This window comes from Manihot esculenta, chromosome 14, assembly GCF_001659605.2.
Source record: "Manihot esculenta cultivar AM560-2 chromosome 14, M.esculenta_v8, whole genome shotgun sequence".
In the NCBI taxonomy this organism is placed as follows: domain Eukaryota; kingdom Viridiplantae; phylum Streptophyta; class Magnoliopsida; order Malpighiales; family Euphorbiaceae; genus Manihot; species Manihot esculenta.
Genome location: NC_035174.2, coordinates 28,693,752 through 28,837,930, shown reverse-complemented (window position 1 = coordinate 28,837,930; position 144,179 = coordinate 28,693,752). Strand labels below are relative to the sequence as shown.

Genomic DNA, 144,179 nt, shown 5'->3' with positions numbered 1-144,179 from the left:
TTCATCAAAACATCAATAAAACCCATAAACCTAACTATGAGCTAAACATGCATCTCTACCCATAAAACAACTTAATGCTTGTTTAAAACACATAACAAGGGTAGATCCGAGCTTACCTCTTGAAGAAACGAGAGGAAAGGCGATCCTAGCTTGGAGATGGAGAGATTGGGCTCTTTGAACCTCCAAGTACCCAAAACTTGCTCTTTACTCACAGATCTTCAAAACAGAAGTTAAAACCCGTGAAAATCATGGAAGATCTAAGGAAAACACTCAAGATCGAGGGAGAGGTGGCGAAGACTCACCTTGGCCGACAACGGGGGAGAAAAAGCTCGCCCGTGCGGACCTAAGGGACCCTTTTATAGGTGGCTGGCCAGGCCACGTTCGGGGGCCGAACGTGCCTCCGCATGCATGCCATGTTCGGCGGCCGAACTTGAGGTTCGGCGGCCGAACCTGAACTTCCCTCACTCATGCTTTCGGGGGCCTAACGTGCCTCCAAAACGCATGCATGTTCGGCGGCCGAACTTGACTTTCGGCGGCCGAACCTGGATTTTCCTCCAAAGACTTTTCATGCAAAAACTCATTTAATTTTCATGCTTAAAACCATGAAATACCTTAAAACATTTTATGAAAACATGTTTCTACCCTACTAGAGGCTTCCGACATCCGAGATTCCACCGGACGGTAGGAATTCCGATACCGGAGTCTAGCCGGGTATTACAGTTGGAGGCTTTCAGCATAAGGATCCAAAGGACTCTGAGGAGGTCATGCCCTTCTACATGGCCTCTACTTCTCTTGCTTTTTCTAGCTTTGGTATCTGCAAGATCTTTGAGTTAAACCTAGCTACATACTCCCTCAGGGACTTGTTCCTCCTTTGCTTGACCGTCTCTAAGTAACTTATCTTCCTTTCAGCAAGGACTCCAGCAATAAACTTGCTGATGAATACATTGGCTAGGTCGATGAAGTTCCTGATGCTTCCTGATTCTAGACTATTAAACCGAGCCCGAGCTGGTCCTATCAGGGTTGTGGGAAAGACTTTGCACATTAGGGTGTCAGAGTGGGTTTGTAGTTCCATGAAAGTCTTATAGTTCAGCACGTGATCTCATGGATTCCCTGGTTCCATCATATGTGGCCAACATCGGCATCATAAACTTCTTTGTTATGGTCTCCTATTGGATCCTTTTGATGAATGACGATGAGGTCAGCAATATCGGACTGTTATTATCTTTGGCCTCGAGCTCTATCAGCAGTTGCTCCTTTAACCTGTCCAACTTCTGATCAACCTCGGTATCATCCCTTTTAGGCCTCTTCTCTAGGCAGTAACGACCTCCTTCCATTTCTCCATTTTCTAACCATTTTGTAGGTTCGGATGAATAACTTTTTGGCCCATCATTTTCTATGAGGTCCCTTACTATCTTGTTTCGGAGTTGGGCTATCGATTCGTTCCTTCGGCCTATTTCCTCGTCTCCTTCTCCTGTCCTTTTGCTGCTCTGCTAGGGATCTTGATAGTTCAGAGTGGGCTGGGGCTCGCTATGGTTGAGACCGTCCATCATAGGTAGCCTATTTGGTGGAATGTTAAGACCTCTTTATTGTAACATCTGACTTAGCCAGTTGGCAGTATTTTGTAGCTGTAAAGCCATATTTTGGAGTTCCTAATCTGACAATGGGGTACGGGACATAGTTACAATTGAGTTTGGTGAGTGGTTTAGCAATGCAGGTATGGATTTACTAAATCAGGCAGGTTGGAGAATGAGAATAATGGGCTTTCCTATATTGAGCTCAGGTCATTCTGAGTGATCGCTGTGTGGTTTTCACCAGGGTTAGTCATATGAATCTCAGTGGTTGAATGAGAACTAAGGTGAGATTCAGATCCCTTCGTTTTCCACAAATGGTACCAATTGATGTCTAAGATCCAAGAATGGATTTAGGATTAAGTGAGTTTTGGTAAGTTTGGTCTATTTTTCTCCTCCTTCCCTTTTATTTTCATTTCCTTTTGTCTCTTTTGGGTGTGTTTCCACTATCCTACACCCATACCTGTCTATCACATTCATGCAGGTAGCGTGTATACTACATCTTTACTCCCATGAGGCGGCTATTTAATTTCATCTGACGCCATCTGAATATAATCCCTATTATTGTGGACTTTGTCTTTATACGGATGTCTATAGTTGGTCGGACTTAATTGCTCCGAACCCATTCGAATCTTATCCGGTCCACAAGGTCAGACTTGAACTGATATGGAGCTGTTCTTTCATTGTGTTTTTGGCTCACACTAGATCAATCCAGTCCCTTTTTATTTGGGCTGCTATAAATCTATTCGTCTAGAACATGGTAATCATCAATTTTAATGCAATAAAAAATAGTGGCCAAATGTCTTGATTATTATTATGTGAAATTAATTTTTTATTTACAAGTATTTTATATATATATATATATACATATATATATATATATATTATTTTCAAGTATTTTAAATATTAATATATATATAGAATACTTTATATAAATTTAATTTTTATAGTATTAATAAAACACTCCATCCATTACATTATTTTTATCCATTTTGTTTTTTTATATTATTAAAAAATATAATTTTTTTATTAATTTTTTAATTATATCTATTTTAAATATATTAATTTTTATTAAATATTAAGAAATATTTTAAAAAATTTCTTTAAAATAAAATAAAATTAAATAGAGTTATAATAATCAATTTATATATTATTATAGTTTAAAAAATAAATAATAATTTTAAAATAAAAAATAAATAAAAATTATGAAATGAAAATAATAATAAAAACTATTTGAAAAATAATTATCGACATATATGTAGATATATATGAGAACTTTTCAGAGGGAGAGGGTTGGAATTGAGGGGCCATGGTCCCATTTGTATCCCTCCCTCCAACCCTATATTTATATATAGACTTACTAATCTTCTTTTATGTTTCAACTGAATCTTAATTACTTTCATTATTTATATATTGACTTGTGTAACTTCCAACATCTACTCATAGTTTTCCATTCCTTTGTTTAAGCAATTGTTCATATTTTAAGAAAGTAATTTTGCATAGACTCTATTCCTAGTGGTTTGGCTTCTCCGCAATGGGAATTATAAATCTTGTTTTACATGATGTGTGATAATTGTTTTAATAATATTATATGGAAACAGTTATGATCACGGAGTAATTATCTTTTAATTTTATGATAAAATTGGACCGGACTTAATTTTATTGTCGATATTTAATGAAGATCCATAATAATTTTTCAAAAAAAAGAATTTCGAGATGCACGACTTTTAAAAGTATAGCTCTCCCACGTGACTTTTAAAAGTATGACAAGGGCCGCAGATTTGTCATATAAAAATTTTATCGTTTAGTGGGTCAATTTTATATTTTAATTATTTATTTAAATATTTTTATAATTTTACATATTAAATTTTTTTTTCTATTATAAATAATTTTAGATTTATTTTACAATATTTAAAAAAATTTAATAAAATTTTTTAATTTTTAACTTATTTTTTCTTTTATATTATCTTAGAACGATATTAATTAAAATTCTTGACGGAGTATAAAGAGTCTTTTATTAAGTTATTTCTCTAATACTACTTAACAGATTAGAAGTTCACTTGATTGAGTTGGAGGCACAAAAAATTATCCTAAAAACAAATTTATAGGCTTAAGACGAGCGTGCTAAATTTCTAAAGGTACCCTTTTGAGAATTAGGAGGATTGGAGCTCCACAAAGATCTGCAAACCAGAAGCATAGTCCCAGCCTTACCTCCATCGAATGGCGTCAAATTATCCTTAAACATAAGCTAGCAAGCCCAAAGACTAAGCTAGGAAATGACAAGTCAAAAGTTCATTTAGAGCCTTAAATTGCACCTATAATGGGTCATTAGTTTAAAGAGCTAGCGCCCAAGAAATGATCAGCTATGGGCTGTAGACAAACAACATATTTCCCAAGAGACATGGGCCTATAACAAGTATGTGAATGAAAAGCATGATCTAATTAAACTACACTCTAAAAAAAATGGGGTCGTAAATTTATAATAAATAAATTTTCAATGAGTTAAATATTTATAAATTTAAAAAATAAATAAATAAATATAAAAATTAAACCGAATATATAATATAATGGGAATATAGTATGGCGATGGGATCAAAACAAAGAAGGGGTCAGCATACGAACATTGGCGATGGATAAGGGTCAGCATTCAAATAATCAAATTGAATTTCTAGGTAATCAAAATTTTATCGACTCTTAAAATATTTATCGATTTAAAATTTAAAAAAATTAAATTTAATCGAAATTAAAATTTTCGGTTGATTATTAACTATAATCGAATTAGTCTAAATAAAATTAAAAAATCAAACTATAAATTAGTTAAATATAAGTAATAATTTTCATTTATAAAAATAACAAATATAATTTATTTTAGTAAAATAATAATTGTAAATTAACTAAAATTAATAAAATTATAAAATTTATAAACATCATTTAATTACTAAAATTATAATAAAATATATTAATTAATAAAAAATTCAGTTAATTGAGTTATAAATTAGAGTTAACCAAATCAATAATTAAAAACTAAAATTTTTAGAAACCTTTAACCAATCAAATAGTTTACCTTGCAAGAAAAGGACCATTCTCACATGTTATTGTTCCAATAGGTCCAAGGTTCACAGGGGTCGTAGTATGCAAGAGATGTTAAGGGTCGGGTAGGAATAACATGAGAGTGAGAGCTTGAGAATAAATATACTGAGCTTGATGTGTTTAAGAAAAGTGCAACAATGCTGAAGTTAATAGGCTAAGTTGAATTTTTTCACCTATGAATGTATCTTCCTACGTATTCCTTCACCGTCGTACAGATACAATACTCATATCATACTTTTTGATCACATCATTATCCGTTATGGACACCTTTCATTTGACTCATTACCTTTCATTTGACTCATTTATTGTGAGTAGTTAACTCTTTTAATATCGTCCTCCTTTCTAATAAAGTGGTATTAGGATATAAATAGTATCAGAATTATAGTTTATTTAGCTTTAAAAGTAAACAGAAATAGCTAACAATAGTTTTTTCTAATTTCAATTCTCTCGTCTCACTAAAAAAAATTATAAAAATTATTATATTTTTATAATAAACTTTACTTGGCTCACAAGATAAGTAGAAATTATTGATAAAGATTATTCTCCGTCTAAAAATAAAGTATCATTGATTAAAAATGATAAGAATGCTTTGGCAAAAATAAAGAAAAATGATCAAAATCCTAATCCATCAAGGTTTTGAATGAGTTTATATTCATTAAGGTGAGCATGTATCAATAAAGCAAGTTTGGGATATTTTAAAGAATTTCGTCTAAGGAGTTAATAAAGTGAAAAAGGTGCGACTCCAAATTTTATGAGATGAATTTCGAAATCTTTATGAGATGAATTTCGAAATTTTTATGAATGAAAAAATTTGAATCTATTTCGAATCCATAATAAACCAAATAAAAAGATCCAGAGAGAGGGTAGAAGATGTTCGTATGGTAGAAAAAATATTTCAGTCTTTGACACTAAATTTTAATTATGCAGTAAATACTATTAAATAATCAAAAGATCTAGAGTACTTTATGATAACTGGAGAGTTAGAAGGATCATTAGAAACCGATGAAGAAATCTCAAGACAAAGTGAAGTTTATAATTCTTCTCTTTAATCAAGTTTCTCTCTTCTCAATCAAAGCAAAACTATCCGTCGGTATCAAAGCATAGCTAGCAATAGATTGGAATATTAGAGTGATAGTAAGAGTCAACCTTAGCAAATTAAGGATAGTACTTTTCCTTTACTTTCAAAATTTTCAAGTCAACACCTAGTAAAAGGACAGTACTTTACTTTAAAAATTCACACCTAGGAACGTTTTAGAGCAAGAGAAAACACTTCTCTATAACCATACCAAAAATTTCTTTCATTTCTCAAATTTTAGTTCTTAGGGAATTACTATCATACAAACCTAAAAGAGACCCAAACAAGGGTATTGTAATCCCATATATGCCTTATTCCCTTCTTTAGAAATGTTGCATTGTAGCATGTATATACTAGAAAAAAAAGATGGTCTTTCAAGCAATCTTTCCAAGGTTAGAGATGATATGAACCACCCCCATATTTGATAATGGCAGTTTATAGAATTGCTCAAGGCCACCTAGCTACCATCTCTATAACATAATGGTGCTTTTATTGAACAAACAGATAGAACATATCATAAGGGTGATTCTCTAAGGGCAGTTTAACATTAATAAGAAAGGCAATTTTATTACTCTAATGCTTAAATAATTGCTCTAGAGATGGTTTAAATCACTCATACACTTTAGAATTAATGTAGACATTATTATTCATTTTTTATATATATAATTGACTCTAATTGAAATTTATATTTTTAAAAACAATTTCAGTACCGATAGATTAAAATCGATGGGTAATACTTATTCTATTCATTATTATTAATTATGATAGAGACTATTATTAATGTATGTACTGGTGAACCTATTGATAGGTATGTAGAAACCTAAATAGATTTGCATTTGTGTTCTATTTCAATCTCTTTGGGGACATCTCGGCACCAAAGTCAATCCAAAATTACCTTTGATATCATGTTGTGGGCTATCATCATTGGTCGCACACACATATACCACGCACCATATATTACTCAAAAAATAAACTTGCATTGCAAACTTATGCATAGCTAGAAGTCAAAAGCTCGTCTACGATAGATAGGCCTAAAATGGGAATCTTGGTGATAACATATTAAATATAGGGTCCCATGATTAGGATACATATTCATGGTTTGATCAAGTTAAGAGAACCGACTTCATAAAAGGTTCAGCAGACCGAGTACGATCTGATATGATCTGGAAATAAATATAATTTTTGATCGATCTCTCCAATACCCAGAACGTCCAGACCAACCACTTCAAGACTCGTACTACAAACAAGACAATTAAATATTGAGACAGTCAATCTCAATGACCGGAAGAAACCCTCTCTTATATAAGTCGGATGAGCCGGACACTACTTGACAAGAATAGGGCAAGATTCCGACCTTTAGTATAATGGTCAACCCCTCTAGCCCTTTTCGAGATATTAAATGCCGTACAGAAATATTGTCTGACCACTTGACACACCTGTTAAAAGGTATGGTTAAAATGACTCTGCATTGATTAGTCGTACCTACTACAACACACCACCATTCAATCTGATGGGATGTAAAACAAGAAATTAGAGGTACAAATATCCTGAACCAACTTTTCTAAAGGGTTCCTCTCTCTCCCAGAGAACTGTCTCCTCTCCTCCTCTCTCTCCCAAAGGACCGGCTTCTCTCTTCTCTCATGCTCTGAAAGGCTCTCTCTCTTTCTTAGAAACAACTCACTGAAAGTTAATCTATCTCTCTCAAACACTTATAAAGGAACTCTAAAAATACATGCCCTCTGGAATTCCTTTTGAATATTTTATATTTATTTTATCTTTATGTTAATGAGTATTAGATAATTCTTAATCTAATTTGAGCGTCAGATGATCTTTACTGAGAGTATTTTCGGTGGACCTCTAACCGTCTTTTTCTATCTTATAGGTCTCCTTTCTCATAATCAAATATGAAGGACCTAACGGAATCGATCATGGATCAATGGTCATCTCATTGAATTCAATTGCTGTCTTGGTGTCCATATTTAAACTCCACTGGATCTCTCACTTGGGTTTCTAATTTATGTTGAGTTACAAGGCCAATAATATATTAATAAGAAGCTTGTTTAGAGTCACAAAATATTCTAATAATTACACCCATTTTAGCTCTCTATCGAGGTCCAATAAGTTGATAAAATCAGCTTTCGAACTCCAAATGAAAATCTGACATTTCCAAGGGATTAGAGTCATAGGGCTTGAAGCAAATTTGTTAACGGCATTATGGTTCGATTCCTACATTCCTCACAAGATAAGTGAGACTAGCTTGACTTCAAAAATCAGCTTCATGGCTTTAAACGAATACCCCATAAGTCCAGAGTGGTTGGTAGAACTTAGAGAATCTAGGATTAAGGGGTTGAAATGGTTAGAATATATATCAGGCCTCTTAGTGCCTTGGAGTTGATCTTAGCCAGATTACGTCTTTAGTTTCTTAAGGGCATATGGTTTTGAATTCAAACTGCATGTAATATAATATAACGTTATGTCGTGCATTAGGTTTACATTAGAAAAGAAAGAGCATTTGAGGATTTGGATTTGCTGCTTTGACTTTTGGAGTTGCAGAGGGAAACTTCTCTTTCTGGATTTAAAGATAACTCTCCACTTCCCACTCACACTCACATGGTTTGTTTCTTGAGGTATCACTATTCAACTTTTTGAGTCTAAGCCACCTTGTGGATTTAAAAAGGACCCTAACTTCAGATTTGATTATTAGGGTTTGTTGGCTTGGATCCAATTACTTTTTTCTCTCATTAATTTTTTTTTTTTTTTAGTTATATATGTAGCTAACTTCTATCAATGAGTTCCAAAATTTATCCATATGACAGCAAATCCATGCTTGCTCTTCAGATCATTCTTTGAAAAACATTTGTCAATTCAAAAGAAACCTTTTTTTATTTTTATTTTTTGGTCACTTTTTGTTTGTTTTACTTTCCAACACAACCCATCACTCAAGCTTTACGTTTCTGCATTCATCCACACACACATCTTATTATTTTATTGCTAGCACTAGTCACGCTCACGATCGGATTTAAAATTAAATTATTTTCATTCTATTTATAATAAAGATAAATATAAAAATAATTAAATCGGATTGATTAAAAAATAATATAAAATCAGAAAATTATTCCGCTATTTAATCTTATTGTTTTTAAAAAATTTTCTTTTCATTTGAAAAAAATATTTTAATATGAGTGATAATGAACCATTAGTATTAAATTTTATGGCAAATTTAAATCGGATTTAATTTTTGCTGCTGACATCTAATGGAGACCACGATAATTTTTTGAAAAAAGAATTTCGAGATGGATGATTTTCAAAAGTTCAATATAAAAATTTCATATTTAGGGGTCAATTTTATATTTTAATTATTTATTTAAATATTTTTATAATTTTACATATTAAAATTTTTTTTTATATAATAATCTTCTTTAACTATTAGAGAATCACTTTTCAATTTTTTGAAAAATTTCAATAAAACTTATCGGATTCTAACTTATATTTTCTCTTAAATTATCTTAATCAAATAATATTAGTTAAAATTCTTGATGGAATCTAATGAGTTCTGAGCTATAATATTTTTATCTCTCAGTATACTGATTCAATATGAATAAAATAATCCCTATAATTATAAAAAAGAAAATTGAGTCATTTGATTTAGAGAGGAAATATATGCAAAGTAATTGGGTTGGCACACATATGATCAGAACACTAATATATTAAGAGGAGTTTGTGTTTGATGTGAGAGAGACGAGGCACTACCTTAATTGAAAGGGATGGAGCATGTAAGCACATGGAAACTAAAAGGTCTTCTTCCCAGAAAAGTTTAGAACATTACAGCCAGAAAGAAAGCTGAGAGAAAAGGGATAAAAAGAAAGACAGAAAAAGTATAAAGGAGAAAACAACCCACGCTTCTTGTCTGCGTAGATAATTGCACTTTTAATTCTATCGTATTCTTCTTTTTTCCTTTAAGAAAAAATTATCCCATCTTCATCCAACAATTTTATAAATTGTAGTTTAAGACATTTCAGCAAAATAAAATTAATGCTAATTGACTAAAAAAGAATTTACCTCAGTTTGCATTGGCTTAAATGTTAAAAAAAAAAAATTAAAATTTTAGCGTTTTTATTAGTTTTAACCTAATTTTAAATTTTAATATTAATTTTAATTAGGATCAAAATTGATTTTGAGAATTGTTAATATAATAGTATTTTAATCATTACTGTCGGTGTGGTTAAAAGTTTTATAATAAAAAATTTAAAATTTTTTATTTTAGATTTTGTTGTGTAATTTCAAACTTTTATTTTAAGTAGCAGCAAACTGATTAATTTTAATTTAAATTAATATTTAATTCCTTAATATGTTTATTTATTTATTTTATATATATTATATTAAGTAAATATAATTTATCACCACATAATACATTGGTACAGCTAAATTCTAATATAATATCTCCGACTAATTATTTTTTTTTTACGAGTAAAACATATATTAATTAATCATTGCAATTTTTCTTTATTTTTCTAAAAAGTATTTATAAATAGTGTATAAATGGTCTGCGCATTTAAGCACCGCATGTTTACCGTGATTAAAATTATCGCAATTATTGTGGCAAGTAATAATTTTAAAGAAAAAAATACTGATACAAAATATAACAAATAATATTAGATAACTGATAATAATAAAAAATATATATAATTGCTGCTATTTTTTAGAGAATATAAAAAATATATATAATTCATAATATCAATAATTAAATAAATTTTATTTTACAATAAGATTTTATAATATATATTATTTTTAATTATTTTATATATACTGTTATTTTAGATTAAATAATATACTTCATAAAATCCATCGAATCCTGTATTTAATAATTAAATTACTTATTTCTAAATTTAATTTTAAAAATTAGTTAAAATTACATGTAAATACGATTAATTTATTTAAAATTTAAATATTTAAATTAAAATATAAAATAACACAAAAATTAAATTTTTTTTCAGCTAATTGTCCTAAAATTAGTGATACAAATGCATGCAACTACTATTATTAGATTCTTCTTATAAATTGCCATTATATATATATATATGAAAATTATTATTTAGTTTATGCAGTATTAAAAAATTTAATAATTAATTTTTTTAATTTTAAAAAATATATTAAAACGTTTTAAAATTAAAAAAATTTATTAATTAATTTTTCGTGTTTATTTTAACTATTAAATATTATTCCTTTAATTTTGTAAAAATGTTTACTAATTAGTGTCTCTGTATTGAAAGTATTTTAATTTTTTTATAATACACAACGAGTAAAATTAAAGATTAATTAATATATTTTTTAAAATTTTAGAGAAATTTTTATATATTTTTAAAAATCAATAGAATAATAAAAAAAGATATTAAATATTTGCTATATTAATTAAAAAGAAGTTGGTATGTTATTTAGCATGGGTGAATTGAAATGAAGAGCAATAATGAAGATTAGAAGCAGATGAAATTGAGTAAAAGCAATGGATAATGTGTAAATTGTGATTGATATACAGGCACATCCAAAGATGGCATATCCCACACCTGCCTCCATCACCTTTTATATGGTAAACAAGATATGGTTGTCTTTGTGTTGAGAGCTCTCTTATATTTGTCTATGAATTTTTATTACATGACAATAACAAAATAAAAAGGAGAAGCCACAAATAGATTATATTTTATCATCAACTCATTTTGCCATTTCAATCACTCAATCCATCCATATACCCTTCCCTTCCTTTCACCACATCTAATAATTAACCACTTGGAGGGCCCTTTTGGAAAAGACAAATTTATATTTAATTCATTAATTAACTTCAAATTACTTTCTTTTTATTTAAAATTAAATATTTTGAAACCAAGTCTTGTGGCATAAAATTAAACATTAGTGGACTATCTAACGAATCATAACCTGAAAGGCACTGGGAAGGGAGTGATGCCCACTCTAAGAAATGGAAATGTTGTGGAGCATACACTATTTTGGGAGTGGTGCCACCGCCCATGAGCCCATTACACCACTTTAGAAGTGGTGGTGTCTCAGCCGTGGCGCCACTTCCATGGTGGGGATGCCTGTATCAACCACTCACACTCTTCATTTTTCATCTCCTATCACCATCAGGAATCCATATGAAAAATTAAAGCATGTTAACACCATGCCTTCTTTTATCTGCCACAATAACTGTAAATTTTGAATAAATTATTTGAAAAACTGTCCTTTTTGTTAATTATAATTTCTTACCGAGTATCTATTGATTTCAAGTTTAAAATTAATTAGTTTGTGTAATTGGCTCTTTCTGCTTGAAGTTAGGGCGGTAATTAAGAGTGTGCATTCAATCGGTTTGATTTAAAATTAAACTGAATTAAATAAATTAAAAATTAAAATTTTAATATTTATAAAAATCAAATTGAATTAATTTTGATTAGAAATCGAATCGAACTGAATCAGTCTGATTTAATTTGATTCGGTTCGATTTGAATTTTTAATAAAATTTTTATTTTGTACACTTTATTTTTAATATTTTAAATTTTAACCTTAATATGATCTAATCTCTCTATATTACTGAAAATAATATACTATTATCATTAAATCAGTTCGGTTTAATTTTTTTAATTTTTTTTTAATAAAATCAAACCGAATAAAAATAATCGAAATTTTTGAAATTAAAAATCAAACCGAACCGAAATGAATAAAAAATTAAACTGAATTTTTAAATTAATTCAATTCGATCAGCTTTTTAAATTTAAACCCAAACACTGCTTACTGTTTGATCAAATTAATACAAAAATTTATTATACGTTTTGGGTTCTGCTCTTAACTCTCCAGTCGGATACATTTAAAAGAAAAAAGGAGAAAGAACATTTTGGTTTGGAATTTATTGAGCTGGGCCAATAGCTTAAGCAATAAAAAATAAATGCATTTTCAATTGGGCTCCTAGCGTCTAACTTACAAAAAGGACCTCTTCATCCTCCCGTAGCTTCAGAGGTTAAGGCTGTGAGTAAGAAATTGAAAACTTTGAAGAAAAAAATTGCCCATAAATATAAATACAAGTAAAAATTTACATAGCAATTTATTTAAATTGATATAAAATCTAAAAAGTATTTATGGAAAACCAGTGAGGTAGATAATTTAAATAATCAAATTTTAGTTTTCTCTCTATTTTTAACATGTTTTTAAACTGTAATCTCAAAATTTTTAAATGAGAATTCATAATATCTCTTAATATTTAATAAAATTTAATATTTTTAAAATAAATATAATTAAAAAATTAATAAAAACAATTATCTTTGTCAATGAGTATGAGTATTCTAAGGTGATCCTTTATAGTGCTATATAGGCTATGGTTGAAAATTGGATTCTAGGCACGATGAGCTGCTGCAGATTTGAACATAATATTGAAAGGCCTAAAGTCGTTGATTACAACTGCAAAGACAACTTTTAAAATCTTTCTTCCATCGCTTGAGATCAGCAAATTTATTATTAATCTTCCGGCGGGTATCTCATTGTCTAGTGTCTATTCGAAACACAGTTGACGGCAAATGGAAACTCGTGGAGTGAGGATGATGAAGATTTTCTATTTGGATCGTAATTTATTCGAATTGGCCTAAAAGGCTCTAGAAAAACTTACCAGTGACCATCTCATTTTTTATGGCCACACTATCAAGACCTAATATTAGTATTAAGTATTGCCATGAACATCCACTACCTCATCTTTTCAGATTTAATCAATCACAACATAGTTATATTTTTTAGCTTTTTTTAATCTCATTTTAAATATCTTTAAAAGTTTTGTTTAGTTGTTTTATATTCTTCATATAATTAAAATATGAAAATTTTAAAATTAAACTAATATGTTTTTTGCCAGATTGATGGATAAAAAATACTTGGCCCTCCATATTTTTATAAATTTTTTATAGATCAGACTTAATTTTTACTGTCGACGTCCGATGGAGACTCGGGATAACATTTACTTTTATTGCCGACGTTTGACAGAGACCCACAATAACTTTTTAAAAAAAAAATTTTGAATCGTACGACTTTTAAAAAATGTGACGAGAGTCGCGGGTTTATCATAAAATTCAATATAAAAATTTCACTACTTAGAAGTTAATTTTATATTTTAATTATTTTTTAAATATTTTTATAATTTTAAATATTAAAATTTTTTTTATTATAAATAATTTTTTTAACTATTTAAAATTTATTTTTCAATCTTTCAAAAATTCCAATAAAATTTTTTGATTTCTAATCTCTATATATCGTCTTGACCAAATATTATTGGTTAAAATTTTTAACGAAATTTATTTAATCATTTATCAATTAGATTAAATTTGAATGGAGAAAGAATAATGACAAAGAAAAAGCAAATGTTGAAGAATGAAGAGATGATGATTCTCTTAACACATGAATGTCCTTTCCAATCATCTTCTCCATATGATTTCCCCCAATTAATCTAATTCTTACTTCATTAAACATTCATTCTTTCTAAATTAATTTAATCATTCTTTTACATTTATGCTTAATTAAGAGTTATATCAAAATTAATCATTATATTGTTCGATTTATCAATTCATTCATTGTATGTAAAATTGTAGTTGCTTAGGTTTATTTATAATTAAAATAATTCATACATGTATTTAGATAAAGCCTAAAAGGAAGGGGTGAGGTGAAATTTTGGTATGGCATATCCAAGAAGGGTCCCACTTTTTCCCAGACCGGCAGCCACCGTATTTTTGGTGTCGGAGTTTGCTCGTAAACTTAGATTCTTTCGTAACTTTGAGAGATGAAGCTCTGTTGCTCTCTTCCATGATTTTACAGTGCACCACATAATCTCTCCCGTCCATATCAAGGAATTTTCAAGATGTGGTTTCAAATCATGGCTGCGACTGATGATGGGTAGGTTTCGTATGCCGCAGAAGATTCTTAGCATGGGCCAAGACCGGGAGTATGAAAGGCCCAGACCACCGGTGGTCTAGAGCGACCAGGTATATTCTTCCCACACGGCTACGTGGCATGCAATGATGGCCTGCACGCTCTTTGTGTATGTTTATAATCTCATCCTCCCAAAAAAAAATCTACATAAATTCAGAACATTTAATTGATATAATTAAAAATGATAAATTTCATATTTTCACATTTAAAATAAAAAATTTAGCAAAAATTTAATATAAGTGATATTTTAAAATAATTTTCTTATTTAAAATGAAATAATTTAATTCTTTAATTTAAAAATTTTTTGTTAAAAATAAATTGAAATGTGACTGATCAATCTGTAAAAGAAAAAGAATGAGGTAGTTGACATCACTCCGATACTAAGTCGGTAATTTGTTAGAAATAATGAATGTAATAAATATTTTAAATTTAGAATAAGTGTATAAAAAGGTGTATTTTGAAATCTGTATATGTTTTGTTTTTATATCATAAGAAGATTGAGTTAATTATCGAATTTTCTGAAAATTCAACTATTAGCAGTTAATGGATGAGAGATCCCAATTAAGGTGTAATAAGAATTTACTGAATTATATCCTTTAATGGTAATTTTGTACCATAAAGGATTCGACCAACTCAAGATAAAGCGAGTCTCCTGCCATTCCAAGTATCGACCATTATGATATTTGATTATTTTTTCTTATGGGTGAGATTTCTGCGACCTCATGTCATAGCTTATTAGAGTCTTGTCATGTACCCCTATCTTATGGTGATAACTTATGGCATATTTTGTACAATTATTATGTTGTATCAGAGGTCCCCCACTGGCTTTCGACTCTTTAGGTTCGAAGATTATAATTATATTCACGATCTTAGACACGTGACATGTGCGAATTGGCTCTCCATACCCATGTCTCTTTGTCTGTTTCTAAATATAAATGCTGATTATCTTGTTTGTTGAGCTGCATATTTAAATTTGCCGTTGAAACCACAATATAAAAACCATTTTTCTTCTCTAATTACTATTTTTGCTCTCAACTGCTCTCTACTCTTTAAAAAAGACTCGACCATTCTGTTTCTCACTCTCACATTTTCTGAAAGTAATTCCCATTTCTACTCATTTTTTTAATATGTCCCAAGATGAATATTTCATCGTCTTGTTCATCGTTTTCTTTTGGCAAAAGTTCCACTTCGAGCTCTTCCTCCGGCGGCCCCATCCATGCACTTGCTCCTACCATCACTTCGAGTTCTTTCTCCGGCGGCTCCATCTGTGCACTTGCTCCTACCGTTCCATTGAGGACGGTTCATGAAAATGAAAATCTCCTCGTAAATGATATCCCGTCCATGCTGACTGAGAAAGATGTAGACCGTTTGTATAACCACTACTATATCTCTTGAGATCTCTTTCGGGTTTATGCTCCAAACCCGAACGTTTGCATAGACAACCAAATCCCAATTGAGGACACGATTATGGTATATGAAGAATAGCTGAAGGCATGTCTTCAGTTCTCTATGGACCCGTTCTTCGTTGAAGTCCTTCGATTCTATAAGCTTGTAGTCATCCAACTACATCCAAATAACAAGAGGATTCTGGTGACTTTCCACTTCCTCTACTTCAACAACAATATCAAGCTGAGTTTTGTGCTTTTCTTCCGACTATATCAACCGAATACCTAGAGAAATAAAGAATTCTAGTTCTTCAACGGGAAGAAGCGCCAGACTCTTTTTGACCGAATACCCTCCTCTTTAAAGCGCTGAAAAAATAAGTTTTTCATCCTGCGCCACAAGATATTCGGGGATTTTGGACAACTTTGGACCGACTGAAACCTATATGTGGAGCTCAGAAATGATGGAGTTCAACCACAAAAGGATGAGGAAGAGGCATTGGACTTCCTTCAAAAAATGGCCTCAACCTAGAGGGCAGATGTAATAGCTCGGAAACCGATACCCTGCCGTAGCGGCTCCAAACTGTTCGGCACTAGGATCCAGATCGGCTTAAGGCCGCCGGGACCCGTAGTAAGCCTCCATACATCCTGAACTTTAGGTATAATCCCATACATGATCAAACTTTCATAAAACTTAAGCTTTGGTCTCATAAAAACCTTTAAACTTGTTTTCCTTACCTCAGCTTGACCTATGCATGAAAACATAGAACCTCATACCAGATGGGTCATCAAGCTTGCTTTAAAAACATGCCTGCTTTGGGTCAAGGGATTGAAACCCTTTCTTCCCTCACGGGCCATTCAAAACTCATAACATTTAAAACATTTTCTCAAGATCATGCATAACAAAAAGGGATTTACCAACACTCTAGGCAAAGCACAACTCTATACCACAAGCATATACTTTTCTTAACTTGGCTCTATCTCTTTACATTAAGCTCATTACTCTTTCTATTCATTCATATCCCATGTCCATACTTCATCATGTCCATAACTAAGCTATACAAGCAAACAAACATACATAGCATTACATAACATATCATCTCTTTACAACTTACATTACATACTATCTCCATAAACATATACAATAAGCATCTCTCCTTATACATAAACAAAACAAGCTAAGCTATGCTATTACAACCAAACATGGCAACCCATGCTTGAACCTCTTCTATCCCATAGTTCTTCTGACTTACTCTGGCTTGACATACTCTGGCCCTGCAGAACTGGGGTTAAGGGAATGGGGTGAGCTACAAGAGCCCAGTGAGTAGAAACAGAGAAAAACATTTGCTTTAGTTCCTCCATTTTTAGGTATTTTATTATTCATTTTAATGTTCCACCCTTTTTATGTATTTTATTATAAAGACATTTTAATCTTTTCATGCATTCATGAAATGCGTCATAACATAGAGAAATCACATCATCTTGTCCGTCTCGGGGCTCATGCAATAATTATTCCCCACGGACCCTGGTTTCTGAGAGTCTGTCTTTTTGCATGCATCTTTCCTCTCAGAGGATGGACATGACATCAAAAATCCCTCTATCGGTGCCCGGCTCCCCCATAGGAGCTCACAAAGGCCTGTAACATACATGACATGGTGTCTGGTCCACAGAGAGCTCACATGGACTTTCCTACATGTACTTGTCCGGCTCTCAAAGGACTAAGACAAGACTCGTGACAGATATGGGCTATTGAAGTCGCCTCGGTCCACCCTTCCTCAGCATCAACATGAAATAATGCAATGCAACATATTCGTGAACTAGTGCAATCAACCTACTATACATAATCATGATGCATGCTCATGCTTTAGGCATTAGAGTTTGTGCATAAAAGATTAAGTTAGTTCTACTCACCTGAAGCCTCTGCTCAACAAACTCAGGGTCAACTAGCACTGAAGCTAGACACCTCTCCTCAGGTCCAATCCTACACAGATGGACTCACATGAGGTACTAAACACATTCTAACAATTCATAAGAAACTCCCCAAAAACCCCTCTAAACATCATAGAAATATGCATAGAAAACAGCCATGAAAAGGCTGGACAGGCACTTTCGGCGGCACCTTCGGCGGCCGGAAGTCTCCTCCAGAGACGAAACTCGGGTAGGTTCGGCGGCACCTTCGGCGGCCGAACCTTCTCTCCAGAAACGAAAGTCAGGCACTTTCGGCGGCCGAAAGTCTGCTTTCAAGCCACAACTCAACTTTCGGGGGCAAGGTTAGGCGGCCAAACCATGCATCCAAAGGCACGTTCGGCGGCCGAAACCACCTTCGGCGGCCGAACCTGAGTTCATCAGAACTCAGCCTTCGTGCACACCAGCCTCCAAAACCTCACAAAACAACCCCAAACCTCACATACTCTCTCCCAAGCATGCATACACACTCCCACAAGCATAGAGAGCAAAGAAACTAACTTAAACTCCTCAACACATCATTACATAACATACATTGGGCATAAAACCCACATAAACCCTTAACATGCATATCTACCCATACTCAAACATAAAAACCTCTTAAAACTTACTTAAAACTTCATAAAAACTCAAGGGAAACCAAGATCTACACTTACCTCTTGAAGATCGAGGGTTGGTGCGATCCCTAACTCGGAGGTGTGGAGAATCCAAGCTCCAAAAGCTCCAAGCTCCCAAAACTTCTATTTTAGCTTCAAAACTTCAAACCAAGGGTAGATCTTATGAAAACTTGAGGGATTTTGAAGAGAAGACACACAAGCAACCAAGGGAGGGCAGAAACTCACCTGAGTTCGAGAATGGGGAGAAAACTCGCCCATTTCCGATCTGAGGGCTCTTTATAGGTGGCCTGGTCATCAACCTTCGGCAGCCTAACGTGCCCCCTAAACTCATGCATGTTCGGCGGCCGAACCTCACTTTCGGCGGCCGAACCTTGGCTTGCTCCCACAAGACTTTCGGAGGCCAAAGGCGCTCCCGAAGCCTTCACATGTTCGGCGGCCGAACTTAACCTTCGGCGGCCGAACCTGACAAACGCCTCCTTGGTCTTTCCTCTTCAAAAACTCAACTCTTTTCTATTTAAAACCATAAAACACTTAAAAACATTTTAGAAAACCTTTCCTTTACCCTTGCTCTACCCCCCAAAGAGGATCCGACACCCGAGATTCCACCGGACGGTAGGAATTCCGATGTCTGAACGAGCGGGGTCTTACATTCTTCCCCCCTTACAGAACATTCGTCCCCGAATGTTCAAACAAAAACACAAACAAACAAGAAACACAAACTTGGGCTTGAACGCCACAAGCTTCTGCTGCGCTACTCTGATCCTTCTCTTCTTCTCCCTTCACTGATCTTACTCTTCTCTTCTGCTATACTCTTACTCTCTGCAGGTACCATCCCGTGAGGAACAAGAGAAATGGTTATGGGTACCAAGCACCACCTCTGAACCAAACTCTACCTCCCTGACCGATGGTAAACCTGATACTAGCCTGAAACCTCTGAACACTCGCTCTATCTATGGCACCAGGGCTGGTTCCTAGACCTGCCTGCTGCCCTCTCAAACTCAACTAAAACTCTCTACTAACCATTCCTATACACTCTACGAGCCCGACAGCTGACATCAAACTTCTAGGCATCCTACACGGTCCTCTCTGAAGCCTACCTCAGACCCATTCTGCATTTCGATCCTGACCACCTTGCGCTGCAGACGCAAGTATTACCAGCTCCACAAGTAGAAAACCAATCCATCCCCCGGCTGACATCCAGACACTCAAGTCTAGGACCTCATGCACGGGTGGAAGGCATCTACCCTCATCGGCCACTGGCCTGAATCTCAGCCACAGATGGATCCTACCCGGTCTACTAACTCAAAGAGAACACTCTACACCCAGAAGCTATCAACTCAACCTCTCAAAGGCTCCTAGAGCAACAACAGAAAAGGGAAACACACTAGAGCACAAACACACACATCAAAACATGAACAAGTGAGCGTACCTGGCATCACTGCGTTCGATGTGTCTGCTCCCCTTCCTGGAACACTGGCTTGAGCCACATCACCTGCAGCTCGCTGCTGGGACCACACTCTCCTGGGCGCAGTAGGACAATCACGTGCGAAGTGCCCTTCCTGTCCGCACCTGAAGCATGCCGTTGTCCCAACTCGACAAGGCCCTCTGTGCAACCTTCCGCACCTCAAACATCTTGTAGGACCTCGGCCAAAACTCGAGCCATCTTCAGCATCAAGCCTAAACCTCTTCCACAGCCTACCCTTCCTAGTCTTGCCCCATTGCTTAGGGGCTCTGGCTCTTCCCCACTTTCTACCTCTCTTGGTAGCTGTACTCAGCATGGAGGGATCAACTTCTCCTGAACTTGAACTCTTAGAATCCTTAGACTTTTCCATACTTTCCTCATCCATGTTCACTTGCAAACTAACATCCCTCCTCTGCACCATAACTTCTCTGCAGACTTCTACAGACCTTTCAGGGTCTCTTGCTCTGTCTTCTCCACCTGACCTTGCAAGGGGAAAAGGCTCACTTTCCCACACAGATGGATCTGACTCCATAGAGCTCCTAGCACCTTGCATCTCAGCTTGTCTGAAACACAACAGGCACACAAGCACACAGGCAAACATAAGCATCACATCACATAGCATGTCATCATATCATATGGTCCATGTGATACACACATGACCCCTCATGCAACATATATCATGGATGAACCTGTCACCTACAGCCTACAACATAGCAGAACATGCCATGACCAACTGTGCCAAGGGACACTCTTGGTCGCTCAGCTCATCTCATATCAGTACATATCATGCCATCTCGCAGCTAAGGGACTATCAACATCCATAATACAACATAAATGCACATGCATCACACATGGCATTACACATCATCAAGCAAGACAGGACTCCTCATCCTATCCTAGTGGACATGATCTTACTCTCAATCTTTCTTAATGTGCTTGCCCTCCTAACATCTAGCACAACCTCTTTCCGATGTCTGAGCACCTTCGCATCAAAACACCGTACTCTCGAGGAACCAGGCTCTGATACCAACTGTAACAGCCCGGAAACCGATACCCTGCCGTAGCGGCTCCAAACTGTTCGGCACTAGGATCCAGATCGGCTTAAGGCCGCCGGGACCCGTAGTAAGCCTCCATACATCCTGAACTTTAGGTATAATCCCATACATGATCAAACTTTCATAAAACTTAAGCTTTGGTCTCATAAAAACCTTTAAACTTGTTTTCCTTACCTCAGCTTGACCTATGCATGAAAACATAGAACCTCATACCAGATGGGTCATCAAGCTTGCTTTAAAAACATGCCTGCTTTGGGTCAAGGGATTGAAACCCTTTCTTCCCTCACGGGCCATTCAAAACTCATATAACATTTAAAACATTTTCTCAAGATCATGCATAACAAAAAGGGATTTACCAACACTCTAGGCAAAGCACAACTCTATACCACAAGCATATACTTTTCTTAACTTGGCTCTATCTCTTTACATTAAGCTCATTACTCTTTCTATTCATTCATATCCCATGTCCATACTTCATCATGTCCATAACTAAGCTATACAAGCAAACAAACATACATAGCATTACATAACATATCATCTCTTTACAACTTACATTACATACTATCTCCATAAACATATACAATAAGCATCTCTCCTTATACATAAACAAAACAAGCTAAGCTATGCTATTACAACCAAACATGGCAACCCATGCTTGAACCTCTTCTATCCCATAGTTCTTCTGACTTACTCTGGCTTGACATACTCTGGCCCTGCAGAACTGGGGTTAAGGGAATGGGGTGAGCTACAAGAGCCCAGTGAGTAGAAACAGAGAAAAACATTTGCTTTAGTTCCTCCATTTTTAGGTATTTTATTATTCATTTTAATGTTCCACCCTTTTTATGTATTTTATTATAAAGACATTTTAATCTTTTCATGCATTCATGAAATGCGTCATAACATAGAGAAATCACATCATCTTGTCCGTCTCGGGGCTCATGCAATAATTATTCCCCACGGACCCTGGTTTCTGAGAGTCTGTCTTTTTGCATGCATCTTTCCTCTCAGAGGATGGACATGACATCAAAAATCCCTCTGTCGGTGCCCGGCTCCCCCATAGGAGCTCACAAAGGCCTGTAACATACATGACATGGTGTCTGGTCCACAGAGAGCTCACATGGACTTTCCTACATGTACTTGTCCGGCTCTCAAAGGACTAAGACAAGACTCGTGACAGATATGGGCTATTGAAGTCGCCTCGGTCCACCCTTCCTCAGCATCAACATGAAATAATGCAATGCAACATATTCGTGAACTAGTGCAATCAACCTACTATACATAATCATGATGCATGCTCATGCTTTAGGCATTAGAGCTTGTGCATAAAAGATTAAGTTAGTTCTACTCACCTGAAGCCTCTGCTCAACAAACTTAGGGTCAACTAGCACTGAAGCTAGACACCTCTCCTCAGGTCCAATCCTACACAGATGGACTCACATGAGGTACTAAACACATTCTAACAATTCATAAGAAACTCCTCAAAAACCCCTCTAAACATCATAGAAATATGCATAGAAAACAGCCATGAAAAGGCTGGACAGGCACTTTCGGCGGCACCTTCGGCGGCCGGAAGTCTCCTCCAGAGACGAAACTCGGGTAGGTTCGGCGGCACCTTCGGCGGCCGAACCTTCTCTCCAGAAACGAAAGTCAGGCACTTTCGGCGGCCGAACATTACCTTCGGCGGCCGAAAGTCTGCTTTCAAGCCACAACTCAACTTTCGGGGGCAAGGTTAGGCGGCCAAATCATGCATCCAAAGGCACGTTCGGCGGCCGAAACCACCTTCGGCGGCCGAACCTGAGTTCATCAGAACTCAGCCTTCGTGCACACCAGCCTCCAAAACCTCACAAAACAACCCCAAACCTCACATACTCTCTCCCAAGCATGCATACACACTCCCACAAGCATAGAGAGCAAAGAAACTAACTTAAACTCCTCAACACATCATTACATAACATACATTGGGCATAAAACCCACATAAACCCTTAACATGCATATCTACCCGTACTCAAACATAAAAACCTCTTAAAACTTACTTAAAACTTCATAAAAACTCAAGGGAAACCAAGATCTACACTTACCTCTTGAAGATCGAGGGTTGGTGCGATCCCTAACTCGGAGGTGTGGAGAATCCAAGCTCCAAAAGCTCCAAGCTCCCAAAACTTCTATTTTAGCTTCAAAACTTCAAACCAAGGGTAGATCTTATGAAAACTTGAGGGATTTTGAAGAGAAGACACACAAGCAACCAAGGGAGGGCAGAAACTCACCTGAGTTCGAGAATGGGGAGAAAACTCGCCCATTTCCGATCTGAGGGCTCTTTATAGGTGGCCTGGTCATCAACCTTCGGCAGCCTAACGTGCCCCCTAAACTCATGCATGTTCGGCGGCCGAACCTCACTTTCGGCGGCCGAACCTTGGCTTGCTCCCACAAGACTTTCGGAGGCCAAAGGCGCTCCCGAAGCCTTCACATGTTCGGCGGCCGAACTTAACCTTCGGCGGCCGAACCTGACAAACGCCTCCTTGGTCTTTCCTCTTCAAAAACTCAACTCTTTTCTATTTAAAACCATAAAACACTTAAAAACATTTTAGAAAACCTTTCCTTTACCCTTGCTCTACCCCCCAAAGAGGATCCGACACCCGAGATTCCACCGGACGGTAGGAATTCCGATGTCTGAACGAGCGGGGTCTTACATTCTTCCCCCCTTACAGAACATTCGTCCCCGAATGTTCAAACAAAAACACAAACAAACAAGAAACACAAACTTGGGCTTGAACGCCACAAGCTTCTGCTGCGCTACTCTGATCCTTCTCTTCTTCTCCCTTCACTGATCTTACTCTTCTCTTCTGCTATACTCTTACTCTCTGCAGGTACCATCCCGTGAGGAACAAGAGAAATGGTTATGGGTACCAAGCACCACCTCTGAACCAAACTCTACCTCCCTGACCGATGGTAAACCTGATACTAGCCTGAAACCTCTGAACACTCGCTCTATCTATGGCACCAGGGCTGGTTCCTAGACCTGCCTGCTGCCCTCTCAAACTCAACTAAAACTCTCTACTAACCATTCCTATACACTCTACGAGCCCGACAGCTGACATCAAACTTCTAGGCATCCTACACGGTCCTCTCTGAAGCCTACCTCAGACCCATTCTGCATTTCGATCCTGACCACCTTGCGCTGCAGACGCAAGTATTACCAGCTCCACAAGTAGAAAACCAATCCATCCCCCGGCTGACATCCAGACACTCAAGTCTAGGACCTCATGCACGGGTGGAAGGCATCTACCCTCATCGGCCACTGGCCTGAATCTCAGCCACAGATGGATCCTACCCGGTCTACTAACTCAAAGAGAACACTCTACACCCAGAAGCTATCAACTCAACCTCTCAAAGGCTCCTAGAGCAACAACAGAAAAGGGAAACACACTAGAGCACAAACACACACATCAGAACATGAACAAGTGAGCGTACCTGGCATCACTGCGTTCGATGTGTCTGCTCCCCTTCCTGGAACACTGGCTTGAGCCACATCACCTGCAGCTCGCTGCTGGGACCACACTCTCCTGGGCGCAGTAGGACAATCACGTGCGAAGTGCCCTTCCTGTCCGCACCTGAAGCATGCCGTTGTCCCAACTCGACAAGGCCCTCTGTGCAACCTTCCGCACCTCAAACATCTTGTAGGACCTCGGCCAAAACTCGAGCCATCTTCAGCATCAAGCCTAAACCTCTTCCACAGCCTACCCTTCCTAGTCTTGCCCCATTGCTTAGGGGCTCTGGCTCTTCCCCACTTTCTACCTCTCTTGGTAGCTGTACTCAGCATGGAGGGATCAACTTCTCCTGAACTTGAACTCTTAGAATCCTTAGACTTTTCCATACTTTCCTCATCCATGTTCACTTGCAAACTAACATCCCTCCTCTGCACCATAACTTCTCTGCAGACTTCTACAGACCTTTCAGGGTCTCTTGCTCTGTCTTCTCCACCTGACCTTGCAAGGGGAAAAGGCTCACTTTCCCACTCAGATGGATCTGACTCCATAGAGCTCCTAGCACCTTGCATCTCAGCTTGTCTGAAACACAACAGGCACACAAGCACACAGGCAAACATAAGCATCACATCACATAGCATGTCATCATATCATATGGTCCATGTGATACACACATGACCCCTCATGCAACATATATCATGGATGAACCTGTCACCTACAACCTACAACATAGCAGAACATGCCATGACCAACTGTGCCAAGGGACACTCTTGGTCGCTCAGCTCATCTCATATCAGTACATATCATGCCATCTCGCAGCTAAGGGACTATCAACATCCATAATACAACATAAATGCACATGCATCACACATGGCATTACACATCATCAAGCAAGACAGGACTCCTCATCCTATCCTAGTGGACATGATCTTACTCTCAATCTTTCTTAATGTGCTTGCCCTCCTAACATCTAGCACAACCTCTTTCCGATGTCTGAGCACCTTCGCATCAAAACACCGTACTCTCGAGGAACCAGGCTCTGATACCAACTGTAACAGCCCGGAAACCGATACCCTGCCGTAGCGGCTCCAAACTGTTCGGCACTAGGATCCAGATCGGCTTAAGGCCGCCGGGACCCGTAGTAAGCCTCCATACATCCTGAACTTTAGGTATAATCCCATACATGATCAAACTTTCATAAAACTTAAGCTTTGGTCTCATAAAAACCTTTAAACTTGTTTTCCTTACCTCAGCTTGACCTATGCATGAAAACATAGAACCTCATACCAGATGGGTCATCAAGCTTGCTTTAAAAACATGCCTGCTTTGGGTCAAGGGATTGAAACCCTTTCTTCCCTCACGGGCCATTCAAAACTCATAACATTTAAAACATTTTCTCAAGATCATGCATAACAAAAAGGGATTTACCAACACTCTAGGCAAAGCACAACTCTATACCACAAGCATATACTTTTCTTAACTTGGCTCTATCTCTTTACATTAAGCTCATTACTCTTTCTATTCATTCATATCCCATGTCCATACTTCATCATGTCCATAACTAAGCTATACAAGCAAACAAACATACATAGCATTACATAACATATCATCTCTTTACAACTTACATTACATACTATCTCCATAAACATATACAATAAGCATCTCTCCTTATACATAAACAAAACAAGCTAAGCTATGCTATTACAACCAAACATGGCAACCCATGCTTGAACCTCTTCTATCCCATAGTTCTTCTGACTTACTCTGGCTTGACATACTCTGGCCCTGCAGAACTGGGGTTAAGGGAATGGGGTGAGCTACAAGAGCCCAGTGAGTAGAAACAGAGAAAAACATTTGCTTTAGTTCCTCCATTTTTAGGTATTTTATTATTCATTTTAATGTTCCACCCTTTTTATGTATTTTATTATAAAGACATTTTAATCTTTTCATGCATTCATGAAATGCGTCATAACATAGAGAAATCACATCATCTTGTCCGTCTCGGGGCTCATGCAATAATTATTCCCCACGGACCCTGGTTTCTGAGAGTCTGTCTTTTTGCATGCATCTTTCCTCTCAGAGGATGGACATGACATCAAAAATCCCTCTGTCGGTGCCCGGCTCCCCCATAGGAGCTCACAAAGGCCTGTAACATACATGACATGGTGTCTGGTCCACAGAGAGCTCACATGGACTTTCCTACATGTACTTGTCCGGCTCTCAAAGGACTAAGACAAGACTCGTGACAGATATGGGCTATTGAAGTCGCCTCGGTCCACCCTTCCTCAGCATCAACATGAAATAATGCAATGCAACATATTCGTGAACTAGTGCAATCAACCTACTATACATAATCATGATGCATGCTCATGCTTTAGGCATTAGAGTTTGTGCATAAAAGATTAAGTTAGTTCTACTCACCTGAAGCCTCTGCTCAACAAACTCAGGGTCAACTAGCACTGAAGCTAGACACCTCTCCTCAGGTCCAATCCTACACAGATGGACTCACATGAGGTACTAAACACATTCTAACAATTCATAAGAAACTCCCCAAAAACCCCTCTAAACATCATAGAAATATGCATAGAAAACAGCCATGAAAAGGCTGGACAGGCACTTTCGGCGGCACCTTCGGCGGCCGGAAGTCTCCTCCAGAGACGAAACTCGGGTAGGTTCGGCGGCACCTTCGGCGGCCGAACCTTCTCTCCAGAAACGAAAGTCAGGCACTTTCGGCGGCCGAAAGTCTGCTTTCAAGCCACAACTCAACTTTCGGGGGCAAGGTTAGGCGGCCAAACCATGCATCCAAAGGCACGTTCGGCGGCCGAAACCACCTTCGGCGGCCGAACCTGAGTTCATCAGAACTCAGCCTTCGTGCACACCAGCCTCCAAAACCTCACAAAACAACCCCAAACCTCACATACTCTCTCCCAAGCATGCATACACACTCCCACAAGCATAGAGAGCAAAGAAACTAACTTAAACTCCTCAACACATCATTACATAACATACATTGGGCATAAAACCCACATAAACCCTTAACATGCATATCTACCCATACTCAAACATAAAAACCTCTTAAAACTTACTTAAAACTTCATAAAAACTCAAGGGAAACCAAGATCTACACTTACCTCTTGAAGATCGAGGGTTGGTGCGATCCCTAACTCGGAGGTGTGGAGAATCCAAGCTCCAAAAGCTCCAAGCTCCCAAAACTTCTATTTTAGCTTCAAAACTTCAAACCAAGGGTAGATCTTATGAAAACTTGAGGGATTTTGAAGAGAAGACACACAAGCAACCAAGGGAGGGCAGAAACTCACCTGAGTTCGAGAATGGGGAGAAAACTCGCCCATTTCCGATCTGAGGGCTCTTTATAGGTGGCCTGGTCATCAACCTTCGGCAGCCTAACGTGCCCCCTAAACTCATGCATGTTCGGCGGCCGAACCTCACTTTCGGCGGCCGAACCTTGGCTTGCTCCCACAAGACTTTCGGAGGCCAAAGGCGCTCCCGAAGCCTTCACATGTTCGGCGGCCGAACTTAACCTTCGGCGGCCGAACCTGACAAACGCCTCCTTGGTCTTTCCTCTTCAAAAACTCAACTCTTTTCTATTTAAAACCATAAAACACTTAAAAACATTTTAGAAAACCTTTCCTTTACCCTTGCTCTACCCCCCAAAGAGGATCCGACACCCGAGATTCCACCGGACGGTAGGAATTCCGATGTCTGAACGAGCGGGGTCTTACAGCAGACATTAATGTGGCAGTGAGAAATGCCATTTTAATTTGGGAGAGCCATTACCAAGCGGAACAGGCTCAGCTGCCTCATCCTCCCCGTCTTCAAAACCCTCGAGAAAACACTCCTTGTACTGCAGAGGAAGGTATTTTTCTTTCTAAAAATTTCATTGTCCTTAAGATTGCCTTACTCACTTTTTTCTCTGTGCAGGTATGGCTGGAAAAAATAACAAATTCGCTGAAGCGGCACGTGATGCTCGCAAAGTTAAGGCTACCGTTGGAACATCTGGCCCTTCTCTAAAACGGGCACGCTAGGAGAAGTAGATCGTCATGATTCCTCCTCCCCCTCCTCCACCTGCGATCGAGGAACTAACCACATCCCAACCCGAGTCTTTTTCAAGGGGCACTCCTTCAATAGCCCCCATCCAAACTGAGCCATTGTAAGAAGAAGCTGGCATTGGAGCTACATGGCCTCAGGGCATCCAACATTTGATGCTAGCACTGACCTGGACGACCTCACTTCTCGAGGAACTCCGGCTATTAGTCCTCATAGCTAAGAACGCCTTAAGGCCTGGGGATAGTCGTTACCTAAACGAGGTTGAGATAAATGATCTATACGATAATATCATCCACTTCGCGATAGAGAGTGCCCTATGCGCATATATGGCCAAGGAGCAGAACAAGGTCCTGAGGAGAGAGTTTAAAGCATAGGAGACAAATAAAAACCTCATTTAAGAGGAGTGCTTATGGCTGAAGGCTGGGGTTACGGAGGTGGAGAGCACAATGAAGGAGAACTTGGAGTCTGTAGATAAGCTCCAGGAAGTCCTGGATGAAGCCAATGCTGCAAAACTCGTCCTTGAGAATTAGGCCAAAACTATCGAGGTTCAAGTGTCCGATCTTCAACGGTAAGTCTAGGAGTTGCAGTCTCGGGTATAGGAAAAGCAAACTGCCACAGACAGGGTGGCTGAACTAGAGTCTGAGCTTCAAGAGATGGTGGCCCGAGGCGGGAAGATGTTTGTCCAAGGTTAGGATTCTGTAAAGAAGAAGCTTACCAGGAAATTTCCTGTGGAGAACTTCTCTTGGATGATGACATCTTTCTGAATGAAGAGGATGAAGATGAGGAGGGAGAGGAGCAAATTGAGGAAAATCCCATTAACCGGGTCTCTACAGATAATGTAATAGATATAGAGAATACAAATGTAATAGAGATTCAAGAGGAGGAGCTTGAGGATGTCCCTCCCATGTAATTTTTCCTTTTATCTAATGAATGAAATCTTTTCTTTTATTTTCTTAACTTTATTTTTGCTAAGTATATTAGGATCTGTACTTGTTCCAAACATAAAATAACCAGAACTCGCATTCAATTTTTTCACAAATCTATCACCAAGCTAAGGAATAAGTCTTAAATAACTTGGACAGTTTAATTAATGGGACTAACATCCAGTCCTAGCGGTTACCCACCTTGCAATCTTGGCATAAAGTATCTTAATAGTTTCATTAATGGGACTAACACTAGGCCATAAGCCTGGCGGTTACTCGCCTTGTGGCCTTGGTATAAAATTCCTTAGAAATTTTGTTTATCGGGACTAACATCCAGTCATAAGCCTGGCGGTTACCCACCTCGTGGCTTAGGTATAAAATGTCTTGGATACTTTGTTAACGGGACTAACACTTAGTCATGAGCTTGGAACCACCTACCTTGTAGCTTTGGCATAAAATGCCTTAGATAATTTTGTTAACGGGACTAACACTCGGTCATGAATCTGGCGGTTACCTGCCTTGTGGCTTATCCTTGAGAAAATGCTTTAATCATAGATTCTTAACATATGAAAGTTACCTCATTAATATTATTGATAAAATTTTCATAAATTATATATATTCCAGGAATGAAGAATGACCCAGCCATCTAACTTAGCCAACTTATAAGTCTCAGGGCGAATAACCTTCGAGAACCTATACGATACTTTTTAGTTTTCATCCAATTTACCAGACTCGGTATTACTGCCTATTAAATTGATCCTTTTAAGAACTAAGTCTCCTACATTAAAGACTAGGAGTTTAACCCTACTTTTAAACTTCTGAGATATTTTTTTCTTGTAGACAGTCATTCTGATAGTAGCTTGCTCTTGCAAAAACTTTGCTTGATCAAAGTTGAATTGCATCGCTTTGGGGGATCCCTGAGGACTCATGGTGCTTAGTCTTAAAATTGCTTACTTGCACCTCTATGGGAATTACTGCTTCGGCCTCATATACCAGTGAGAATGGGGTTTCCCCTATGGATACTCTTAGTGTTATTCTGTATGCTGAGAGAATGTGGGATAACTTGTTGGGCCAGCTGTCTTTGGCTTTGTTGAGCCTTTTCTTCAAACCTGGAAAGATTGTTCTGTTTGTGACCTCAGTCATGCTGTTGGTCTGAGGATAGTATGCTGTGCTGAACTGCAGGTCAATATCCTATTTCCTATAAAAATCCTTAAATTTGAAACTTGTAAACTGGGTTTCATTATCAATGGTAACTACCTTGGGGATTCAAAAATGGGTGAATATGTTTTTGCTAACAAAACAGATTGCCTGCTGCGTGGTGATGGATTGGACTACTTTTGTCTCGGCCCACTTGCTGAAATGGTAGACTGCCATGATCACGAACTTCCTTAACTCATTTGCTTTTGAAAATGAGCCAAGATATTTAGCCCCCATTGAAAAAGGGTTAGGGGCTTTCGATTGCTGCTTGCATTTCACTTTGGGTTTGAGGAATGCTCGCATGCATTTGACAATATTGGCACTTCTGGAAAAGCTCCTTTGCATCCTGCATTATTGCTAGCTAGCAATATCATTTTCTGAATTCTTTCTAGGCGATTGTCTAAGCTCCTTCATAGCTTCTGCTATCTCCTTCCTGGATATCTTTGAGGATACTCTAATCATCATCTTTTGTTACACACCGTAACCATGGCTGTATTGACGACCTTGTGTACAACCAACCATTTATTAGTGCATATCTAGAGGATCTTCTTATTACCTGTTTGGCCGATAATTCGTTTGTCGACAGCTTGTCCTTCATCAGAAATCTGTACACTGGAGTCATCCATGAATTCCCCACCTCAATTGGTAAAGATTCCTCTTCATTGGTTGCCGGATTATGTAGTTCTTCAAACTGGAATGGCGAAGTCAAGTGATGCTCCTTTGCCACTGCCATTTTTGCCAATTGATCAGCTTCTTCGTTGTTGCTTCTGGCCACTTGGCGAAGCTCATAATTGCCTTGCCTGTCCTTGATCCTCGTCATTAAAGATTGGACTTTCTCTTCATATTTGATGAGATGGGGATCCTAGACTTTGAACTATCCTTGACACTGAATAACAACCAATTGTGAGTCACTAAAAATAGTAGACTTTTGTATACCTATTTTCGCAATAATCCTTAGTGCCATGATCATGGCCTCTTACTCGGCTACATTGTTTGTGGCACTGAAGGCGATCTCTGCTACATACTAAAGCTTTATTCCTGCTTGGCTTTATGGGAGAATTCCAATTCTAAAACTCCTGGCTCCACAGGCACCATCTGCCCATACCTTTGACTCTTCAACCATTGGTTCGAAGGTCTCTAGGAGTGGAGTCATTTCTACAATAAAGTTAGCTAAAACTTGGACTTTCATAGCATTTTTAGGAACATACTTGATGTCATACGCTGATAGCATCACTACCCAGGTGGACAACTGTCTTAACAGTTCTATCCTATGAAGTACCTTTCGTAGAGGATAGTTTGCCCTTACCTCTATGGTATGAGACTTGAAGTAAGGACACAGCTTTGTGGCCAAAATCAGAACTGCCAAGGCCAACTTCTCGAGAGGGGGATAATTCAATTCTGCACCCTTCAAGACCTGGCTAGCATGGTAGATGGGGCTTTGCTCTCTCGTCCTCTCGTATAAGCACAAAGCTTATTGTTTTCTGTGTAACAGATAAGTACAAAAATAAAACCTCACTTTCGACGGGCAAGCTTCGCAAAGGAGGAGATGATAAAAAAATTTTCAGACTCATAAATTCCTCTACGCACTCTTCCCCCCATACAAACTTATTTTTGTCTTTTAACGCTTTAAAGAACGAGAGACACCTCCTGAATGAGTATGATACAAATCGATCAAGAGCTGTAAACCACCCATTTAATTTTTAGATGTCATTTATACATTTGGGTGCCTTCATATCCCGGAGCTCGATTTCTCCCAATCTCCAAGTTTGAATCACCTCTCCTCTCGATCTTCAATAGGTAAGTGTAGATCCTATCTTCTTTTATGTTTTTAAGTAAGTTTTAAGAAGGGTTAAGGGGTTTTGATGCATGTTTAGGCTAGTTGTATAATGTTAGGGTTTAAGTACCCTTTATGTTAAATGTGATGTTTGTTGGGGTATAGGTTAGTTTTATGCCCCTATATGCTTGGAAATGTGTTTATGCATGTTGTAGTATAGTTTGATGCGTATTGGGTTGTTGTGGGTGGCTGGATTTGCAAGGCAGAATCGGGTTCTGCCCTTTGGGAGAGCCCAGGTTCGGCCGCCGAACCTGCCTGTGGAGGCAGTTTGGCCGCCTAAACTCGCCCCCGAAAGTTTGGACTTTCGGCTCTGGAGGGGAGTTTCGTCCACCGAACCTGCCCCCGAAAGTGGGTGACTTTCGGCTCTAGAAGGACTTTCGGCCGCCGAACCTGCCGCCGAAAGTGCCCTGTCCAGCCTTCCTTTGCATGTTTTCTATGAATGTTTTATGATGTTTTGGGGGGTTTTTGGAAAGTTGTTTAGAGTCCTTATAGAGTATGTTTGGTCCCTCATTTAAGTCCACCTGTGTAGGATCGGACCCGAGGAACCGAGGAGGCCAGCAGTGTTAGCTGCTTCAGAGTTAGTTCAGAGTCAGCCAGAGGTGAGTAGAACATAACTTCTTTTATTTTCAAAGCAATAAAACTTTTAAGCATGTTCATGCATCATGAATGCCATGTATGTAATAGGTTGTTTTGCATTAGAATTCACGAATATGATACATTGCATAATATGATGTTGATGTGGATGGATGTTGGATGACCCATTGGCCCTTGATATGATATGATATTATATGGTATGGAAGTCTAGGTCGAGGCCCATTCTACGCCCCTGGCACAGAGTAAGAGAAAGTCCAGGTCGAGGCCCATTCTACGCCCCTAGCACATTGGATATGTTATGTTATGATATGTTAAGCGAAAGTCCTGAGGAGCTCCCGTTGTGGGCCGGGCACATTGGATTATGTAGAGGGTCATTGGTGACAAGTCCATCCTTGATGTGATTTGTTTGTGATGTGATGCATTTCATGGATGCATATATTATTTAAATTGTTTTATTATTCTACTCACTGGGCTTTAGTAGCTCACCCCTTTTGTAACGACTCGAAAATCGGACCGCTACCGGCGCTAGGATCCAGGTCGGCTTAAGGCCGCCGGGACCCGTAGCAAGCCTGACATGCAACCTGTAAACCTGTTTAATCCCATACATGATCAACAACATACATAAAAATTAAAACTTTTCCTTTCATACATTCTCTCATACACCAAACTCAACATGTGCATGCACTGAACATAGACATAATCATAAGTATTGACCCCTCTGTGGGATCTCATCAATGCCCCAATGGGCGATACAACATGTAACGACCCGAAAATCGGACCACTACCGGCGCTAGGATCCGGGTCGACTTAAGGCCGCCGGGACCCGTAGCAAGCCTAACATGCATCCTGTGAACCTGCTTAATCCCATACATGATCAACAACATACATAAAAATTTAAAACTTTTCTTTCCATATACATCAACCAAACTCAACCTGCGCATAAACATTAGACATAACATAATCATAACATTGATCCCTCAGTGGGATCTCATCAGTGCCCCCAAAAGGGTGACATAACATATGTTGAGTTGATTGCATAAATGACATAAAAGATCCAAGATCATGTATTAGAAGGGATAACAACACTCTATGGTCAAGCACACCTCTAATATCCATAAACATCATTACATAACTATACTGTACTTTTACATTACATCGTTCTACGATTTGTCATGTCCACATTCTATCTATTACATAAGCATGACTTCTTTACTCTATCCGGACTCCCGCACTATACTGTACCTGCAAGCCTGGGGGTAAAGGGAGAGGGATGAGCTAAAAGCCCAGTGAGTAGAACTATAAAACATATTAACACTATGCTCCAATGAAATGCGTCATAACACAGACAATTCACATAAGGGTTGGGTGAACTTGTCACCAATTAGTCCAAGCTAACTCTGTGCCAGGCCGTAGCATGGGGTCCTGGTCTTCCTGTCATAACATACATTACTTACCATTGTCCCAGGGCCTCCTCTGGGCTCCTGGTCTTCGAGTCCCATAACCGTGCCAGGCCGTAGAATGGGGTCCTGGTCTTTCCTTACTCTGTGCCAGGCCGTAGAATGGGGTCCTGGTCTTCCTGTCATGGACTAATTGGGTCATCCAACATTCACCCACATCAACAACAATCGATGCAATGCGGCATATTCGTGAACACTAATGCAATCATCCTATTGCATAATCATGATGCATGAAACATGATAAAACATTTAATTTAAAAGATTAAGTTTAGTTCCACTCACCTCTGGCTGACTCTGACAACACCTCAGCAGCTGAACTCACTGCTGGGGTCCTCGGTTCCTCGGGTCCGAACCTACACAGGTGGACTCAAATGAGGGACCAAACATACTAGAACATATCTCTAAACTACTCCCCAAAAACCCCCTAAAACATCATGAAACAACCATAGAAAAACATGCAAAGGAGGCCTGGACAGGGCACTTTCGGCGGCAGGTTCGGCGGCCGAAAGTCCCTCCAGAGCCGAAAGTCCCTCCAGAGCCGAAAGTCAGGCAGGTTCGGCAGCACCTTCGGCGGCCGAAACTCCCAGACAGAGACGAAACTCATGCATGTTCGGTGGCACCTTCGGCGGCCGAAACTGCCAGACAGAGACGAAAGTCTCCTTTTGGGGGCAAGCTTCGGCAGCCGAAAGGCTGCCTCCCCAGCCATGTTCGGCGGCCGAAAGTCCTTCGGCTGCTGAACCTGGTTTCTGCCAAAGGGCAGAAACTTGGCTCCCTTTGCACATTTCGCCTCCAAACCTTTCCAACATGCATCAAACCTATTCTACAACACACAAACACAAGCATACATGTTCCTAGGGGCTTCAAACCATCATAAACCCCATCTACAACACATCAAGCATCCACATTGTTCATGAACATACATTTATACCCATAAACATAACCATAACCTAAACATGCATTCTACCCCATAGATCTACTTAAAACTTACTTTAAACATGCAATAAGCTTAAGATCGGCTTTTACCTCTTGAAGATCGAGAGAGAGACGACCTAAACTTGAAGTTGGAAGAGCTTGAGTTCTTGAACCTCCAAGCTCCAAAACTTTGCTCAAATGCTCAAATCTTCAAAACAAAGTTAAAACAAGTGAAAAACTTGAAAGATCTAGAGGGAAAACATCAAAGATCGGTGTGGGGCGGCGGAGAGCTCACCTTGGCCGAAAATGGGGAAAAAGCTCGCCCGTTTTTGGCTAAGGGACACTTTTATAGTGGCTGGCCAGACCACGTTCGGGGGCCGAATGTGCCTCCGCATGCATGCCATGTTCGGCGGCCGAACTTGAGGTTCGGCGGCCGAACCTGGACTTCCCTCACTTATGCCTTCGGGGGCCTAAGGCTCACCCGAAACGCATGCATGTTCGGCTGCCGAACTTTGAGTTTCGGCGGCCGAACCTGAGCTTTCCTCCAAGGTTGTTTTTATTCAAAAACTCATTTCCTCTTTAATTAAAATCATCAAAAACATTAAAACATTTCCTGAAAACATGGTTTTACCCTACTAGAGGCTTCCGACATCCGAGATTCCACCGGACGGTAGGAATTCCGATACCGGAGTCTAGCCGGGTATTACACAACATAAGTTGAGTTGGTTTACATAAACATCACAAAACATCTAAGATCATGTATAAAAAGTGATATCTTACACATTGGGTCAAGCACAATCTCTAATCCTCAATATCATTACATACATTACTATTCATAACTTTACATCATTTTACAAATTTTCATGTCCACACTCTATCTATTACATACACATGACTTCATTACTCTTGCGGACCTCCTGGTCTACCCTGCACCTGCAAACCTGGGGGATTAGGGAGAGGGGTGAGCTACTAGAGCCCAGTGAGTAGAATAATAAAACTTTTAAAACATATGATAACATGGAATGCATCACATCACAATCATATCACATCAAGGATGAATTTGTCACCAATAGCCCTCTACATAGTCCAACTGTGCCAGAACGTAGAATGGGTCCTGGTCTTTCTCTTACATGGCATAACATAACATTCCAATGTGCCAGAACGTAGAATGGGTCCTGGTCTTTCTCTTACATAGTGCCAGCGAACGTAGAATGGGTCCCACTGGTCTTACATTCCGTACCGTACATATCACATCGTCACATCATAGATCGAGGGCTATGGATCATCCAACATTCATCCACAACAACAACAGTAGAGTATGCAATGCAACATATTCGTGAATTCTAATGCAACAACCTAGTATATCTCATGGCATTAATGATGCGTGAATCATGCTAAATGTCCATTTATTTGCTTTAAAAACGTAATGAGTTATTCCACTCACCTCTGGATAGCTCTGACCAGACACTGGAGCAGCTGACTCATTGCTGGGGTCATCGGTTCCTCGGGTCCGAACCTACACAGTTGGACTCAAATGAGGGACTAAACATACATGAACATAACTCTAAACTACTCCCCAAAAACCCCCTAAAACATCATGGAACAATCATAGAAAAACATGCAAAGGAAGGCTGGACAGGGCACTTTCAGCGGCAGGTTCGGCGGCCGAAAGTCCCTCCAGAGCCGAAAGTCAGGCAGGTTCGGCGGCACCTTCGGCGGCCGAAACTCCCAGATAGAGACGAAACTCATGCATGTCCAGCGGCACTTTCGGCGGCCGAAACTGCCCTCCAGAGATGAAAGTCCTCTTTCGGGGGCAGGCTTCGGCAGCCGAAGGCTGCCTCCATAAGCAGGTTCTGCGGTCGAAAGTCCCTTCGGCGGCCGAACCTGAGTTTCTCCAAAGTGGCAGAAACTCAGCTCAAACATGCACAAACGCCTCCCAAACTTTTCAAACATGCATAAACCTATTCTACAACACTCCCAATCATACACAAACAAGCATACAAGCTCCTAGGGGCTTCAAACCATCAAAAACCCCAACTACAACACATCAAACAACTCACATTGTTCATAAACATACATAAACCCATAAACCTAACAATAACCTAAACATGCATTTCTACCCCATAGATCAACTTAAAACTTGTTTAAAACATATAGTGAGCTCAAGATCGGCCCTTACCTCTTGAAGATCGAGAGGAAAACGACCCTAGCTCGGAGATGGGAGAGATTAAGCTTCTTGAACCTCAAAGCTCCAAAACTTGCTTTATACTCGAAAATCTTCAAAACAAAGATGAAAACTTGTGAAAATCGTGAAAGATTTGAAGGAAAGAACTCAAGATCGGTGAGGTGCGGCGGAGAGCTCACCTTGGCCGAAAATGGGGAGAAAAGCTCGCCCGTTTTCGGCTAAGGGACCCCTTTATAAGTGGCTGGCCAGGCCACGTTCGGGAGCCGAAAGTGCCTCCGCATGCATGCCATGTTCGGCGGCCGAACATGAGGTTCGGCGGCCGAACCTGGACTTCCCTCACTTATGCTTTCGGGGGCCTAAAGCACTCCCCGAAGTGCATGCATGTTTGACGGCCGAACTTGAGGTTCGGCGGCCGAACCTGAGTTTTCCTCCAAGGTTGTTTTCATACAAAAACTCATTTTCTTTTTTACTTAAAATCATGAAATACATTAAAACATTTTATGAAAACATGTTTCTACCCTACTAGAGGCTTCCGACATCCGAGATTCCACCGGACGGTAGGAATTCCGATACCGGAGTCTAGCCGGGTATTACATTCTCCCCCTCTTAAGAACATTCGTCCCCGAATGTTCACCAACTAACACATAGCATGGCATAAACAAAACATACATACAAGCACATGGACTCACAAGGAACTAACCTTAGAAAAGATAAGGGTATTGCTGGAGCATGGACTCCCGTGTCTCCCAAGTGCATTCTTTCAAGTTGTGGCGGTTCCACAGGACTTTCACCATTGGGATTTCCTTGTTTCTCAGCTTCCTGATCTGGGTGTCTATGACCCGTACTGGCTGCTCAACATAAGTGAGATCCTCTTGGATCTCCATATCAGGCTCACTAAGAACCTTGCCCGGATCTGACACAAACTTCCTCAACATTGAAACATGGAAAACCGAATGGATTCTTTCCATTGAAGCAGGTAAATCCAGCTTGTACGACACATTACCAATCTTTTGCAAGATTTCAAAGGGTCCGATGTATCGTGGGGCTAGTTTACCTTTCTTCCCGAAGCGAACCACTCCTTTCATAGGAGACACCTTGAGCAATACCAGATCCCCCTCCTGAAACTCTACCTGTCTTCTGCGGATGTCTGCATAACTCTTCTGTCTGCTTGCAGCAGTCTTGATCCTTTCTCTGATTATGGGTACTACCCTGCTGGTAATCTCTACTAGCTCAGGCCCTGCCAAGGCCTTTTCTCCAACTTCTTACCAGCAAACAGGTGATCTGCACTTCCTCCCATACAAAGCTTCATATGGAGCCATCCCGATGCTAGCATGATGGCTGTTATTGTAGGCGAACTCCACCAAAGGTAGATGCTGCATCCAAGAACCGCCAAAGTCCAGCACACACATTCTAAGCATATCCTCTATTGTCTGGATGGTCCTTTCTGATTGTCCGTCCGTCTGTGGATGGAAAGCAGTGCTAAAATCCAACCTGGTACCCATGGCATTCTGCAGACTCCACCAAAACCTGGAGGTGAACTGGGGCCCTCTATCTGACACTATCGAAATAGGAACCCCATGCAGTCTGACGATCTCATCAACATACACCTGCGCCAACTTGTCCACAGAATAGCCACTCCTGACAGGGATGAAGTGAGCATATTTGGTGAGTCTGTCCACAATCACCCATATGGAGTCCAATCTGTTGGACGCCGCCGGTAACCCTACTACGAAGTCCATAGCTATATTCTCCCATTTCCACTCTAGAATAGGTAGCGGGTTAAGCATTCCAGCCGGCTTCTGATGTTCCAGCTTCACCCTCTGACACACTTCGCAGGCTGACACAAACTGTGCCACTTCATTCTTCATAGCTGGCCACCAATAAACCTTCTTCAGATCTTGATACATCTTGGTGGCTCCGGGGTGAACGCTGTATCTTGCATTATGAGCCTCTCTCATAATATCTCCTTTTAGCCCTATATCATCTGGTACACATAGTCTGCTCCCATAGTAGAGGATCCCCTTGCTGTCGAATCTGAACTCACTATCTTTGCCTGACTGAACAGTCCTGGCAATCTTCACTAACTCTGGGTCCTCATGCTGTTTCTGAGCCACCTGCTCCAGAAACACAGGTGCCACTCTCATCTGGGCTACCAAAGCACCTGTACCAGACAACTCCAACTGTAGACCTTCCTCAATGAGCTTGTAAAACTCCTTCACCACTGGCCTCCTCTCTGCGGATATATGGGATAAGCTGCCAAGTGATTTTCGGCTTAAGGCGTTTGCCACAACATTTGCCTTACCCGGATGGTACTGAATCTTGCAATCATAGTCACTCAGCAGCTCTACCCATCTTCTCTGTCTCAAGTTCAAATCTCTTTGACTCAGGATGTACTGCAGGCTCTTATGATCTGTGAAGATCTCACATTTAACCCCATAGAGGTAGTGCCTCCACATCTTGAGTGCAAAGATTACTGCTGCCATCTCCAGGTCATGTGTGGGGTAATTCAACTCATGCTTCTTCAGCTGTCTAAAAGCATAAGCAATCACCCTTTCATTCTGCATTAGCACACAATCCAGTCCCACACGGGATGCATCACAATACACTGAGAAGTCTTCATTGCTAGATGGCAAAGGTAACATTGGTGCCGATGTTAATCTCTTCTTAAGCTCTTCAAAACTCTCTTTGCACTGGTCGGTCCACACAAACTTCTGATTCTTCCTGGTTAACCTGGTTAGAGGAGCTGCAATCTTTGAGAAGTCCTGAACGAACCTTCTGTAGTAACCTGCCAAACCCAAGAAACTTCTAATCTCTGTCACTGAAGTGGGTCTAGGCCAGTTAGCCACAGCTTCTATCTTCTTGGGGTCTACCTCTATCCCATTTCCTAACACTACATGCCCCAAGAATGAAATGCTCTTCAGCCAGAACTCACATTTAGAGAACTTGGCATACAAGCCATGTTCCCTCAAGGTCTGCAGAACCAACCTCAGATGATGGGCATGCTCCTCTGCGTTCTTGGAATACACCAAGATATCATCTATGAAGACAATAACAAAGTGATCCAGGTATTGGCTAAACACTCTATTCATGAGATCCATGAATGCTGCAGGGGCGTTTGTTAACCCGAACGGCATTACAAGGAACTCAAAATGCCCATATCTGGTCCTGAAAGCTGTCTTTGGCACGTCTTCCTCCCTTATCTTTAGCTGATGGTACCCCGATCTCAGATCTATTTTGGAGAAACAACCGGCTCCTGCTAGCTGGTCGAATAGATCGTCGATCCTTGGCAGAGGGTACCTGTTCTTGGTAGTGACTTTGTTCAACTGCCTGTAGTCGATACAAAGTCTGAGGGATCCATCCTTCTTCTTCACAAACAAGACTGGAGTACCCCAAGGTGAGGTACTCTGTCGGATGAAGCCCTTTTCTACCAGCTCTTGTAACTGCTCTTTTAACTCCTTCAACTCGGCTGGGGCCATCCTGTAGGGAGGGATAGAGATCGGTCTAGTTCCAGGCATCAACTCTATCTCGAACTCTATCTCCCTAGCAGGTGGTAAACCTGGAAGCTCGTCTGGAAAAACATCCTGAAATTCTCTAACAACTGGCACTGAGGCTGGCTCCCTAACCTGACTGCTAAGCTCTCTCACATGAGCCAAATACCCCTGACATCCCTTCCTAAGCAACCTACGAGCCTGAAGAGCTGATATCAGACCTCTAGGTGTACCCCTCTTGTCTCCTCTGAAGACGACCTCTGACCCGTTCTGATCTCTGAACCTGACTACCTTGTCTCTGCAGTCCAAGGTAGCACCATGGGTAGATAGCCAATCCATCCCTAGAATGACGTCAAAGTCTGTCAAATCTAGAACCACAAGGTCGGCAGAGAGGCATCTTCCCTCAACAAAAACTGGACTGTTAGACCCAACCTCTCAACTGCTCTCGGAGCAATAAAAGAATGAGATGCACCCGGGTCCATTAATGCATACACATCAGAACACCCAATGATGATATTACCTGACACTACGGTGTTGGATGTGTTAGCCTCCTGCTGAGTCATGGTGAAGATCCTGGCTAGAGCTGATGGACCTTCACCTCGGGAACCAGAAGAAGAGGCTGCCCCTCTCCCTCTATCTCTGCCACTGCCCTGAGTTGTGGCTGGAGCTGCTGGCTGTGCCACACTACCAGAAGCTATCTGCTGGGGCTGACCCATAAAAGGTGCTCTAGGACACTCTCGAGCCATGTGTCCCTCCTGTCCACATCTGAAACATGCATTAGTCCCAGCTCGACACACTCCCTTGTGTGGCCTCCCACACCTTAGGCATTCTGTACCGTCTGAGCCTGAACTCGAGCCACCGCCTAATCCCAGACCGGATTTCAACTTACTCCAAAACTTGTTCTTCTTCGGCTTCTTGGTGGTGTTATTCCACCTCTTGCTACCTGAGCTCTGAGAAGAGAGACCTGGCCCTCCTTTGCCTCGGGTCTTAACCCCTGAAGACTGGGTCACTGACTGCTTCACTAACCCCTCAACTATAGCACTAGCCTCCATCCTTCACGCCATATCCACCACAGTGTGGAAACTTTCCCTCTCAACTGACTGAATCAAAGAGGAGTACCTAGAATGCAGTTTCATAACATATCTCTTGGCTTTCTTCGAATCTGTATCTAGAGCTTGCCCTGAAAAAGGCAATAGCTCCAAGAATTTATCCGTGTACTCCTCTATACTCATGTGCTCTGTCTGCCTCAGCTGCTCAAACTCAATCATCTTCAGTTCTCTGGAACTGTCTGGAAAAGCCCATCCAGCGAACTCATTTGCAAATTCCTCCCATGTCATGCCGTCTAGTCTCGGGTCCACATAACACTTGAACCATTCCCGTGCCTTTTTACACTTTAAGGTGAACCCTGCCATCTGAATGGCCCTACTGTCATCTGCCCCTAGCTCATCAGTTATTGTCTTCACTACTCTCAGGTACTCAAAGGGATCATCCCCTGACTTGTATTTGGGAGCATCCAGCTTAAGGTCATCTGTCATCTTTACTTTGCTCCCACCGGCTGAGCTAGGTCTAGAAGGTTGAGTAACTGGGGCTGCTGGTTCTGTAGGTGGTGGAGGTGGGGGTGCAGCATTCCCCGAGGTGGGGTTTGCCGGGTTAGGATAGAAGGGTGAGGGTGGATAAGCTGGGTACTGTGTGTAAGGTGGATAGAAAGGTGGATAAGGCATGTAGGTAGGGTAGGGGTTAAAGCTGGAGTAATCCGATGTGCCTCCCATCGGATACCCTGAACCCTGTGGGAAGGGTGGATAATGGGGTGGAAAACCATACCCCGAGGCTTGAGCGCCTCCCTGTGACTCCTCTGTCCCTTCTTCTGCCATGCTGACATCCAGATTCCCATCCCTCCTCTGATCCTCTTCCATAACTTCCCTCACATCCGAAGAACTTCCTCCTCTATCTGTCCCCCTTCTACTAGCATCAAAAGACCTTCTAGGGTCCCTTGACACTCTTTCTCTGTTTGATCTACATGACATTGCCCTAGGCAATTCAGGAGGACGGGCGCTCGTGCCCTCATCCTCAGGTGGTACTCCAGTCAATCTTGCAGATCGACGGGTTCCTCTCATCCTGTTTTCTGAAAAACAGTACACAACACACAAACATTAGCATCATATGGTTCATGTGGAGACACATGAACCCGCATCACATATATATCATTCATATCATAGCATCAATGCATATGTATATAATCATGGCATTTCACATCATCATACAAGACAGGACTCAATATCCTATCCTAGTGGACATGATCTTTCCTATTGTGCTTGACCTTCTAGAACATCTATGAGCCCGACACTCTAGGTCCGATCCTATGAACCTAGGGCTCTGATACCATTCTGTAACGATCCAAAAATTGGACCGCTACCGGCCCTAGGATCCAGGTCGGCTTAAAGCCGCCGAGACCCGTAGCAAGCCTGACATGCAACCTGTAAACCTGTTTAATCCCATACATGATCAACAACATACATAAAAATTAAAACTTTTCCTTTCATATATTCTCTCATACACCAAACTCAACCTGTGCATGCACTGAACATAGACATAATCATAAGCATTGACCCCTCTGTGGGATCTCATCAATGCCCCAATGGGCGATACAACATAAGTTGAGTTGGTTTACATAAACATCACAAAACATCTAAGATCATGTATAAAAAGGGATATCTTACACATTGGGTCAAGCACAATCTCTAATCCTCAATATCATTACATACATTACTATTCATAACTTTACATCATTTTACAAATTTTCATGTCCACACTCTATCTATTACATACACATGACTTCATTACTCTTGCGGACCTCCTGGTCTACCCTGCACCTGCAAACCTGGGGGATTAGGGAGAGGGGTGAGCTACTAGAGCCCAGTGAGCAGAATAATAAAACTTTTAAAACATATGATAACATGGAATGCATCACATCACAATCATATCACATCAAGGATGAATTTGTCACCAATAGCCCTCTACATAGTCCAACTGTGCCAGAACGTAGAATGGGTCCTGGTCTTTCTCTTACATGGCATAACATAACATTCCAATGTGCCAGAACGTAGAATGGGTCCTAGTCTTTCTCTTACATAGTGCCAGCGAACGTAGAATGGGTCCCACTGGTCTTACATTCCGTACCGTACATATCACATCGTCACATCATAGATCGAGGGCTATGGATCATCCAACATTCATCCACAACAACAACAGTAGATTATGCAATGCAACATATTCGTGAATTCTAATGCAACAACCTAGTTTATCTCATGGCATTAATGATACGTGAATCATGCTAAATGTCCATTTATTTGCTTTAAAAACGTAATGAGTTATTCCACTCACCTCTGGATAGCTCTGACCAGACACTGGAGCAGCTGACTCACTGCTGGGGTCCTCGGTTCCTCGGGTCCGAACCTACACAGGTGGACTCAAATGAGGGACCAAACATACATGAACATAACTCTAAACTACTCCCCAAAAACCCCCTAAAATATCATGGAACAATCATAGAAAAACATGCAAAGGAAGGCTGGACAGGGCACTTTCGGCGGCAGGTTCGGCGGCCGAAAGTCCCTCCAGAGCCGAAAGTCAAGCAGGTTCGGCGGCACCTTCGGCGGCTGAAACTCCCAGACAGAGACGAAACTCATGCATGTTCGGCGGCACTTTCGGCGGCCAAAACTGCCCTCCAGAGATGAAAGTCCTCTTTCGGGGGCAGGCTTCGACAGCCGAAGGCTGCCTCCACAAGCGGGTTCGGCAGCCGAAAGTCCCTTCGGCGGCCGAACCTGAGTTTCCCCAAAGTGGCAGAAACTCAGCTCCAACATGCACAAACGCCTCCCAAACTTTTCAAACATGCATAAACCTATTCTACAACACTCCCAATCATACACAAACAAGCATACAAGCTCCTAGGGGCTTCAAACCATCAAAAACCCCAACTACAACACATCAAACAACTCACATTGTTCATAAATATACATAAACCCATAAACCTAACAATAACCTAAACATGCATTTCTACCCCATAGATCAACTTAAAACTTGTTTAAAACATATAGTGAGCTCAAGATCGGCCCTTACCTCTTGAAGATCGAGAGGAAAACGACCCTAGCTCGGAGATGGGAGAGATTGAGCTTCTTGAACCTCAAAGCTCCAAAACTTGCTTTATACTCGAAAATCTTCAAAACAAAGATGAAAACTTGTGAAAATCGTGAAAGATTTGAAGGAAAGAACTCAAGATCGGTGAGGTGCGGCGGAAAGCTCACCTTGGCCGAAAATGGGGAGAAAAGCTCGCCCATTTTCGGCTAAGGGACCCCTTTATAGGTGGCTGGCCAAGCCACGTTCGGGAGCCGAAAGTGCCTCCACATGCATGCCATGTTTGGCGGCCGAACTTGGACTTCCCTCACTTATGCTTTCGGGAGCCTAAAGCACTCCCCGAAGTGCATGCATGTTCGGCGGCCGAACTTGAGGTTAGGCGGCCGAACCTGAGTTTTCCTCCAAGGTTGTTTTCATGCAAAAACTCATTTCCTTTTTTACTTAAAATCATGAAATACATTAAAACATTTTATGAAAACATGTTTCTACCCTACTAGAGGCTTCCGACATCCGAGATTCCACCGGACGGTAGGAATTCCGATACCGGAGTCTAGCCGGGTATTACACCTTTCCCTAGCCCCCAGGTTTGCAGGTTCAGGATAGATCAGGAAGTCGTCAAGGATAAAAGCTTTGTATATGTAATAGATTAGTAGTGGACATGATATGTAAAATGATGTAATGTGATGTAAGATATTGTCCAGTGTTGTAATGTGAATTAGTATTGTGCTTGGCCCTAATGTATGGTAAATCCCTTTTTGTACATGATCTTATGAAATGTTTTAATGATGAGTTATGTTGAACCAGCTTGACATATGATATGTTACCCCGCTAGAGCATTTGATGAGGGCTCTAGTATGGGGTTTTATATTTACAGTTATGGTGCATGCACAGGTCAAGCTTGGTGTATAAAAAGTTTAAAGTTTTTATGAATGTTGATCATGTATGGGATTTTATCAGGTGTACAGGATGTATAGTAGGCTTGCTACGGGTCCCGGCGACCTTAAGTCGATCTGGATCCTAGTGCCGGTAGCGGTCCGGTTTCTGGGTCATTACAGATATTATTGGCTTCCTGAGACTTTTCATAGAGTGCCTATAACATTCTTATACTGACATTTGGCTGCTTCGAACAATAGCCAATCCTCATAGGACTAGGAACTTTAAACACATAGTACTCATATTAATAACTATCCCATGGTAGTTTAAGACTGGGTGACCAAGTATTACATTGTAGGTGAGTGGAATGTCTACCATCGCGAACTCTGCATATAACTCCCGCTTGTGCTTCTCATCTCCCAGCACAAGTGGGAGATTAATGGTGCTTAGCACTACCACTGTTCGGTCTCCTAATCCCACTAATAGGTAGGAACCTTTAGCGAGGTTATTTTTATCTAAATCTAACTTATTAAATACTTCCAAAGTAATGAGGTTGACGAAACTATCTGTGTCTACCAAGACTCACCTTACATCATACCTGTTTAAATGAATGCTGATGACTAATAGGTCATTGTGAAAAAACTTTGTCATCTTATCTGCAGGACTGAACTTTATCTCTTGTTTTGCCCATGACTCTTGCTCTACAAATAAGACGTCCTTAGCGATGCGTTTGTTCTTGCCCTTACCTTCATTAGGGCCACTTGCAATCACATGTATAACTCCAACGGGTTCACTATCAACAATATTTTCAAGAGTTCTTACCTCAGGCTCAGGTCTCCTTTCTTCTCTGTCCTTTTTGGTGAACTTTCAGAGTGTTTCAACTCTTATTAATCTCTCAAGTTCATCTTTTAACTGTTGGCATTCCTTCATTGTATGCTTATGAACTTCGTAGAACTGACAGTATTTGGTCCTGTCTTGCTTACTGGCTTTATTAGGGTTGAGCTTGGAGGGTCATCTGACCTCTTTATTATTTTTCCTGATTCACACTAAAATGTGTGTTCGTGAGTCATTTAATAGTGTATAATTCTTGTACTTATCTCGGTCGTCCCTTTCTCAGGACAAGATAATTTTTGTGATCTCTTTCATAGCCTCGACTTTTTGGCTTCTGGATTTTATTTTGGCTTATCCTGTTACCTTCCCTCAATGTCTGGACTTCATCATCTGGTCGAATGTACTTCTGGGCTTTATCCATCAGTTGATAGTAGGTGACGGCTGGATTCATAATCAAAGAATCCATGAACTTAATATTATGAGTCCCTTTTTTCAAAGCCTCGCACACTATTTCATGATTCAATTCTTCAACCTCTATTGCTTTAGCATTGAAACGTGAGATGAAGTCCCTTAAAGACTCACCCTCTCCTTGTTGAATTTTTCACAAGTCTAAGGAGAACTTTTAGAAGTTATGCAGGTAGCAAATTTATACTTAAATGACATAGCAAGCTATGTAAAATTGTGAATAGAATCTGGGCTCAGATGTTGGTACCACTTTTGAGCCAAATCTCTGAGTGTGGATGGGAAGACTTGGCACAGTACAAAATCATTAACTTTCTAAAGCTACATCATTATTCGGAAGATAGCCAGTGACTACTGAGGTCTATAGTCCCGTCATATTTGTCCAAACTAGGCAGCTTGAACTTTCTTAGAAAATATATTTACAGGAATTTCCTCCGAAAGGAGCAAAGTGTCATCCAAATAGTAATCCTCCTTTTGCTCCTTTTGGTACCTTTGTCTAACATGAACCAGTTTTCAATCGACGTCTTTTAGGGTCTCATCCGATGACTCCTCATCTTCCATCTTAGCCTTCCCTTTGGACTGCATTTGAATTGCTTTCGTTCGAGTTCTTTGGAGTCTCGAAGGAAGCTTTCTCCCTTATTCTGGAAGCCATAAATGAGGTCTCCTCCCAAGTTTTGTATTGCACGAGAGTTGCCTGCAGTTTTTTGATATATTGAGCATGTGCTCATTATTTAGATTATTGAGGTATGCTTCATTGACCGTAGAAGGAGTGTTCTATCCACTGTCAGGAATGGAGGATACGATAACTCCTTTGTTGCAGCAGACTTAACAACACATCGTGATTTTTCAACCATTTTGAGAATAAACGAAAATAAAATATATTTTTAGAAAGAAAAAAAATAGAAAATAAAATTTAACCCAAATGAACAAGAAGAATTCAATCGATATCATGACAATGGAACCAAATGATGTGGCCGAAATGAGTTGAAGTGTGACTTCCGATTTGCAAAAGAGAAAGAGGTAGTTGGTGTCTATAGGCAGCCACTTCGACGCTCAATTCAGTAATTTGTTAGAAAGGGCGAGTATAATAGATATCTTGAGCTTAAAATAAGTGTGTAAGAATGCATACCTTGAGCTCTATATATACTTTATTTTTATACTGTAATAAGATGAAGTTAGTTATTGAATTTACTGGAAGTCCGACTGGTATCGGCTAGTGGATAAAAAATTCTATGATTATAAGTGTAATGGGATCTACTGAATTATATATTGTAACGATAACTTTATACTATGAAAGACTTGACTAGTTTAAAATAGGGCGAGTCTCTTATTGTTCTGAATATCGATCATTATTATGTCCGGGTCTTCTTTCTTATGAGTGAGCCTTTCGCGACCGTATATCATAACTTATTAGAGTTTTATCATGTGACCCTATCCTATGGTGAGAATTCATGATATATTTTAAGCGATTATCATGTCGTATCATTTTTATTTAAAAGAATGAAAATTTTACATAATTTTACAAAAAATTATTTAAATTTTCTAATAAAATGAGTTATAGTAAGTGGAGGAGTAGTATATTCGTCATATATGTTTTACTTATATTAATTGATTACTTATTTATTTTTAAAACTAATTAAGTTAGTTTTAATGTATATTAAATAAAAATGTTATAAATTAATATCTTAAAAAAAAAGAAAATCACCTATAATTTAGAAGAGATAAAAAAACATATAAGTTTATTTTTATATGATGGAGAAAATAATGCCACGTTATCAACTGATTTGTGCATATATGCATAATTTTTATTATAAATAATTTTTTAGTTTCATTTATTAATTAATTTTGAATTTTAATTAATAAAATTTCGCCAATTTATTGCATAACTAGGTGCTATTAGGAATTTTCATTTGTTTTACTATAACCATAAATATATAATCAAAAATGGTTTTCATATGGATTATATTTTATTTTTTTTTGAATTGGAAATTGGGGATCGGGAGTCTTGCGTAGAATCTGAAACTTTTGAGATTTATTCAGATGCACTCACTATCATACTAAACCTGTGAGTACTATATTTTTTTAAAATACTTTTAAAAGAATGACAGAATCAAATTCTAACACATGTATATATTTTCCGAACGTAAGAATTAATTGAATTAATTTTTTAAATATTTTTTTAAACTTTTGAAATACAATTAAAACATTCCAAGATTATTGAACATTATTATTGCAGTACTTACAACTGAAAAAAAAATTTATTAAAATATGTATTTTGAAATTAATTAATAATAAATTTATTATATATAAAAAAACATTTTTTTTTAGCAATTGGTCGATTTAGTTTAAAATCGAATTGAATCGAATAAATTAAAAACTAAAATTTTAATATTTATAAAAATCGAATCAAATTGATTTTGGTCAAAAATCGAATCGAATCAAATCAGTCTGATTCAGTTCGATTCGATTTGGTTTGATCAGTTTGAATTTTTAATAACTTTTTTTATTTTTTATGCTTTATATTTATTATTTTAAAATTTAATTGAAATATTTAACCTTAATATGATCTAATCTCTCAATATTATTAAAAATAATATATTATTATCAAAAATAATATATTATTATCATTAATCGGTTCAATCCAATTTTTTTTAATTTTTTCAGTTTTTTCAGATCAAAATTGAATCGAACTAAAATAATTAAAATTTTTAAAATTAAAAATAGAACTGAATCGAAATAAATAAAAAATTGAATCAAAATTTTAAATTAATTCAATTTGATCGATTTTTTTATTTGAATCGAATATTGTTGACCCAAGCCTACGACGTATAGGCAGAATTGATTGAGTCTTAAACCACAAGCCTTATATTCCATTAGAAGCCAATGTTGAATGATGCATATCCAACCATATCTCCAATAATACATTTTGGGCCATATTTCCTATTATGATTCCTTTTTAGACTACAAATTTTTCATTATGAAATTGTACAATTTTTGGTGTACACATCTACGGATTCCAACCACTTGTATTTTTTTTTTTTTATAAATTATACATGTAAATTTTTAATTTTTTACCCATTCAGAGAATTTTAATTAAATAAAAATTTATATTGAATTCTCTTGGGTAGGAAATGCATAAAAAAAAAATCTTTGTATATGAATTTGACTAATGTACCAATGAAGGTGACTTGTCATCTTGAATATAACCTTTACAAAAAGCTACTTTCAGAAGCTATAATTAATAAAAATTACTGTGCAGTCATAAGAAAAAGAGTAGGAAAAAGGGGCAGTTTGGTCAATTTGAAATCATTGATTTATCTTTCTTTCTCAGTCTAGCAGTGCAGACAGCAGTAGCACAGAAGCTATAGAAATGGTGACAAAAAAAAATCAAAAACAGGGAGCTTACGTGTATCCCTGTATTCATTCATGCAAAAAGAAAAAAAAAAAATCATACTTTTAATATTATTAAAATTAAAAATTTTATATAAATATTTAATTTAATTATAAAATTAATTATTATTAATGTTTATCGTCTAATATAAATAGATCTAAATAAATCGAGGGATTTTAATTCTATTCCTCTCGGTTCTACTCCTCTGATTTCTGTTTCCCATTGAAAAAAAAAATAATTATCATTGAAATTAAATAGATTGAAAAAAGATTTTACAGTGGGAGCTGAATTATGAGCGGTTTGTTTCTTTGTGGGTTGTTCCTTCTGGCCCATATATTTCTAATTTTCTGGTTGTGGGATCAAGTTTCGATCTATGTGATTGGCTTGGCTCTCTCTCTCTCTCTATCATCCTTCCCTATGGAGAAGTTTATTAAGGAGCCTCTACAAACAATACCTGATGAAGATGAGTGTCGCAACCAAGAAAGAAGGAAAGCTAATGAAAAGGCTGCTGCTGCTCAAAGTTAATTTAAAGCCTTTCACAAAGCTCATTACCCAAAGCAAGAAACAAAGATTGTAGCTTTTTCCTTCTTCATGCTTCTTCTTCTTCTTCTACTCATCTTCTCTCACATCCCCACTGGGTTTTACAGCCAAGATCAACAGTTGCACGAATAAAGATTCCCTTTTCTTCTCATCTTCTTCTTAGGCTTATATTATTGTACAAGAATATAGGATCATCATCCTGCAGCCACATACATATCCGATAGATATACGAAATAATTAACCCATGTTAGCTAACAACTCTTCCTCATCACTTCCTTCTTCTTCCTCTTCTGAGCCTTTTTCTTGCTTAGAACCTGCAACTAACAACAATAAGAGAAAAAGAAGACCTGCTGGAACTCCAGGTTTATTTTCTTACCATCTAAATTAATTCCTGTGAATTATATATATGTTTTCCTGATTTTCTGTTTGTAATTCTTGATTCCATGTAGATCCAGATGCTGAGGTGGTCTCTCTATCGCCCAAAACATTATTAGAATCTGATCGTTATGTGTGTGAGATCTGCAACCAGGGGTTTCAAAGAGATCAAAACCTGCAGATGCATAGGCGGCGCCATAAGGTCCCTTGGAAGTTACTCAAGAGAGAAACTCCTGTGGTGAAGAAGCGAGTTTTTGTGTGCCCTGAGCCTAGTTGCTTACACCATGATCCATGCCATGCCCTTGGTGATCTTGTTGGGATAAAGAAACATTTCAGAAGAAAACACAGCAACCACAAACAATGGGTGTGTGAGAAATGTTCTAAAGGTTACGCTGTTCAATCTGATTATAAAGCTCATCTCAAAACCTGTGGCACCAGAGGCCATTCTTGCGATTGCGGTCGTGTTTTCTCAAGGTTAATTCATTTTCTTTATCCATCCATAGCTTTTTGAGAATCTTCTTCCTCATGGTGTTTACAATAGATCTTATCTTAGCTTTTTATATTCTAAATTTTCCCATTTTTACATCAAATTCCGAATCAAAGATCATTGCTTTTTCTTTGTTTTTTAACGGGTAAAAAAATGAGAGAAAATAAAGAAATGCTTTGGTTGTCGACTGATGGAATCTTAATCCAGTTAAATTAACTACTGTTTATTACAGTTTTTGAACACGGTTCCCAAAAAATCAGTTGCAGTAGTTTTTTTTTTTTTTCTCTGTTTGTTTCAAATTCTCTCTACTGCTCAAAACCCAAAGCAGTTCACGGCTGAAAACCCAAAACAGTTCCTCATAGTTGGTTTTTTTTTTTTCTTATATATATATATAATTAAGGGAAAAAAAGGCAATCCCATCTCTTTGTTTTTTCTCTAAATGATTGCTTCAGCTGTCATTACCATGATGTTTTTGTTTCCTTTGTAGTTAATTAAAATTATATATCTTATTGTCACCAAAAAAACAAATAATATATGCTATTTCAATCTCATTCGGTCGCATTTCAGAATAATAATAATATTAATATATGAATATATTTTTATTTTTTCTATTTAATGTGCTTATGATTTGATCCTCCTTAATTACTTTGTTTTTATATATCCAACTTCATTAATGGGGACACCCAGATAATACCTTTTAAGTAAATCTCCTTACACTACTTCCCCGTTAACCTAGTATCATGATTTTTGGATAATTGAATCCTTGGTTCATGCTAATATTGTTTTTTTTTTCTTGTAGAGTTGAGAGTTTTATTGAGCATCAAGACACTTGCAATATGGGACGTTTACGGCCTGAAATGCCATCACTACAGCCTGCATGCTTATCTAGAACTGCTTCAAGTCCAAGTCCTTCTGCAGATACCAATTTCAGCACAGCTCCATGGCCTCCTTTAGTAATACCAAGGCCGAAAACTGATGCCATTTTCTTGAGCCCTACTGTAGATAAAAAACATTACAATTTGGAGCTTCAGCTTTCAAGCACAACAAATCCTCTTGAGGTTTCAGTTTCTCCTAAGACAGATGATAATCACTCCACTCAGTTGCAGCTCTCAATTGGGTCAAGTGACTTCAGTGAGAAAAATGACTCCCCTAATATCACTTGTAACACTAAAGATGCAGGTAAACTTTCCCCTAGAGAAAGCAATAATGATAATACTGGGAAACCTGAATTGCCAGCCTCAAAGGTTAAAGAAGCAGCATGGGAGCAGTTAAAATTGGCTATGGAAGAGAAGGCTTATGCTGAAGAGGCAAGACAACGAGCGAAAAGGCAAGTTGAATTGGCGGAACAAGAATTTGCTAATGCCAAGAGAATTAGACAACAAGCTCAAGTTGAGTTAGATAAGGCACAAGCTCTGAGAGAACATGCAACAAAACAAATCAATTCAACCATTCTCCAAATTACTTGCCATGCTTGTAAACAGCAGTTTCGTGGGAGAAAATCTCCAGATGATAACTCTTTGGTTTTGAGTTACATGGCGTCAGCAATAACAGGAGATGAAGTAGAGAATCATAATCTAGCAAGGACAGCATGTAACCTACCCATAAATTAAAATCCTTTTGCCTACGTACTTCTGTTTTGATTTTATATATATTAATCAGTTTTCTTTGTTAATTGCCATTATTATATATTAAGATCATTATTTTGTTTATGATCTAATATTGGTATACCAAGTAGTTAGGTGTTGATTATGGAAGCTTTGAGAAAGTGTTATCATTGTGTTGGTTAATGGAAGTATAAATGATGATGATGAATTGTTTTTTCTTTCTTTTTTTTTTTTTCCATACTGTAAGCTTCAGAATATGATACACATATAGAGCTTGTGAAGAAGTTGTTCAGGCATTTATTATCAAATATATGTATATATAAAATACTTCTAACACAAATTCAATTTTATATGAGAATTAATTTTAAATTTATTAGGTAAATTTATATCAAAATTTATGTAAAATTATTAAAATTATATATATTAAATATACATATTTATGAGAAAGTTTTTTGTTGGTATAATTAAAAATATTTCGTGTTCGAGTTGCATTAGTTTCAAATTAGCCATGATAATAAATTTTGAATATCAAAATATCTTTAAAAATATTGATACACAAATATTGATCCACTTGTTTTAATTGGTTCATTAAGAAAGAGTTTATTAGTAACAATGTACTAGAAATTTGAGATAAAAAAAAAGACCAGAAGGCTATAAATTCTGAAACTGTTTCATTGAATAAGAGCTCAGAGCATTCATATATCTTTATCCCTAAAGTTTTGGATTTTCTGCTTGGAGTATATGCATAAGAATAAGCCGAGGTCAGAAAATGAAGGTGACCTCTCTCCGCAGCATTAAAGAACAGTACTGACCAGAATTTATCACCTAAACTTTTGAAAAGGATCAATGTAATACAAAACAACACCACGAGGCTCCTTTTATCTTCTATCTTACATAAATTTAAATGTAAAAACACCATGTTTTTCAGTGCCACTGTTAAGGGTTAATGCCAGACTCACTCGTCCCACTCAGGGTCTCAAAATGCATAGACACAAACCACACTCCATTATAATCAATTTTCATTTTTCCCTTTTTCATAATCTTTTCTCTCTCTGCATCAGAATCAGAGCCATAGACGGGAAGGATGGGGCCACAAGAAGCAGCAGCATCTTTCCATTTATGCAGACACCATTCAAAGCTTTCTTTTCTTTTTCTTGGCATGGAAATGAAATTTGGGTTCGTCTTCAGAGTTCAGAAACTTGAGTGTGGTTTCTGTTGTCTTCTCTTTCTTTCTCCCTTGACTTAAAACCCAAACTTTTCTAAGGGTTGTTTCTTTTTCCATTTCATTTTCCTTGTACTGTTATTTCTTTTCTGGTTCTTGGAGTATGTGCTTCTCTTCCATGTGAATGAGGCTAGTAATTAACCTCTTTTCTGTACTCAATCCCACCTTTAATGCGGCATATACTGATGTCGTTTTATCTTTTTTCATGCAAAGGTTTGCACCATCAAAGACAAAGCCAAAATCAATATCTTTTTTCTTTTGCTTCTTATGGCATTCACTACACTGAAACCCTAAATAGAGGCCTGGGCATTAATTGCTAAGCTAATATACATTTCCCACTTTCTAACATAAAACTCTAAATACTTGCAAGTTTTAGAGAGGAGGATTTTTATGTTTCACCCTTTTTTCTTTTCCATTATTAGCTTATTAAGTTGAAAAAAAATTTTTTTTTTTAAAAATAAAAATTAAAAATTAAAGAGTAAAATCTAAAATCTCTTCTATTTATTAAAATATATCTAATGCAGGTTAAGGTAATGGTTGAAAAAAAAAAAAAAAAAAAAATAAGAGCATTTGAAAATGTGAGAAATCACTACCTCAGAAATACCAACGCAGACAATAATAATTACTTGTACCAACCTCAATTAATAGTAATTATAAAATTCAAATGGGCTTCACACTGACCCAACACTTCACGAACTAGACTAACCTCAAGTAAGCTCTCATATACATATTAAATAATAACGCCGTTTTAATCTATAATTACAGATTTTTAAATTAATATAAATTAAAAAAAAATCTCTTTTTTATTATTTATTTTATAATTTTATTCTATCAATAAAAAAATTATATATTTTTTCTTCTGTTCTTTTTAAAAATGTACAATTTCATTTTATAATATATAAAAAAAATAAAAAAATTTAAAATTACTTAAACTTATTACAGCTGCCCATAACAAAACAACACAAAAATTAAAAATAAAATAATTTTATATTTTTTTTTTTACAGATTTCTTACCTATAATTACAGGTTTTCGAATTAACATGAATTAAAAAAAAAACTCTATCTTTTATTATTAATTTTATATTTTTATTCTCTTTTTATTTAAAAAAAATTACATATTCTCTCTTCTCTCCCTTTCAAAATATATAATTTCATTTTACAATATATATATATATATATATATAAAATTTTAAATTATCTAAAATTATTACAACTGCCCATAACAAAACAGCAAAAAAAATTAAAGATAGGATAATTTATAATTTTTGCTTGAATCAATACTCATATGTATTAATTAACAAAAAAAAATAAAAGTAACGTCATCTTTAATAATTATCACTAATTATATTTTTTCAATGAAGTCAAACAAATATATATAGATAAGTTCTATTTTATTTTATTTTTTTAAAGTATTTTTAAATTTAAATATTAAAATATTATTCCATAAAAATAGAATAACAATTATAAAAAAATCAATTTTGTTATAAGTTTGTATAAAGTTATGTAAATAACTATTTAAAAAATTTATTTATTAACCTTTAAAATAAAATGATAATTAATAAATAATTTATTTTTAATAAAATTTATATTATTACTTTAAATATAAAAATATTATATATTTAAAATAAATTAATAAATAATATACACAATATAATCGCTTAAATGATAAAATTTCATTTGTAAAATTATTTAAATTAAAATATAAAAATTATTTATTAATATTTAAAATAAAATTATATCTAATTAATATTTTTATTATTAAAAGTTTTTTAAAATGATTAAACATAAAATATAAAAATATTAATTAAATTATTAAAAAAATAATAAAAAATTAATAAATTGTGTGAGTAAATACATAAAAAAAGAAATAAAATGAAAGAGGAAAGAGAGAACAAAAAATGGCAAATGGATGATAAGAAACATAAAAAAAATAATTTTTTATTTATATTAATTTGAAAATTTGTAATAGTAGGTAAAAAGGAATTTAATGGAAATAAATTAAAGTTTGATGAGTTTTAAGAAATAAATTAAAATGGAGTGATGAAATTGAAAATATACTAAAAATTGAGTAGTTTTAAATAATAATAAAAAAAAAATCTCTATTTCGAAGTATATTGACAAATTTAACTGGACAATAAGTATATTAAAAGAGAGATTTTAAATTCAACATTACTCCCTAACCCTTTAACTATGGTCAAAAAGAGAGAAAAAAGAAAATTCAGAGCCAGGCAAAACCCGGCAACCCTTGTTATTCTATTTCTCTTGGTTTCATAGCTTTTGCCCCTGACGAACCCTATACCCAATGCCTGTAGATTTAGTTTACCAACTGTTCCTGGAAGCAACATGAAGATGTCTGATTCTGTAACCAGGTACATTGACTGTAATAGATTTTCCAGCCAAGCTTTGTCTAAGAGGACACCTATTTTCATAATGTCTACATTACATGTCTCTGTCTCTTGGTTTCCTGTTAAAGGCCAGAATAGCCTCCTTTCTAATACCATTTTTCTCCTTAACACTGAATAATTAATTAATAAACTATTGTGTAATTACAAATATAAGAGCAATGTTTCAAATGAAATCACATGACCATCAACTATTAAATTAAAAGATAACGTCTATAACTGGGAAGGGTTTAAGCAAATAATGAAAAGGGAAAGAATTGGTTAGATTCATGAATAAAGAGTGGGATCGATTTATGAGTTGACTGCAAATTAAAAAGAGGGAAGAATCGGAGACAAACATGTATTAATAACTGTAAATAACAGAAATGTGTTTGTCATGTTCATGTGTATATATTAACAAAACCTTCAGTTCATTCTGTTTTGTCTGAACCCAAGCTAAAGCTCCCTTAATTAATTAGCTGCCTGTCATAATATATCCTTTTATATTTATGCTACTTGCTCCTTCTTTTGAACACTATATATCTATGCATGTCTCTTCTTCTCACTGTATATCTTCTCATTTTCAATTCCATTAGTTATTTTATTGAATTTCATACAAATTATATCTAAATAATTTATATTTTTTAAAATACAATTTTTTTTTTGTTTATTTATCTCATGTCACCTGCTTATAAATCTTGAAACCTTTTTAAAATCTATTGGTCCTTTAACTTATGCTTGAACTTTAAAGGTAAGATGCTTATCTTGACTTTTAAAATATTAATTAATAGTTGTATAAATCCTTAAATTTTTATTGAATCTAAATAGACTGGTAAAGAAGAAATAAACTGCAATATTGGGCGTTCAGCTCCTGCCCTATCAAGCTTGATCCAAATCTTCATCTCAAGAGGGGGCTCCTGGAGGATATGGGTGCCTAGTAGAACAGACTTAGCATGAAAAGCAAGGCTATCTGTTGCATGATTAGCTTCTCTACTGATATGTGCAAGGCCATAGTTCAGGTGTGAGTGAAGGAGACTTCCAATGGTTGAGACAAGTTGCCAAGAATATCCCTGAGAGGCTCGATCCCCCAAAACCAGTTCAATCACTTCAAAGCTGTCACATTCTATAGAAGCCTTCCTGACGTCCAGATGACTCAGCAGGTTGATACGATGAATAACATCTCAAAGTTTTGAGGCCAAAATTGTGCAACAGCCTATGTTAGAAACAAAACCCTTAACCCACTGACCCGTATCATTACGAATGATTCCATCAGCAAATGCACGGCCTGAGGCATGGTTGAAAACACCATCTGTGTTCAGCTTGTAATATTGTGGGCGGGGGAGGCTCTAGGCAAATACTTCCCCTTGAGGCCCTACAACACCATCCATGATTTTAACCACAAGATTAATCTGGGTTGTATATAATCTTATCCTGTGGACCAGTTAAAACACTTCCTGATCTTTGTTATTAAAGATCCACTCATTCCTACACTTCCATAGGGATCGGCAGATGACCCCGAATATCAAGCTCCAATCTAACCCTTTAGTCCTTATGCCTCTCCTTTTTAAATTTTCCACAATCCAATCATGCACCTATTAGAAAAAAATAGAGTAGAAAAAAAAAGAAGCTAAACAAACAAAAGAAAATATTAGTAATTGCCCACTTATTCAATGGCAAACAAGTCAATTTATAAACTTGAAGAGTATAACAAATTCTAAAAGAAAATCTCAATACATAACAGATAAACCAGATATTTAAGGAGCACTACTGGAAGTCTGAGAATCATTACTAACAACTTCCTAAGACTAAGTCTATGATGAACAGGCAATATGAATCACATTTTTTCAACACACCCCTTGATTCATAATTGCAAACTCCAAGTTGCAATGTGAATTTAGAGTGCTTCTCACTTGGAAGTGATTTAGTGAATACATCAGCTAGCTGATCATGAGTGCTACAATACTTCAGAATTATTTCACCATCTGCTACCAAATCTCTGATGAAATGAAAACGAATATCTATATGCTTGGTTCTTCCATGCATAGCAGGATTCTTTGTGATTGCAATTGTGGACTGATTATCACAAAAAATTTTCGTAGCATCTTGTTGTTCATGATCCAAATCAGCAAGTAGCCTTCTAAGCCATACAGCTTGACAAGTTGCAGAAGTGGTTGAAACCTACTCTGCTTCTGCTGACGAAAGTGTCGTAATTACCTGCTTCTTTGAGCTCCAAGTGATGGCTCCTGTCCTAAGGCTAAAAACATGCCCTGATGTACTTTTTCTATCATCCACTGACCCTACCCAGTCACTGTCAGTGAAGCCAATTAAAGTCAAATTAGAGACATGTGAGTACCAAATGCCACAATCTGCAGTTCTAGCAATATAATGAAAAATCCTTTTAGCAGCTCCAAAATGTTGTTTAGTTGGATTATACATAAATCTGGAAACATCTTCAAGCTGTAACTTCTCATTTACATTCATTGAGGTTATTGCACTCTTGCAATTAATCATGTGAAACCGTTTGAGAAGATCTTCTGCATACTTTCTTTGAGAAACAAACACATTATCTTCCCCATGCTTGACTTTCTTCTTCACATAAAGAGTAGGGTCATTTTCACTTTTTTGAAAGCCATTTTCTTGAAAGAATGAGTCTATTTTGCTGTACCAGGCTCGAAGAGCTTGCTTTAGCCTGTACAACGCTTTCACCAATCTGTAAACTTTCTCTTCCTTTCCCTGAACAATAAAACCTTCTGGCTGTATAACATAGACCTCTTCTTCTAATTCCCCATTTAGAAACACCGGATTTACATTAAGATGATAGACATGCCAATGTAATTGAGCAGCTAAAGCGAGATAGGTTCTTACAGTTTCAAAGCGAGCCACAGGTGAAAAAGTATCTTGAAAATCAATGCCTTGCTGCTGTGAGTACCCCTTTGCGACCAACCGTGCCTTGTATTTTTGCACACTCCCATCTGCATTATATTTTGTTTTAAATACCCATTTTAATCCAATGGAAAATTTATCAGTTGGAAAATCAGTAAGCACCCATGTATCATTCTTCTCAATTGCCATGATCTCATCCTCCATTGCCTTGCACCATTCTTCTTTTCTTGCAACTTCTTCAAAATTAATTGGGTTTGAAACCATCAAAGCAAAAGTGCAAGACTCATAAATGTCTTGAAGGACTCTAAATTTCTTTGGTAGTGTATCATCAAATGAAAGGCTATGATGAGAAGTTGATGAGGTGGTTTCTGGTGTATTTGTGGAGCTAGGTGAGATGGTGGTAGATATTCTAATGGGGCTCGGATTAGGAGGTAAATTTATGGGGCTTGTATTTGGTGAATTTAAGGAGCCTAATTCTATGGCATCCTTTGATGTGAAATTATCAAGAAATGGAAATTGGATTAGTGGTGGTGAGCCATCATGCTTGTCACTCCATCCCATTTTGCATTTTCATAAAAAACTACGTTGCTGCTAATTATCATTTTGCCACTAAGGGGTTATATACGTGATATGCTTTGGATTGAGAACAATACCTAATGAAAATACATTTTTCAGATTTTCCATCGAGTTTATGATGTAAATGAGAATTTTTCAAAACATAGGAGATACAATAAAAAATTTTCAAGTGGCTCACTGATGGCTTTGTTTCTCTCCTAATGTCATGTGGTGTATAATTAGAAATTGCCTTTGTCGGGGAAATATAAATATTCTGCAGTTACAGCTTCTTCAGCCCAAAAACTGTTTGGTAGTTCCTTAGCCTTTAATAAGCTCCTCGCCATCTCCACACAGCTGTCCAATTTTTCCACTTGGCTACACCATTTTGCTCAGGTGTATAAGGTGTGCTGTCAATTCTCTGCGAATACCATTAGCCTCACAAAAAACATTAAATTCATTAGAGCAAAATTCTCCACTATTTTCGGTACGAGGAATTTTAATACTTGCGTCACTTTGCTTCTCACCATGACTTTGAATTTCTTAAAATTCTCAAAGGTTTTTGAATTGAACTTCAAGAAATAGATCCAGCTCATGCGGCTATAATCATTTGTGAATAGCAAGAAATACTGACTTCCACCAAAAGATTCTATGTTCATAAGTCCACATAAATCAGCATGTATCAATTCAAAGACATTTTTTTGCTCTCTAAGACACACCAACAGGAAAAGAATGTCTTGCTTGTTTTCCATAAACACAGCTTTCACACAGATCAAGTGAATTAATCTTAGGTAGTTCCAGAACCATACTTTTTTCACTTAGAAGCTTTAAACCATTGACATTGAGGTGCCCATATCGCAAGTGCCACAATTTCAACTCATCTTTCGCATTAGCAACAAGAGCAAAGTTCTGTACCTCTGAAACTTCTAGTGGAAACATTTTATTTGTTGTCACACAAACATTTGCGATCATTTGCCTCAAATTATCTTTAATAGCACACAAACCATTATTAAATAATATTGTGTAGCCACTAGTCATTAGTTGCCCAACGCTCAGAAGATTATGAGCCAGATTTGGAACAAAATACACATCATAAATTAGTTTGATTTTACCATGACTAGTTTGCACAGCTACAATGCCTTTCCCTTCCACTTGAATCACTTTGTTGTCTTTAAGCCTAACCATCTTATGAAACTCCTCAAGCTCTTTAAATTTGTCTTTCAATCCACACATATGGTTGGAAAAACCACTATCAACAAACCAAACATCATTAGAATCATCAGTACTATCAACATGGGCTATGGATAATTTACTTTCTTCAATATCTTCCTTCTCCTCCACTTGCATAATTTACTTGTTTTTGCTTGGCCTAACATTCTGCTTTAACATGTCCATACTTGTTGCAGTTGTAACACTGAATATTGCTCTTGTTGCCTCTGCTATAGCTAGAAGATTGCCTTTGTTCAGCTTGTCCATCACTTCATTCTCGGCCTCTTCCCCTACCACGTCCTCAGCCTCGGGATCCACTTCTGCCATGTCCTCTTCCACTAGAGAACTCCTTTTGCTTAAATGAGTCACCTCTCACTTGAAAAGCTTTTTCTTCTTGTTTTTCAAGTGATCCATTAATTCTAGCCTCATGAGTTTGCAATGAACTTTTCAGTTCATCAAAAGAAAAACTAGACCACATGATCAAATCGTGAATTCAAACTCCGCAGCACTTTAGAAACAATTGTTTGATCAGTTGGATTTTCGCCATATAAATTCATTTGACTAACAATTTCAGACACTCTAGTCATAAAGGCATCTACTGACTCACTGCCCCTTATCAGTAGAGTTTTAAAATCATGCCGTAGATTTTGAAGTCGTATGGCTTTCACTTATGCTGTACCTTGAAACTGAACCTGCAGTTTTCGCCAAGCCTCTTGGGAGGTAATTGCTGCTGCAATTCTGGAGAAAACGCTCTCATTGACAGCTTGTTGAATGAATTACAATGCCTTGGAGTCTTTTTTCCTGTTTTCCTTTAACCGAGTCTCTTCGTCAGGATCAACACATGCCTTGGAGTCTTTTTTCCTATTTTCCTTTAAGTTAGGATTGGCACACCCATTCTCTACTAAGTCCCATAGTTCCTGAGACTTAAATAGAGTCTTCATTTTGATGCTCCAGAAATCATAATTGCTACCATTGGGAATTGGAATAAGGGGCTGAGATGTGGTTGCAAAATTGCTATTTGCAGCCATGGTGAATTCTCACTTCTTCTCACACTCAAGATGTTTGATCTCTGAATTTGGTATTTCTCTCACCTTCTTTGTTTATGAACAAACCTGGCTCTGATACAAAAAAAATGTTAGAAAAAATAGAATAGAACAGAGTAGGAAAAAAAAGAAGCAAAATAAACAAAGGAGAATATTGGTAATTGCCCACTTATTCAATGGAAAGCAAATCAATTTATAGACTTGAAGAGCACAACAAATTCTAAAAGAAAATCTCAATTAATAGAGAAATACGGCACTATTTATATAACAGATAAACCATATGGTTAAGGAGCACTACTGGAAGTCTAAGAATCATTTCTAACAACTTCCTAAGAATAAGTCTATGATGAGCTGGCAATATGAATCATATTCTTTCAACAACATTGAGACATTTTCTTGGAAGAAACTGAGTGTTAAAATTCCAGTCCAAGTTAATCCAGGTGTTCTTAGCCTTGGGAGTTTGCCTGAGATGCAATATGTCTCCAGTGCCGCTCGACATTTGTGAGGAGTCTTTCATGCATTTCTAGCCAAAGGAGCATTTTTATTCTTTGGGAGCCCTTCCATTTCCATACTTTCCTCCAACCTGCAGATGGCACACTAGAATTGTTAGAAAAGAAGTCATAAGCTGACTTGAGAGAGAAAGTAACTGTTGGGGTTGTCATTCAAATAAAAGAATCCTCCTATTGGCCCGCTTGGGGAGGAAGGATAACAGCAATATTCAGCATAACACTGTTAGATAAAAGATGACCAAAGATTTGACAGTTCCATGAACCATCCGCTTTAATGTAGTTTTTCACAGTATCCATAATCATAGAAGATGGGACATTATCAAGAGCCAAAGAGCTTAACTTGGAACAGCCTATAACAGTTTTATCTATTTTTAAGTATTTGAGTTATAGCTGTATACTTATCTTGTATTTAGTTAGTTGTAGACTTGTATTATATAAGTTTCTGTAATACGTTCAGTAAATAATACAAAAACCTTTTTCTCTATATGGTATCAGAGCCGCAATCTGCTCTCACGAGTTTTCTGATCCAATTTTCTTAAACTTTAATTAATGGCTTCGTCATCTATTATTGTTATTCAATTAAATGCTCCAACGCATTTTCCTATTAAACTTACTCAGGAGAATTTTCCTGTTTGGAGAAAACAGATCCAATCAACCTTAATTGGTCTTGATTTACTTGATTTTATTGATGGTTCACGGGTTGCACCATCACAATTTCTTTCTGAAAAAGACAAAACAGCCAACTCAGCTTTCGCCTTATAGTTTCGACAAGATCAAATCTTGATCAGTGCTCTTTTAGGAAGTTGTTCCGATACTATTCAACCCTTGATTCCTTCAGCCAATACTGCCAAAGAAGCATGGAATCGGCTTCACCAGAGTTTTGCTAATGTTTCTCGTTCTAGAATTTTGTCCTTAAAGACTAAATTAGCACAGAACTCTAAGGGAACCAAACCGATTGCTGTTTTTCTCAATGAGATGAGGGCTATTGCAGATGAGCTTGCTCTTACCCAGAATCCGGTGAGTGATGATGATTTAATTGTTTATATTATCACGCGATTGGGAGATGATTACAGTCCCATAGTTGCTGCGTTAAAAGTTCGTGAAACCCCAATAACCTTTTTTGATCTCTTTGAAAAACTTACTGATCATGAACGATCCTTACAAGAAAAAGATTCCACAATTATTTCAGCTACGTCACAAGTGATTGCTACTGTCAATTACACTCAACGTTCTAGAGGGCGTTCACAAAATCAGAATGGCAATTATAATCGATCTCCACAAAACTACAATTATTCTGGAAATCGATGTGGTGGTCGTGGTTCTTACTCTGGTGGTCGAGGTCGAGGTTCTTATCGACTTGATGTGGTATGTCAATTTTATGAATATACTGGGCATACTACTGCTGAATGTCGCAAATTGGCTCGCTTTCTTAAGGAGAATAATATGTTTTTGAAGACTGATACCTCTCATTCTTTAGCACCGATACCTGCAGTTAATGTTACTTCTGCTATGGCTGCTTCTTCTCCACAACAATGGTTGTTTGATAGCGGAGCTTCTCATCATGTTGTGTCGAATCTAGCTTCTTTGCAAAGCTATTCTGACTATGGAGGTCCTGAGAAAGTACAACTTGGTGATGGTAAAATGCTTGCTGTATCACATACTGGTTTTGTGCAAATTCCTGCTTACTCTAAGAATTTATCATTGCCTAATGTGTTATGTGTGCCTAATCTGCGCAAGAATTTGGTTTCAATTGCTAAGTTATATCGCACTAATCATGTTTCTGTGGAATTTTTTCCATCTTATTTTGTTGTGAAGGATCTGTACACGGGGGCGTCTCTGCTACGGGGAGAGAACATTGATGATATCTACTGTGCAAGTTTTTCCAGAGTTAATTCTCAACGTCCTCAGCTGAATGTTACTACTCGGTGTCTGTCTTTGCTTTCTGAATGGCATCACAAGCTTGGTCATCCCAACAATAAAGTCTTTTTGTTAGTACTTCGAAATATTGGTCTTCAGTCTATGTCTAACTATGTTTCTAGTTTTCATTGTATTTCATGCTCTATGAGCAAGAGTCATAAATTACCGTTTTCTGAGAATTCTCTTGTTAGTAATAAGCCTTTGCAACTTGTTTATTCCGATGTTTGGGGTCCTACACAAAAATCTATTGATGGCTATGAGTATTACGTTACATTTATTGATCACTATTCTAAGTATGTTTGGCTATATCCCATGAAGAAGAAATCTGATACTCATGATTTGTTTATCCACTTTTAGAAATTGGTTGAAAATTATTTTCACACTAAAATTGTTTCTGTGTTCACTGATAATGGTGAGGAGTATCAAAAGCTTAAGCATCATTTTTTGTCTTGTGGTATTTCACATTATACAACACCTCCACATACGCCAGAGCATAATGGTACTGCTGAACGTCGTCATCGCTCAATAGTTGAAACAGGTCTTGCTATGTTACAATTTTCGTCTTTACCTTCTAATTATTGGTCTTATGCTTTCCAGGCTGCTGTTTATTTGCTCAATCGGTTGCCTTCGTCCGCTATTTCGTTTCAAACACCTTTCTCTAGATTGCTTGGTATGTCTCATAGTTTTAAGAGATTGAAATCTTTTGGTTGTCTTTGTTTTCCATGGCTAAGGCCATATAATAATTCTAAACTTTAGTGTCGTTCATTGCCTTGTATTTTTCTTGGATATTCTCCAACTCAATCTGCATACAAATGTTACGATCCAAAGGCTAATCGTTTGTATTTGTCTCGTCATGTTCAATTTGTTGAGCATATTTTTCCATCTGAAACTTGCACTAGTTCTCATCAATTTACAAATTATTTTCGAGATGCTTCTTGTACAGGTTCGACACAACAACAAAATTCATCACCTGTTGCACCAACTGCAGTTGCTTCGGTTCCATTGGCAATTTCTATTCCAAGTGATTCTGATTTGTTGGTTTCGAGTACTGGTTCAGAATCTATTACAGCATTATCAGCAGAATCTGATCAATCTGCCATGCCATTAATTAGTACTGAGACTCAACAAGTTGAACCTTTGATGACTGAATCTTCTACTGCTGATTTAGATTTGCCACTACCGATTGTTTCAGAAGACTCAGTTCCAGCTCCTGTACAACGGCAGCAGCGACAAAGGAAGCCTAACTCAAAGTATTTTAATTCTTCTTTTGTTAATCTTACAACTAAATATCCTTTACAGGATACACTCGAGCCAAGAACAGTTAAACAAGCTCTGGCAAGTTCACTTTGGCGGCAGGCGATGGATTCAGAGTACAATGCTCTTTTGCAAAATAAAACTTGGGAGCTGGTTCCGAGAGACAAACATCATCTTATTAGTTGCAAATGGGTGTTTCGGATTAAGCGTAAACCGGATGGTACTATTGATAAGTACAAGGCACGTTTGGTTGCCAAAGGATTTCTTCAGGAACCTGGGCGTGATTATTTTGATACATTTAGTCCGGTTACAAAACCGGTCACAATTCGGGTAGTTCTTACTCTTGCAATTTCTAAAGGATGGCAGTTAAGGCAATTGGATGTAAATAATGCCTTTTTACATGGCACACTTTATGAAGATGTCTACATGCAGCAACCTCCAGGATATGTGCAACCTGAGTTTTCTGATTATGTTTGCAAACTGAAGAAGTCTCTTTATGGTTTAAAACAGGCTCCACGAGCTTGGTACAACTTGAGTTTTCTGATTATGTTTGCAAACTGAAGAAGTCTCTTTATGGTTTGAAACAGGCTCCACGAGCTTGGTATCTTGAACTTACTTCTTTTTTGCTCAAACTTGGTTTTCGCAAATCAAATGCTGATGCGTCCTTGTTTATTTTTTCCTCCAATGGGATTACTGCATATTTTCTAGTATATGTTGATGATATTGTACTTACAGGTAATAACAATCATTTTCTGAATACCTGTGTACAGAAGCTATCTGCTCAGTTCTCTATCAAAGATTTGGGAATATTAAATCATTTTTTGGGGCTTGAAGTAATTTCTACAGCTGCAGGATTATTTCTTTCGCAACATCGACATATTGCTAATTTGTTAGACCGATTTGATATGGCTGGAGCTAAAGAGGTGAATACTCCTATGTCTACAGGAGACAAGCTGATCTTAAATAATGGTTCTAGTTCAACTGATTCCACCGTATATCGCCAAATTGTTGGATCTCTTCAATATTTGGCAATTACGCGTCCTGATGTTTCTTTTGCAGTGAATCGGCTGTCACAGTTTATGCATGCACCGACGCAAACTCATATTCAAGCACTGAAACATGTTTTGCGATATCTCAAAGGAACCATACATTATGGCTTATTTCTCAATCGAAATTCCACTCATACTCTGTCTACCTTCTCTGATTCTGATTGGGGTGGTGTCCTTGATAATGGGCGGTCTACAACTGCTTATGTTCTATATCTTGGTTCTAATATTATCTCTTGAAAATCTAGTCGGCAAAAGACTGTCTCACGATCTTCTACAGAGGCTGAGTACAAAGCCTTAGCCAATGTTGCAGCAGAGGTATTTTGGGTTCAAAGTTTATTACAAGATTTGGGAGAACCAATATCACAACCACCAGTCCTTCATTGTGATAATCTTGGTGCGACTTACTTCTGCGCCAATCCAATCTATCATACTAGGATGAAGCATCTTGCACTGGATTACCATTTTGTTCGCGAGAAAATTAATGCTGGACAGTTAAGGGTTCTTCACATAAGTTCAAAAGATCAAGTTGTTGATGTGCTTACAAAGGCTTTGGGAAGAACTCAGTTTTGTTACTTTAGAACCAAGATTGGAGTTTCCAATGGCGTCTCAATCTTGCGGGGGCGTATTAAGGATAAAGACTAACTATAACAGTTTTATCTATTTTTAAGTATTTGAGTTATAGCTGTATACTTATCTTGTATTTAGTTAGTTGTAGATATTAGGGATAAAGACTAATTATAACAATTTTATCTATTTTTAATATTTGAGTTATAGCTGTATACTTATTTTTAGTATTTGAGTTATAGCTGTATACTTATCTTGTATTTAGTTAGTTGTAGACTTGTATTATATAAGCTTCTGTAATACGTTCAGTAAATAATACAAAAACCCTTTTCTCTATACAGACATCCTCCAAAAAATGCCCAGTTTTACCATTACCAAACGGGTAGCCTGCAGCCTTTGGATGTATTGGAGTATCTGTTTGTTATTTAAATTATTAATATCTACTTCGTTGACCATTGGAAGTGTATTTTTTCTATTGTTGTCGGGAGTAGAAAAAATGATAAATCCCTCGTTGCTAACAATATTAGCAGCAGCTCGCGAACTACCGACCATTTTAGAAGTGAAAGGAGAGAAAAAGGTTTCTTTCGGAGAAAATGAATAGAAGACCGGTTGTAATCCAAATGCATATTGAAGATTCAAAAGATTCTATCATTCTCCTTTTATACCATAAGTAGGTGATGATGAATATAGAATTTTTCGATAATCTAGCGATGATGCGGCCGATTGTTTGATAAGGGATATAACCGGCTAATAAAATGGCAATCCCGCGATTACAAGTGTAATAGGTATGCATTGGACTATGCCTGTTACTGGTAATTTTGTGTCGAGACTCGCCTTGCTAAGAGAAGGGTGAGTCTTTGATGATGATCCAAATGTTTTAGGTGTCCGGAACTTCCTTCCTCGAGATAGACCGTCTTTTCTTCATATCTGTACCCTTCTACGTGACTTTACTTTGTAAGTGATATTCCTCGAGATAGACCATCTTTTCTTCATATTGTACCCTAAGTAAAGTGATAATTCACTACTTATTTTGGACGGTTGTTATGTAACATCAATTTATTATTCAATATTCGATTGAGGATGATTGAGGATGATTGATACTAATAAAAACAAAATTATCAAGATAAAAGAAGATAGGTTTTGATAATCCATTCCAATCACTGATAAGACGAATTGGTCTTGAAAGGCAATGGGAAGATCAATCACTAATCTCCCTCTCTTACCATCCAAAATCTAGTGACATTGGTTAGGAACAAAAGTTGGAGAGAAGAAGAGTCCATAACAGTGGAATTGCAAACATTTAAATATCAAAGAAAAAAAAAATCTAACGTAGCCATTGAAGGAACTTGAATATCTCACATCGGTTTCACGACATGTTCATTATTGATATTCATTGGCTCATCGACAGTGCCTGATGTTGCTAGGACTGTTGCTATCATCATTGGTCCACAAGGGGTGGAATGAAAAGAAGAAAAGACATGAAAAGAGAGAAGAGACTATTAGGAAAGGAGAAGAAATTAAGGAGGGGAGAGAATCGGGATCAATTTTTAGTTAAATTGAAAAAAATGATTGAATTAAATTAATTTATTAATTTAATTCAAATTTTTTATTTTATATAGTTTGGTTTAATTTTTATTTTCTAAAATTTTAATTATTTTACTTCAATTTAATTTTAATAAAAAAAATCAATAAAATCAAATGGAACATATTATAGAGAAATATTATGTTATTTTTTATAATATTGAAAAATCAAACTATAATAAAAATTAAAATATTTTAATTAAATTTTAAAATATCAAAAATAAAATATAAAAAAATAAAATGTCAATTAAAAAGTTAATCGATTAAATTGAACCAATTCAATTCGATTTAAATTGATTTTTATCAAAAATTAATTTGGTTGATTTTAATAAATCCTAAAATTTTAACTTTCATTTTTTCAATTAAAAACAAACATACTGAATATTCACTTCTTAGCGAAAAAGAAAAAATGAAAAACTAATGGAAGGAAAAAAAAATTATAAAAGTTTTCAAAAAGATTATTTTAAAAAGTAAATTACAATTTAATCTCTAAATTTTTGTTATTTTTTAATTGAGTAAATTTTAGCCTAATTTTTATTTAATTTCAACTTTTATTAAAAAATTAATTAAATTAAACATAATTGATAATAATAATAACAATAATAATTATAATAAATAGTTTTAAAATACATAAAATAATTATATATATATTTTTTAAAATGGTATGCGGAGATTGGAGGAGTTCAGATGTACTTATCACTAAATTAAATTTGTGAATACTAAAATCAGTTAAAATTACCACCAAACTAAACCCATAAATGCTAAAATCGGTTGAAATTATGCGGCTTAATCCTATCAAACATAGAAAACAACATAAAGGCAGTAAATGAGTCAGTTGCCACAATATCACTCTGATACTTAAATTTAAAAAAAAAAAAAACTGTTTTAATCGTGAAAGGTTTTTTATTAGATGGGCCCAAACAAAGTACTTATTAAATAGTTATTTGGCCCCTGTTTACTAGCATTGAGTCAGAATTCCTACAGGTCTCATACTTTGTTTAGGATTTCTGATTAGGAATCTTTATTCATATAAGAAAGCTTAATTAATTTATTTTTAAAAATACATAAATTTCTTAATTAATTTCGCTCTAATACTGCATTAAATAATATTTGCCTAAATAATAAAATATACAAAATACAAATTTAGAATATTGAGTTTTGTCTTTTATAACATTAACCACTGGCCCAAAAAATTTCCAAGCTGCTTGAGAGGGTACAAAACCTTATTTCACTCTAGTCGGCTGTCCTGGCATATGTGGCCCGAGTTGTTATACGGCCCAAATAAACAGTTATGAGGGAAAGGGAACGGCGTTAACCGGCCAACCTCTTGGGCGGCGACGGCGGCGAAGGAGTCGACTGCCCTCTCAACCAATATTCAGTCTCACAAAAACAGCTTACCACACATAAGATGCCTAAACGCAGAGAGGTAGTACACACAGTCGGACAGAACCTTACTTCTACAGATCTCATTTTGATTCCTAATAAACTCCCAAATTTGGTTTCTAGATTTTGGAAAGGAGGAAGGCATTCGATGAATTGATCAAAGCAGCTTCTTCTGTGAAGGATCATCTTGCTTCTTTCCCACCATTTCGCCATTTCGATTCGAATGGTAATACCAATCCCTTCTTTTTCTTCTTCTTCTTCTTCTTCTTCTTCTATATGTAAATATCTCCATTTGATTATTAGGGCTGTCGGTATACTTGGAATCTGGGAGAGGGGATAAAATCTCCTCTTCTCTTAAGCGTTGTCTCCAAAACCTTCTCAAGGATAATATGGAGAGGCATTATGGCCCTGAATGGGCTGCTGAAGAGAAGGTGAAGCGAAGGGAACTGGTTACGCCTGAAGCACGTTATATATTCGTGTACGAGGCTTCCAGTAATGAAGAGAAGGTGATTTTAGATGGGGAACATTCATTGGTTGGATTTGTACATTACCGATTTACTCTGGAGGAAGAGATGCCTGTGCTTTATGTCTATGAAATTCAGCTGGAATCTCGTGCACAAGGGAAGGGATTAGGGAAATTCTTAATGCAATTGCTTGAGCTTATTGCTCGCAAGGTATTTAATGCTGCCTTTTTCTTTTGTTTCGTCTTCTTTTGTGTGATCAATATTCAATCTCTTTTGCGAAATCGTGCTGTTCTGCTTAGTGATTCCCTTTTTTGTAGAACTGCATGAGTGCCGTAGTCTTAACTGTCCAGAAAGCAAATGTAGTAGCTATGAATTTCTATACAAGCAAGCTGAGGTAAATTTGTTACTTGATAACGTATGTTCTAAATACTTTCTTGCATTTGCTATTTGCTAATGTTTAGCTGTCTGAATCTTAGGCTGAAAGGAAAGCGCCTTGTTAGATACACCCAATTTTGATGAGTTTAGCCGCTAATCAAACCCTTATAAAACTACCATTAACATTTGTACAACATTCCTGATGCAGATTGAAGAAAGGTTGGAACAAAGAACTCTAGAATTTTTGTAATTTTGTTATTTCTAGGTTGAAAACTTGGAAGCTTGGTTTTGAGACGTTAAAGGTTTGTTTGTGGACATATATAGATATAGACATAGATATATTGAGACATCAAGAGGTTGATTAATGATATATAAATTTACTTTACAAGGGGGCTCCAAAATGTGTGTGCGAAGAAGTAATGTGAAGTCTTTTACTCCCATCATTCATAATGTGGCCTTTAGTCGTCAGCCCAGTTCCAGAAACCTAATATTAAAACCTTAAGTTGCTTCTATAAATCCTTCATTTCCCTACTGTTCCTGGGTACTGATCACTATCCCATACTTTTGTGGCAAGAATGCGTATGTTGCTTTGCTAGTTTGATTCCTAGTCGTACCTTACTTGTCCATCCAATTTCCTGCCTTTTCTAGCTTCTAAATGTACCTAATTGTGAACTGTCAATGTGCAAGATGTCCTGCATCACAGTGGATATTTCAGTCTTGTCTAGATCTGTAATTTTTAACTTTAGAGCCAGTAAGCTCCTTCAGGTATTAAATTTTTCTGTCAATTTGTCCAGTGAGTGGTCTCTTTCCACAATTATTCCATCCTAAATTCCTTTAGTTCAACTTTTCTGTTCTAACTTCCTGAGCTGCATCTATTTGTCGATTTGGTGCTTCCTCCCCAAAAGTATTATTCCTCTTTATTTTCTCTCCATTTCAAAAGTTCATTTTAATATTTGGTTATTCTTTTTCTTTATCCAGATTCCATTGATTTGGTTATAATTCTGCGCAGATATGTTGTATCAAGTATTTCTCCTTCAAAAGTTGATCCGCTGGTATGAGACTATTGTCTATGTTGCTAATAACATATTATATTATATTATCGCTTTTCAAGTTTTTGTTTCTAGAAGATATGATTACTTTTGTTACTTTGCACAGATTGGAGTTCAGAAGAATTATGAAATTCTTTGCAAAGCATTTGATAATGAAGCTAAAGCTACATTGGAGGCATAAATATATCTTCTCTTCGCATAGGCATGTGATCTTGAGCTGGTGTGCAAATATCTATTGCATGTGTGCTTTCATTCAGATATCATAGGGATCACAAGTGATGGAGTTCTCTAATGGTGGAATAAACAGGTTTTATTCTGGAAAAGGGATCACATTCAACTATCTAAAAAGAAACAATTGGATAATACCTAGTGTAAAGTAGCTGAAATTTTGCTATTCAAAAGAGAGGACTGTCTTCTGCCTCTTCTTCTTCTTCTATTAAAATGGATCGGCCCATTAAAAATAATTAAATTTAATTTAATTTATGACTAGCAATTATACAAAGTATAATGAAGTTAATTATTTTAGATTTATTACATTGATTATTGATTTTCAGTCTAATTAAAATAATAAATATAATTAATTTTTCATGTAGTAAGAATAGTTTTTTGATTTACTAGCAATTATCCCAAATATGAACAAATTCAATTTAATTGAATTTTATTTGATTAATTCTCTCATATTTGGAAACCTTAAAATGACCAAAACTCTATTGAAAGAAATGAAATTGATACCAGGAGTAGAATGAGAATTCTATTTATTTAATAAACTCTTTTGAAAGAATGATTTTGTCGGGAACTAGTTTCTATGCTCTTCTATTCCTCTCCGGTTCGTTGGTACATGAAAGCCATTTTGTTAGATGTTAAATCTGCCGTTGTTAACTAATTTTTTGAGCTATTTTTACTCTTAGGTCTACGAATAGACCTGCAGATTGGATGGCTTGTAAAGCAAATACTAGTTCCTTGTTTCAAGGATGGATTTCTAACTCTCTTATATCAAATCCAAAAAATTAACCAAATTAAATTAATTTAAAATTTTAATTTAATTTTTTAATTATTTTAGTTTAATTTAATTTTAATAAAAAAATTAAAAAAATTAAATCAAACCGATTAGTGATAATAGTATATTATTTTTAATAATATAAAAATATTAGATCATATTAAAATTAAAATATTTCAATTAAATTTTAAAATATTAAAAAAAATATAAAAGATAAAAAATTTATTAAAAATTCAAAGCGATCAAATCGAATTGAACTGAACTGAATCAAACTAATTCGATTCGATTTTTAATCAAAATCGATTCGATTTAATTTTTATAAATATTAAAATTTTAATTTTTGATTTATTTAGTTTGGTTCAATTTTAAATCGAATTAACCGCCCTATCCTCGACAATCATTTAATTTGTTGTGTAAGGATTCTCGGTTTTAATATCAATGATGTTCTTTTCTGATAAAAAAAAAACATGAAAATAGATAAATCGTTTTATTTATCAACTAATCGTTTTACTTGCACAACATACGAAATATCTGCTATTTTATTTTAATAATACAACTTAATATATCTACTATATTTTATATTCTAAATTATACTATAAAGTTTTATTGATGATGAAATTTTTTATTAATTATATTTAAAACCATAACTATTCGGAAAAACAACCATCATATGGCATATTGGAGAATTTATTGAGAATATATGAGGAATTTCTTAGTACTTTTAGTACAAACGTTTAGATAATTTTCATTTCTGTTAACCATTTTATTTAAATTATAAAAAAATATTTCCAAATTTAAGGGTTAGATTTTTTATTTTCAAAATATGAAGATATGTACCATTTAATTTTGAATTTTAAAATAATGTTATTAATAAATTATTGTTATGCAAGCCTTATGTGACGCACTAATTAGAAAAATATTTTCATTCTCCGGTATTTTGCAACTTTAAATAAATATTGATTTTTTGCTTTAAAAAAAATAAATAAATATTAATTTTTGTATTATTTTCTCTAGTAGATTTTTTTAAATGGGTAGCCAACCTAAGAATTAATTTTAAATTATTTAATAAATATTCAGAAAATACTATATACATTTTGTTGTAAAACCTTGAGTAGAATATATTCATAATAACAAATATATTTATTGTACCACTAAAGCATTTTTAAGGCATTAAATTCATCTTTGGAAATAATAATTAAATTTAGAATCATATTTTTTTGTATGAGTTTAATTTTCTTAGTATATTACTGATAGTTTTTTAATATTGATGTCGCTGAAAATAAACTTATGATGTAGTCGAAATGAAGTTACACTGTGATTAGCCAAACTTATAAAAAAGAGAAAATGAGGTGGTTGGTATCCACAGCAGCTACTTTAACGTTCAAGTTAGTAAACTAGAGAAAATGGTGAATGAAGAACTTGAGAATATTTGTATGGGAGAGTAGCCTACCTTTGCTTCTATAATCCTTCTTTTATACTGTAAGAAAGTGGGATAAATATAGCATTTTTTTATAATTCGGTGATGATGTGGCCAGCTCGTTGATAAAAAATCTTCACCGACTAATTGGTGAGGAATCCCATGATTGAAGGTGTAAAAGAGATCTGCAAGTTTGTAGCTGTTAACATTAACTTCCTTATGAAGTCTCCCTCTGAAGTTAAGAGGGCGAGTCTTGTCCGACCTGAGATCGTCCTATCCTGAAGCGCCTGGGTCTCCTTTTCTTTTAGTTTCGGGCACTATGGTCATCCTGGCTTTTCTTTCTATAGGTGGGACTGTATATTGGTTTATTAGATCCTTACCGCGTGGCCCAATCTTATGGTTACAGCTCACTGCCTACTTTGAGCGAGTCTCATGTAGTATCAGAGGTCCCCCGCTGGTCTTTGTTTCTTAGATTCGAAAATGACAGTTGTCTTCATGATCTGAGTCATGTGGCTTATCTGTTGAGCACATGATATCCTTGCTTGTCTATCGACCAGTCAGATTTAAGATCTTGTCTTGGCAAAAATTGATCCTAGTGATATAATAATGTCTTGACAGATTTTTGGGCATTTTTCAGCTCTTGCAAGCTCCCGGCTCTTTTACAGCCTTATCATGTTTCCGAGCATTTTCTAGCCCAGACGTGCTTTCAGATATTTTCTAGCCCTGATGTGCTTTTGAGCTTTCTCAAACTTTCTGGCATCAAATGCCTTTGCGAGCTTTCAGGTATTTTTCTAACCCTTACGAGCTCCTTGGCCTTTTTTAGCCTTTACGGACTTTCATGCATTTTCCAGCCTTTCTCATCAAATGGGACTAATACCTCGTCTTCTGGCCTAGTGTAATCCTATCTTGTAGCCTGGCATTCAATGCCTTAAAAACTTATCGGGATTAATACCCGAAAGGTCGATCTAGCATATTCCCACCTTGTGGCTTGACATCAAATGCTTTAGAAACTTTTTTGATGCGGGACTAATACCCAGTCTTCTAGCCTGGCGTATACCCGCCTTGTGACCTGGCATGAAAATATCTTATTATATGGGACCCATGCCTAGATGGCCTTTTATTAATTTGTTTCTGCAGACCAACGTCTGAATTATATATGGAACCCATGCTAGGATGGCCTGGCAATTGCCTTATGACCTTTTATGAATTTGTTTTCGCAGACTAATGCCCGGATTGTATGCGGGACCCATGTCTGGATGGCTTGGCAATTGCCTTATAGCCTTTAATGAATTTGTTTCCACAGACCAATGTCGGATTATATGCGGGACCCATGCCTAGATGGCCTGGCAATTGCCTTATGGCCTTTGTTCTTTTCTCCATACTTTCGTCCATCCAGCGATTTTAATTTTCCTATCAAAAAAGAAACTTGAAGGATGCATCTTAGTTTTATAACATTACCATAAATTATAAATATTTTTCTAAGGATAAAATAAAAGGTTCGATCGTCTGACTTGACCAATTTCGAAACTTGGAGTTTGACCCACGAGCTGGACATCTGTGACATTCCCTTTATTGTCCCCTCTAGTGGGTCCTTTTGTAATCACATGAATAATCCCTACAAATTCACTATCAGGGGTAGTTTCAGAAATTGTTACCTTGAGCTCGGCCCTCCTATCTTTTCTACTCTCTTTAATGATACTTCAAAATGTGTCATTTCTTATTAACTTCTCGATCTCGTCTTTCAAATGTCGGCACTCCTCTGTTGTATATCAGTGGTCTTCATGAAAACTGCAATACTTGGTCCTGTCTCATTTTTCGGCTTTCTTAGAGTTGAGTTTGAGAGGCCACCTGATCTTCTTGTCGTTTTTCCTAATCCACATTAGAATATGTGTTTGTGAGTCCTTCAATGGGGTGTAATTCTTATACTTACTTTGGTTATCCCTTCCTCGGGAGACTGGGTAACTTTTGTATTCTCCCCTATATCCTTGCTTCTTCAACTTTTGATCTTATTTTTGGCTCGTTCTTTTGTCCTCTTCCTGTCCTTCCTGGTATCTTAGAGCAACCCGTTGTAGCTTCTAGTCAACATCCTTTGGAGCATTATCTAATGACTCCTCTTCCTCGAGCTTGTCCATCCCTTTGGACTGCCTCTGGATTGCCTCTGTCCAAGGTCTTGAGGTATCAACGGAGACTTCTTCCATTTCTCTAGGAGCTATGAGCGACCCCTCTTCCTGAGTTTTGTATTACTCGAAAATAACCTGCAACCTTCTGGCGTACTGAAGTATTTGTTCGATGCTCAGATTGTTGAAACCTGCCTCGTTGATAATAGGGGGTGCATTTTATCCACTACTAGGAGTGGAAGAAAAGATAGCATCCTCATCTGTAGCAACCTTAGCAGTAGCTCATGAATTATCGGTCATAGAGAGATTTCTTTTTAAGAGAGGAGTAGAAAACCGATCGTAATCCAAATAAACTGAGAGGATTCAATAGATTTCACGGCAACTAAACTAAATGATGTTGCTGGAAATAAACTGATAACGTGGCCGGAATGGAGTTGTACTGTGATTGGCTAAACTTGTAAGAAAGAGAAAGTGAGGTGTTGGGTACCCATGACAGTCACTCCGGCACTCAAGTCAGTAAATGAGAGAAAATGATGAATAAAGAACTTAAGAGTATTTGTGTGAGAGAGTTACCTACCTTTGCCTTTGTGATCCTTCTTTTTTATACTGTAAGAAGGTGGGATAAATATAGCATTTTATGATGATTCGATGATAATGTGGCTGGCTCGTTAGTAAAGGATTTTCACTAACTAATTGGTCGAAAATCTCATGATGTAAAAAGGATTTGCTGATTTGTAGCTGTTAATGGTAACTTACTTATAGAGCCTCACGCTAAAATTAAGAGGGCGAGTTTTGTCCGATCTGAGACTGATATATCCTGAAGCGCTTGAGTCTCATTTTCTCTTAGTTCCAGACACCATAATTGTCTGGACCTTCATTTCTATGGGTGGAACCGCGTATTAGTTTATTAAATCCTTACCACGTGATCTAATCTTATGGTGACAACTCACTGCCTATTTTAGGCGAATCTCGTATATCATTAAAAACCTTTTATGCGTTTTTTAAAAAAATACAAAGATTTTTTGATTTTTTTTAAAAAATTAATTACAACCACAATAATAATAAAATCTAACACATATATATATTTACATTTTTTCAAGAAATATATATTTACATATTTATCTAAATTGATTTTAAAAACTTTATATAATAATAAAAATCCTAAACCTTCTTTTTATTCTTGTTAAATAAACAATATTTATATTTTTTAATTAGAATTAATAAATATTACTTGTATCACACTTTTTTCTATTCACAATTTATATTTTAAAATTGAACTCAATATTTTTGTGTGCATTAAATTAATTTAAATAACATAATACAACGATTTATACAGATAAAGAAATATATTTTAAGTAACTTTCTAATTTTATTCTAGGTAACTTCCTAACAAGTCAATACAACTCAATATTCATTAAAACAAATTAAAAAAATTAATTCCTAAAAACTAGATATTACATAATTCACTCTAATCTCTAAAAATTAAAGATTACATAGCTAAATCTAATTCTCAGAAAAAAAAAAATTATATACCTAAAATTAATTTCTAAAATCAAAGATTACATATCTATAAATGACATTTTCTCATACTCCCCTCAAGCTAGTGAATGGACATCATCCATTCTAAACTTGTTGGTTAATCTGTGAAAACATATCTATAAATGACATTTTTCCATACTCCCCCTCAAGCTAGTGAATGGACATCATCCATTCCAAGCTTGTTGGTTAATTTGTGAAGCACAGCACTAGGCAACCCTTTAGTGAACACATTTGCAAGTTGGTTACTGAGTAGTGGAATGAAAAAAAGCACAAATTAGACTGCTATCTAGCTTTTCTTCAATAAAATGCTTATTTATCTCAATGTATTTTGTCGATCATGTCATAATGGATATATATAAAATATTGATAGTTGATTTATTATCACAATAAAGCTTCATCGGACCTTCCCACTTAATCTTCAGATCTTCAAAGTTTATTTTTATCCATAATAATTCATAAATCCCAAGTGTAATGGCTCTGTAATCAGTCTATGAACTAGACTTAGAAACCACATTTGCTTTTTGCTCCTCCAAGATATAAGATTAACCCCTAAAATAATGCAATAACTTAATTTGGATTTCTGTCACTTATAGATTCTGTATAATATGCATGTATATAAGCTCTCAGTCCAGTCATTCTCCTTTCGTGGACATAATTCTTCTTTTTAATATACTTTTTAAATAATATAATAATCTATATACTCCTTTAATCTTTTGGGTTATGCATGAATTGACTCATAATACTAACAACATAAGCTATATTGAGTCTGGTGTGAGATAAATAAATTAACTTCTTTGATAAGAATCTTTATTCACTATAATATCTTATAGAACATCACAAAGTTATAGTTTGCCTCTATAAGTATTTCTAAAGGTTGTCATTCCATCTTCGCTGCTTCAGCCAATAAATTCAACACATGCGTTTATTGTGATATAAAAAATCCCTTATTGAGAATGAGCTACTTCAATACCAAACAAATACTTTATGGTAGACATGACTTTGTTTATATTCCAGAGAGGTTCTACCTAGAGAATAAAGAGTATGTTTCGATATATGGTGGGGAATATAACTCTTAAATTAAAGGTGTAATATCATATATAATAAGCTTAATAGTCATTAGATTGAATATTTATCTACTTATTTAATTTAATAATTATTAACTTCATTTTTATAAATTAGACACACCCCTTAAATATGTAGGTGTAGATTTCTACATAAAAGAAGAGAGAAGTGATATGCGAAATGGTGAGCCATATTAGGGTCAAAGGAGGCATAGGCCCCCTAAAATATTTTTAAAAGTTAGGCCTATTAGATAAGAAAAGGCGAAATATTTACGCTTTTTAATGATTATAACCTCACCTTTTAATTTTGGATGATAAAGCATATCTTTTTAATTTTTCATGATCATAGTAAATGTCTAAAATAAATTTGTATTAGAGCCATATGCTATATCTATATGAAATTTTTTATTACTTTTAATAATTTTTTAATTTCACCTCATCATTACTTATTGAACCAAAAAGCCAAATCTTGATGCTTTCTTATGATTATAGCCTCATCTTTTAATTTTAGACACAAAAAAAAAATATTTTTCCATATTTCAAGATTAATTTTGAACCAAAAATATTTTTCAATTTTGACCAGAGTTACATGTTATATCCACAGGAACTTTTAATTCCATGTCATTAGCTCTACATAACCAGAGTTAAAGTGGTTAGCTAATACTCTTAACTCAACTAAAACTTATACTTTAACCTTCAATTAGTAAATCCCTAAAATTAAAAAAAAAAAAAATCCCTTAACCTATCTTCCTTTGACAATTCCTAAAACCATATCATTGTTCAATTTTATTGTGATCTCTATTTAATAAGAAAACCAAATGGGTTGATGGTTGTGGGTCAAGCTTCTTCCTATGGCTAGCTATCACATAGTGTGGGTCGTGAGCCGTGCACCATTCTATAGCTGGTTGTCACATAACATGAATCGTGGGTTGTGTCTCGTCCTTCATCATGTCTAGTAGGCCTTAGTGGGGCTCATGGCATTACGTCTAGTGGGTTTGATGGGGCTGAATCGTGCTCCTGGGTAGCTGGCAGGATTAGGGATTGAGTTTAAAATTTTGAAAATTTTTGGGATGTTTTATAATTTTAGAGATTTAACTTTAATAGTTTGGAAGTTTTAATAAGTAAAGAGTGTTTAGATAGATTACCCCTTAAATAATGTTAGCAAAATTAAAATTATTAAAAATTGTAAAAAAATCTACACAGGGATGATACGTGCCTCTAATTAAAATTAATTATAGAAATTAGAAATTAGATATAATTGTAAAAATATTTTAAAAGGATGAGTTTTATTATTCACAATTAAAAGGTGACACTATAATAGTGAAAAATGTAAAGATTTTTAATTTTTTTATTCAATATACTTTGATAATATGAAATTAAAAATTATTGAAATTATAAAAAAAAATCCACATGGATATGAAATATGATTTTAGTCAAAATTAATTTTAGAAATTGATTATAATCATGAAAATTTTTAAAAATGGATTTAGTCATTCAGAATTAAAATGTGAGGTTATAATCATGAAAAAAAAAATGCACATATTTATTATTTTTTAATCAATATGCCAAAAAATTAAAGTTTATTTTGAAGCTTTGAAAAAATAAAGGCGCTTTTAATCTCTTAAAATTCTTAAAAATTAACGTTTTCTTAAAATTTTTAAAAGTTGTGACATCTAGAGTTACTTTATTAAAAAAATAACAATTTTTTTTTTACATAAACTAATCATATTTTATGATAATTCTTATTTACTTTACCTTTAATTTTTTTTTATAATCAATAACATTATAGAAAATATATAATATTAACAAGAAAATGATATAATTTTAAAAAATATATAACATAACATTTTTTTAAAAAGTCAAAAATTAAAATCTATAATATCTATATTGTAGATCTTATAAATTTACAAACAATGATATATATTTTTATAAAGTAAGTATTTTATAAAAAAAATTGAAATTTTCGAAAATAAAAGAAATATTAATATTTTTAAAATATAAAGATAGTACTATCTTTTTATAATAATATAACAAAATATTATTTTTAGTTGATAATAATTGATATGATTTAGTGTTGGTCCAAAGGTTTCACATTTTTTCATTTGGCTCTAATGATGACATATTTGTGACTCTTACACCCATACATGTGACCTCGAATACTTGCGACACTCATCCTAAAAGTGGCAGAGTTTCGAGGCTCGCTCCTCACCTGGCAGAGTTTAATTCTCTTTTACATTACTGTTAATAGTTATTATGCTGCAACCACCAGAATTCCTGCAAATACAAGATCCCTTATCAATTAGTCTATATTATTTGAATTCTTAGGGAACCAACTAACTAATTTTCCCTTCTTATAGTGTAAAGGCAACAAAGATGTAGAGTTCTAGATACGCAATTTTAACTCAGTCCAGCTATTTAATATTCATTATTTCACTCGCCCATTCAGATTAGATACTAACTTGAGCGTCGAAATAATTGTCCATTAGGCACTAACCACTGTATGTTTCCCTTTTACATATTGCCTGTTACATTGCCAATTCACATAGAGAGTGTTTCCATCAATACCATTTTGTTCCATTATTGGGATTCAAAGAGTTTTTTCTTCTCATTTAGAAAATCTAGCTCGCCTTGCGCTCCTTTTTTTCTTGTTTACTTATACTCTTTGTTGTTTCTAAAGGTCGAAACCTTATTGAGAGTGGGCAGAATACTTCTTCGCCTGCAACTGAAATAGATCTTAGCACTATGAACAATGAATAGATGGTGTAATACTTTAAGAGGTTGCAGGCCATGCTGGAGCAATATAAAGCTAGGGATTAGGCTTCATAGGGAATTGTTAGGATAAGGGAGGAGGCTTCTCAAGAGACACCCAGTACTAAAGGAGACGCACCTCACATAATCATAAGGGCAAAAATGTCAATCCTAAAGGTAAGAGCAAGTTAGAGGATGAGAAATCCTTGGACAAAGCATTAAGAAACATAGATTGAAAATTAGTGTGCATTGTTCAGAGGCTCTCAAAGGAGCAAAAAGACGATTTTCAGCTAGAGAATGCCTCGCCCCTATCTAACGAAATTCTGGCGGAAACGATTTCTCAAAAGTTCAAGCTACCGAGCCTAGAAAAGTATAATAGACATACTGATTCGAGAAGCCACCTAGCCATTTTCAGGACTACAATGCAGCTGCGGAACGTCAATAACTTCATCCTATGTCGAGTCTTCCCATCTACTTTAACAGGTCTAGCCCATAAATAGTATTAGCACTTGAGTTTAGGTTCCATTAATAATTTTACTCACTTGTCATGGCTTTTAAATCAAAATTTATTACATGCATCCCCCAAAAGGAACTCTTTTTGGACCTCTAAAAGATTCGGCAGGGCAAGAGTGAGTCTCTAAAGAGTTTTATTTTATGATTCAACTCTAAAGCTATACAGATTGAAGATTTAAATCACAAGATAACTTGTGAAACGCTCAAGAGAGTAACTAGGAACATCAAGTTCATGAATTCTCTAATAAAAAACCCTACAGCCATCTATCAATAGTTAGTGAAAAAAACCTAGAAGTATATACGCTTGGATGACGAGGTATAGGCTCTAAGATAGGACAAGAAAGTGAGTCTAATCAAGACCCAAAAATCAGATAGGTGGAGTCATGAAAACAACAAAAGAAGCTACTCGATGTCTCGGGAAAGGGATGATCGAGGTAAGTATAGGAATTATACCCTTCCGAATTACTCACGTACACACATACTTATGTGGATCAAGATTTAGGGGAAGTGACTATACCCATCAATCTATTAGAGAAACCCGAGTCCCATACAAAACATGAGCTAACATACTTGGTTTAGGAGGTTGTAACATGAGCTACCATACTTGGTTTAGGAGGTTGTGTTGGAAGCCGATAAAAAGGTACGCTTTGGAATGACCCTAAATGATGACATTAAAAAAGACCTTGTTGATCAATTGAAAAATAGAATAACAACTTTTGCCTGGAATTTAGAAGAAGTAAATAGACCTAGCCATAATCATGCACATGCTGAATTTGATAGCTCGGTTAAATCGGTACAACAAAAGAAGAGGAAATTTGCCTTTAAAAGACAACAAATAATAAAAGAGGAGATTAATAAACTTTTGAATACAGGATTGATAAAGGAAGTCCAATACCTAATGTAGCTCGCCAATGTTATACTAGTTAAAAAAATCGAATGGCAAGTGGCGATCATGTGTAGATTTCATAGACCTAAATAAAGTATATTCCAAAGATCACTATCATCTCCTATCCATTGATAGGTTAATATATTCTACCTTGGGATATGTGGTAGTGTCTTTCTTGATGCTATTTCAAGGTACCACTAGATAGAGCCTGAGGATGCTTATAAGATAATCTTTATCACTAACAAAGGAGTTTTTTGCTATAAGGTAATGCTCCTTAGACTTAAAAATATAGGAGTAATGTATCAAAGGCTCATGAATGAAATTTTTAAGGATTTAATCAGAAAAATAGTAGAAGTTTATGTAGATGACATTCTGGTAACCCTTCGCGCTTTGAAAGATCATTCAGAAGATATTCGAAGAGTTCTGGACATTTTGGACAAAATAGATATGAAGCTAAACATAGAAAAATGTACTTTCAAGATAAACGCAGGGAAGTTTCTAAGTTATATAGTCCCGGAGAGGAGCATATAAGCTATCCTTGAAAAGATTAAGACAATTTTAGACATGGAAGCACTAAGTGCATTAACAATATCCAAAAACTCAATGGGCAAATGACAGCTTTAGGGCGGTTCATTTCATATTTCACCAAAAAATTTATCCCATTCTTCAAAACTGTAAAGGGAAATAATAATTTTATGTGGGTGTGCCAAAACTTTTGACAATTTGAAAAGTTTCTTTTCTTCTCCTCCATTATTAAGCTTGCCCAGGTAAGATTTGTTCTTGTATTTAGCTGTGAAATAAGAAATAGTAAGAACAGTCTTAGTAAAAGAAGAAGACAGTGACCAAATCTCCATCTACTATACTAGTCAGGTGTTGAAGGGACAAAAGTTAAACTATCCTCCTTTGGAGAAACTCACCTTCACAACAATCATGGCAGCAACGAAACTCATACCATATTTCGAAGCCCACCCCATCGAGGTAAGAACAAATTACCCATTGCATCAATTATTGCACAGACCAAAGCTTTCAAGGCAATTATCCACATGGTTAATGATTCTATTAGCCTACGACATAAGGTATATTCGTAGAAAGGCAATGAAAGCTTAGGCACTAGCGGATTTTGTAGTAGAGATGACCGTGGTGCATAAAGTTTTTGAGCTTTTAGTTGAAAACTAGTAGGCATGTGTTGACAAAGCATGAGGCATTGGAGGTTTAGGAATCGATGTAGTGTTACAAAGACTAGAAGGTATTAAACTCTGCTATACTGCGAAACTCGCCTTCACTACCACTAATAATATTACTGAGTATGATGTTATAATTATGGAGCTCAAAATCTTAAAGGAGGTAAGTATAAACCATTATGTCCTTTAAAGTGATTCATAGCTGGTTGTAAATTAGTGTTAGAAACATTATAAAGTTCAAGACCCAAATCTGGCGAAATACAAAGAGAAGGCTCAGCTACTCCTGGAAACAATCAAGGAAAGACAAGGTAATTGTGAACTACTGAAAGTGGCGCGAGGAGAAAATGGCGAGGCAAACTCACTAGCCAAAATGGTAGTAGCAGGAGAGCTACACCTGACCCAACACTTGCCTTTCAAAGTTCTACAAACCTTAACGATCGAGGCGGAGAAGGCCTTATCAATCGACGTTGGCATAACTTGGATGACCCTAGTCTTCAAATTCCTCACAGAAGATGAGTTATCTCAGGATGAATTAGAAGCCAAATAGGTAATAAAAAAATCTTTAAAATATGCATCAAGTAATAGTTGGTTATATAGGAGATCTGCTTCTCAACCATGGTTGTGGTGTGTAACTGAGGATGAGGGCTGGGACATACTCACATACATCCATGAAGGTGACTGTGGAAGTCACAAAAGAGCTTGGAAAATTGCCCAAAAGGCCTTTAGACAAGGGTTTTATTGGCTAATGGTGATGCAGGATGTAAAGGAGCTAGTCTAAAAATGTCAAAGATGTTAAGTCCATGAAACGATACCTCAGACATTCGAAAAAATATAGTCAGCCTTGGCAATCCCAAGCCTTTCTTTCAATAGGGGCTAGACATCCTCGGCCCATGCCTAAAAGCAGTTGGGTCGAGGAAATATGTGATTGTAACAATTGATCATTTCAGCAAATGAGCAAAGGTATAGGCAGTAGAGTCTATAACAACTCAACAAACAATTTCATTCATGAGCAAAAATATCTTCACCTATTTTGGCATTCCAAAGATTCTTATTACTAATAATGTAACACAGTTTGTAAGTTCCAATTTTAAAGAATTTTTCAGGAAGTGGGACATCAACTTAATATTTAGCTCAGCTTGCCACCCTCAAACCAATGGCATGACTGAAGTAACAAACAAGATGAACTTACAAGGGTTGAAGAAAAGACTCAATCAAGCCAAAGGCCGATGGCTCGAGGAGTTTCCTTATATCTTTGGGCTTACAGGACAACTCTTTGGGTAACAACTAGGGAAGCTCTATTCTTAGTGGTATATGGACTGAAGCAGTAATCCCTATGGAGGTCCAGTTTAGCAGTATTAGAGTACAAACCCGAACTTATCATTAAACTCGAAAGAGATGAACTTTAGCCTTGATTAGGTCAAATATATAAGAGAACAAGCTTTCATCAAGATGGTCATTTACAGAAACAAAATGTCACAACTATTCAATTCTCGAGTCAAAACCCTAGTTTTATTATAGGGGACCTGGTCCTCAAAAGATCTAATATATTGGGATGGATATTGGGTTTGATAAGTTAGGAAAAAACTAGAAGGGACCCTATAGATTCTCTAAAGTTATTCATCTTGATTCTTATAAATTAGTCAAGTTAGATGGTCGTGTCATTTCGCATTCCTAGAATGTTTGTAATTTGCAAAATTTTATCAATAAGTTGACTATGATGCATTTTTTTCAAGTTTTTTCTTGTTTATCGGAGATCTGATGGAGTGATGGATTACCACGAGTACAAAATGAGAAAATTGCTACTTGGCGGGTCGCTGCCAAGCGAGTCTTTGGGTGTTGGCCCCTAAAATTCTCTAAGGCATTTGATGCCAGGAAATTGTTATAAGGTGGGTCATAGCCAGGCGAGTCTTTAAGTATCAGCCCCTAAAATTCTCCATGGCATTGGATGTTAAAAAAGCCTTCTAGATGTAGAAAATTTTCCTTAAGTCTTCAATATGCCAAGAATAAGATAGTCTACCATAGGCAAGTCAAAAGCGACAAAAGTTTAAGTTACTGAAAAGTCCAAGCTTGATGCTCAAAAATATTGTCAAGAAAGCAATGAGCAACTGTTAGTAAGTATCAAACAAACATACAAACATAAAATCATATTCTTTTTTCATTAAAACACTTCAGATTTACAAACTACTGGATAGTAGGGTGGTCTTCATTTCCCTTTTCCTGAGACTCTACTATCACATTATTTTCTACATTTACTGTATTTTCTTGATGATCGGTCGGGTTTAAAGTGTCCTCCTCTTCCTCTTCATCCTCAGATGAGGTCGTTAATCTATGAGAATTCCTCGGTGGCAAAGTGCTTGATAAGCTCTTTCTTCACTAAGTCTAAACCCTTGACGTACATCTCTCCATCACGAGCCATAGTGTCCATAGCTCCTATTCCAGCTCGATAACTCGGGCAGCAAGAGATTAGGCCTCAGTAGCTTGAGCCTCAAGAATTTTCATCTTTTCCTTGAGTAAAAGTGCCCTCTCTTTTGTAGCCTTTACCTACCTTCAGCTTTCGCCTTCTGGGCCTTAGCCTCATAGAGATCAGACTGAAGCTTGTCCACTGATTCAAGGGTCTTTTTTATTATGGATTCCACCTCCTCTACCCGAGTCTTGAGCCTTTGGTTCTCCTCCTGAAGCATGTCCTTTGCAGTATCTATCACCCCATAGTGCCATCTCAACTCCCTTTCCCTTTCTTTGGCCATGTAGCTGGACCATATACTCTCCATGGCCATATGGATTTCTTGTACGAGTCATCTGTTTCAAACTCCTTAAGCTTTTCTCGATTCCCTTACAGCAAAAAATTCTTTGCAATGAGCATAGAAAGATGAGGCACCTCATGAAGAGACTCTACTTCGCTAAGAGCCAAGGCGGGGTTCTACACACCCTTTTGGCCACTGAGTGCTCGAGCCTGTTTCATCAGCCCAATGTGGATTGCTCTTGAGGGAGAGGGAGGTGGAAACAGGGGAGGAGGTGTGCTTTGAAGTGTTGGTGACCAGGGATAGTTTGAGTACTTGGTGGAACAACACGAATGGTGATAAGCTCATTGGATCCTTGGTTTGATGCCATGCCTGCATAAGAAAGAGAGGTAAGTAAGTATTACAAGCTAACATTAAAGATTTTAATAAAGTACCCTACTTATGTAACATTTGTGGAGATTAGTGGAGGATGAGAGCCTGAGTTGAACCTCGGGTACTCGGTCCTTTGTCCCTCACCCCTCATAGATTATTATGACTTTGCCAAGCGAGGACGACAATTTTAATGGCCACTATCATATCAATCTTTTTATGAGAGGAGACCTTTTTAAAGTGCTCTACAACATCTATTTCCTTCCAGTTGGCGTTTTGGTCTTCCTTCCTCAACCGAGTATAAAAGTTTCACTTGGTCTAAAGGCCACTAAAACTACTAAGAATCCCACACCTCACCAAGAAGAACTTATTCTTCCATCTTTTTAGAGAAGAAGGGAGATGGATGAACAATGTTTGCCTCTTTCTACCATTGAAAAATCAGAACTTTTTGTTCTATCTGGTCTAAAACTAGTAGAGTTGAGAGGAAATTAATACACTCACCTCAATCTTATTATTGAAGCAGAGAAACTTGATTACTACTAGGATGTGCCAGGAATTGGGATGAAGTTATGCGATTGAGAGCCTATGAAATGCTAGGACATCTTGTAAAACTAGTCTAGAGAAAATCTAGTCTTTCCTTCATTTGCTTTTCGTAGACAACCATGGTGTCATTGCTAGGGATAGATTTGTTGGCCCTCTAGTTCGGTCGAGGGACGAGAACCTCAAAAAGATCGAAGGAGATTTGATAGGTAGAGGGTATTTTAGCTATTTTCCTTTCCAAAATGGACGAGAGGATATTGTTAACTAGTGTAGCTTCCTCATTGCCCAAAATTTGGCTTAATGGAACAATGGGGGCAGGGCTCTAAGAGGGCTGTGAGAAGGGCTCAAAGTCTCTATTGTGTATTGAGACCTCGAAGAAGAGAAGCTCTTGATGGTTTGAATAAAAACCCAAGATGGGTAGGCAGTTGACTCATCTTGTTGTAAGTGAAAGATAAAGTGGGATGAAATAAGGATTACCTTAGAGTGAACTTGAAGATGATAGAAGAAGATAAGATGAGAAAGCAACGAGAGATTCAAGATGCGAAAATAGGAGAAAGAATGCCAAGTTAGGGTTTTATAGGGTTAGAAGTAATAATGGGCAATAAATGTACTTGCGGCATTCAATGCATTTCAAATGGGTGAAAAGACATGGGGCATGGGGCTGAAACGATTGTAAGGATATCTAATCAAGATACACCACGTATAAAGGTCTACTATAGGTACCTAGCTGGTAAAACTTTCAAATCTGAAAAATCAAAAGCCTGTGAAAGGACTTCTGATATGACTCAGTACTAGCCCAAAGGGCTTCATGTGTTGAAAATCTCTCTTTTGGCCTTATTGATGACATATTTGTGACTCGTACATTCGGACGTGTGATCTCGAACGCTCATGACACTCACCCTAAGGTGATAGGGTTTTGAAGCTCGCCTTTCACCTAACAGAGCTTAACTCTCTTTTATATTACTATTAACATTTATTCCGCTGCAATCACTAGATTCCTGTGAATATGGAATCCCTTGTCCACTAGCTGGTACTTTTCGGATTCTCAAGAACCAACTAACTAACCTTCCCTTCTTACAATATAAAGACAACAATGATGTAAATTTCATGGTATGCAATTTTAACTCATTCCAGCTCTTTAATACTGATTATTTCACTTGATCAAACAATTTAGATACTAATTTGGTGTCAGAGTGGTTACCCATTGGGTCACCAACCACCTTACGTTTTCTTTTTGCAGGTTGCTAATTCACACAAGGAGTGTTTTCGATGACATCAAAAATATTATTAATATATATATAATTTTTATTATATTAATTTGTATAAAATATATTTATATATTTAAAATAACAATTTTCGTCGATTTAACATAATTTTCACAAAAAATAGCACTATATTACATAAATTTATGATAAATTTATATAATTTATACAAAATTCAATTTGTTGTGTTAATAAAGTAAATCTACTTTAGTTTAGACCGAGTAAAACCATAGAAATTCTCTGAAAAAAATTAGGAGCTTAGTGGTCTATAAGAAATTTAAATTACATTAATTTTCAAATTTTAATAAAATTTATAATTAGATATTATTTTTTTATAATAAAAAAACCCTTTTACTTATTACAATTAAATCTTAATACACCAAGCCTTTAGCTTCACAATTCACCCTAAATTACAACTTAACATTTGTGCAAGCAAAGAAATGAAAAACAAAAATGGTGAAAAAAAATGATTTATTGATATTTTAGAAGAGCTATATATAAAGAGAGAATTGAAGAAAGGAAACTCAAAATATGTGAAGTTTTTTCCGCTTTTGTTAACAAACTAATTAATTTTTCTAACTTAAAATGTACTGTTTAAGTTAAAATTAAAAATTCAAAACACATCTTTTTATTAACTCTTCATCCTTTCTCAAGATGGCACTGGTGAAGGATACGACACCAAGCCCATCTTAGACAACAATGAAGAAAAAAGAGGAGATGTTAGGGACTTAGTGAACAGATTTGCGATTTGAGCTACATGAACTAGTTGAATGAAACCTTTGCTAAGCTGATTTCATACCACATAACAGTCAATATGCAAATGCGTAGTGCGTTTATGAAACACTGGATTATTGGCTATGTGCATCACGACTTGATTATCATAGTGAAGCACTATTGCAGAAGGTGAAGGGAGATGAAAATCTTAAAGAAGATAGGAGATCCTCTAAAGTTCGCAAACAATAGAGACCATACTTCTATACTCGGCTTTAGCAAAAAATCTACTCACTGTACTTTGTTTCTTAGATTTTCAAGAGACTAAGGAAGGTCCCAAGAATACACAATATCTTGCAATCGATTTTCGAGTCATGGGGCATAAAGTCCAGTCAGCATCACAAAATGCTTGCAACTGAAAGGAATTTTTTGCAGGAATGAAAAGACCTCTATATGGGTAGCTCTTCAAATAATTCAACATATGAATGGTTGCTTCCCAATGAGACTATCAAGGATTTTGTATGAATTGGCTAAGCTGTTGTACTGAGAAGGTAATTAATGTTAGGTCTGGTTAGGCCTAAATAGAGCAGTTTGCCTATAAATCTCCTGTAGGAGTCGATATTCGTGATTAAGTCACCTTCTTCAGAACTAAATTAAGTATTTCTAACTATTGGAGTGGAGGTAGACTTAGTATTGATCAAACCGGCATTCTTAACTAAATCCATGACATATTTTTTCTAGTGAAGAAACATGCCAGAAAGGGACCTTGGTAACTCAAGGCCTAGAAAATACCTTGCACAACTTTAATCTTTAATGGTGAATGTTTGATTCGAAAACCTTTTGACATTCTAGATGACTTCTTCATTAGGCCCTGCAATTAAAACATCATCCACATATACTAAGAGAGTCACAAAAGAGGATCGAGTTCCTTTTGTGAAGAAGCAATAATCTGCAGTTGATTGCATGAAGCCAAAATTCATTAATTGGACTGTAAACTCTTAATTCCATTGTCTGTTGGCTTGTTTTAAGTCATATACTTAATCAGCTTGCATATTTAACCAGGAGCAGCCTTATTATAACCCTCAGGAGGGAGCAAATATAGATCTTTTTCAATATAACCATGCAAGAAGGCATTGTTAACATCTATCTGATGTATTGGACACCCTAAACCAGTAGCTAATGATTAAAAACATTCTGACAGTGATTAGCTTGGCTACAGGAGAGAAGCTGTCTACATAGTCAATCCCTTCAACTTAATTATATCCCTTCAACTTAATTATGTCCCTTCACTACAAGTCTTACCTTGAATCTGTCAACGTACCATCAGGTTTGTATTTAATCTTGAACACTCGTTTTGATGCAATAGCTCTCTTTCCATGAGAAAGAGTAGTGAGTTTCCATGTATTATTGAGTTCCAAGACTCTTAATACTTCTTACATGGCTTTAACCCATTGAGGATCCTGGCTGGCTAAATTGTAACTTTTTGGTTCATTGAGAAGAGCTATATTAAGAGTAAATTGATTGTAATATGGAGTGAAGCTAAATGAGGAAGAGCTATATAAAAAGTTAATAAAATGATGTGTTTTGAGTTTTTAGTTTTAAGTTAGATGGTGCGTTTGAAGTTAGAAAAATTAGTTTGTTTGTTAGCAAAGGCGTATTTTGAGTTTTCTTTCCTGAATTCTCTATATATATAACCCTTCTAAAAAATCAATAAAGCATTCTTTTCTGTCATTTTTGTTTTTTATTTTCTTGCTTGCACATAATATCGTAGTCTAGTTCGGATCGTGGATTTTAACCGCCCATAAAATTGTACAATTAAGTCTGTGTTGGGTTATTAAAAATTAATTGTCAAGTACTAACAATTTAGTTGCACTTAAGAGGAGTGTTGAGAATCTCACATCGGAAACACAAAGGAACGTTAAGGTGAATATAAATGATTGGATTGGAATATCAAATTGACTAATTATTTTGATATACAAAATAACTCAATCACTTATATAAATATATATAAAATAAATTATTGATTAATATCTGGAAACTCTCTCTAAATTTAATTTATCAAATACATTTTACAGTAGCACAACTATAAATTTCAAATTAATGCTTAGATTGTTTATAAGTTAATAAAAAATATAAATGTTGGTGTAAACTCTACTTAGTTTAATTATTATTATAATTTATTAAATTTAATGATTTAATGAAATAAATATTTGGATATATAGTTTCTATATATAGTTATTTTTTAGTTCTTTCAAATAGTATTAAAAATAAAGGACTGGAAAGAAATAATTATAAAGCAATTTTAACTCGATAACAACTTTATCAGTATAAAAACATAATTTTTATGAACTTTTTTTTTAAATTGTAGTCTTTATTTTTTAAAATAACTTAACTATTTTCTAATTTAGTATGAAAATCTGAAAACATTTTATTTTTTAAGGATATATAAAAAATTTTAAAAAAATATTGGATAAAAAGTCTTAACTTATATTTATAGTCAAAACTTTATGTGTGAATGGTAAATTTTTGTTTTAAAAAATTTAAATAGTCTAACTCATTATCAATAAAATCATTTATATATATAAAATTTACCTTTTTTTTTTCAAAGTTAAATAATTTAATACATTATCCATTAAACCCATATTTTGGGGATTTAAAATTTGCTATAATTTACCCATTATCCATAGAACCTGTCATTTTTATTTTGTTAAATTACATAATCTAACCAATATTTTCAATCAATTAAAAAAAATTCAATAATCTCTTAAATAATAAAGAATGGTACATAAGGATAATAATAGAATAAAGCACTTAACTTTATGAATATATTCAAAGAAAGAGAAAATTTGAAATGGGGATAAGATGCACTAAAATTTTTGAAATTTAGTAATGTTGGAAAGAATATAAAACAAGAATGGACTATCAATTAGCTGCTGCTAAGAGTTCAGGTTGGAAAGTCTGTAACCTTAATCCTCTATTAAAACAAAATTATAATAAATTATAAAATTAAATTAAAATTAAGAAATAATTATTATGGAGGTGAAAAAATTTGGAGTTTATTGTTAGGGCTGTGGAATCGGTCGGTTCGATTTCGAATCGAATCGAATAAAAAAAATCAAAAATTAAATTGTAAAAATATTAAAAATCGAAAAAATTGATTATAAAGATATTATTGAACTGAATCGAACAGATGAAAATTGATTCGGTTCGATTCGGTTACTTCAAACTGAAATCTATAATATTTTTTAATTTTTTACTTTTAATTTTAATAAAATAATTTAATAAATATTTCACATAAATTAATTAATAAATATTATTTAATACATAACGATAATACTTAAAAAATTCATATAAATCCATGTAAAATAGTTTCACCTAATAAAAGTATATATAAAATCGTTATTCGGTTTATCAGTTATTTAATATGTTTAAACCGAATCGAATCAAATTAAAAATCAGATAAACTGAAAAATACTAATCGAACCGAACTAACATTCCAATTAACCGAAATATTAAACTTGATCGATTCAGTTCGATTTTTCGATTCAAATAATATATGCTCTTCCCTGGTAATTATCTATCAACTCAAACTCACATGTAAAAATTAACCCGTAGTCTCCGGGGAATGAAGGAAACCAAAATAAGGGGAAAAAAATTCTAAAGTTTTTGAGGGTTTGCGTGTATTTGACTATGGAGAAAAGGAAAGCTGCCTGAGAGAGAGAGATTGTTGAAGTGTCGTTTTCTTACATATACTCCCGAGGTATAGTAGTATGAAATCCCAGACGACATCTCTTAATTTTCTTTCTTCTCCCTTTCCCAATCCCTTACCCTTTCTTCATGCATCACCACACATCTCTCTCTCTCTCTCTCTCTCTGCCCTCTCTTTCAGTTTGCCTGTTAATTGCTTGAGGTGGTGAAGACTAAAAAAACCCTCTTTTGTTTTCTTTGCTTCACTTCCTCTTCTGTGTAGTTTTCTTTCCAAAATTATCTGTGCTGGAAAATTGATTGCAGCTGCTTCAACCCATTTCTTGGGAATAATTATGTCCCATAAGGAAGGAATTATTGATTACCAATCTTTGAATCAGATTCCAGACCTCTCCCTGCACATAAGCCTTCCAAATAGTGCTCCATCCTCCATATGCACTGCCACAAATGATGCTGATGATTCAACTTTTGATGTTTGGCGCAAACATGGTGCCCTGAAATCACACAGCGACAGTTCAATAAAAGTTGGGTCTGAACCGGATGATGACAACATCGAGCTTTCTCTAGCGGCAAATCCAGCTGCCACTACAGCTTTAGAAGTGGAAAGCCCTTGGAGATCAAGAATATGCTACGCTGGTGGTGATGGAGGCTGGAGCGAAGCTGATCGAGCAAGGCAAAGAAATATTCTTCTTCAACGGGCTAACAGTACTGGCTCCTCTATGAGTCAAATAAATCATGGGATCTCAAGCTTCCAACCCATAAATGGGATTCCAGTTTACAATAGCTGGAAAATCAATTCTGGAGAGATGGATCCCAGATTTTGCTTTAACCAAATACCCTATTCATCATTTTGCACCCCTTATCCAAGTCCTTCTCTAGGTGACACCGGCAGTTCTTTTCCGGCATATAGAATGGGGTCATCATCAGTTCGTCCACAGTATCAGAACCAATATCAGTACGGGGGTGGAGGCGTAGGAGGTGCAGAGCTTTATGGAAGTGGGATGATTAGATCAAGATTTATACCAAAGCTTCAAAACAAGAGGAACGTGAGAGCACCAAGAATGCGTTGGACAAGCTCTCTCCATGCCCGTTTTGTTCATGCTGTGGAGCTTCTTGGTGGCCATGAAAGTACTGACTAAAATCTCTCTTCAAATTCAATCATTAGCATATGTATATGTTAATTAAATTGCTTGGAGTTGTTTAATCCTTCATGTTAATCAGTGATTGTAACGTTTTACTTGATAGGAGCTACACCCAAGTCAGTTTTAGAGCTGATGGATGTCAAAGATCTAACACTTGCGCATGTCAAAAGCCATTTACAGGTCTGGCCTGAACTTGAAATTTTCAGTTTTTTTTTTTTTAATTAAACACAGCACAGCCCTTTGCTTGTTTCTGTTTCTTCTGAGCTGCGGTGAAGACTTTGGGCATAAAAACAGGCACGAAAGCCGATGAATGCAGTGAATGAATGAACAGTTGAGTGTGCTGTTTGTGATACAGGACAAGTTCTACTTTTTGAGAGGGGGAAAGAGAAAGAAAGAAAGAGAAAAAGTAGCCATCATTTCTCAATAATAGAGGCAATTACTGACCTTACCAAACATCAACTTCGTGGTTAATAAACAAACCAAGAAAAATCCAGAAAGAGAAGCATCTGATTTGATCTTTCTTTCTATTGACCGTTTCTTTTTCTCTCTCTTTTTCATTGAGAAAATGATAAAATATACTATTTATTTATTTTAATTTAGCTATAGCTCTCGTTTGTTTTCTATTCATTTTCTCTGTCTCTTTTGCCTTGCAGATGTATAGAACTGTTAAGGGCACTGACAAACCTGCAGCTTCCTCAGGTAATTTGTCTTTCTTTTCATTTTCTCTTAATTAATCCCTGATTTGGCCACCCATTTGAATTTGTTTAAATTTCTCTCGTCCTGTGTCACCTCAATCCATGTTTTTGTGTAATAACTAGTTATTTCAGATCAATACTACATTTCTATGTCCATAGATCATATGCCTCCTTTAATCATCAGATGGATCCGCTGATGAAGATTTCTTGCCTGTAACAACTCCCATTAATCACAGAGCAGCTTCAACTGTATCTCTTGAGCATGATAATGGTTACACTACTTGCTCAATTCCATGGAGTAACTCTTCCAGGTATCTCTCTCTCTCTTCATATACTGTGCATTAATTGATTCTGTTTGTAGTTTTTGTTTTTTTAATTCTTGAGATGGAACCCATTACTCCTATATGTGGTTACCAGCTGCCAGTGGAACCAACTCTCAACTGATCATATAAATAGCTTAGCTTTTGTGTGTGGTGATTTGAAGTTTTAACAGGAGGATTAGTTTATTTCCCCCATGCATGGCTGACTTTAGGTAGCCTAGGAAATCTAAAATCCACGTCTTCTTCCTTTCACCATTTCTTTTCTTAAAACTTAAAAGAGCTTCCTTTCTCACAGCTTTTGCTTTTCATTTGCTTTTCATTTGCTTTGTTTCTTTCTTTTATTTCTTTTTCTTGCTTTTTCTTCTGCTTTCCTTCAGATAACCTACATGGCCATGCATCATGTAGCTTTCAATGGCTTCACATCTGAAATTTACCAACTCATCATGTGACAATGTATATATACATATTCATATATTCAACCAAAGCAAACACTGACACATAGGGTTACAATTGAAAGCAAGACTGAGAAGCTGAATTGTATTATCTTTGATAATAATTAAAAAAAAATTTATTTGAAATAAATTAGAAATGATTTCAAACTAATTTATTTATTTTATTAGCTCTAGTTATCTTTTAAGTTAAATATTAATATTTGTGTTTATAATAATAATAATTTTTATCAAATTGAAAATATTTTATAAAAAATAATTTATTAATATTATTATTATAAATTGTCACAGTTTCAAATTTTGATCTGGTCTCTAACCGTGCAGCACTTGATTTAAACTACCTTCAAGCCAAGTCAATCAGTAAATTCAGACCTACACCTATACAACGTAATATTTGGATTAGGAATTCTTTAAAAGTCACCGAAAAAAATCTTTAAAAATGTATAAGCATGAAAATTTCATGTATCACTTAAGTATTTCATCAAACAATTTTTAAACATAAGAGATTATAACCTAACTCATAAATATAATGAGCTAGAAACCATAAGACCAATATAAAGAACAACACAAAATCAATATTAAATAATTATATAAATAGACGTAATAGAAAGATCACATAAAAAAATCAATATAAAACAAATAAAAAATAAAAATAAATAATTATAAGAGAGTGAAGTGAAGAAAGTTGGGATTTCTAATTGGAGTGTTTGGTGTTAGAGAAATTTAGAGAAAAGTGTGAGAAAATATCCCAATACAAAGCTTATTTTATTTATGATGTTGCTAATTAATGGTCCCATGCTTTTGCTTAATATCTCAATGAGTCATATATTTGCTCAAACAATATTATTAGTTAGTCTTATAATTTTTATCATTTTTAAAAAATTATTATAATATATAAATCGAATATTATAACTCTATTTAATTTTTATCTTATTTTTAAGAAATTTTATAAAATATTTTTTAATATTTAATAAAAAATTTAATATATTTAAAATGGATATAATTAAAAAATTAATAAAAAAACTTAATATTTCTTAATATATAAAAAAAATAAAATAGATAAAAATTATAGGACTAAAAAGTAATAAATAATTTTAGTATGTAGTTAAATGTTATAAAAATATCTTTTTCATATTAACTTTTCTGAATCCCTAATATTTTAATTGAGTCAAAATATTAAATATTATATTTAAAATTATTACATTACTACTGGCTGTTTTATGTATAATATACTCATCCTTAACTTTTGGTTTAGTATATATAATTTGTTTTATAAAAAAAATTAAAATTAATTCTTACAAAATCATATAAAATTTTAATTTTATTATAAATAAAAAAGTTTAAATTAAAAATAATTAAAAATCAATTGACTTATTATATATATATATCTTCTCATGAAAAGTGTTTTTTAGATCATAAAATATTATTAAAATAATACAAGATAGCTATTAAATGAACGAGTGTATGATTAATTATTTTTTTTTATATGATCATATTATGTTTCCTCATTTTGAATTCAATTATTTAAATTCAATCAATATTTTTTAAGTTTTTTTATTTTATTTTTATTAGATTTAGTTTATGTTAATTTTTTTTTAATTTTTAATTTTGTAATTCTTGTAAAATTATATAATATTTTAATTTTTTTAAAATAAAAATTTATAAAATTAAAAATAAGTGAATTCATTTATTTCATATAAGAGAAATGTTAAAAAAATTAATTGAATTAAATTAAATTTTTGTAAAATTTTTAATTTTAAATGAAGTGAAAATAAATTAAGATGATTAATGATATCTTTTAAAATATATTAAAAAAATTTAACCTTTGATAAATTTTGAGAAAATTTAAATAAACTGAATTTTTGTGTTTTGTTTAACAAAATAAAAAATTTAATAATTCAATTTTTTAAAATTCTTTGTGATGATTAATTTTGAATTAAAAGTAAAAGTCATTATAAAAATTACTTAATTAGTCTTGATAACTCATTTTTTTCATATTTTTTAATTAATAACTGAATTTAATTTAATATTATATTATTTTGTAATTAAGATGATTAATAAATTAAGATGATTAATGCATTTATAATTGATCTTAAAAAATTTATTATATTATTTTGTTAATTTTTGAAAAATTATGTCAATCTTAATTCAAAATTTTAATTATAAAAAATTATGTAAAATTTAAATTTTAAATATTGTAAAAATACTAATAATGATATCTAAACAAATACTTTTATATAATAAAAATTGTTGTTATTTATAAAATAAATATTTATATTTAGTTTAGAAATAATAAGAATGATCGAACAAAATAAATTAATTTAAATTTATTATTAATTTGTTTAAAATAAATAAATTTAATTTTATTATATTATTTTTAAATTTTTTTATAAACCTTATAAAATAACAAATAATATATCATTAACAATGTTGCTCCAACTAAAAACCCTAATAAGCTAATTAGCTAGTTGCATCTACCATTTCTGTGACATTGTTACTTTTTTTTTTTTCTTAAAAAATCTCTTTTAAATATATTAATTATAAAATTAATTATTTATATGTTTTCACACAAAAATATTAAAATGGTAAATATATTTTTCTAAAATATTTTTTATGATATCTAAAATAATTTTTATGTGTTCTGTTTACTTTGAAATTCAATACCAAATTGATCTATCAAGATTCTCGAAATGTCTAAAATTTTATTAATATTTTAAAAAATTACTATTTAGTTTTTAGTATGGAAAATTCATTAATTATCTCCTCAACTTAAAAAAATGTATTAAAACGTTTTTAACGTTTTCAAAAATCTCTGTTAATTTTTTTATTAAGTATTTTACTATTTAGTTCTTATGATTTTGAAATATTTATTAGTTGATCTCTTAGATTTTTAAAAGATTTACTAATTAATCCTTTTATATTATGGTCATTTTAGAGTTTTTTTACTATAATTAACAGCTAAATTTAACAGAAAGACTAACTACTAGACTTTTTAAAATATCAGAACATTTTAATGCATTTTTTAAAATTGAAACATCAACTAGTAAATTTTTCATTACTATAGGGATTAAGTTGTAATTTTTTTTAAATTTTTTTAATCAAATAAAACACTAAACTTTTATCTTTTGTCTTGATAAATATATATAGCTGCAGTTTCAGTAATCCTTTGCTCAACTTTGAAATTTGATATAAATTTCTAACCCATTAATTTTTTGATAAAATAAATAAATATTGATTTGTGGATTTATATATATGTAAAAAACAACAGAGAAAGATGGGTTGATAGCAGTTCAAGGGATGTAAAAGGGCTTAGAGAACCAGAAAGACTATCATCCCAATTAGAGGTGAGTGTGATTTATTTCAAGAATTTATATATCTTAATATATTTATTTTTAAAACAATAAATTTTATTTTATTTTTCTCTTAAATATATATATATATATATATATATATATTTTATGTGCAGGAAAGTGAGTTAGCTGAATCAACAAGTTTTAAATCAGTGTGTAACCAATTAGTTGAGACTCCAAGTTTGGAATTCTCTTTAGGAAGACCAGATTGCCGAAGCAAACTAAACCATTAAATTCAATTTTATAATTATTTTTTTTTCTTTCACTAGTAATTAAAATAAATAAATAAATATTTTTATTTTAGGGCAATGTTTGTCATTTACGTAATGCAATGAAAATTAGATAATAGCATTTGAATGTTAGTTTTCAATTATTTGCTTAAGTTGTGTAATAATTTTAATTTTTAGAATGTCTTTTCAAAATTATAAATAGGATATTTATGTCATTTATATTATTAAATTCATTAAAATAATTTTACTTTCTAAAAATTTAAAATGCCAACCAAATAAAAATAAAATATACTTTCTACGAAATAACTTTTAATAAATATATTTAAAAAAAAAATAAATTACTCAATAAATAGATTGTTTTGAACCAAACACGGCCTTAAACAACAAAGAAACTCTAGCTGGTTCAGTATAATGGTCATTTTAACAACTGATTAATTTTGGGTTGAGTTCTGATTATATATATATATATAGTTTTTTACTGCTTATTTATTAAAATAATATTATTATATATATTTTTTTGAAATTGTAACTAATTTATTAATTTATTTCTATTTAATATACATTTAAAAATAAAAATTTACTAATTTTAATAATAATTTTGTAATATAATTTATTTAATTTTTAATAAAGTCATATTATAGAGGCAAATATTACAAAACACAATTATTTTAACTAAATTAATTATTTCTTAAAATTACATGAAAATAGAAATAAAATTTATACGAGAATATATATTATTAAAAATATTTTTTTTCTTATGTTATAATTTTTTATAATATATATATATATATATATATATATATATAATTCTTATAATATAAAAAAATTCACTAGTTAATTTATTGATTTTAAAATTTTTTATTATTTAATAGTTAAAATTAATAGAGAAATTAATTGCTAAAATTTTTAAAATTTTAAAAATATTTTAATATATTTTTTAAATTAAAAATTAATTAATTAATTTTCTTATCACATAAACTGAATAATAATTTTAAAAAATTTCTATTTTTTTTAAATGAGAAAAATATCATTAATTCAAAGCGATCAAAGAAACTATATGAGGAGGAAGGATATTATTCGCAGATCATTAAATCCAAACTCCTTGACCTGACTCAGAATGAGCCGATATTGTTAGAACACGAGCGACATCATTCGCAGATCTGTGAATAAAATCACATCTTGTTTCTTCATAACTGGATAGAAGCAATTTACAATTTTGAATCAAAAGACCAAAAGGTGATAAAACATCTAACGAAACATTATTAATAGACACAATAAGAACTTGAGCATCCGATTCGAAAAGAACTCGATCTCATCCGCACTCTTTAATCCAGCTCAACGCCTCTTGAAAAGTTATTGCCTCAGCACACTTAATCTCCATCTGACTGCAAAAATAACCTGCTTTAGCCGCCATAAATCTACCATTAGCATTTCGGACTACACAGCTGAAGCCTAGTGAACTTCATTGCGAGTTTAAAGAGACATCAATATTAATCTTAATTTAACCCTGCGGTGAGGAGACTAGACAGTCAAAACCGACATAATATTGATACAGCTGGTAGAATCGGAGCAGACCCCTTTGGGTATTAAACTTTCACATTTGAAATCACATCTCATCACCAGTCTTCGAGAATAAAGTTGGCATGCATCACTGGCCAATTCCACATGCTTTTCTTTTTTTTCCCTCACAAAATTAAAAAATAATTTAAATAAATTTTTATAATGAAATTTTTTAATTTTAAATGAAAATTTTATATTATTCATGAATTTTAATTTATTTAGTATTATATATAAAATATAAATATTTAGATTATTGATGTGGAACCCTCAAAATCAAAAAGGATTGCAACCCTTTCTTATATCTTTTACCTTTAACTTTTTACCTTATATGGAACCCTCAAAATCATCACCCAATACTAATAATTCTCAATAAACCAATGGGCATTTTCTTTACGCTTTGTACCTTTTCACTTTCTTATTTACATCCTCCATCTTTTACATTTCAACTTCTAAAAGAAATAAATGATTAAAAATAAAATAAGTATTATCATATTTTTATTATCTTAATCTTATTTTAAAAGTAAAATCAGAATAAATATTTAATAATTTCAAAATAAAAATATTTATCTTCTAAACAATTCTTAAAAATACAGGAACTTGTTTATTAACTTCAAAAATAAACAAAAATATAATTAATTTAATTTTGATAGAATTTGAACATGAAATCTCCAAGCACTTAAGAAATTATAAAATTATTTACCCACTAAACTAAATCAGTTTAAATTAAACAGTTTAATTTATTTTTAATTAAATTACATATGATTAGAAAGTATTATTTTTAATTAGTCTATGTGTAGATTAAGTTGCTAATATATTAAAAATAACTACATATACGAATTCTATGTTACAATCGGCTATTTATGTCATGTCTTTTCGTTTTTTATGTTTTCGATATAGTTTTTTTTTTTTAACTCAATTCATTTTCAAACAATCCCTTCTTTTTGTAACCATATAATTGGGAATTTACACTGATTAGTACTAACCTGTCATATTCTTTTTGATTTACCATGTTTAAATTTAAGTTTCATTTTGATGTCGCCTTAGAACACTCGTTTTTTACTTGACAATCTACAAAAAGAAAACGTGAGTAGCCGGTCTCTTATGGGTAATCACTCTAATATTCAAGTTAGTCTTTAATTTAAATGAGCAAGTGAAATAATGAATATTAATGATGGTCGGGCTTTGGATGCCGAGCCTTGGCAAAACTTGTGCTAGAAAGACTGGGCTTTAGCTCTATTAGAACTCAATGTACGGCCTACCTCTCATACAAGTCCAAGACTTATCTTGACCGGCCGAACTGGGCGCGAACCTGTACATGAGGCCCAGACCTCAAATATTCGTTAGCTCCATGGGACAATAAACACCGTGACACCCGAGATCATGTCCAAGTGATGCCGGATGGAATTAAATGGTCGTCTAATGATAGAAAATGACACAGTACATCCATACGCACAGCCAGTGTAGACATGATAGGAGAGTACGAGTTTGTAAGACGGCGATTACACGTCACTAAAGTACAAAAGAGAAAAGGAATAAAAGGAAACAAGGAGAATAGACAAACCAAGATTATAAAAATATACTCTGAATCTAACCCCTTATTGGATTTCAAACATCAATTAGCACCGTCTGTGGGAATGAAGAAAATCTTATCGTCACTAGAGTTCTCATCCTCATTCACCCACTGAGATCCATATGGCCAATCACGGCGAAAACCATACAGGAATCACCCCAAATGACCTGAACTCGACTAAGGAAAGCCCACAATTCTCTTTCTCTAGCCCAACCACCCCAATAAATTAGCCACCCATGTTGCTTAACCCCTCACCAAGCTCAATTGGGACTGTGACTAGGGGTGAGCATTCGGTCGGTTCAGTTGTCACGTGCCTTTTTATTACTTTGAATAAGTCTTAGTCTTTGAATAAGTCTAGTAATTGTTTGTTTAGATTTATTAGCTGCTTTTGAATAGCAGAGTTAGTTCCCTTGTAAATAGCTATTATGTTATGTCTTTGCTGCTATATAAGTGAATGAATAAAGCAAGACCAGGGGAGATAAAAAATACTTAAACGTGTTAACGTTGAGGCCTTGGTTTCCTCTATTTAACCAAACTCCATTTTCTTTATCTTTTCTTAAAACTGTTTGTTCTTCCTCCATAATAGGTCCTCGCAAGAACCAGCAGTTCATTCCAAAGTGGTATCAGAGCTCTGGGATGGACCAGAGAGTGGAGCAACTAGAACAGACCGTTCAGTCCCTTTCTGGGGGCCAAAAGGGAATTGCGAAACATCTGGAGGAGCTTTTTTCCCAACTGAATGTACGGATGGATCAATTGTCTTCTCAAGCCTCTCCGGTGAAGGGCAACAATTCCCAGACAAAGGGAAATAATTTTGAAATATCAACACCGGAATTCAAAAATAAATCGAACATCTCAGGAGCTACTTCTTCTTATGCTCCCAAGATGGTTAAATTGGACTTTTCGCGGTTTGACGAAAAAGAAGACGCCACCAGTTGGATTTGTCGAGCAGAGCAGTTTTTTCAATTTCACCGAACACCGGACGAAGATCGAGTGGAAATAGCTTCTTTCCACATGATAGGTGATGCCCAGTTATGGTACCAATTGTTGAAACAAGAAAAGCCTTCGGTCACTTGGGCAGAGTTCAAGGAAGGGTTCTATGCTCGATACGGACCTAATCAGCTCATTGATTTTTTCGGTGAGCTATCCAAGCTACAGAAAAATGGTACTGTTCAAACGTACCAAGTTCAGTTCGAAAAATTGCTAGCTAAAGTGGGGCAATTATCACAGACAAGGCATGTTAGTTGTTTTGTGAGTGGGCTCTCACCATCTATAAGAACTGATGTCCAAGCTAATCAACCACAGACTCTAACTGAAGCCATTGCACTAGCACGACTTTACGAAGCAAGAAACTCATCACATGGAAGGAATTTTCCATCCTCAAACCGTTCATTAACTCCTGTTCAACGCCCCCCTCCTGTTTCAAATCAGCAGTCCACCAGTAACATCAAACGGCTGACATGGGATGAGCTTAACGAAAGAAAAAAAATGGGTCTGTGCTTCAAATGTAATGAGAAGTTCGGACCGGGACACAGATGTAAAAAGCTTTTCTCTATACAGGTTGCCCTCGAAGTTAGTGATGAGGATACAGAGATAGAAATAGAGGAGCACGAGTCTGCAGAAGTGGTGCCGGCTATTTCCTTACATGCAATTGCAGGGTTTGAAGGGCCGGAAACAATGCGACTCAGTGGGAAGGTGAGAAACTCGCTGGGAACAATTCTGGTCGATACGGGCAGCACCCACAATTTTGTGAGTGAACGGTTTGCGAAGAAAACAGGAATTGAGCCAACGATTGGAAAGAAACTAAAGGTGAAGGTAGCCTCTGGAGAGGAATTGACAAGCTCAGGTAAATGTGTCCAAATTCAAATAATTATCCAAGGAGTTTCAGTATATGTGGATTTGTACATATTACCATTGGAAGGGTATGATGTGGTTTTGGGGACTCAATGGCTACGCACATTAGGTCCAATTATGTGGGATTTTTCAAAGCTCCTTATGGCATTTTTTCTAGATGGCAAACATGTTATTTTTCAAGGCTCCCAAATTCCAGGAAACCAAGTCATTTCTGCATGTCACATGGAGCAAATCGTCAAAGCACTTAAAAGAGAATTTTTGCTGCAAATAATTGGGGACTCGACCGCTACCACCAAAGTGCCGAAATTACATCCTCAAATACAAGACCTGTTAGAACAATTTAGAGTCATCTTGACCGAGCCAATGGGCCTCCCTCCTCAACGCTGCCATGATCATAAAATACCCTTGAAGAATCCAGAACCCATTTCAGTTCGACCGTACCGCTACCCTCATTATCAAAAATCTGAGATTGAAAGGATTGTTTCCGAGATGCTCACTGCTGGAATTATACGGCCAAGTCAGAGTCCCTACTCCGCCCCAGTTTTGCTAGTAAAGAAGGCAGATGGATCTTGGCGAATGTGCATCGATTATCGGGAATTAAACAAAAATACAGTCAAAGATAAATTCCCCATACCTGTTGTTGAGGAGTTACTGGATGAATTGGATGGTGCCCAATACTTCACCAAGTTAGACCTCCGGTCTGGTTACTACCAAGTACGGGTTCGTCCACAGGATATTGAAAAAACAGCCTTCAGAACTCACCAAGACCACTACGAATTCCTGGTAATGCCTTTCGGCCTCACAAATGCCCCATCAACATTCCAGTCTCTTATGAACGAGGTATTCCAGAAATATTTAAGAAAATTTGTGCTTGTTTTCTTTGATGACATCCTCATCTACAGTAAGTCTTGGGAAGATCATATCAAGCATTTAAGAACTATATTTTCAATTTTGCAATCTCATCAATTATTTGTAAAAATTGAAAAATGTCAGTTCGGTCAAAGGGAAGTTAAGTACCTTGGCCATATAATTTCTAATGGGGCAGTTACTGTAGATCCAGAGAAGATTGCATCTATTCGAGAGTGGCCAAAGCCTTCCACACCGAAAGCTTTAAGAGGATTTTTAGGGCTCTGTGGGTACTACAGGAAGTTTATACAGCACTTTGGAAAAATTGCCAACCCTTTAACTAATATGCTCAAGAAGGAGGGGTTCCAGTGGTCTCCAGCAGCAGAGGAAGCTTTTATTAAATTAAAAGAAGCAATGACTAGTGCACCAGTTTTAGCTCTGCCAAATTTCTGCAAAACATTCATTATTAAGTGTGACGCTTTAGGCTCTGGTGTGGGAGCAGTACTGATGTAAGATTGGCCAATTGCTTTTTTTAGTCAAGCTTTATATGGTAAGCATCTCCTCTTGTCTACTATGAGAAGGAAATGTTGGCACTTGTTCTATCTGTGCAGAAATGGAGATCATACCTTCTTGGCCAGACTTTTGTGGTTAGAACAGATCATCAGAGCTTAAAACACCTGTGGAGTCAAAAAATCACCACTGCTGCCCAACAAAAGTGGTTGTTCAAATTGATAGGGTTTGACTTTGTCATTCAGTATAAAGGAGGCAAAGAAAATATTGTGGCAGATGCTTTGTCCAGGAGAGCAGAGGACGAACAAAAGGAAGGTCAAGTTCTGGCGATTTCTTGTCCAATTCCAAACTGGACGGAAGCAGTCAGAGAGGAGACTAATTCTTTACCAGAAATAAAAGAAAAGGTGCAACTAGTCAACAGTGGGGAGGCATTGGGACCGTGGGAGTATCGGGATGGTATTTTATTTTTCAAAGACAGAATTTATTTGTCTAAAAATTCAGTCTTAATTTCTGATATAATTGAGCAGTACCATAACAGTACCCATGAAGGTTTTCATAAGACCCTCCAAAGGATTCGGTCCACTTTTTACTCGCCAAACCTGCGGAATAAGGTGAGAAGTTTCATACAGCAATGTGAAGTTTGCCAAAGACACAAAGCGGAGAACACCCTTCCTGCTGGGCTCTTACAACCCCTTCCAATTCCTAACAGAATTTGGGAAGAAATATCCATGGACTTCATTGATGGCCTTCCAAATTCGAAAGGCAAAACCACAGTATTTGTAGTGGTAGATAGGCTTTCAAAGTATGCACATTTTATCCCTATTTCTCATCCCTATACTGCTGTGATGGTGGCACAAATATTTTTTGATAATATATTTAAGCTCTATGGAATGCCGTTGACAATTGTGTGCGATCGCGACCCAGCCTTTACTAGCTTGTTCTGGAGGGAACTGTTTCAGCTGAATGGTACTCGATTCAATTTTAGCTCTGCGTATCATCCGCAGACTGACGGTCAAACGGAAGCGGTGAACAAGACTTTGGAGATGTATCTCAGGTGCTTTACGAGTTCACAGCCCAAGTTATGGACTAAGTGGCTGTCGTGGGCAAAGTATTGCTATAATACGAGTGTTCACTCGACCACAGGGAAGTCCCCATTTGAAGTTGTATATGGGAGGCCCCCACCTACCCTCCTTTCGTATGTGTGGGGCACAGCTAAAGTTGCAGCAGTGGAACAGGAGCTGGTTGACCGTGATACCATGATCAAAGAACTTAAAGAAAAATACAGCAAGCTCAGAATAGAATGAAGCAGATTTATGATTTGAAGCACCGGGAGAGGGAATTTGCTGTGGGTGATTGGGTTTTCCTCAAAATACATCCTTACAAGCAAAGGTCCCTAGCATTACGGAAGAGTTTCAAATTGGCAGCAAAATATTTTGGTCCTTACAAAGTACTGCAGAAGATTGGTGCTGTTGCCTACAAGTTGGAGTTGCCGGCGAATGCAAAAATACATCCTGTGTTTCACGTTTCACTTCTCAAGAAGCAGGTTGGATGTAACAGCCCGAAAACTGAACTGCTACCGGCACTAGGATCCAGATCGACTTAAGATCGCCGGGACCCGTAGTAAGCCTGCTATACTGTCTGTGTACCTGTGAAATCCCATACATGAGCATACATTTTCTGTTAAACCAGTAAAACTTGTCTTTCCTCCAGGGCTTAACCTGTGCATGCACTATATCTGGTCTATCAACTCATAGTGTTAAGCCTGGTTTTCTCATAGACATCATCAATAAAGGAAACATACATACAGAAACTGACCATGTATATACAACAAGGGATTACAACTCTCTAAGTCAAGCACAAGTCTATACACTGTACACTATCTCTTTATACAATTTCATGTCCATACTAGCTATTACATCACTTTTCTTCTTCCAAACCCTGCTGGACTCCCTCTGGACTCTGAACCTACAAATCTGGGGGATAGGGGAGAGGAATGAGCTATACAAGCCCAATGAGCAGAACTATAAAACATGAGTTGAAAACATGATCTCATGGAATGCACTACATCACATCATCTTAGGGATCAGACATGACCACCAACAATCCCACTCAAGGATGCCTGACCTAGCCAGGTCTTACAACCTCCGTCTGCCTGGCCCGGCCAGGTCTTACACTCTGCCTGCCTGGCCCAGCCAGGTCTTACTATCTCTGCTGCCTGATCTAATCAGGTCTTACCTACAGATGGCTGCCTGGCCCGGCCAGGTCTTATAACAGAGTTTGGGCTATTGGAGTCGCCTTGGTCTATCCACAGCCTCATACGCATCGTATTATGCAATGCATCATATTCGTGAAACTAATGCAATCATCCTACTAGACTCATTATGATGCATGATATATGCTCAAAGCAGTTTAAGTCTGAAAAGAGAAGTTCCACTCACCTCTGGCTGACTCTGTACTAACTCTGCAGGTTCTGAAACCGTGCTCACTGCTGACTTCCCTGATTCCTCTGGTCCGTTCCTACACAAATGAGGGACCAAACTAACTCAAGACCATCTCTAAGAAACTCCCCAAAAACCCTCTAAACGATCCCCAAACAATCACATAAAACATGCAAAAGAAAGCTGGACAGGGCACTTTCGGCGGCAGGTTCGGCGGCCGAAACCCCTCTCCAGAGACGAAACTCATGCATGTTCGGCGGCACCTTCGGCAGCCGAAAGTCTCGTCCAGAGATGAAACTCAACCTTCGGCGGCACTTTCGGCGGCCGAACCTTGCCTCCAGAGACGAAAGTCCCAAGCTTCGGGGGCAAGCTTTGGCAGCCGAAACTGCCTCCACAAGGGGTTCGGCGGCCGAACCTTCCTTCGGCGGCCGAACCTAGTTTTGCCCGATGGGTAGAACCCTGCTCTGTTTCATGCAAACTTTGCCCAAAAACCTACAACATGAATATCAACTACTCCCAACTAGCACATACACATATATATGCACAAAGGGGTCTCAAACTATCCTAAAACCCCAAACAAACATAGCACATAACACTTAAACATGCTTGAACATCAAAGACCACCAAAAAACCTCACCTAAACCTAATCATGCATACTACCCCTCACCCTTTCATAAAACCTTGAAAAATCACCAAAGAAGTTCAGGATCCACCCTTACCTCCTTAAGAACTTGAGGATGAGTGATCCTAACGTGGAGATATGAAGAAAACCTCTTCCAAAACTCCAAACTTCCAAACTTGCTATTTTTGCTCAAAACCTTCAAAACACACCACAACTCTTAAAACCCTTGAAAGATTTGGTGAAAAACATGGAAAACATGAAAGTCAACTTGGGAGAGGCTGGAACTCACCTCTGGCTGCAAGTGGAGGAGAAATATCCTCCTTCCACCGACCTTTGGCCCTTAAAGAGGTGGCTAGCCAGACCACCTTCGGCAGCCGAACGTGAATCCAAAACCATGCAATGTTCGGCGGCCGAAAGTGACCTTCGGCGGCCGAACCTTTGCATTTTCCCTTATTACTTTTCTTTCAAAACTCATTTCCTTTCACACGTAAAAACATTCAAAACCTCTGTAAAACACACCTGAAAACATATGTCTTACCCTTCTCGAGGGTTCCGACACCCGAGATTCCACCAGATGACAGGAATTCCGAGGCCGGACTCGAGCCGGGTATTACATTCTCCCCCCCTTAAGAACATTCATCCCCGAATGTTCCTCAAACAACGAAACACATAAACACATAGATAAGGGGCAAACCTAACCTTAGAACAGATATGGATATTGTTGGAGCATGGATTCTCGTGTCTCCCAGGTGCACTCTTTGAGGTTATGGTGGTTCCACAGGACTTTCACCATTGGTATCTCCTTGTTTCTCAGCTTTCGAATCTGGCTGTCAAGGATCCGCACTGGCTACTCGACATAGGTGAGATCGCTTAAGACTTCCACCTCAGGCTCACTAAGAACCTTCTCTGGATCTGACACAAACTTTCTCAACATCGAAACATGGAATACCGGGTGAATCCTTTCCATCGATGCAGGTAAATCCAGCTTATACGACACAGGCCCGATCTTCTGCAAGATCTCAAAGGGACCTATGTACCGTGGAGCCAATTTACCCTTCTTTCCAAAGCGAACCACTCCTTTCATCGGAGACACCTTTAGCAACACCATATCCCCCTCCTGGAATTCTATCTGCTTCCTACGGATGTCTGCATAGCTTTTCTGTCTGCTTACAGCTGTTCTGATCCTCTCTCTGATGATAGGCACTAACTTGTTGGTAATCTCACCTAACTCTAGCCCTGCAAGAGCCTTCTCTCCTACTTCTTCCCAGCAAACAGGTGTTCTGCACTTCCTCCCATACAAAGCTTTATAAGGGGCCATCCCTATGCTAGCATGATGGCTGTTGTTGTAGGCAAACTCCACCAGAGGTAGATGCTGCCTCCAAGAACCGCCAAAGTCTAACACACACATTCTCAGCATATCTTCTATGGTTTGGATGGTCCTCTCTGACTGACCGTCTGTCTGTGGATGGAAAGCAGTGCTGAAATCCAATCTTGTACCCATAGCAGCTTGCAGACTCCGCCAAAATCTGGAGGTGAACTGAGGTCCTCTATCTGATACAATCGACACTGGAACTCCATGCAGCTTGACTATCTCATTCACATACACCTGCGCTAGCTTGTCCACAGAATAGTTACTCCTGACTGGAATGAAGTGGGCAGATTTAGTGAGTCTATCCACAATCACCCATATGGAGTCTAGCCTGTTGGACGTCGCCGGTAACCCCACTACAAAATCCATAGCTATGTTCTCCCATTTTCACTCTGGAATCGGCAGTGGGTTAAGCATTCCAGCCGGCTTCTGGTGTTCTAGCTTCACCCTTTGACATGTCTCGCAGGCTGACACAAACTGTGCCACTTCCCTCTTCATTGCTGGCCACCAATACACCCTTCTCAGATCTTGATACATCTTAGTGGCTCCAGAGTGAACGCTATACCTTGCATTATGAGCTTCTCTCATAATGTCTTCCTTTAAACTGCTATCATCTGGTACACATAATCTCTTACCATGACGAAGAATCCCCTCACTGTCAAATCTGAACGCTGCACTGTTGCCAGACTGAACAGTCCTGGCAATTTTCACTAACTCAGGATCTTCGTGCTGTTTCAGAGCCACTTGCTCTAGAAACACTGGTGTAACTCTCATCTGTGCAATCAAAGCACCTGTACCAGATAACTGCAACTGAAGCCCTTCATCCATGAGTCTGTAAAAGTCCTTCACCACCGGTCTTCTCTCTATTGCAATGTGGGATAAACTGCCAAGTGACTTCCGGCTTAAGGCATCAGCTACAATATTAGCCTTACCCGGATGATATTGGATCTTACAATCGTAATCACTGAGCAATTCTACCCACCGTCTCTGCCTCAAGTTTAACTCTCTCTGACTCAAGATGTGCTGCAGGCTCTTATGATCCGTATAGATCTCACACTTTACCCCATAGAGGTAATGCCTCCACATCTTAAGTGCAAAGATAACAGCGGCCATCTCCAGATCGTGTGTCGGATAGTTCAGCTCGTGCTTCTTAAGCTGTCTAGAAGCATACGCTATCACTTTGTCATTCTGCATTAACACATAACCTAATCCCACTCGGGATGCATCACAGAACACTGTGAACTCATCATCACTGTTCAGCAGAGCTAACACCGGTGCTGAAGTTAACCGTCTCTTTAACTCTTCAAAACTCTCATCACAATCCTCTGACCATACGAACTTCTGATTCTTCCTGGTCAGTCTGGTCATAGGAGCAGCTATCTTCGAAAAGTCCTGAACGAACCTCCGATAGTAGCCTGCCAAACCCAGAAAACTCTTGATCTCTGTCACTGTCGTGGGTATAGGCCAATTGGCTACTGCCTCTACCTTCTTGGGATCTACTGCTATTCCTTCCTCTGATACGACATGTCCCAAAAAGGCAATGCTCCTTAGCCAGAACTCACACTTGGAGAACTTGGCATACAAGCCATGCTCTCGCAAGGTTTGCAAAACTAGTCTCAGATGATGGGCATGCTCCTCCGCATTCCTGGAGTACACCAAGATATCATCTATAAAGACGATCACAAAACGATCCAAGTACTCCCGGAAAACCCTGTTCATGAGATCCATGAATGCTGCAGGGGCATTAGTCAACCCGAACGGCATCACTAGAAACTCATAATGCCCATGTCTGGTTCGGAAAGCAGTCTTGGAAACATCTCCTTCCCTGATCTTTAACTGGTGGTATCCGGATCTCAGATCTATCTTCGAAAAACAACTTGCTCCTGACAGTTGGTCGAATAGATCATCGATCCTGGGTAAAGGATACTTATTTTTTATAGTAACTTTGTTCAACTGTCTGTAGTCGACACAAAGTCTAAGAGGTCCATCCTTCTTTCTGACAAATAATACTGGAGCACCCCAGGGTGAGGTACTCGGACGGATGAAACCCTTAGCTACCAAATCCTGTAACTGCTCTTTCAACTCTCTCAACTCTCCTGGTGCCATCCTGTAGGGAGGAATAGAGATCGGTCTGGCACTGGGCATCAACTCTATCTCGAACTCTATTTCCCTATCAGGTGGTAGTCCTGGAAGCTCTTCAGGAAACACATCTGGGAAGTCTCTAACAACTGGTACTGAGGATGGTTCCCTAACCTGACTGTCTAGCTCTCTCACATAAGCTAGGAACCCCTGACAACCCTTCCTCAACATCCTATGAGCCTGGAGGGCTGATATCAAACCCCTAGGTGTCCCTCTCCTGTCTCCTCTGAAGACACACTCTGACCCATCCTGGTCTCTGAGACTCACTACCTTGTCCCTGCAGTGCAAGGTAGCACTATAGGTAGATAACCAATCCATCCCAGAATGACATCAAAATCTGTCAACTCTAGAACCACAAGGTCAGCTGGAAGGCATCTATCCTCTATAAACACTGGACTGAACTGACAGACTGACTCTGCCAATGATGGGTCACATCTAGGTCCACTGACCCAGAGAGGACATGCTAACTCGGATACAATCAACCCCAATCTCTCTGCGGCTCTAGAAGAAATGAAAGAGTGAGAAGCACCGGGGTCCATCAAAGCATACACCTCTGAACACCCAATGATGAGATTACCTGACACCACTGTGTTCGAAGTGTCTGCCTCCTGTTGCGTCATGGTGAAAATCCGTGCTGGAGCTGACGGACCTGCACCTCGGGAACCCATCCCTGATGAAGAGGCTGCCCCTCTTCCTCTACCTCTGCCACTGCTTGGTGGACGGACTGAAGCTGCTGACTGTACAACACTACCTGAGGTCATCTGCTGGGATGGTGCAACCAAAGTCGCCTGAGGACATTCCCGTGCATAATGTCCCTCCTGCCCACATCTATAGCAGGCTGTAGATCCCAACATACAAGCTCCTCTGTGCGGTTTCCCACACCTATTACAAACTGGAAGATCTGTGCCAGAGCTGGAGCCGCTACTTATGCCTAGACCCGTCTTAATCCTGCTCCAGAACTTGCCTCTCTTTCCTCTGAATTTATCCCATCTCTTTTTGCTCGCACTTGCCGTACCAGAAGCCTGTGCCTTTGCTTGCTTGACTACTCCCTGACTGATGGCACTGGCCTCCATCTTTCTAGCAGCATCCACAATGGAGTGGAAACTCTCCTTCTCCGCATGAAGAATCAAAGAGAAATACCTGGGATGAAGCCTTGTGGCATATCTCTTTGCCTTCTTCTGATCCGTATCATACGCCTGACCCACGTATGGTAACAATTCTAGGAACTTATCTGTATACTCATCAACGCTCATCTCCTCCGTCTGTCTCAACTGCTCAAACTCCACAACCTTTAGCTCCCTAGAACTGTCAGGGAAAGCCCACCCAGCAAATTCGTTGGCGAACTCTTCCCATGTCATACTGTCTATTCTGGGGTCCACATAGTTCTTGAACCATTCTCTGGCTTTCTTGCATTTTAAAGTGAACCCTGCCATCTCAATGGCCCTGCTCTCATCTGCTCCCAACTCACTTGTTATCATTCTCACTGCACTGAGATACTCAAAGGGATCATCTCCCGTATTGAATTTAGGAGCATCCAACTTTAAGTACTCAGTCATCTTCACCTTACTTCCCCCTGAAGAACTGGGTTGTGCTTCAACAACAGGGGCTACTGGTTCAGGTGGTGGTGGTGGAGGTACTGGTTCTCTGGCTTCAGGCGATGCTGAACTTGGATGAAAAGGTGGGGGTGGATACATATGATATGGTGGATAAAAGGAAGGATAGGGCATATAGGGCATGTAGGGTGGATATGGGGCAAAGCTGGAGGAATCCGACGTGCCTCCCATCGGATACCCTGGGCCCTGTGGAAAAGGTGGATAGCCAAACCCCGAGGCCTGTGCGCCTCCCTGGGACTCCCCCATACCTTCTTCTGACCTTCCTATACCCATACTTACATCTCTACTCTGAGCTTCCTCCACAGCAACTCTCTCTTCTTCTGATCTTCCCCCTCTGCCTATTCCTCTTCTGCTTTCGTCAGAAGACCTTCGAGGGTCTCTTGACGTTCCCTCCCTGCTTGACCTATGAGTCCTTGCCCTTGGCAATGCAGGAGGACGAGCAGCTGTACCCTCACTCTCAGGTGGGACTCCAGTCAATCTCACGGATCGACGAGTTCCTCGCATCTTACCTCTCTCTGGAAACAACACATAACAGAGCACATAAGCAACACATAGAGGAAAACAACACATGCAGCATGACATTGCACATCATCAGATAGACAGGACTAACATCCTATCCTAGTGGACATGTTTTCCTATTGTGTTTGACCCACTAAACCTCTATGAGCCCAACTCTAGCTCGATAGGTCCGACCATGTGAACCTAGGGCTCTGATACCAATCTGTAACAGCCCGAAAACCGAACTGCTACCGGCACTAGGATCCAGATCGACTTAAGGTCGCCGGGACCCGTAGTAAGCCTGCTATACTGTCTGTGTACCTGTGAAATCCCATACATGAGCATACATTTTCTGTTAAACCAGTAAAACTTGTCTTTCCTCCAGGGCTTAACCTGTGCATGCACTATATCTGGTCTATCAACTCATAGTGTTAAGCCTGGTTTTCTCATAGACATCATCAATAAAGGAAACATACATACAGAAACTGACCATGTATATACAACAAGGGATTACAACTCTCTAAGTCAAGCATAAGTCTATACACTGTACACTATCTCTTTATACAATTTCATGTCCATACTAGCTATTACATCACTTTTCTTCTTCCAAACCCTACTGGACTCCCTCTGGACTCTGAACCTGCAAATCTGGGGGATAGGGGAGAGGAATGAGCTATACAAGCCCAATGAGCAGAACTATAAAACATGTGTTGAAAACATGATCTCATGGAATGCACTACATCACATCATCTCAGGGATCAGACATGACCACCAACAATCCCACTCAAGGATGCCTGACCTAGCCAGGTCTTACAACCTCCGTCTGCCTGGCCCGGCCAGGTCTTACACTCTGCCTGCCTGGCCCAGCCAGGTCTTACTATCTCTGCTGCCTGATCTAATCAGGTCTTACCTACAGATGGCTGCCTGGCCCGGCCAGGTCTTATAACAGAGTTTGGGCTATTGGAGTCGCCTTGGTCTATCCACAGCCTCATACGCATCGTATTATGCAATGCATCATATTCGTGAAACTAATGCAATCATCCTACTAGACTCATTATGATGCATGATATATGCTCAAAGCAATTTAAGTCTGAAAAGAGAAGTTCCACTCACCTCTGGCTGACTCTGTACTAACTCTGCAGGTTCTGAAACCGTGCTCACTGCTGACTTCCCTGATTCCTCTGGTCCGTTCCTACACAAATGAGGGACCAAACTAACTCAAGACCATCTCTAAGAAACTCCCCAAAAACCCTCTAAACGATCCCCAAACAATCACATAAAACATGCAAAAGAAAGCTGGACAGGGCACTTTCGGCGGCAGGTTCGGCGGCCGAAACCCCTCTCCAGAGACGAAACTCATGCATGTTCGGCGGCACCTTCGGCAGCCGAAAGTCTCGTCCAGAGACGAAACTCAACCTTCGGCGGCACTTTCGGCGGCCGAACCTTGCCTCCAGAGACGAAAGTCCCAAGCTTCGGGGGCAAGCTTTGGCAGCCGAAACTACCTCCACAAGGGGTTCGGCGGCCGAACCTGGTTTTGCCCGATGGGCAGAACCCTGCTCTGTTTCATGCAAACTTTGTCCAAAAACCTACAACATGAATATCAACTACTCCCAACTAGCACATACACATATATATGCACAAAGGGGTCTCAAACTATCCTAAAACCCCAAACAAACATAGCACATAACACTTAAACATGCTTGAACATCAAAGACCACCAAAAAACCTCACCTAAACCTAATCATGCATACTACCCCTCACCCTTTCATAAAACCTTGAAAAATCACCAAAGAAGTTCAGGATCCACCCTTACCTCCTTAAGAACTTGAGGATGAGTGATCCTAACGTGGAGATATGAAGAAAACCTCTTCCAAAACTCCAAACTTCCAAACTTGCTATTTTTGCTCAAAACCTTCAAAACACACCACAACTCTTAAAACCCTTGAAAGATTTGGTGAAAAACATGGAAAACATGAAAGTCAACTTGGGAGAGGCTGGAACTCACCTCTGGCTGCAAGTGGAGGAGAAATATCCTCCTTCCACCGACCTTTGGCCCTTAAAGAGGTGGCTGGCCAGACCACCTTCGGCAGCCGAACGTGAATCCGAAACCATGCAATGTTCGGCGGCCGAACCTTTGCATTTTCCCTTATTGCTTTTCTTTCAAAACTCATTTCCTTTCACACGTAAAAACATTCAAAACCTCTGTAAAACACACCTGAAAACATATGTCTTACCCTTCTCGAGGGTTCCGACACCCGAGATTCCACCAGACGACAGGAATTCTGAGGCCGGACTCGAGCCGGGTATTACATTGGAACCAAGCCAATAGTTTCCCAACAGCTGCCAAGTTTGGATGAGGAAGGAGTTCTGCAGCCAATAGCCATTCTGGACAACAGGGAACGTGGGAAGAAACTGGAAGTTTTGATTTTGTGGCATGGGTTATCTCCTGCTGAAGCAACTTGGGAGGAGCTGTCCAAGATTAAAGAAAATTTCTCAGAAGCTTCTCTTGAGGACAAGAGAATTGTTTAAGTAGGAGGGACTTGTCACGTGCCTTTTATTACTTTGAATAAGTCTTAGTCTTTGAATAAGTCTAGTAATTGTTTGTTTAGATTTATTAGCTGCTTTTGAATAGCAGAGTTAGTTCCCTTGTAAATAGCTATTCTGTTATGTCTTTGCTGCTATATAAGTGAATGAATAAAGCAAGACCAGGGGAGATAAAAAATACTTAAACGTGTTAACGTTGAGGCCTTGGTTTCCTCTATTTAACCAAACTCCATTTTCTTTATCTTTTCTTAAAACTGTTTGTTCTTCCTCCATAATAGGTCCTCGCAAGAACCAGCAATTCGTTCCATCGGTTCAAAACCGAACCGAACCGAATAAACCGAAAACCGAAATTTTAGTGTTTATAAAAACCGAACCGAACTGATTTTGGTCAGAAACCAAATCGAATCGAACCGGTCTGATTCGGTTCGGTTCGGTTTGATCGGTTTCGATTTTTAATAATTTTTTTTATTTTTTACACTTTATTTTTAATATTTTAAATGTTAATTAAAATATTTTAATTTTAATATGATTTAATTTCTCTATATTATTGAAAAAAACATATTATTATCATTAATCGGTTCGGTTCGATTTTTTCAATTTTTTTCTGATCAAAACCAAATCGAACCGAAATAACTGAAATTTCTGAAATTAAAAATCGAATCGAAATGTATAAAAAACTGAACCAAATTTTCAAATCGGTTTGGTTCGGTCGATTTTTTCGGTTTGAACTGAATACTGCTCACCCCTAACTGTGACTCGAACTTCCCCATCTGACCAAGAAATGCAAAGCATGTTACTCCAGTTACTGAATACTGCCTACTGGTCAGGCCAGATATTATAGCAGAGGGGGCTCAGTACCTCAATGAGCAAACTACCTGTACATCTATAGTTTTTTTTTTGCCTTGGTGGATCTCTTTTTATTTAATAAAAGTTTGGAATCTTGAATCCGAAGGGCTCCATATCAATGAGTCCCAACCCACATTGAACTATCAAATCTCCCAACAGAGTAGTAAGAGGATAGAAGATGGAGATGGCGAAGCAAGTAGGAGAAATGAGCCAACAGACAGGGCTAGAGGCAGGATAGCGAGGGAACTCATTGAGAATGATAGGGCCGAGAGCTACTCTTTTGAGCTCGCAGAAAGATCAGAGAGTGAAGAGATAAAAAGAAACTATCGCCTGGAAAAGAGACCTAGAAGGTAAGACACAGACGTAGACCAAAAGTTAGGAAGATTGAAAGAGCAACTACTGATAGAGCTGGGAGCACGGGATAATAATAGTCCCTATTACCAACCTCGTCGCCATTTGTAAAATGGGTTCAATAGGAAACAATACCAAAGAAGTTTATGATGCCAACTTTGGTAGCCTATGATGGGATGAGAAACCCCTAAGAATATGTCTTGAAGTACAATGCGTTCATAGAGTTGCAGACTCACTTGGATGCCCTGATGTGTAAAGTCTTTCTGACCACCTCAACAGGACCAGCCCGAGCATGGTTCAACAGCTTAGAGTCGGGGAGCATCAAGAACTTTATAGACATGGCCAGTGTATTCATCAGTAGGTTCATTGCCAGAGTTCCTGCGAAGAGAAAAATGAGTTACTTAGAGACTATTCGGTAGAGGAGAAATGAATCCCTGAGAGAGTATGTTGCCAAGTTGAACTCTGAGGCTTTGCAGATACCTGAGCTAGATGAGGAAAGAGTAGTAGAAGCCATGCAGAAGGGCACAACCTCCCCAGAGTTCTTTGGGTCTCTATGCAGAAAGCCCCCTACTACCCTGTCAAGTTAATGAAGAGGGCGAAGAAATACATAAGGTAGGATGATCCATTGACGACCAGCCAATTTGCCAGGGATGACAGAGAAAGAGGAAGGGTTGGGGAGGATAAGAAGCAAGATAGGTCAGAAAGGAGGCAAGACTGGAGACCGGAGACCCTAAACAAACACCGATGAGAAAAAAAGAATAAAGATCTTATCAACCCCGACTCACTGCTGAAGTCACTCTCCTGAATGTGTCTAGAGCCGAGGTGCTCATAGTAGTCTAGGTTAAAGATTTCGTGCAATGGCCCAAGCCCATGAAGGCAGAGGTAAGAAGAAGGAACCCGGATAAATATTGTCAATACCACAAAACACACGGCCATGACACGAACAACTGTTATTAGCTAATAAACAAGATAGAAAGGCTGATTAAGAGAGGCCATCTCCGGAATTTTGTAAAAAAGCCAGAAGGGCAGAGATAGCAATAAGATGCGACTGGGGAAAGGCTCAAGAGGCAGATTGGAGCATCAATAAATGATGGCTCTAGTGAAACAATTAACATAATTGTAGGAGGGATTGTAGGTCGTATGAGTAGAAAGGGGAAGAAGAGAGGTAAAAATGAAAATGAAAGCGACGCAGAGGTGATGCAAGTCACCGAGCACTCCCCAATGACCATCGGGTGGTCAGTCGGTCAGGTCAATAGTCAAGTCTCGGGTTGATAAGTCGGTCATCAGGCGGTCAGTCGTCAGGTCGATAGTCAAGTCTCAGGTTGATAGGTCAGTCATATAAGATCATGAGTCGTCAGGTTAATCATCAAATTGTCAGGTTGATAGTCAGATTATTGAGTCATCAGATTGTTAGGTGGTCAATCGTCGGGTCGGGTTGATAAGTCGATCATTAGGTCAACATGTCAGTCTTCATTCATATTCTTTACATTTATTTTTGCAAAAAGAAATAATAATAGTTAAGTTGTCGTCTGAGTTGTTAGGTGATCGATCGTCGAGTCATGTCAATAAGTCGATCATCAAGTCATCACATCATTCTTCATTCATATTCTTTACATTTATTTTTGTAAAAAAATTAATAATTAAGTTGTTGTTTGTAAATTCGACTCGTATCTGTAATTTATAATTGTTGAAAAGAGTATAATTTTTTTTTTTTTAAATTTAACATTCACCGACAAAATTTATAATAAATTTATTACGCTTTTCAGTGATTTTAAATTGATTTAAACCCTAATACTAATTTGAATTCCGATTCATTACAAGTACTAATAAATAATTGACTTTACCTCCAATAATAAGATTCATGTCACTAACATAGACATTAGTTTATCACTAATGGTTAATAACAACAAATATAAATGTTGATCAATAAATCTGCATAAAACTTATTTTATAATTTGATAATACATTAGTATAAAAATGAAAATGTTATTATACAATAGTATTTTTTATGTTTAATAATATAAAAATAATATTGTTAATAAATTTAAAGGTTTTAAAATTTTTAATAACTTTGCATTAACACATTAATTTAATTTTTTTAATTTGATTTTTTTAATCATACAAATACATATATATTTGTATTTGATAAAATAATTACTTATAATTTTTTTTTAAATATATAATTACCTATAAGTTAAAATATAATATACTTATATTAAATACATAGTAAAAATTTACATATTTTAAATTTCTTTTAGTACTATTAATAATAAAATTAAATTGAAAATGCAATATATATTTAGCGAATTCAAGAATTTTAAATTCTCTATTTTCAAATAATTTTGATTTAGTAATTTTTACTTATAATTATTAAAATTCTAATACTATTAAAATACAATATGAAAATAAAAAATATTAAATTTATAAATAAAATAATTATTAATTAAAAATTATATGATTAAAGATGATTTATTATTGAAAAATAAAATATAAAATAATATTTTATTTATGATGATATAGTTTTTTTTTAATTAATTGATTATTAAAAATATTATATATGTAAATTTTATACAAAAAGGTATTTCAATTAAAAGAGGATGTAGGGGAAGAATATCCAGTGGAATCGCATGGCATCTCAGACTTGGTCTGACATATGCTGTTTCAGTTACAGCATATTCGCATATCCTCCTTCCATGAGTGTGTCCCCATTCATTCACTTTGCTCTCTCAACCGCCCACCGTTTCTGTCTGTTATTTCTCATCCCTTCTCTTCTCACACATCCCAATAATCAACTTCTTGGGATTATATATTATTATATAAACACAGTCTCTCTTCTCTTGCTGCTACACAGCATACGCAGCTGCAGCCATGGCATCCCTCTGCAGCACCAACTCATCATTTGTGGTTTCATTCACATGCTGTCTTGCTGTTATCTCTATGCTCTGCTCCTCCTCATTCGCTCGTCAGCAGCTTCTCCGATTTCAACACCCTCCAAAAACTGTTGATGGATCTCTCAGCTTCTTGGTCCTCGGCGACTGGGGTAGACGAGGTGAATTCAACCAGTCTCTTGTCGCTTTTCAGGTTTTTTTTTTCTTATTTCTTGCATTGTTCTTCATCCCTTTTCATTATTATTACACAATATTTCATTTCTTTAAAAAAGTTGTAACTGTGTTTGTGTAGATGGGAAGGATTGGAGAGAAGCTGGACATAGATTTTGTGGTATCAACAGGGGATAATTTCTATGATAATGGATTGAAAAGTGAACACGACCATGCATTTGAGGAATCTTTTACTCAAATCTACACTGCTAAAAGCCTCCAAAAGCAGTGGTACAGCGGCAAGTTCCATGCATGTCGTCCTACTTTGAATATATTTTGATTATCTTAATCTTATTTTGTATATTGATACTTGCAGTTCTGGGGAACCATGATTATAGAGGCAATGCAGAAGCGCAATTGAGCCGTCACCTTAGGAACATTGACAGCAGATGGCTTTGTTTAAGATCTTTCATTGTAGATGCTGGTTGGTACCTTCTTCCCATATTTCAAATTTATTGTATTAATGTAAATATTGATTGAGATTATTTTTGGTTTAACAGATTTGGGTGAAATATTCTTTGTGGACACAACCCCTTTTGTGAATGCCTACTTCAGTAATGAAGAAGGCCATACTTATGACTGGCGAGGCATCCCCTCTCGCAAGGCCTACATTGCAAACCTTATCAAGGTATTTATTTGATTATTTATTCAGCCAAACCAAGAATAATGAAATTTTAATGTACACTTTCTGATGATAGGATCTAGAATTGGCATTGAGAGATTCATATGCCAAGTGGAAGATCGTTATTGGTCATCATGCAATAAGAAGCATTGGGCATCATGGTGACACCCAAGAACTTGTAGATAAGCTTCTTCCAGTCCTCAGGGCTAACAATGTTGATTTTTACATGAATGGACATGATCATTGCCTTGAACATATCAGTGATACAAACAGGTAAAAGCTAAATTTATCTCTTTTAGATTTTTATTATTATTATTATTATTAATTTCTAAAATAGAACTTGTGGCAGTCCAATTCAATTTCTGACAAGTGGGGCAGGATCCAAAGCTTGGAGGGGAGACCTTAAAGAATTGAACAGAGAAGGTCTTGAGTTTTTCTATGATGGCCAAGGTTTCATGTCAGTGCAATTAACTCAAACTGAAGCAGAGATTGCATTCTATGATGTTTTTGGTAATATTTTGCATAAATGGACCACAACCAAGTTGCTTTACCAATCACTCTGAAGATTTAGACATCGTAATCCCATTTGTAATTTTAGGGATTAGACATTGTAAACCTATTTTAATTGAGATTAAAGCTGTTATCATGGCAGATTCTTGAAGCACAAATTGAGGTAGCTATGGATAGAGTAGCTCTCTTGGGTGAGAGTTAAGGAAATACTTTCTCACAATGTTGTATGAAATTGTCAATTTATTAACCCAAAAGTTGAAACTATAAAAGGGAAATAGAGTGAAAATTTTGAAATCAATATTTTGAGTTTTGATTTTTGGTTAAAATGCTAAATATACCCCTAAATTATACAACAATAGCTGAAAATGTCAAATTTTATATTTCAGTTTAAGTTTCTCTATAAATTATTATTAAAATTCAAATAAAGTAATTATTTATTATGAAATTGAAAAATGAAATTTAATTTATTTTTTTTTTTTCAAATTCTTTGTGAAATCCTTGGTGAAATTCAGATTTAACCTTCAGCTTAACTAAATCGTTATTACAACGGCTCCTACCCCCCAATATCAAATATCCCCGAGGAATATATGGAATCATTACAAAAGTAAATAATGGACTTATGATCAAATCCTCCAGTTTCCTACTATTGTTATTCAAGGTTGGACTTTTCTACAAGTTCTCTCTCAATTCTTCCTGATTCTCCCCATTAGCTTGTGTTGCTCTAATTTTATACTAGGGGCACATATTTTGTATTTTCAAGTTCAATATGGCAACATAAACCCCCTCAAAATATGAAACATAGTCAAATCATATACATATGCAGACAACAATTACGAAAGAGAAGATTCCAGTAGTAAAATGAATTTCAAATAGCTTCATGTCACCATGCAAATTAAAGCAAGAAATTTTCAGTATCAAAACTATGTACAGAAATATCAATACACTACTACTTAAGATATTTAAATTCGGTTAGTTGTATTTATCTTCCACAACTATGCTTTATCAGGATTCCAGGCATGCACAATTCAGTTCATAACAAAATGGTACCTCGAATCTACATAACTCTCAACATCCCAGAGGAAAGAACCAAAAGTCACAGCCTCCAAAACAAGTCTCTTCAGGCCACCAAAGCTGATCTTGATAAGTTCATCCTTGGAAGAATCAACAGTCCCTTGAGGAGTGATCACAATTTCTGGTCTTCCAAACAAAGCCTCTGTGTGCTTCTCAATGATGCTAACTGCCTCTTTGGATCTTATTGTTGCATATCTTTGAAGTGTCTCTCCATCAAAGGACATCACATAACTCCGAAGTTTACAGGACTTCATGCCATGGCCAAATCCCCCTGGACCGATACCACCAGACCAGGCTTCTGGGTGGGACACAGATTGAAAGGCATCTTTTTCACCACTAGAATTCATATCCTGCCTTGCGGCTTGTTGAACATTAATATCTCCCTCATCCACTATATTAGGAAGGATCTTCATCGTCTTCTCAAGCTGAAACCTCTGATCAACACGCTTGAGGAAATATCCATACATCACAGATGCCGCATAAACCTGTCCAACTCTTAGTTTGCTTATCTGTGCTACTGTAGTTGAATCTGCTATCTTGTTTCCCAAAATGAGAGCTAGGTGGTTCTGAATCATCTCATATGCTTCAGGAGAGTGAAGTTGCTCAAGCTTCTCATCTTGACTTGGCCATTTGTCCACTTGATCAGATGGGTCAGCAGAAGAAGGAGCCATTGTGGGTATCAGAGAAACATTAGCATCCATAAATTTCTGCACAACCAATGCGTACAAAATCTCTTCTAGAGCTCTTCTCCTCTCATTAGCCTTAACCTCAGCTATTCTCCTTAAAATTCCAAAAGCCCATCATTAGATTCACAACAAGAAATGTATGAAACACTTGTGTCAAAAAAATTATGCAACTTACCTATACAATACTAAGTCAGTGCCAGTAACAGAAGGCTCTTCCTTCTCTTTATCTGCATCACGGTCAGTTTGAAGTTGTTCAAGCTGTTGCTCAACTGCTGCAGGTACAAGATGTGGATGACTCATCAAGATTTGAGACAGGAACTGCCCTATGGGAGACTCCAACTGAAGTGGTGCTATCGGAGCTAATGAGCCAGAAGAGTCTGAAGCCGATGACGATGATGATGCTCTCACTACTGCATATCTCCTCCTTCCAAAACCCAGTCTTCTATGCCCTGATTTTCCATATGAAACTGAAGAACAATGCTGCAATCCATTGCAAAAAACAGAAGAAAATGGATATCAAGAACCTTCTGAGATCTATAACTACTGTCATTGATAAGAAATTCAAACTTTCCCACATAAGAATAGAATCAAAATCCCCCCTACAAAGTCAGAGATGGGCTTTCAAGAGGCAAAATCAAATTAACTAAAAAAATTGAAAAACCCAATACCCAAATAGACAAAATAAAATTATTAAACAAATAAAGAATAAAAAAGAAATCAGCTTGCCTTATTAATTGAGAGGTGATATTTGGTAGGAAAACGAACGAAATCAGGAGCATTAGCGGCAAGGAACAATGATCCCCCAACGGAACTCGAAGGTTTGTAAGTCCCAATCGGAGATCGAACAACTGCTACTGCAGCTGCTTCCATCTTCACTTCACTGCAGAACACCCACCATCCAGATATCAATAACAAAGCATTTCTCGATGATTAGATCTAAAAATTGAAATCAAAACCACACAATTCAAACAGACATGAACAAAAAATGGGGATACCTCTAGGAGTTCGGCAACGGAAAGAGATTTTTTGAGAAGAGTGGTGAGAGACGATTGGCTACGCAACTGAGAAGAGGGGATTTTATATGGGGCAGAGTCTTCAGTCTCAAACGGTGGGCGGATTTCTAAGGTGGCTTCTATGAAAAATCATTATTTATATTCTATCTTACAGATAAGCGTTACTCTAGTTTGGGATGAATCGAAACATAAAGCCCCTTGATTTTCACTTATTTACTTCTTTGCCACTATTGCCGTCCACAGCATTTTCGCTTTTTTTTTTTTTCTTAAATAAAGATTTTCATGTTATCAATCAACTACTTAAGATTTAAAATTATAAATTTCTTTTTGAAAATTCATTATTATTTTAAAATAAAATTTTAATATATTAAATCAACCAGTTGAAAATTATTATTCTTTAATATCTTTAAGTATTTTTAAGATTTTTATATTTTATAAATTATAATATTTAAGAATGAAAAAATCTTTTTTTTTTCATATTTAAAGCCCTTTAAGAATATTACACAAAAGGAAAAGATAGTGGGTTCAATTCGAAACTCTGAAATCGAGTGATATCCTTTCTAACTAATTAAATTAGACAACTAGAAAAAAAAATTAATAAAAAATATTATATTTAATAAATAATATTTTATAATATCTCCATCTCCAAATAGTGTGCTAATATTTTAATAATTAATTTTATTATTTTATAGCGTAGAATTTTTGACTCATGATTGAATATTGAGCTTTATGTATGGTAAACCAAAATGGGATTTAAATAATTCCATATTTCATAAGACATTTTCAACTTATTTTTTGGTGGGGTAGAGGATGGGATTCCAAGTGCAGACAATAAGAGACTTCTTTTAATTATTTTACCTATTATTTTATTATTAGTATTAATATTAAGAAAAATGAAGTTTAATAAATTATTCAAAATTAGTTGGATTTGTCTAACAATAAAATTAAATGATATTGCTAAAATAAAATTGATGATGTAATTGAAATAAATTATATTATAATTAATTAATTTTATAAAAAAAATATAAAGTGATTAGTATTTACGATAATTACTCTCATATTTACGGCAGTCATTCTGATATTTAAATTTCTTCAAGCGAATATAAAGAATTATTTAAAATTTAAAAGTAATTATATAAAATTTATGTACTTTTGTCTCTATAATTATTGAAATAAAATTAATTATAGTATTTTTTAGAGATTCAGCTAATACCGATTAATTGATAAAAAATTTCATCGCCTAATTGATTCATGATTTTATAACTATAGACGTAACAAAAATCTATTAAACTATACCTATTAATAATAATTATATGTGAAAATTCAGTTTTTGAAAAGTGAGTGAATTTTAATAAATAATCCAATGTTATAGTATTTCTATGACGGGATAATATATCAACTTATCAAATTCTTATTATATGATCTAATATTATAATTACAGCTCATATCTCTTTTCAAATGAGATATTATAAGTGGTTAATCACACTGTTTTTAAAAAATTTATTTTTTTGTTAATATAAATTTTCATTTTATGTTTTAAAAATTATAAATATTTAATACATAACCAATTAAAAATATTATAATTTAACGATAATTACTATTTTAAAAGACGTAAAGTTGTGAAAACATATTAGAAAAACAACAATATACTAAAACTAAACACGTTTTAAATGACGATATCTAATTAAAAATATATACATAGATAACGTTGCTTGTGAAAGCACTGACATGGTTTACTCGTGGAAGGACTGTTTAGTAATTTACAGAAATAATGAAGATTTTTTGTTTTGGGGGATATCCATCGTGTCTAGTCCATGTATTATAAAAAATAAAAATTAAAGCTTCGGGAGATCTCTAGGCTGGAAAATGAGGCCCACAATGCCTGAGGTTGTGGCGCTACTCAGATCATCGTATTTCTCATTTAATGGCTCTACGCGTCCATACCTCAGTGGTTCCTCTTTTTGTGGCCTTTTACTTTTTTTTTTATTTTACTATTATTATTGATATTATATTTCGGTTTTTTCTTCAGACAATGAATTTATAAAATTATAAAAATATTAAATAATTTAATAGGTAAAACTTTCAATATTTAAATTAATAAAGAATTTAATATGAATTTAAAAGAAAATCAAATAATGAGATTGATAATTACCTAGTTATATAGTTTATCAATAATGTTATTTTAATATAATTTAAAATTTATAATTAAATTTTAGTAGAACAATAATTTCTTTTTTTTTAAATAAATTATTAGCTTGAAAAGGATTAAAGAAATACCCATTTAGATTTTAGTCTTTTTCTCCAATTATTCTTCTATTTGAATAATAAAAAAAATATTAGAAGAAAAGTAATTTTTTGAATGATAAAAATTATAATTCTATCCTTCAATTTTCAAAGACAACTTATAAAACATGGGGATGATTTAGTTATTTTAAATAAATCTATCTCACTTTTCCCTTAATTTGAAGAGAAAATAGTGGTTGGAATATAAATTTTATTTTCCTTCCAAAATTTTCATTTCTCCTCAATTTCCTCTTAACTAAATATGAAAAGATGGAAAATCTAATCTTCATTTCCTAGTTATTTTCTCTCAATCCAAATATAGTATAAGAGAGTCTTCTTAAAAAGTCAAGCTTCATATTTCTCGATTATCGGAGAAGGAGAAGAGCCCGTATGAATTGATATTTATCTCTTTTGACTCCCGCCAATAATAATTTTCTCTTTCCAACTAATGTGATAATTTTATAGTTATTTGTGCGCTCTTTCTTTTTTCTTTTTTTCTTTTCTAATGCAATTATTTGTAGATCTTAGACTTGAAAGGCAAATTTAAATATCTAGAAATTGCATCTGAATCTTCAATGGAACTACAAATTTCTCCATTGAGATAGATATTGCATAGTCCGACAAATAAATCCCAAGATAAAACTCCGTAAACTAGCATTCGCAACACTTCAAGAATATAAGAGATTAAGATGCTAGGCTTTCGTTGTCACCTCCTGGAGAGTAGTATCTCTGGTATACCAATTTTAGAAATTTGCTCTATATAATTTTTTTTTGTATTGCTTAGTTTTAGCTAATGCTGCATGAAGAAGGTTGTCTCAAATGGGTATGGTTGATTTCTAGTGGCCATGGTGGTTTAAATAGAGATCCTCTGGTTTGTTGGGGTTGGAGTTCAATATTTTGATATATTTAGTTCGGTTTAGCTAAGTTGGACTGAACTCTTCTCTTAAGGTGTATCTTATATTTCTCATTTACTCTTTATCTAATTGAGTCTTATTAATGCGATTTTCATATACATGATTAAAAAAGCCACCGTAAAGATTTGAATAATAAAATCATCATGTTTACGATAAATTCATTTGAATAGTATTTTTAACTCAAGTATAAATTAATTTTATTGAGGCGTGTGACTCTTTTTAAGTAAATTAAAGAGTGAAAAAACTAAAATCTGGAATTAATATAAATTTAATTGGTATATCATATGTTAATTATATTATTTTAGTATGTATTGCCCTTAAACTTTTTTTTTTCTTTTTTGACTTGCAAAATAGTTTGTATTAAAATCTAACGAGTCAGAGGACATACGCTACACTGAAGATGGCTTAGAAGAGAAATTAGAAGACGAACTCACAAAAATAAAAAAAAAGCCCAAAAAACCAAACAACCACCATCAAGCAAACCTAGAAAATAAACCTCCCAATCCACCTATCAAACAATAATCTATCGAAGCACCATTTAAAACACCAAGAACAGGGTAGAAACAATACAACAAAATATCATCAAGAACGATGCCAGTTGGATCTACCTAGCATGCATGCATGCAATAATAAACAAAAGGAGAAGGCCCTTGCCTTGATAGAAAAACATTTTAGGACACTAAGGAGGAGCCGTGACCAAGCTTTATGGCCTATTAACACCCTTTGAGAGCGTGATTTATCGGACGTGACAATACAATCCCCATATACTGATATTACACAAATGATAGTCCTCCTCGAAAGTTAGAGGAAACACCTTCATACACTCTTAATCCAGGTCTAAAGAAACATCCTCGTTAAAGTTCCAGGGATCTAAAATATAAAAAAAATAAGAAAAATAAAAAACCAAAACCCCAATAGCCACTACTCAGCCATGGCAAGGGAGAATCACAATAAAGTGGATGATGAAAAACTAAATAACGAAGCAAAAACAAAACAAACTTGGCGGCAGGGAGTAGCAAACCAAAATCGCTCAAGAAAGCAAAAACTGTAATAGAGAAATTGCTAGCAAGACAGGTGACAATCAACGAGAAGAACAAAAGAGAGAAGAAAAAAGTACTCATAGAGACCCTAACCCTCCCCCTTTCGCTTTCCCTTTCCCTCACCAATGTGTTTCTCTTTTCCATTTTATAATTGTGGCTAACTTATTAGTTTCAAATTTTTACTTATGATTAGTTCTTCTTTTTTTAGTTTTTTAGTTAGTTTTCCTTTTTATTTTTTTTAGCTTTTTGAATAGAAATCAAATCAACAGTTTTATATACGTTTATAGAAAAATAGACTAAATTAGTCAAACTTAATTCAATTTAATTTAAAGGCTAATTCAAGTTGGTGCTACTAATTAAATCTAAATCTGATTTTGACTTAATTTTTATTAGAAGTTTTCTTTTAAAAAAAAAAATTCTTACATAGATTTAGCTCTTCCATCTCCAAAAAAAATTTTCTTTTTTCCTCTCTTTAAAGTATCACTTTAGTTTAAGATCCAAGTAAACTAAGGCAAGTAGCTATTAAGGAATAAACCCTTTTATTCCTTCCTTTGTTTTATTTGATAGTTGTACATATAATCTTAACCATTTGTTATGCCTAACTATTAGTTGTACATATACCTAATTATTAGCTACACATATTCTTTTCTTTACAAACTCTTATAATTATGTATATAAACAGTAAGTTTCTACTGATGTAATACAAAACAACTCTAGTAATACAACATCAGCTTCTTTCTTATTCCTTAGTTTTCACATAGTATCAGAGCCATCACAAGCTCTAATGGCCCTTGTTCCTTCCTCTACTACTTCTTCCACACTAACCATATCCTCCACCCACTCCTTTTCTGTCAAACAAAATACCACCAATTACTTAGTTTGGAAAACTCAATTCATTCCTATCCTAAATTATTAAGATCTTCATGGTCTCATTGATGGCATCATGCCTCCTCCTAAGTTCATCTTTTCTCCTACTGACTCTACCTCTAAAATTCCCAATCCAGATTTTACCTTCTAGTAGAAGAAAGATTAGATGTTACAATCATGGCTCCTCTCCTCATTAACTAAAGAAGTTTTGCCCTACATCATTGGCCTTTAATCTTCCTACTCTGCATGGACTGCATTAGCAAATGCCTTCGGGTCTGTTTCTCATAATAGACAATTTCAATTGGATCTGTTTTAGATATATTGGCCATAGAGTTAATCTCGGGAAACACGGTCTCCCTCTCCTTGCTCTGAGTATTTTTCATTAGTTTCATCATCCGACTCATCATTAACTCCATCCTCAAGAATCTAGAGTTTAATTCTTCTAATTTTTTGATTTTGAGACTGCATCCACTCTTTAATCTTCTGATTCTATAATTGCAATTGCTCCTCCAAGTTTTCAAATTTTGGACTCTCATTCGCCATTACTACTTTCTTCCTTGCCAGCTTGATTAATTCTATTACAGTAGGGTTTCCACACTCCTCAGCTCTAATACCACAATGTTAGGCTCTTGGCTCATGAACCTAATCGAGCCATCAGCTCTCGATTTAAAGATGGGAATAACTAAATAAGAGAGAGAGAGAGAGAGAGAGAGAGAGAGAGAGAGAGAGAAGGAGAGAGAGCGAGAGAATATGAGAGAAGGACTGAGCATTATTGACTATCACGAATGCTTCTTTACAAGAATTCCTTTCCCTTTTATACACATTCTCACCAATTCATAGCTCTTTACTTATAAAAAACTTTGCCAACTCATCATTCTCTTATTTATTAGCTCACCCTTACTATCCCTCTACTCACCCTCATTATCATAACAACCTATGAGTTTTGGTATAAATGGTTTAGAACATAAAGTGTGTAGACTCTTCAAGTCAATTTATTATCTTAAATTATATATATATATATATATATATAGTGGTATATTAGATTGCATAATACAATGGTGTTTTATGATTTCATAGTGATTAACAAGGATCATTGTAAATACACTATAAAGATATAAGAATAAATTTGTAATCTATCATTGTATGTAGACGACATACTAATAACTAAAAATGATAGTGATTCTAACGCAACCATCAACAGGTGGCTATCAGCTTTTGAGATGAAAAAGATAGAGAAGTTGCATATATTCTTAGATTAAGATTCGAAGAGATCAATTGAGAAGATTATGGACTCTTTCCCGAGAGTAATTTATCATGAAAGTCTTAGAATAATTTAATATGCAATAATTTAAACTCATAAATACTTCTGTTTTTTTCAAAGAGAAAACTTTAAGTCGTAGATTATATCCTAAGACTCTAGAATAGAAAAGACAGCTCAAATGAGAATAGAAAAGACAGCTCAAATGAAAACGTTACATATACAAGTGTGGTCAGGAGTCTAATATATGTTATGTAGTGTACAAGACATGTTTTTTTTTTTTTTATGCTATTAGTATAGTAATTTGATATCAATTTGACCGTAGGCAAGCACACTGGATATAATCAAATAGATATTGAGATATCTTAAACTCATATTAGATTATTCATGATGTTATTAAGGAAATAGTTTGTGAGTAGAAGGCTATAAAAATGCATGTTAGAGAGAAGATTTTAAATAAGTCTAAATCTATCTCAGAGTATATCTTCTTAAAAAATAAGAAATAATTTTATAATTACCTCAGGATATATCTTCTTGAGAAGTAAGAAGTAATTGTCATTAAATAAAGGTCAATTAACCCTTAAATTTTACCCTTCTCAACAAACCCTCTAACTTGAAGATACCTTTACTGGAGTTGCCTTTCACATTAGCCGACTTAGATTCTCATTTATAATTACCTTTCACAATCGTCAACTTAATTTTCAAATCAACTCTTTACAACCAAGGATTGAAATAGGCTCTAAATTTCTTACACCTTCATGCATTGCAAACCTAACTCTCATACCACTTTGTTGGAAAATTATGATGGGCTTTAATGCCACTTTAATAGGAAAGACAATAAGGGATATAACAAATGCACAAAAAAAGAATGAAAGAAAGAGAATTAAACACAAACCTTATATTATTAAACTACTCCATTCTTATGAAGATGAAGATCCTCACCTCTTACAGGCCTATTCACAAATAATATAATATATATATATAGCAATCCTAAAATGATCTTTTACTTCTATTATTAATAATCACATACATAACGAAGCACACTCATAATTTACATACATTAATCTCAGATACTTATCACTTATATATTAATTATATTCTTATCACTTTAAACTTATTATTTATTTTTTTTATAGACACATAATCTTAGATCAAATTTAATTAATTTCAAATTACTATCTTCAAAACTTTTTAACCAATGCCTTAGGATGTCTTATTATGTTGTTGATTGCCAGTTTTAGTAGAAGCTATAGAAATTGAACATTCTTTCGAAAATAATAAATATAATATAGTGTATTTGTTCGGATTGCTTGCTAAGAAATGACTAGAGCATCAACTGCGCATCTTGATGGAACCCTTTATCTTGTGTGTGATTATGCACATGCATCTGTGGATAATATTTTTGGAATATTATGTTGCTAATTAGTGTTGGTATTCAGTTCTCCTGTCAATTTTATCTTTCTTTATCTTGGTATAAATCTAATTTCTCGTATACATTAGTGGTATTGTTGTTTTCCAACAATATACTAGATGTGGAGCTTTTTTTCCTTATTGATTTAGACTCTTGTGGCAAAATAAAAATGATGTGTTGCGACATGTAGTCAAATTTTCAATTGCCGTAGCTAATGCTAAGGGACATCCAAAATATCAATATGCTAAGGGTGTGTCATCAAGCTCAGATTCAATATTAAAAATCAGTTGTTAATAGTATAGCTAATATTATTAAAACACTTTCAATTTATATTATTTTATTAAAATATATAACCCATATTATTAAATTATTCTTGCAATTGAATTTTACTATTACAATACATTATTAAACATAGGCAACATTAAGAAATTACTAAATAAACTATCATCAGAAAAAAAAAATATTAAAATTTCGAACAGATGAAAAAAGAAAATAAGTTTATCTTTATAAAATTACATTGTTACTCCAACACTAGCAAAGATAAAATTCATGACAATGTATCTTATCAGTGGGTTTGAGCTCAATATATTATCTACAATTTGAGAGGATTTACAGATGATGTCTGCATGTAAATATATTAAAAGGAAAAACATTAGTAATGACAAAATAACTAATAATGAAACATCTCCTAATTGTATTATTAGGAGTATTGATATGTGCAGTCTCATTCTTAAAAAAAGAAAGGAAGAATTATTATTAGATTCCTAAGTTTTTATAAAGTTCATTAATTCATTTTTATTACAAAATCACTCCATTAAAATATTCTTATATTTTATAAAATCAAACTCTTTAGTCCTTTTGTCAAAGAAGGCGTTAGTTAATTTATTTTAACCTTATTTAGAGAGACTAAATAGTGAATCTTTAAAATTATAAAAATTAAATAATATATATGATTAGAATTATATGGACGAAACAATATAAATAATTTAAGGCAACTAATGGTGTTTTTTTTTCAATAGAATGACTAAAGAGTTAAATTTTATAAAATATAGGGATGTTTTAATTGATTGATTTTCAAATAAGGACGAATTAATTAATTTCATAAAAACTCAAGCACTTAATAGTAATTTATAAAAAAAAAATGCTTTTATGATTAGTAAGGAAAGTATTCAAATATACATGTATGCAAAAAAAGAAAATTACCTGCATTTTTGTGGAGCTCTCCAAGAGAATGAAGATGATGGTTTTAAATTTGGAGGGATTAACAAAAACCTTCTCCAATCTTCAAGCACAATCTTAAGATCATGAGCTTTTACTTCCAAACCTATACAACAATTTGCATGAACTGTGCAAACCGAGTTGAAATTTTTAGTACGTGCACAAAATCCACCAAAATAAGCAGTATCAAGAAACCTCATTTGCAGCCCAAGTTTTGCAATGAATGGATCATGCTTGATCTTGTTCAACACATCTTGATCATTAAGTCCTGGATAAGCTTTTCTTGATAAATACCAAAACTTGTAAAATTCCATTGTTCTCTTATTTGATTTCACATAGTTAAATCCACCATTTGGCTTATTCTTTCTGTCAAAAGGGTGTCCATTATAGATATCACAAGCTATTTGAAAATCTGCATCTTCGTAAAAGTGTAGAAATGGATCTCTAATCCACATTATATCAGTATCCTATAGTGAAGCAAAAAATTAGACTAATTATTATATGCACCAATGTGTATATCTGATGAATGAATAGTAGGTAAGCTATTAAAAAGAAAAAATTACTCTATCTATCTCATAATTTTTGTCTATCTTTCCTTTTATTGTTGTTCCAAATTATTGTCCACTCTCCTCTTTTTTAGACTATGGTAATATATAAATTGACTATTATAATCTTATTTAATTTTGTCTTATTTTTAAGAAATTTTTCAAAATATCTCTTAATATTTATTAAAATTTAATGTATTTAAAATGGGTATAATTAGAAAGTCAATAAAAAAATTATATTTCTTAATATGTATAAAAAGCAAAGTAGGAAAAAATTATGGGGCGGAGGGAATACCATTTGGATTTTGTAGTATAGGAAAAATCACTAGTTAGTCTCTCGATTTTTAAAAATATATTAAAACATTATAAGGTTTTAAAAAGTCTAGTAATTAGTCATTTGATTAATTTTAGCTGTTAAGTGTTTAAGAAAAGTCTAAAAATATCCTCAATACCGAGGACTAATTCGTGGACATTTTAATAAAACTAAGAGACCAACTAATGAATTTTTGCATATTATAGGAATTAAATAGTAAAACACTTAACAATTAAAACCAACAGAGCGACTAATTAATGTATATTCAAAATTGAGGGACAAATTAATAATTTTGCATATACTACATAGACTAAATAGTAAATTTTTGTATTAAGAAAAGAGAGGATACTTACTTTAAAGACAAAATTTTAGCCCATATGGATATTTAAAAGACTAAATAGTAAATTTTCGTATTAAAAAAGGAGAATAAACTTACTGTAAAAATAAAATTGTAGCCAATATAGATATTAAATATCTCATAAATATCTATAAATATGTTAATGTATTTTTCAAATTCGACAACAAATTAATGAGTTTTTTCATTCTAGAAAGACTAAATAGTAAATTTTCGAATTAAGAACGGAAAATATACTTACTGTAAAAATAAAGTTGTAGCCCATGTGGAGGATGGTAGACAAGAAATGAATCCTAGCCCATAGCATCTCCAAGTAATTAGGAGTCATGAAGAAAGCCTCAGATGAAAGATTAAGGCCATGAGATTTGAGAGCAAAACAATGTGGATGAATTGATAAGCAACGAGCATGAGCCTTGTGATCAAGTGTTATTATTACCAAATGATTTAACAGCTTTTGTGTGTTATCTCCAATTTTAAAACTCTCCAAAAAGAGATCAAATATAGATCCTGGTTCTGACCATGCTTCATTTAACGTTGTTAATATCACTGTTTTGTTTTCCATAGATGCCGCTCTTAAAACATTCTCCAAATCATAATTATCAAAATTGCCCTGAAAATAACATACAAAACTAATATTGATTAGACCAAATACATAATTCGACTTCTAACTTTTCAATTGACAATGATGAATTTTACTTTGTTAATTTTTTATATATGATATAACCATTTAACCCTAATTTTAAATGTATAACTATTAGATTCTTTAATTTTATAAGATTTAACTATTTAACCTCTTAGAATTTAGAGGAGTGTAATTCACATTCGTGTGCAGAAATTAAATATTTAAAATATTGGGTATTAAAAAGTTAAAAAAAAAAATTAGATTGCCTACTAATTTTTTAAATGAAATTTAGTAGGATGAACAGTATTTGATTCAAACCGAAAAAATCGACTGAATTAAATTAATTCAGAAATTCAGTTTGATTTTTTATTCATTTCAGTTCGATTTGATTTTTAGTTTCAAAAATTTCAATTTGATTTTATTAAAAAAAATTGAAAAAAAAAATCGAACCAATTAGTTATAATATATATAATATAGAGTGATTAAACCATAATTAAGATTGAAATATTTCAATTAAATTTTAAAATATTAAAAGTAAAGTGTAAAAAATAAAAAGTTCATTAAAAAAACTCAATCGAACAAATCAAATCGAATCAAACTAATTCGATTCAAATTGGTTTCTGCTTAAAATCAATTTAGTTCGATTTGATTTTCACAAATACTAAAATTTCAGTTTTCAATTTATTCAATTCAATTCGATTTTGAATCGAACCGATCAAATCCTTACTCCTAAAATTTTGAGTAAATTATACATTCAATTTATTAATTATATATATAATTACCGATCTAATAGCTTTTAGTTTAAATATTTATAATATACTGATTAAGGTCCATACATATTTAAAATAATAAAATAAATATTTATTGTCATTTAAGTTTGAGTTTGCAATATCTAAATATCACAAAAATATATGAAAAAAACAATTAATGAGATATCCATTTTTTTATAGTAACAAATCCTGAATAGAAAAGTATTTTTGGTAATACATACATTATTACCAAGTTTGGCATAACGATAGAGGAGGAGAAAAAGGCAAAATTGGTAGTAAAGTTGTAAATTCAATATATAATCTTTTATTTAGTTTTGAAAAATAAAATAAAATAATTTAATCATATTATAAAAATCTTTAATTTATTATAATTAAAATTAAATAATCTTTTGAGAAATAACTATTACATCTTTAGTTATAGCACTCAAATTTTGATTTTCTTATTTAACAAAAATTGACAAAATTTCTTATATAAAAAATTATACCATATACAAAAAGAATATGACGTGGTATACTGAAGTGATATTTTCTATCAATTATATTATGATACATAATTAAAAATATTTAGTGGGTTAATAGTAATTTTTATTTATTTAATATATTTTAATAATAAAATAATAAATATTCTAATCTTGTTTATTGATAATAAAGTTAACAGTATTCGGTTCAAATAAAAAAAATCAATCGAATCGAATTAATTTAAAATTTTAGTTTGGTTTTTTATATATTTCAGTTCGGTTCGATTTGATTTTAATCAGAAAAAATTAAAAAAATCGAACTGAACTAATTATTGATAATAGTATATTATTTTCAATAATATAGAAAAATTAGATTTTATTAAGGTTAAAATATTTTAATTAAATTTTAAAATATAAAAAATAAAAGATAAAAAATAAAAATTTATTAAAAATTCAAACCAATAAAACCAAACTGAATCGAACTGAATCAGACTGATTCAGTTTGATTCGATTTCTGATTAAAATCAGTTCGATTTAATTTGTATAAATATTAAAATTTTGATTTTTAATTTATTTAATTTGATTCGATTTAAAATCGAATCGAATCGAATACTCACCCCTACTTGAGAATACCATATTATTTATACCACATGATATTCTAGAACACTTTTATGATATCCAAATCAAAAATTTAAAATATAAATAAATAAATATACATATATATATATAAATATAAATATATATATATATATATTCTGTAAATTAAGATGGATTATGAACTAGGTAGTTAGATGAAGCAATATGGAGAAATTAATATAGAAGCTGAAGGTAATGTATAAAATTAACTCACCTGGTGAGAGATGGTGTGATTAGCCATGGCAACTGAAGCAGAAGCAGAAGCAGAAAAAGAAGAAGGAGAAGGAGGAGGATCGGGATATAAAGACTGTTTGCTCAAAACCAGGCATGAAAATGCAAACGCAACCAACAACACTACTGCTATTCTTCGTTTGAGATGGTTGGCCATGGCCTTCCATGATGATCTTGGCTTTTTATTATTATCATCGTCATCTGAACAGACGACGTCCTTGATGTTCTTCATGTCTCCTTTTGTTTTCTTGGTTTCTCTGAAACTTCTTCCAAGCAAATCTTCAAGTTCAAACCCACAGCCAATAGAGACAGTTTCCTCTTTTCTTATATAAGCATCTGTGTCGTTATTTGAAATAATTTTTTCTCTGAAATATTGATTAAATGTTATATTAACTTTAATTTGTTACAGAAATTAATTTTATTTCCTTTTTCAAGAAAAAATTATTTCTAGAAATATATATTTTTTATATTTTTTTATTTTCTGCTAAAGTAAGTTATAGTTTTCTCAATCACTATTTTAGGCAAGTACAGATATAATGTAATTATAATTCAAAACCAATATGGAAAATTGTTTATTGACAAAAAAAAAACATGGAAAGTTGTTCACCCAGAAATTCTTAAAATATTTAAAATAAAAGCTCCAATTAATTAGTAAACTATTTATAAAATTAAAAAATTAATTATTATTTTTTTAAATTATAAGAATTAAATAATAAAATAATTAACAATAAAATCTAATAAACGAATTAATTAGTAAATATTTTTCAAAATAATTGACTAATAAATTTTTTTTAATTTTTTTTAATTTTTTTTAATTTTATAACATTAATTTTCTGAAACATAATTGAAAAGAAAAATCACATCGAGGGTCATCAATTAAACAATTTTTTTATATACAGAATTTGGCTCCAAAATTTCTTTGTTAAGTGAAGTCAAATGCAAAGCAGGTTAAAAATATGCCCTATACTTTATTTCTTATAAATGAAGGAAAAATTTTAAGATTAGTGACATTTTTAAATTTTTAATAATTGAAAATAAGTTATAATATAATCCTTAAATTTTATTTGATTAATAAAACTATCCTTAAAAATATTTTTTTTATTTTCATAATATATTTAGTTATCATCATTAAATTCAATGAAAACCTCTTTTATTAATTATATTAATCTCTTTTTAATATAATTCAATGAAAACCTCTTTTATTAATTATATTAATCTCTTTTTAATATTAAAAGAGTTATAAAAATTGACTTAAATTAAATTTTATGTATTTTAAATTTTTATGAAAAATATTAAAATAATAAAATACTATTTTTGATTTAATTTTAACAATTTAAACTTTTTTTATCTCTTAAAATTTATGCACATAATTTTTAATATTATTAAGTATCAATAAAATAATTCATAAAAAAATCAATTAAATATTTGATACGATATAATAATCGCCTCAAAATAATGTATGAGCTATTACCATAAAACTATATCACGTGACAAGAATCTAATAAACTGACATATGGTCATAGAGGTATTATCCATAGAAAGGAAAATTAGGATACCATAATATTCGGTACTTCACCGAAACTCACTCTCACCTTTGTGGGTCGAGTGTTCATAGAAAATTACCATTAGTGGATGTAATCTAAAACATCCCCACTATATCTATAAATGTGAAATCCCCTAGTCACTAGTTGGTATCAATTGGATTTTCAGGAGATTCAATAATTAACTCCACCTTTTTACAGTATAAATATAAATATACATAGACTTTAAGGTACATATTTTTAGATACTTATTCTAAACTCAAACAATTCATTACATTCGCTCATTCTATCAGTTTACTGACTTGAGTATCGGAGTGACTGCCCATAGGCGCCACCTCATATCTTCTCTTTTGCAGATTGACCAAGTTTAACTCTATTTCTAGCCACACCATTTGGTTCCTTTATCGGGAACTCCATTGAATTTTTCCTATTCATTTGGATTAAATTTGGTTTCCTATTCACTTTCTCTTAAAAGGTATTTTTTTTCTTTTATTCAAAATTTTACTCAATTTGCTATGATATTTAAATATAAATTTATCACCTGCATACCTCTTAAAAAACTCTCTTCAAACTTGTAAAAAATCCACCAAAGAGAGAGTGAGTCTTTAAGAAGTTTCATCTCACGTTTCAATACTGAAATGATATAGGTGGAAGAGCTAAATTATGAAATAGTGTGCGAAGCGCTAAAAAAAAACTCGTAACATTAAATTCATGGATTTCTTGATTAAAAATCAAAACGATATCTATCAGCAGCTGATGAATAAAGCTCAGAAGTATATAAGGCTTGATGACAAGGTCCACTCACTAAGAGAAGATAAGAGGATGAGTCAAAAGCAAATCCTGAAGCCAGAAAGGTGAGGATATGAAGGAGACTGCAGAAGTTATCCAATGTCCCGAGGAAGGAACGATCAAGGTAAGTATAAAAGTTATACTCCACTGAATGACTCACATACATATATTCTAATGTAGATCAGGAAAAATAATAAAAAGGTCAGATGGCTCTCCAACCTCAATATTGAGAAAGCCGACAGGCGAGACAGGACTAAGTACTGTCATTTCCGTGAAGATCATAGGCATATAATGGAGGAATATCGATAGCTAAAAGACGAAATCAAGAGATTGATATGGGATGGCACACTTCGAAAGTTCACTAGAATAGACATAGAGGAAAGGAGACCCAAGCCTGAGTTAAGAACTCCCAAAAATACCACTGACTATGAACCTGTAGGGGTTATACATGTGATTGTAGAGGCCCTAACGATAGCAAGAAAAAGATCAAATGTGTCATTGAGGACGTCTTGTTTGTAGAATAGGAGCCATGGGCAAAGCAAGAGATAAAGTTTGGATCTGCAGATAAGACAACATGGTTTTTCCACAATGACCCGTTAACCATCAGTGTCTGCTTAAACATGTATGATGTGAGGCGGCTCTTGGTCGACACAGGTAGCTCCGTCAATCTCATCACTTTAAATGTTTTTAACAAATTAGGATTAGACGTGAATAATCTTGCTAAGATCTCCTATCCGTTAGTGGGATTAGGAGACAAGACTGTGGCAATACTGAGCACCATTAATCTCCCCTTGTGCTGGGTGATGAGAAGCACAATCAGGAGCTATATGCAGAGTTTGCTATGGTGGATATTCCACTCGCATGCAAAGTAATACTTGGGCGCTCAGTATTGAACTGTTACGAAATAGTTATTAACACATGTACTATGTATCTAAAGCTACTAGCTCCAGGAGAATTAGTTGTTGTTCGAGGCAGCCAGAAATCCGCACAGGAATGTTAACAAGCACTCAATAAAGAACTGCGAAAAGCGATAATGCCCATTAATCTATTGGAAAAACCAAACTCCCACATGAAGCTAAAGCCAGTAGACCCAGTGGAAGAAGTCCAGTTAGAAACCGACAAAAAGATACGATTGAAACTATGTAAAGTGATGAAGTAAAATGTAATTTAATAAAATTGCTAAAATATAGAGTGACCACTTTTGCTTGGTCTCCAGAAGATTTAACAAGTGTTGATCCGGCTCTTATCACCTATAGGTTGTCTATCGATGAGAAAATAAAATTAGTACAACAAAAGAAAAGAAAGTTTGCACCGGAAAGGCAACAGGTGATTAAGGAGGTTAATAAACTCTTTAAGTGCATGGTTGATAAAGGAGGTCCAATATCCTATATGGCTCACTAATATAATACTGATTAAGCAGACAAATGGGAAGTGGAGGATGTACGTGGACTTTACTGACTTAAGCAAGGCATGTCCAAAGTATCACTATCTACTCCAGTCCACCGACAGGTTAGTAGACTCTACCTCGTGACACGCAGTGGTCTTTTTTCTTGATGCTATTTTACGTTATCACCAAATCTTAATGGACGCCAAAGATGCAGAAAAAACTATTTTCATCATTGATGAAGGAGTTTTTTGCTATAAAGTGATGTTGTTTGGATTAAAGAATGTAGGGGCGACCTACCAAAGGCTGATGTCAGGCATTTTTAAGTACATGGTGGGATCATTTTACTTACTTGATTATAGGAATAATTACGCATAGGTACCAACTATT

At 35.4% G+C, this 144,179-nt stretch overlaps 6 protein-coding genes across 11 annotated transcripts; 4 read left to right on the top strand and 2 right to left on the bottom strand.

Annotated features, from left to right (window-relative positions):
* The first annotated feature begins 51,356 nt into the window (after positions 1 to 51,356).
* LOC110631139 (protein indeterminate-domain 16) lies at positions 51,357 to 54,213 on the top strand. Its single transcript, XM_021778863.2, has 3 exons — positions 51,357 to 51,888; positions 51,976 to 52,375; positions 53,188 to 54,213. Exons 1-3 carry the CDS (start codon positions 51,771 to 51,773, stop codon positions 53,996 to 53,998), a joined length of 1,329 nt encoding a protein of 442 aa, XP_021634555.1. The 5' UTR covers positions 51,357 to 51,770; the 3' UTR covers positions 53,999 to 54,213.
* Positions 54,214 to 71,359: 17,146 nt separating this feature from the next.
* On the top strand, positions 71,360 to 73,918 carry LOC110630997 (N-alpha-acetyltransferase 40). Of its 3 annotated transcripts, none has more exons than XR_006348412.1 (6): positions 71,361 to 71,582; positions 71,663 to 71,765; positions 71,843 to 72,213; positions 72,321 to 72,397; positions 73,357 to 73,430; positions 73,534 to 73,549. XR_006348412.1 is itself a non-coding variant. In XM_021778679.2 (6 exons), exons 1-6 carry the CDS (start codon positions 71,565 to 71,567, stop codon positions 73,606 to 73,608), a joined length of 687 nt encoding a protein of 228 aa, XP_021634371.1. In that variant the 5' UTR covers positions 71,361 to 71,564; the 3' UTR covers positions 73,609 to 73,918. The 3 variants fall into 3 exon arrangements, 2 of the variants coding, with proteins under 2 accessions (XP_043806053.1, XP_021634371.1); XM_021778679.2 differs by having other exon boundaries at positions 73,388 to 73,430; positions 73,534 to 73,918; XM_043950118.1 differs by lacking the exons at positions 73,357 to 73,430; positions 73,534 to 73,549 and adding an exon at positions 72,480 to 73,350 and having other exon boundaries at positions 71,360 to 71,582.
* Positions 73,919 to 95,181: 21,263 nt separating this feature from the next.
* Positions 95,182 to 101,470, top strand: LOC110631072 (transcription repressor KAN1). Of its 3 annotated transcripts, none has more exons than XM_021778783.2 (6): positions 95,183 to 96,339; positions 96,457 to 96,533; positions 97,007 to 97,052; positions 97,285 to 97,359; positions 101,086 to 101,161; positions 101,284 to 101,470. In XM_021778783.2, exons 1-5 carry the CDS (start codon positions 95,547 to 95,549, stop codon positions 101,118 to 101,120), a joined length of 1,026 nt encoding a protein of 341 aa, XP_021634475.1. In that variant the 5' UTR covers positions 95,183 to 95,546; the 3' UTR covers positions 101,121 to 101,161; positions 101,284 to 101,470. The 3 variants fall into 3 exon arrangements, 2 of the variants coding, with proteins under 2 accessions (XP_021634475.1, XP_021634474.1); XM_021778782.2 differs by having other exon boundaries at positions 95,186 to 96,339; positions 97,233 to 97,359; XR_006348402.1 differs by lacking the exon at positions 101,284 to 101,470 and having other exon boundaries at positions 95,182 to 96,339; positions 97,172 to 97,359; positions 101,086 to 101,160.
* A 21,407-nt stretch (positions 101,471 to 122,877) lies between these two features.
* Positions 122,878 to 124,682, top strand: LOC110599651 (purple acid phosphatase 17). 2 transcript variants are annotated; one of them, XM_021736152.2, is made up of 6 exons: positions 122,878 to 123,235; positions 123,335 to 123,491; positions 123,569 to 123,676; positions 123,753 to 123,880; positions 123,951 to 124,147; positions 124,212 to 124,682. In XM_021736152.2, the coding sequence occupies exons 1-6, from the start codon at positions 123,023 to 123,025 to the stop codon at positions 124,435 to 124,437; spliced, it is 1,029 nt and encodes a 342-aa protein (XP_021591844.1). In that variant the 5' UTR covers positions 122,878 to 123,022; the 3' UTR covers positions 124,438 to 124,682. The 2 variants fall into 2 exon arrangements, with proteins under 2 accessions (XP_021591844.1, XP_021591845.1); XM_021736153.2 differs by having other exon boundaries at positions 122,885 to 123,235; positions 124,224 to 124,682.
* A 532-nt stretch (positions 124,683 to 125,214) lies between these two features.
* On the bottom strand, positions 125,215 to 127,301 carry LOC110599650 (UV-B-induced protein At3g17800, chloroplastic). Its single transcript, XM_021736151.2, has 4 exons — positions 127,137 to 127,301; positions 126,868 to 127,021; positions 126,317 to 126,621; positions 125,215 to 126,235 (listed from the first exon to the last, which is right to left on the bottom strand). The coding sequence occupies exons 2-4, from the start codon at positions 127,009 to 127,011 to the stop codon at positions 125,410 to 125,412; spliced, it is 1,275 nt and encodes a 424-aa protein (XP_021591843.1). The 5' UTR covers positions 127,012 to 127,021; positions 127,137 to 127,301; the 3' UTR covers positions 125,215 to 125,409.
* An 8,825-nt stretch (positions 127,302 to 136,126) lies between these two features.
* On the bottom strand, positions 136,127 to 140,307 carry LOC110600597 (uncharacterized protein At4g15970). The gene is made up of 3 exons (XM_043950743.1): positions 140,059 to 140,307; positions 137,600 to 137,968; positions 136,127 to 136,612 (listed from the first exon to the last, which is right to left on the bottom strand). The coding sequence occupies exons 1-3, from the start codon at positions 140,305 to 140,307 to the stop codon at positions 136,127 to 136,129; spliced, it is 1,104 nt and encodes a 367-aa protein (XP_043806678.1).
* Between the last annotated feature and the right edge of the window lie 3,872 nt (positions 140,308 to 144,179).

Bases quoted from the DNA above. Each gene is read 5' to 3' on its own strand.
- LOC110631139 (XM_021778863.2), top strand. From the start codon at position 51,771: ATGTTAGCTAACAACTCTTCCTCATCACTTCCTTCTTCTTCCTCTTCT. The intron at 51,889-51,975 runs GTTTATTTTCTT...GATTCCATGTAG, and splicing joins AAGACCTGCTGGAACTCCAG to ATCCAGATGCTGAGGTGGTC. The intron at 52,376-53,187 runs GTTAATTCATTT...TTTTTCTTGTAG, and splicing joins TGCGGTCGTGTTTTCTCAAG to AGTTGAGAGTTTTATTGAGC.
- LOC110630997 (XM_021778679.2), top strand. The intron at 71,766-71,842 runs GTAATACCAATC...TTTGATTATTAG, and splicing joins TCGCCATTTCGATTCGAATG to GGCTGTCGGTATACTTGGAA. The intron at 72,398-73,387 runs GTAAATTTGTTA...AATTCTGCGCAG, and splicing joins TTCTATACAAGCAAGCTGAG to ATATGTTGTATCAAGTATTT.
- LOC110631072 (XM_021778782.2), top strand. From the start codon at position 95,547: ATGTCCCATAAGGAAGGAATTATTGATTACCAATCTTTGAATCAGATT. The intron at 96,340-96,456 runs GTACTGACTAAA...TTTACTTGATAG, and splicing joins GCTTCTTGGTGGCCATGAAA to GAGCTACACCCAAGTCAGTT. The intron at 97,360-101,085 runs GTATCTCTCTCT...AAAAAACAACAG, and splicing joins CCATGGAGTAACTCTTCCAG to AGAAAGATGGGTTGATAGCA.
- LOC110599651 (XM_021736152.2), top strand. From the start codon at position 123,023: ATGGCATCCCTCTGCAGCACCAACTCATCATTTGTGGTTTCATTCACA. The intron at 123,881-123,950 runs GTATTTATTTGA...TTCTGATGATAG, and splicing joins ACATTGCAAACCTTATCAAG to GATCTAGAATTGGCATTGAG. The intron at 124,148-124,211 runs GTAAAAGCTAAA...TTTCTAAAATAG, and splicing joins CATATCAGTGATACAAACAG to AACTTGTGGCAGTCCAATTC.
- LOC110599650 (XM_021736151.2), bottom strand. From the start codon at position 127,011: ATGGAAGCAGCTGCAGTAGCAGTTGTTCGATCTCCGATTGGGACTTAC. The intron at 126,622-126,867 runs GCAAGCTGATTT...AATGGATTGCAG, and splicing joins ATCACCTCTCAATTAATAAG to CATTGTTCTTCAGTTTCATA. The intron at 126,236-126,316 runs GTAAGTTGCATA...TGGAATTTTAAG, and splicing joins ACTGACTTAGTATTGTATAG to GAGAATAGCTGAGGTTAAGG.
- LOC110600597 (XM_043950743.1), bottom strand. From the start codon at position 140,307: ATGAAGAACATCAAGGACGTCGTCTGTTCAGATGACGATGATAATAAT. The intron at 137,969-140,058 runs GTGAGTTAATTT...TGTTATTTTCAG, and splicing joins ATCACACCATCTCTCACCAG to GGCAATTTTGATAATTATGA. The intron at 136,613-137,599 runs GTAAGTATATTT...GCTTCACTATAG, and splicing joins GCTACAACTTTATTTTTACA to GATACTGATATAATGTGGAT.